This window comes from Trachemys scripta, chromosome 5 (genome assembly GCF_013100865.1).
Source record: "Trachemys scripta elegans isolate TJP31775 chromosome 5, CAS_Tse_1.0, whole genome shotgun sequence".
Classification (NCBI taxonomy): Eukaryota; Metazoa; Chordata; order Testudines; family Emydidae; genus Trachemys; species Trachemys scripta.
Window position 1 is genome coordinate 53,224,993 of NC_048302.1, and position 112,737 is coordinate 53,337,729.

A 112,737-nucleotide genomic window follows, 5' to 3' on the forward strand; every position below is an offset into this window, starting at 1 on the left:
CAGCCGTGGCCCTGGCCTCGCCGCCTGGTTCCCGGGCTTGCTGCGGCTCCAGCCCCAGCCTCGGCCCCGACCGTGGCTCCAGCACCAGCCCTGGCTCCCAAACATGGCTGCTGGGGAAGGGAGAGAAGGCACAGACAGGAGTGTTCTGCACTGTTCTTTGTAGGATACACCTTTGTGAGTTTTTTGGTCTTTTTATAACCCTCTATCTTCCAGGTACCAAAGTTATTTAAGACCAACGATCACTACATTTCATCATCTGAACTTTTGGGCATGCTGTTTGATTTGGAGGTTTTCAGCTATAGTAAGCCAAACACTGATCTAACAATATTGTGGTTTACAGTGTAGTATCATTACTTCTAGAATACACCACACAGTAAGTTCTGTAAATGTTTATGTTGTTGGTCATTTTAAAGTAACAAACGACACACAGAAGGAGAAGCGGTTTATTGACCAACCTGTTGGTGAAGTATGTTTGTCCACAAAATTAAATAAGAAATAATATTTTGAGCTAGCAAATCATCTCCCATTATCAATTCTGTTTAAAATGTCCAATATCGCCTTGTAAGGAAAACACAGCCAGTTGTTGACTTTCTCCCTTTGTTGATGCAATTCTGTATTCCAGTTTTTTCAATGAAAGGTCACAGAAGACAACTAAGAGGCATGATACTTATGCCTAAGGCACAGATGAGTGTCTGGAGTAAAAAAATTTTATCCCTATTATTAGTTTTTACCCAATTATACAAATTCAAATTCATTAGTAGGCAACATAAAAAACTGTAGAAACAATTTCTAATATTGCTCAATAGCTATTGTGTACTCCTAACATCCTAATTAGGTTTGTCCAAGAACATGAGACTGTTGATGCCTTTTTGGCTGGTTGGTTATGAAAAAAGAAAAAAAAATTACACATGTACCCTATGAAAATGGCAAGGTTTGATATCTACAGAACAGAACAGTGGTTTGTGTTTATTTCAAAATAAATAAAGGGGCACCCAGTAGGAAGACACTTGGGGACCTAAGATAAATAAAACCAATCCAGTACCAATCAAAACACCACAACAGACCCCTCTGTTTGGAAGCCAGTTTCCTCAGAAGCTGATCTGCAGCAAGTCAGTATGCTTACCTTAACTATAATACATTAAATATTTAAACATATACTGACCTTATAAAAAGGGTTTAGAATGGTCATTTGCATTTGTTTGCCCTGATGCTGCATAGCAAAGAGCAAGAAAAAAAATATTTGTAATTTATAATCTAATATTCTTGCATCTATACAAGGGCTTTCAGCCTATAGATCCCAGATCACCTCAAACTTCTACTAAAGTATTGTATAAACTTTACACAGAGAATTACACAAACCACCACCATGTAAGTGCAGCCAGTGCAAAGAGTGAAATTTAACATTACAGTTTAGCACAGGTATCAAAGGATATTACATCCAACTGAACCAGCAAAAGGTACAAAGGGTGGCAGGATAATCAACAAAGTTGGACTCTGGCTAAGACACCGAGGCTGATGCCGCATTCCACTGTTGCATGAATTTTCAGGATTTGTCCCTTTTTGAATGAGAATTAAGACAGTGGGGAAAGACATATATTACTGATGTGCATAATAAAACATAACTTTGTATTACTCTAATACACTGCAGAATGCTGCAAAGGAAGTTCCCTGAAGCTAAAGAACTGTAAGTGTTGCAGAACACGGGTTCATGATTACCTTTAATGGAGCTGTGAGGCCAAGAAGGGTGGCTTTATAGCACATAGCAAGGATGCATTGTGCACTCTAATTTATTTTCCATAAATTTTTTCAAGAGTTTATGAAATATTTTAAGGGAAGTGTATTTTAAATAAATATATACCTTTCTCTTGACAACTATTGTTAATTGTTAGTTGTTATTGTTAATAAAATAACTGGATAAGTTTGCCTAATATGTGAGAGAAAAAGTCATCTGTAGAATAAGAAAATGGAAAGAAAAAAAAAGTATGTTGCATCCCACCGTATGTTATTTGGCATCTTTGATTCATAGAACTGAATAGGGGTATAGAGCAAGTATTTGACACTAAATGTAATCTATGTCACTAGCTGAAACTTGGTGAATGACAATAGTACCTCATCTACCTACTACTGAAATTAATGGGAGTTTTATCTTTGGCCAAATCCAGTTTTCTCCTGAAGTCAATAATAATTATTTTCTTTTCTTGTCCATGGTTTGCATCCAATCTACTACTAAATAAATGACGGGACTTATGGTTGTGAACACCAGCTGGGTTCTTTAGTAGGAATAGTAGCCTGAATTCAGGACTGGGGTTTCTAAATTACTGTCCATGTCACCCTTTGGGATATTAGATTCTTTTGGTTTTCAACACACATGCCTCTTGCCTATCATTATTTGTTGAGTAAGGAGCTAGACATGTCACAGAAGAAGGAAGTATCCCTACGTAAGGGACTGCATATTTTAAACCGCCATCTCCTGCAAACACCTACTATGAAGCATGAAATCAAAAGGACTCCTCATAGCAGTTAGCACCAAATCTATAGTACATGTTTGCAGTAACATAAAGCACATAAAAGCTCTACTTTGAGTCCCACACTAACCTTTGGGAGTTATTGTTCTCAGAAAAGAAAATGTATTTTGTATAAGACAATAGCAAAAGGGAAAAACCGTTATCAACAAGAATACTGAGCTTCCCTTCATACAAAAAGCTATAATTTTGTCAAGATATTCTAGGAAAATCAGAACCCACAAGTGGAATTATAGATCTTAGGTCTAATCCAAAACCCACTGAAATCAACGAATATCTTTCGACTGATTCTAGTGGGCTTGGGATCAGGTCCATAACGGGGAAAATTCATTCCGAATGTTACTGCATTAAAGGCAGTAGAGTTCAACCAGAGATGAATTTGCACATTTATGGTAGCACATTATTTAATGTAATATACAGTTACATAAAACTGATCTCAGTGTTACATTTCTGAGCCTCCTTTTTTTTTTTTTTTTTTTACCTCCCTGCTCCCGTCACTCCTGTGCCTTCTTTTCCTCCTCTGCCCTTCCTCTAGTCTTCACCCATATTTTCTTAGCCTCTTCTCACATGGCCTTGCCCATGTTTTAATCATGCTTCCCAATTTTAATTATTTGCAGTGTGATTTTCAAATCTTTTGTCCTAATTTTGCTCCCATTGCAATCAATAGGAATTTACCAGTGTGTTCTGGTTTTTTTGGAGGGGTGGACAGAGTTGGATAAATGGCGACTGCTTTTCAAAATTTCACCCATATATATCAGATTTTAAAAGGAAGATTGTTAGTTTTCTGGTCTCGCTTTTTTTAATCACAGTGTAACCACCGAACAATAAGAATGCAAAAACCCATTAAAAAATAAGATTACGTGCTTCCATTAGCTATAAATAGGCCATGCACAAGTTTCTTGTTTGCCTTGTGGTGGTTTTTATTTCAAAATGGCTTATCTTTTTTCTTCTAAGAAACTCCATAACTTAAGTATAACATTGCTCAGATTTATACAGATTTTTATCTGAATTCTGACTATTTTATGTGATCCATGGGACTTCAAAGGGTGCCAGTAAGCAATGCTAAGGAATGTTGCCTGTGCATTCCTGGCATGTCTATTGTTACATTAGAATGATGTAATGGTTACATTATATCTGTAATGACAGGACAATATAAAATACAGTTAGAAATATTCACTTTCCTTCTAGATTTCAATTCTTTTTCAGTTATACAGAAAAATGAAACCCACATCGAGACCTATTACAATAAAAACCCAGTTAAATACATTTCTCACCAGAAACAAGACATGCACAATACCACAGTAGAGTCATTTCAAAAACATAAAGAACCCTCTTAAAAGAATGAACATCCCGTACCCAGAAAAAAATACAGTAGTAATAATTCATTAAAATACACCTAATTAAAACACAGCTTTTTTGGACTGACCCAACCAAAATATGCAGTCATGCCATGAAGTATTCTAATGCATTATCAACAAATGGAGAAACCACCTGGAAAAAAAGAATATACATGTTATCTGAACCACGGTTATCCATTTCGTAGCAAAGCAAAGAGAAAGTTCTTTTATACGTTTTGAAAATCTAAAAACTTCCTACAGCCTTTGTAAATACAATTAACAGAAAATGTGACTATCGAAAGCAGATTAGAAATCAAAAAACAGCGCAGCTAAAACAGGTTAAAGTTACACACAAAAAAGTTAAAGTATATAGAGAGATAATTCCACAAGAATAAGTCCTGTCACTTTTTTAACAGGAAAAGATATTTGAAACAAAACTGATAACAAAGTCACTTTTATTGTTTCTTCATAAGAAGATTCATCTTATAGAACGATACATCATGAAATCAATTGTTGTACATCTAGGAAATTTACCAATAGAACTTTCTTCCACTGGAGTGTACACTTTAATTTGTCTCATGTGAGTGTCTCTTCCATTCTGATGATTGGCTAAAACAGCAATCTGAATCATAAATGTGCGAATAGGCTTCTTATGAGAATCAGTTAAAGGAACATGAATCCACCCGCTCGGTTCCACTAATTCAAGTTGCTACAAAAAAAAAGAAAAAAGAAAAAAAAAAAGTTTTAATCCACTTAACATGAATTACCACAAATATTTAAAAAATCTGCTCTATACAACATGTCAGATTTAGCTACATTCTTAAAAACCAATTTGAAGAAAAAAGTTTAATAATTCAAGCTGAATTCCCTGCTGGTGTAAATAGGTACAACTCTATTGATTTCACTGGATTTGTGTATGCATTCCCCAGCTGCAATTTGCCTTTTAGTTGATGTTTTGCTAACTTAAAAACAAAAATAAATTGAAAATATCAGTAGAAAGATGGATATAAAGTTATTAGTTAACATAGTAAAAATGTTAAATTAAAGCAACATGGTTCTAATCCTCACATGTAATACATGTATCAGAAAGAAATTGGGACTAATGTCAACCTATAAAGCTTCTTTCAATTTGTTTTAAAATTTTGATCCAACCAATCTGAACTCTCAAAGGATGGAATGAATACATTATTTGGATTTTTACATAAATCCACAAGAAGTGAGGATTCCAAAATTCCACAGATTTTTGTGGGGAGGGAAGTACAGCAGAGATTGAGGACAGGTGGAGGATTTCATGATGACATGTAATGTGCTATCTGCCAAGTTCCATGACTGGTGTCTCAGCATTCCAATGTAGCCAGTTAATCAGATCTTGGTATGACAGCCTCCATTTTAACTTGGCATTGACAAAAAATGGAGTAAAGTGCAGTATAGTCATTTTTTCCTCTAATCCTACAAAAATTGATGTCAAAGTGTGCAGAGTTATAATCAACGTCTAAACCACGTCATCTGTGGTCAACATGTGGAAATGGGGCAAGATGCTATGTAAAAAGTTGGGGAACAGCTTATCTTGTAGCTACCCATCCTCAACAAAGCACAACTAAGATAAATTGTTTGTGAAACACTCACATGCTACAGTGCTGAGACCCATTAAAACCCATGAGGAAATTAGAAGAAAACAAATTATTAAACAGCTGTCATTAATTGAGCACAATCCATTCTGTGCACTGAATGAGACAGGAGTCCTGCGGGAAAAAACAGTGCACAAGAGGGCCAAATTAAGGTTGCACAAAAAAGCTTCATTCTGGCATTTCCTAATTTTCAGTATCAGAGGTGTAGCCGTGTTAGTCTGAATCTGTAAAAAGCAACAGAGGGTCCTGTGGCACCTTTAAGACTAACAGAAGTATTGGAGCATAAGCTTTCGTGGGTGAATACCCACTTCATCAGACGCAAGTAATGGAAATTTCCAGAGGCAGGTATAAATCAGTATGGAGATAACGAGGTTAGTTTAATCGGGGGGGTGAGGTGCTCTGCTACAGTTGAGGTGTGAACACCAAGGGAGGAGAAACTGCTTCTGTAGTTGGCTAGCCATTCACAGTCTTTGTTTAATCCTGATCTGATGGTGTCAAATTTGCAAATGAACTGGACCTCAGCAAAAACCTGTAGGAGAACATTTCAACCTCCCTGGCCACTCAATAGCAGATGTTAAGGTAGCCATCTTACAGCAAAAACACTTCAGGACCAGACTCCAAAGAGAAACTGCCGAGCTTCAGTTCATTTGCAAATTTGACACCATCAGATGAGGATTAAACAAAGACTGTGAATGGCTAGCCAACTACAGAAGCAGTTTCTCCTCCCTTGATGTTCACACCTCAACTGCTAGCAGAGCACCTCACCCTCCCTGATTGAACTAACCTCGTTATCTCCATACTGATTTATACCTGCCTCTGGAAATTTCCATTACTTGCATCTGATGAAGTGGGCATTCATCCACGAAAGCTTATGCTCTAACTTTTCAGTGTTTGACTTTGCAACTGGGGCGAGATAGCTCAGTGGTTTGAGCACTGGCCTGCTAAACCCAGGGTTGTGAGTTCAATCCTTGAGGGGGCCACTTAGGGATCTGAGGCAAAATCAGTACTTGGTCCTGGTAGTGAAGGCAGGGGGCTGGACTCGACTCAATGACCTATCAAGGTCCCTTCCAGTTCTAGGAGATAGGATATTTCCATTAATTTATTTATTTTATTTAACATTCTTCTAATGCAACTTTGTTGTACAGTTTTTTAAAAACAGACAGACATTCACATGGATTGGAACAGGCACCACAGACTTCTGTCACTTGCACTAAGGGAATAACTGATAGCAATAGTAGGTTGTTATTCTATATGTGGACCAGCACTATAGAGGGACATGTTGCTACTGGGTTCCACAGATATTTGATGACAGCATAGGAATGGTAAGACTCCAGAATCCTGGGTCCCATTCCAGGTTTTGGATGGGAGTGTGTTCTGCTGGGAAATTATACTTATCCCCATTTCTCTAGCATGACCCCTTTGGCCCCATCTCTCCTTATCCTGGATCTTCTCCACGTTGGCTCTTTGTCCTGGTCCCATTCTCTGCATCTGCCCATACATCTGGCCAAAATTCAGGGATTTCCGTTTGCTAGAAATTTTGGTATTTTCTAATTTGCCTTCATTCTGACTAGGAACAAAAGCAAATTTACTGAAAATTCTCAGTGAACTGGAGATCCCTGAAAACTATTTCAGAAATATCAAAATATGGTGTTCCTGAAACAAAATATGTGAATTTGATATTTTTGTCAGTTTCACAACTGCTTTTGGGTGAATAGGAGCTGTCAAATTGACAAGAATGTCAATTTCAATTCAACACTCAGTGCCAGCGAGCCTGCCAGCTCTGGGTAGCCCTGGCCGGAGCTGTGGCTCTCCGGGCTGCTAGACTCCTTGCTTGAGCCCCACGGTCAGGGAACCCCATGGATTCAAGACTCCTGTGCCTACAGGCTGCCCACTTGGGGGAGGGGAGGTAGGAGACTGTGCATGGCATGCCCGCTCCAGACCCGGGGGCCCTGGAAGCCAGTCCTAGGACTCCCAAGCTCCCAGCACTGCAAGAAGGACCCTGGAAGTCCTGAGAGCCATGGCTTGAGCTATCATACAGAGCCCGAGCAACCTCCTTGCTGTAGACCAGAGAAACTAACAGCCTAGAATCCCAGCTCCAACCAGTATGACCCGGGTTACTTCTGTGGAGTGAGCAGATCTGACAGCCCCATGACTCTCTGCCGCAGAGCCTAGCAACACTGGGAGTTTCAGCTCCAGCAGAGGTTCCTAGGGCAGCTGCCACAGAGCAGGGAACCTGCCAGAAACATGGAACCTGAAACAGAGAGGTTCACCATGGAAACCTGCCTGTGTTTCAACTAAAGTTTTGTCAAATCTCTAACAGATTAGACTAAACATTTTGCTTCAGCAAACTGATGTCTCATTAGTCAGAAAATTTCTCACCAGTTCTACCCAGCCAGTCCCAATCTCCACTCCTCAAGCCTCTCAGTCCAGTCTCAGTCTCCTTGCCCAGCAAGTCTTAGACTCCCCCTCTGGACTTCCCATCCCAATTTCCTCACTGCTCCAAGTCCCAGTCTCCTTGCCTAACTGTTCTCAGTTTCCACCCCACCAGCTCCTTGTCCAGCTAGTCCCAGTCCAATCCCCCACCAGTTCCTCATTAGATCTGTTTCCCCCCACCATTTTAGCCTACAGTCACCTTCCCTGTCCCCAACCTCTTTCTCTGTTTCCACTGACTATGTCCCTATCTCCCTCCCCAGGCTCCTCATTGACAATCTCATTAACCCACCCCCTTCTCCCAGTCTCTTGGTCCAGCAAGTTCCAGGCTTCCCAAACACCCCAACTTCCAGTCCCAATTTCTCTCTCCCCCACCCATCAGGCTCCAGTCCCAGTCTCTTCCCTGCTCCCCCAGGGTCCTTGTCCAAGTCTCCTCTCCTCCTCCCCTTAGGTTCAGATCTTGACCGCCTTGCAGTCCAATTAGGCTGCTTTTTCTTCCATGCTGCCTGGCGGCCAACAGGCTCTCAGTTCACGTGCCTGAACCCAAACGCAGCATGGCGCACAGCAGCCCAGAGCTGTGATTGCAGGAAAATCCTTCTAAATCCCAGGCTGGAGCATGCCTAGTGCAGACAGAATCTTCAGGGAATTTAGCTGCTAAAAATCTAAGAAGCCTCTACTGAGCATGTGCTTACTACTATTTTTCACAGGCTCATAACTTGTCCAAACTTGGACAAATTTTCATGAGGACAAGAAAAGGCTCAACCTTGGCACCAGTGCACCGCCGTAACAAACTTCAAAGCCCTGCACCAAAGCTTGGAGGTGCTAGAACTTCTCAGTGAAGTGGCTGTAAAATTTTTGTTAACAGGCAAAAAAGTATTTTCACCTAATCTTGTTCTTAAAAACAGTTTAACTATTTTAGCTGAAACTTTCTGCACACACAAAAATTCAGCCTGAGGTAAATACCTACCATAGACAATTTTAGGCCAAATGGTTAAAGTTTGGTAAAAGTTATGAGAAACTGAAAACTGGCTCTTATAATGCTATATAATAAGTAATATAATATAATATAATAATAATAATATAATATAAGTAGTATCAGGAAACCTTAACTATAGGTGGCGCTAAAGCTCCGCCTATAAGAAGAATGTATAGCTGTTAACCTGTCTCAAATGACTTCATTGTCAACTGTATAATATGTGAGCAATAAACACCTATTCATATGTTCTATTTCAAATCAATTGTGCCAAGATTATAATTCCCTGGGAACCACTGAGTCACCAGCAAAAGTCCATTATAAATGGCATTGTTGTATTTTAAGTGACTTCCTATAATATTTCTCCAGATGCAGGCCATTCACTAAATCAGATTTAAACATCTTTTCATCACAATTAAATGCCCTGGGCAATTTTAAAATGTCTGCCAGAATGACTAATTACGTAACAGATTAAAAAGAACAAAAGTTAAATCTGATTTTAAATCTATTTAGGTGTGTCTCATTAAAAGATAAAATAAAAAGAACTGAAAAAAATCAGCAGTTACACATGTTGATTTTAAATGTTTTTAATTCAGGGCATCTCCTCCATCTCTTTCTAACCTGGTCTATAGTGTAATGATTGAAACGATCATTGTATTGAATTTTAAATACTAAAATTTTTGAGATGGTTGGCAGTTGAGAAGGTATAAAAGATAAGAACTAAAATAAAAACACAATACAAAGTTAAAAAAGTTAAAATGGCGGGTCAATCTCACTGCTTTTGCCCTTTTGTGTTCTGCTGTATGCCCTGATCAGTCTGTCTCTTCTATCATCTCTGCTTTCAGGCCACCTCTGATTTTTCCCATCCACCTGCTCACCTCTGCCTATACTTTAGAGACATACGTATGTAATAGCAAAAAAAAAAATTAAATACATCAGAAGCAGGAAGCCTGCTAAACAATCAGTGGGGCCACTGGACAACTGAGATGCTAAAGGAGCACTCAAGGATGATAAGGCCGTTGCAGAGAAACTAAATGAATTCTTTGTATCGGTCTTCCCAGATGACGATGTGAGGGAGATTCCCAAACCTGAGCCATTCTTTTTAGGTGATAAATCTGAGGAACTGTTCCAGATTGAGATGTCATTAGAGGGTTTTGGAAGAAATTGATAAACTAAACACTAATAGGTCACCAGAACCAGAATGTATTCACCCAAGAGTTCTGAAGAACTCAAATGTGAAATTGTAGGACTACTAACTGTAGTCTGTAACATATCATTTAAATCAGCTTCTGTACCAAATGACTGGAGGATAGCTAATGTGACGCCAATTTTTAAAAAGAGCTCCAGAGTTGATCCCTGCAATTACAGTCCAGTAAGCCTAACTTCAGTACTGGGCAAACTGGTTGAAATGATAGTAAAGAACAAAATTGTCAGACACACAGATTAACATAATTTGTTGGGAAATAGTCAACATGGTTTTTGTAAAGGGAAATCATGCCTCACCAATCTACTAGAATTCTGCGAGGGGGCCAAGAAGCATGTGGACAAGGGGGAATCAGTGGATACAGTGTATTTGGGATTTTCAGAAAGCCTTGTTCAAAGTTCCTCACCAAAGGCTATTAAGCAAAGTAAGCAGTCATGGGATAAGAGGGAAGGTCCTCTCATGGATGGGTAACTGGTTAAAAGATAGGAAACAAAGGGTAGGAATAAATGGTCACTTTTCAGAATGGAGAGAGGTAAATAGTGGTGTCCCCCAGAGGTCTGTACTGGGCCCAGTCCTATTCAACATATTCATAAATGATCTGGAAAAAAGGGTAAACAGTGAGGTGGCAAATTTGCAGATGATACAAAACTACTCAAGATAGTTAAGTCTCAGGCAGACTGCAAAAAGCTACAAAAGGATCTCTCAAAATTGGGTGACTGGGCAACAAAATGGCAGATGAAATTCAATGTTGATAAATGCAAAATAATGCACATTGGAAAACATAATCCCAACTATACATATAAAATCAAATTAGCTGTAACGACTCAAGAAAAATCTTGGAGTCATTGTGAATAGTTCTCTGAAAACATCCACTCAATGTGCAGCAGCAGTCAAAAAAGCGAACAGAATGTTGGTAATCATTAAGAAAAGGATAGATAGTAAGACAGAAAATATCATATTTCCTCTATATAAATCCATGGTACACCCACATCTTGAATACTGCGTGTAGATGGGTCGCCCCATCTCAAAAAAGATATATTGGAATTGGAAATGGTTTAGAAAAGGGCAACAAAAAATTATTAGGGGTATGGAGCATCTGCCATACGAGGAGAGATTAATAAAACTGGGACTATTCAGTTTGGAAAAAAGACGACTAACGGGGTACATGATAGAGGTCTATACAATCATGACTTGTGTGGAGAAAGTAAATAAGGAAGTATTATTTACTCCTTCTCATAACACAAGAACTAGGGGTCACCAAATGAAATTAATAGGCAGCAGGTTTAAAACAAATAATAGGAAGTATTTTTTCACACAACACATAGTCAACCTGTGTAACTCCTTGCCAGAGGATGTTGTGAAGGCCAAGACAACAACAGGGTTCAAAAAAGAACTTAGATAAATTCATGGAGGATAGGTCCCATTAATAGCTATTAGCCAGGATGGGTAGGAATGGTGTCCCTAGCCTCTGGTTTGCCTGAATCTGGGAATGGGCGTCAGGGAATGGATCACTTGATGATTATCTGTTCTGTTCATTCCCTCCGGGGCACCTCGCATTGGCCACGTTCAGATGACAGGATACTGGGCTAGATGGTCCTTTGGTCTGACCCAGTATGGCCATTCTTATGTACTCTCACACTACACTAATCCATGATATAATTTTATATTTGCAAATCAAAACACAAACTATATAAAAGGACAATGAAATTGTATTTTCCAAAACCTAATTAACCTGATTCTTCACTGTCTTGCACATTCCATAGTTATTTATAATTGTGTCAAAATGTTTCTGAAATGCTACCACTGTAATTTATTGCTGTTCTCCACCCAGCTGGAACTGGTGTAAGTGATGATTAAATGTGTGTGAGGTACTGCAGAATTAGGCCCAATATACTGTTAAATGTTTTAGTTTAAATTCTACAAAGATGATTAGATGTAATATTCTAAGGGCAATGTGTTCTATATTGGCTTTGCTGACCTCCTTCTGTGCTAAAAAATCCAACCTATATTAATCTCTTTGATTTAAGAAGAGTATTACTACAATAATTTTCCCTCCAGAGACAACACCACTTAATTAAACCTATTGACATTAACCTCTTAATTCCAAATTTACTTTGTTTAATTTGGGAATGAAGTCAGAGAGAAAAGGGAGTCCTTGAGCAACTGGAAATTGAGGAAGAGCTGAGCAGGTAGAGTGTGAAGTGGAGAAGAGATGACAGTGGAAGAGGAATTAGGGAAGGGCAAATGGAAGCTGTCAACAAGAAGCAGCATGCCAACTGGTACGGACAAAGAGGAGTTACTCTTTGGTCAGATTTTGTGGCCAAAAAAATTTCAAGAGAGTGCTACAGATATTTCCATCTCAGCTGGTTCCAACACATGGGAATAAGCTGTTTTACTGCTTCCTGTTGTGACTTATTTGACCTATTAGCTAGTTTCTTTGGGTGACAATTATCCAATTCCCAATTACTCTGATGTGTGTAACACACTAAATTAGGGCAGGGGCCGGATGGAATCCAACTCTCATCCCAGAGAGAGATTTGTAGGCTACAACACAGCCCCTCCATGGTCACTACTCCAGCACTGATACTGGCACAGCAGCCGCCATTGGATTTGCACAGTCATTGATCCCATACTTCCTTCCTACCTTGTTCCCAAACCTCCCTCCCTTTGTGTTGACTTGTTAAAGACACTGCACAAGTCCCAACTCCATTCTTGTAGCAACTGCACCCCTGTCACAATCACAGTTCAGGGCTCAAGCAGTACAGAGCATACCTTATAACAGTAGTCTGTACCAGGGTTATTTTCATCCTATAGATCCCATCGCACAGTCCTTTCTCAGGCAAAATGCCTATGAACTACAGGGGATCCTATGTAAGTGAACCCCTTCTTTTGTACTTGACCCCTATTTAGCTTAAACACTAGGAAAAGGGAAGAAAATTATCTCACTGCCAATGTTGCATCAATGAAATTGCTACATTTGCTTCCTCTTTTCTGGTGTACCATCTATTTGTTTACCTTATTTTGGGTAATTAATATCCTTGAGCCACTGAACTATTCCTGTTTCCATTTGTGGACCCCTTCCATTTCTATTAAGAGTGTCAACAGCACACATAACAGCTGTGGTAACCACACTTTTCAGGTAGTGAGACACAAACTGGATGCTATAAGCATTCTAGAGTGATTTTATGCTTTATCAAAGTAACACAGACATGACACTATGGGTACCTTAAAAACAACTTTGAAACTTTGTTCAATTTTTCTGAGAGAGACTTGATTTTGCTTTCAATAATCTGCTTCATAAAGCTGTCAAAATGGCAGCTTCTTTATTATATTCTGACACTTGCACTATTTTAGTGATTTACCAATCTTTAAAATTAGATGTAGCTGTTAGAGTGATCTATATTAATTGATCTTGCCTTTTTATATGCTATTGCTTCCAGGGAACTTTTAAAAAAATCCAAGCTCTTCAAAGTAGCAGGCATTCTCAATCAATAAAGCATTCATCCAACAAAAAAAAAAAAAAAAAAAAAAGGAAAATTAAAAGTCAATCCCAGAGGGAATAAATCCTACTTTCGGAAATATAAGGTATTTATCAATGTACAGAATCTCAAATAGGACAGTGATCAAATATGGAAAAAATTCCTTTTCTCTTTATCTGTGATTTCCTGTTACAGTGCATATAGCTCTCCATAATAAGTGGCAGGAAAAAAAAGAGCCCAGTCCCAAAAAAGGTGATTCCCCCCCCCCAATAACTGCCATGCACCACAATGTAGCTACCAGGGTTTAACTTCAGCAGGCTTCTGCATAATTCCAGTACTGGAACTGTCAACACATGAAGTAGCAGATTCTGGGCTTCAGCCATCTCTTCACTTAGGAAGGAAGAGAACCAGTTAACAGCAATGATGCACCAGTTCCAGCAAACAGTGAAGCAGATCCAAGAGAAACTTCAGAAGTTCCAAGTGAGTCAAAGGAGGGACACCACAAGAGCAACTTAACAAGCAACACAGAATCATAGTCAATCAAAGAGCCTACTGTGAAAAGCAAGCTCTTTTGCTCTAGTGAAGCAACGACCACCTAAGGAGGTGACTTTGTGGTCATCATCAGTCACCTCCCTTAAAATGATCAAGACATCTCACTTCAGTCCATTAGGTCAGAGGAGCTTTCTATTCACTCAGGCCAGAGTTCCTGAAGAGTCATGGGGAAAGCAGTCCTATTCCAAAGAAGTTTCAGTAGTGTCTTTAGCATCAGTTGAAAAAGAACCTACATTAGCTGCACTAAAAACTGAAAACAAAAATGCCAGATTTAAAAAACAAAACAGATTTGAACAACTTCAGAAGAGTAGAAAGAAAGAAGAGTTGAAGAAAACAGAACATGCTGGAGAAGTAAGAAGGCTGAAAGAATGAAGAAAAAGCATTCTTGATGAAAATTTCTAATGACTGTCTCTTCCTTCAAACCACAGACTATTCAAATGCAGGTTAAAGCACTGCCAAGAAGCATCAGTGCCTATCTATTTATTCCAATTAGACATAACTTTTTGGTAATGACAAAATATATAAACAGAATGGCAACTGGTCAATGAAGTTGACTGATATAACGTACTGTAACATATTTGGCACAAAAATAATGAACACAAGGCCAAAGAGGTATGAAGGTTAACTAGACCAAGGAGACTATCTTACAGTTAAAGTGGACTCAAAAATGTGCTTATATTATGGAGAAGATATTCAAAATGCCAAACAGCTGGTACATACTGTTTCTGTAACTTTGGGCATGCAAATCACTTGCAGAGTTTTTGCCCCATCACTTCCCCACACAAACAGTAATAGCTCAGAACCACTTACACTGCACTACATTTACTTCTTTATAAGTACACAGTGTACCTGCACAGTGCATTTAAAAAACTGCATGCAGACTGACTCAGTATCAATGTATAAGAAGCTTCTTAGCTCACTAAAACAAAGACTTCCACAACTTCTCACTCATCTCCACCCCAGTCAGAAAAAAATCTCAGGAAATTAGACATTCCTTGTTACGTGCCCAGAAGATCAACATCTCTAGTTCAGTCAGAGCAGAGGACAAAGCTCATTCCAGACTTGAGGGCCTTTCACTGTGAACCCTCAGCCAAGAGGCAGACACGTCTAAAGATTCTGAGCCAGATTCTCAACTGGTGTAAAATGACAGTTTCCATTAAGTCAGTAATGATTTACTTCAGCTGAGGATCTGGTTCTTTAAAACCACCCTCTGACTGGTTATAGTAGGACAGCAACAGTCTCTAAAGTAAACAGGATTCGAACCATACAGGGCTTTATGGATCAATACTCCATGAATGGTACAAAGAAATTGAATCAGGATAGTGTAAGCTCGGGAACAAAGATAATTATATAAACTCCCTATAGAGGCATCACTAAATAAGCTTCCAAGTGAATTTTGCACATGTAAGTCATATAATTTGTGTGCATAAGCTGTAATAGAGAGAAAATTGCATTAAGAACAGTTACTTACAGGACAGTAAGTGTGGTTCGTGGAGATACTGTTAGTGTGGATTCCAGTATAGACATGCATGCACTTCATGCATGTGAAATTGGATATTTTTGAATTGCAGAGTCTGTCAGGTTTGCACACATGCCCTCTGGTTCCTCATGCTCTTTTGTACATGCATAAAAGGTGATGCGGCTCCCTTGCTAGCTGGAAAGTCTGAAAAATAAGGATGAAGGCAGTTTGTGGGATACATACATACTAACTCCAACATCTGGAAGAACCACAATTACTGTGGAGTAAGTAACCACTCTTCCTTCTTTGAGTATGTGTCACGTGAATCCCCACTGCAGTGACTGGTAAACAGTACCCCTTCTGAACAGTGGGATGAGGAGTATCAGCTGCATCAGTCGAACAGATTATAATACTGCTCTCCCAAATTTAGCAGCCAGGGCAGATGCCAAGTCCATTGTATAATGCAAATGTTAGTGGGTTACTCCATGTCACTGTCTTGCAGCTCAAGGAAATTGGCATATTTCTGAAGCAGTCAGAGGATGTTGCTTGAGCTCTGGTGCAGCAAGCCTTGATGTTCAGTGGGAGAGGTACACCGGCCAACTTGTAACGAGACACACATTGTGATGAGATGGTCTGACCTTCAGAACTCCCAGTTATAGTCAGAAATACTGGAGACACAACCTGAACAGTTTGGTTCTGTCAATATAGTAAAGTAAAGTTCTGCAAATGTCCAGTGTATGTAACTTCTCTCCTGACATAGTGTGGGGCCTTGGGAAGACAACAGGCAGGTTAACTGATTGATTCAGATGGAACTGTGAGATCGGCTTGGGGATTAATTTAGGGTGAGATTTCACCACCACTTTGTCCCTATGAAACATCATGTAGGGAGGGTGATCTATAAGTGCTTGGAACTCACTCACTCTCTTTCTCAGCCAAAGAGATAGCAACTAGGAAGACAGTCTTCAAAGTGAGGTGAAGTAGGGAGTATTCTGAAAAAGGCTCAAAGGGAGACCTCAGGAGTCTCAAGAGGACAATGCTGAGGTCCCAGGCAGAAGCAGGTTCCCTGACTGCTGGTTAAGTATGACACAGACCTTTAAGGAACTTCAACACTATCAGGTGGGAGAAGATGGAGCATAACTGAACAGGTGGATGACATGCAGAGATTGCTGTGAGGTGGACCTTAATAGAGTTGAATGAAAGGCCAATGTATTTCAAATGCAGGAAGTAGTCAAGGATCTTAAGTCTGCATAGGGTTCAGTTTTGCTGGACTACTATGATAGAACCTCTTCCATTTAGACAAATAAGTCTTTCTAATGGATACCTTCCAGCTCTGTATCAGGATCTCCTGGACTTGTCTGGAACAGTCCCTGTCCGTGGTACTTAACCAGCCAACATCCAGGAATTTTGGATATGGAAGAAGTAATCTGATTGTGGTGCTGTGAAATCAGGTTCAGGCAGTCTGGGAGCTGAGTAGGTATATGAATAGATATCTACGACAAGTGTGTCAGTCAAAATTGCCTTGGCCAGTAAAGAGCTATAAGAATGATCATGGCTCTGTCTCATTTGATTTTGGATATCATACTGGGGATCAGAAGAATTGGTTGAAAGAAGTAAAGAGGGTCTTGATTTCACTGCAAAAGGAAAGTGTCTGGTAGCAATCCCACACTCCTGGCCCTTCTGGAACAAAAGTTCTGACATCGGGCATTGTCCTTGATAATAAACAGGTCTATCACCCAAATCCCCCAACAATGAAATATCAACTCGATGATGAACCTCCACAGGAACCATTCATGACTGGTCACAGATTATCTGCTCAGGAAGTCCACGGAGTTGTTGCTGACTCTCAGAAAATGAAGAGGCTTATCCTGTGCTGGTTGCACTATGTCCAAATTTTGATGGCCTCCATAGAGGGGGGCAATGAGCAGGCACCTCCTTGCTTGTTTATATAATGAATCACAGATGTTCTGTTCATCAGGATCTGCACTGTAGAATGTCATACAGGATAGTCTGATGGCTCTGAGTTCTATGACATTTATGTTAAATCCTATGACTTCCAGAGACTAGGTCCCTTGCATTTGTAGGTGGTCCAGATGGGCTCCCGACCCTGTATCTGACAGGGAAGTTGTGCCTGACTAACCTAATTGCCTTCTATGATGAGATAACTGGCTCTGTGGATGAGGGGAAAGCAGTGGATGTGTTATTCCTTGACTTTAGCAAAGCTTTTGATACGGTCTCCCACAGTATTCTTGCCGCCAAGTTAAAGAAGTATGGGCTGGATGAATGGCCTGTAAGGTGGATAGAAAGCTGGCTAGATCGTCGGGCTCAACGGGTAGTGATCAATGGCTCCATGTCTAGTTGGCAGCCGGTTTCAAGCGGAGTGCCCCAAGGGTCGGTCCTGGGGCCAGTTTTGTTTAATATCTTTATTAATGATCTGGAGGATGGTGTGGACTGCACTCTCAGCAAGTTTGCAGATGACACTAAACTAGGAGGTGTGGTAGATACACTAGAGGGTAGGGATCGGATACAGAGGGACCTAGACAAATTAGAGGATTGGGCCAAAAAAAAACCTGATGAGGTTCAACAAGGACAAGTGCAGAGTCCTGCACTTAGGACGGAAGAATCCCATGCACTGCTACAGACTAGGGACCGAATGGCTAGGTAGCAGTTCTGCAGAAAAGGACCTAGGGGTCACAGTGGACGAGAAGCTGGATATGAGTCAACAGTGTGCTCTTGTTGCCAAGAAGGCAAACGGCATTTTGGGCTGTATAAGTAGGGGCATTGCAAGCAGATCGAGGAACATGATCGTTCCCCTTTATTCGACATTGGTGAGGCCTCATCTAGAATACTGTGTCCAGTTTTGGGCCCCACACTACAAGAAGGATGTGGAAAAATTGGAAAGAGTCCAACGGAGGGCAACAAAAATGATTAGGGGTCTGGAACACATGACTTATGAGGAGAGGCTGAGGGAACTGGGATTGTTTAGTCTCCAGAAGAGAAGAATGAGGAGGGATTTGATAGCAGCCTTCAACTACCTGAAGGGGGGTTCCAAAGAGGATGAAGCTCGGCTGTTCTCAGTGGTGGCAGCTGACAGAACAAGGAGCAATGGTCTCAAGTTGCAGTGGGGGAGGTCCAGGTTGGATATTAGGAAAAACTATTTCACTAGGAGGGTGGTGAAACACTGGAATGCGTTACCTAGGGAGGTGGTGGAGTCTCCTTCCTTGGAGGGTTTTAAGGCCCGGCTTGACAAAGCCCTGGCTGGGATGATTTAGTTGGGAATTGGTCCTGCTTTGAGCAGGGGGTTGGACTAGATGACCTCTTGAGGTCCCTTCCAACCCTGATATTCTATAATTCTATGACACATCTCTGTGATTTAAGTTCTTGTTGGGGGAGGGACTGAGAATGGTACCTCCTTGGATGTTTTTGAGTTCTACTCACAATGTCAGTTCTGAGAGGATATGAAGTGGAACAGAGACTTTCCTGTCCTCTGGCAGCTCACCAGAGGGTAGACTGACCTGAGCCAGGAGAAGTCTTGCAAGTAGCCTCATGTACGTGTATGCAGACATATGGCCTAATACTCTGAGGCAAATCCATACAGTCGTAGCCAGGTTTGATTTTAAGTTGAGCAGAAGCTGTCCTCGTGTAGGTACGCGCTCTCCAACCTGGAATTTATTATAGCTCCTATGAGCACTAGTGTTTGTGATGGGATGAAAGACTATTTTTGTAGTTCACTAGAGGCCCAGCTGGGCGAATACAGTAAACATATTCCACCGTCTTCTGCTGAGAGCTGTATCTGATTAGTCAGTCGTCCAGATAAGGGTTAACTTTAAGGCCCTATGTTCTCAGGTGAGCCACTAGCACACTGCATTTTGTGAAGACTCATTACCATAGAGAATCTGAAAGGCAGTATCTTGTACTGATAGTGAGTTGGCCCCACTGTGAATCTCAGACACTTCTTGTGGGTCATGTGGATGACTATATGGAAGTACGCATCCTGTAAGCTGAAAGCAATGAACCAGTTTTAGGTCTGCAGAGATGGATTGAGGGAGGTAAGCATTATCATCCTGAATCTTGAGATGCTGAATGTATTTGTCATATTCTAGACCTGAGGAAACTGAACAAAGGCTCCCTTTTTCCTTTGGATGAGGAAGTATGGGGAGTAGAACCTCTTCTCCCCATGTACTCCGAAGTAGCCTCCTCTATGGCTCCTGCAAAAAGCCATGAGGCCACTTTTTGTAACAGAGTCTCATGGAAAAAGTTCCTCAAGAGGGATAGGGCAGTGGGTTGGGTAGGTGATAAGGTAAACACAGGCGATGATGTCCAACATACACTTGTCCAATGCGAAAGTGGACCAAGATCTTTACTCTGATGCCACTGGGTGAGCAATGAAGGCCAACAATGGGACTCTCTTGGGATCCTGGCATCTTTTCCTTGGCAGGTACTCATGTTGTTGACTCTAATGGTAGGACAGTGTCCTCTGCGAGGATTGGTACTTACATTGCTTTCTGTAGGGTTCTGGTGCATAAATCCCTGGCAACTATAGCCGATGAATTTTTCAGGGAATAGAGCTTTTCATCCCTTCTTTTGCTAAATAGTTCTATCCCTTTGAAGGGCAGGTCCTCGATGGTGGCTTGCACTTCTTTTGGTATTCTGGGCTCTAAAAGCCAAGGGGAACATCTCAAAATGAGAGCCACGACCATTGACCTTGCTACCATGTTGGCTGCAACTATGGCTGGCTAAAATGCTATTCTAGTGACCCTCTGGTCTTGTGACCTTTTTCGAGGAGAGAAAGACCCTGGACCTGGATTTCTCCTGCACTGCTGATACCACCAGGGACCATGGATTTGGAGTGTGTGTGTGTGTGTGTGTGTGTGTGTGTGTGTGTGTGTGTGTGTGCGCAGAAATGATCAAAGCCCTGTGGGGGCACTTGGTATCTTTTCCCCTATTCATTGAGATGTGGAAGAAACAGCTCCAGTATGCCCTCATGGATTGGCGGGGGGGGAGAGAAATCAATTCTGGCTGGAGTCGTAGAACTTAGTATATAAAAAAGCTTGTGGGACTTCTCCTGTATGGCTATGGTTTCAACATCCAGGGTCTCTACAATGTGGGATAGGAGATCATGGAACACCTTGAAGTCAACAATCACTGGAGATGGGGCTAGTGTCACTTGCCTCATTGGACAATGAAGACTAGTCCATCAGTGGAAACAGCAGTTGTTCCTCCACTATCTCCAGATGTGGGGCCTAATGTCAGGCTCTGGTGTTGATGACCTGCCTAACAACCGCACTGGAGAGTGGGATTTCATCATCTTCCTGAATGCACAAGAGGGGCATCTTCTCTGGGACACCTGTGATGGTGGTCTCCAATAAGACCAAGATGGCAAGCTGTAGGGATACTGGTCTGAGGTAGGCTGTCCCAGTAGCATTTATGCCTCACCTGGGGCAGAGCTCTTAGTGAGAGCCCTCTTGTACCATTCTTGGGGTCATTCTCTGAAGCACCCCTAGTTGCTGCAGGTAAAAACGAGTAGCCTGGCAAGGGTGAAGAGGAGCAGATCTCTTCAAATAGTGGTGTAATTGAATGACATGGCCTCTGTACTGGTTCTGGTGCTGGTTGCCACTTCAGTGAGGAGGATGTCCCTGAAGGGGACACTGAAGACTCTGGGAGGACATATCTCAGGTTCTCGACCAATTCTACCATTTACAGCAGTACTGGTGCTGGAACTCCTTTCTCCTGTGCCAATCCCATTTTGGCAGAGGATGTGGAAGCTGTGTTTTTGGAGGAGTGATGTTTTATGTCCTTTTAGGATGATCCTGTGTAGTGTTAGGAGCTATGTTCATACTCAGTCTGGCTCTGCCTCCCAGCGTCACTTTTCTGTGTCCAGGGCAGCTTCTTTGCTGCCTTCCTTTCACTACATAATCCTAGTGCATGCTGCCTGCTCAGGGAAGTCACGGAGCAATGCTGACTCTTTTGTCTCTGCTTCGATGGTGATTGTTTCCTCTGAATCTGAAGTGACCTGCATGGATAATTCAAGGAGATGTAAACTGAGCCAAGCAGCATCCCTAAACATGCAGGTCCTTCAGAAAAACAACCAGCATACCAAGCACCCTGGGTTCTGGCTCTCCTCCAAGAGGAAGAGGCATCAAGCTTTGTCCATCAGTTAGGGGGATCAGCCCATCACATGACTGGTAATGTTTGAACCCTGATGCTTTTGAGCTCAACATGAAGTGTGGTGGTTGGTGTGAAGTGCTTCGCTCCATTGTAATGGAGTGTATTGGAGAGTCTTCCACTTTTCGGGAGGGGAGGGGTTGGGGGTTGGTGTGGAACATAAAATTTGGTAAGGGGGGGGGAGAGATGGATGTGAGATTTCTTCACTAAATTATTTGAAAACAATTAAAGTAGTAGGCCGGACACTTGCTGGGTTCTTGCTCATTTCTACACTTGATAAGATGGCACAGGAACACGAGGAGACACAGGATGCAGGCATGGCCCCAACAAACATTACTATTCAAAAGACTATGATCTCACATGCATGAGGCACATGCACACCTACCATAGGATCTAAGCAGAGACATACTCAAAGCAGAAGCAAGTGATTTTCATGTGTACAAAGAGGCCATGTCAGAAGGTAATATATAAGAGTACACTATCAAGCTATGGTTTATTTCATGTGCTTTTAGCTTCTTTGGGGGATGAAGGGGGAAAAGAGAAAGGTAGGGGTGAGAACTAGTGCAACAAGATTTTATGCCCGTTCCTCAAAGTATAGCCTATAATAATAAAAAAGAGAAAAATATGCAATCTAACAAAATATATTTTGACAATTTTTTAAAAGACTACTAGCAAACTGAATTTAGTATTATTTCACCATTATACATGGTAACAAATGAAAAAAAAGTGACAGATTTTTGCAAAAAATGAAACAATTACTATAAAAACAGTATTGCATGCATTTTTAGGAGGCAGCCTTTTGTAAAGGGGGGAAAAAAAAACAAAAGTTGGCAGCCACAACACATTTTGTATAACTTAAAATAGCATCACAAGTCACCTCACTATGGATTATCTTTTAAAATTATGAAATTGACAGCCATCTGAAAAAAGACCTCACAAGCACCAGGGGAACAGTTAGTTACCAGACTGAGCAACAAAAATCTGTCGTAGTAGTGCTGACTGTGTGCCATAAATCAAGATTACAACAAGGTCTCTGAAGAGAGTGCATAAGAAGCAGAATTCTGACATCAACTCAGAGTGGAACTTTCCTGGGTGGCCATTCTGAAAACTCCTTTAAAGCTCACTCTATAAAATCTCCTAGCTTTGTGGTTCTCTCATCTGGAGAGTTCAGGAAGCAACATTCATGACCTGCCAAGAGATGCTGACATATATGTTATGTCAGTGGATGTGTAGGACTTTATCCCAACTTTAAGAGTTTATTTATCTAGAAAGTAGGTGTGTAAATATGCCAAATATGTTTTAAAGAAGTATTTCCTTGAGTATTCTCAGGTCACTTTTGCCCAATTAAGGGACAGAGATGTGGAGACAGATATAAAAATATAATCTAATAACTTCAATTTTCTAATTTGCATAGTTCATTCCAATAAGCCACCCTCTTCTCGTCCCACACTTGAATGTTTTAAATACTGAACATTTCCTTAGTATACAGCATTAGAAGCCAACACACCAATAGGTGGATCAGGATTTTCAAAGCTTCCTGAGGGAGTTGAACTCCAAATTCCCAATAAATTAATGAGATTAGGATATTAAAATCTCCTAGATGTCATTGAAAATCTCAGATGCAGCATCCTGCATTTTGCACAGGAAATTCAAATCCTCTTTACATTATTTCTCATGTTGGGTAGTAGGTCAGATTAGAAAAGACACACATCTGTATTGGAAAAGAAAGCTGTTTTCATCACCAACCTTAGCAGCAAGTTCATACTGCATGATTCAGGTCCACTTTGGGGAAAAAGAGAAAATATGTACTTAATCTCTGCCATCAGGCATCTATAACATATTGCCACATACTGTGTGTATACAAGCATGGTACACACAGGTAGATTGTGGCCTACTAGGGTATGTCTACATAGCCTGTGGAAGTGAAATTCACAGCCCGGGTCAACAGACTTATGCTAGTAGAACTTGTGCTTTAAAAATAACTTTGCAGACAGTGCTTTGAAATTGCGGCTCAGGCTCTGAAGCCTAGGGAAGAGGGTGGGCTTCACAGAAGACTGTGAAGAGATATGGAGAAAGAATGGGACTGGAGTAGCTACCTACCCTCCATGATTAGTTATGGAGGGGGACTGAATGGCATGCACCCTAGAATATAGGGGAAGATAAGTGGAGTCCCTGTGGGCAGTAAATAGGGAAGCCTTTATTTTTATGTATCTAGTGATTGATTTTCAACAAAATGTGATTTTTGTCTTAAAATGAGATTTTTTTTTAAACAATCATGATTTTTTGGGAGGGGAAAGGAGTCTGACTTACCATTTTTGAATGCTTGGGATAGGAAGTTCCTTACCTCAGGAACTAGGACTGACAGCAAAATCTTAGGCTTCAGGTGCTACTGTTCTAGTTAGGAATCTATGCATTAGCAATATTCACATCACATTTCCAAAGACTGCAAGATAAGAAGTTATTTCCCAGCAATATTTTCTGTTATTTTCTGAAGTAAAGGTTTGCAAAATTGTTGAAAAAACTGCACTTTATTTCCTATGTCTGCAATTTCCATTTGTTCTGTTTCTAACATATATAATGGAAACATTCTGTTTATGAAAGTGCAAAAAAAGTCAGCTCATAATTTTCTTTCAAAATTGTTTAGCCATACCCAGGAAGTCTGTCTAGACATAGCTAAGGTTAAATTATACAACGTGAACATTTGAAATATTGAATTATGCAATATTAAAGGGTTTCTTAGTGCATAAAAATCTAGCAGCATTGAATTAAATCCTACTGCAGATCAATTAAAAAAATACAAGTGGAGAGAACATAGAACCTTCATTTATATAGCACCTTTCATCTAAAAGGATCCCAAAGTGCTTCACAAATAATAAAACACAGAGCATCACTGAAATGATGCAGCCACTTCTGGGGTGGAAGGCAGCAACAAATTCAGCAGGCAAGAGAAGGGGAAGATCTGAACTAGAACAGCAGAGTGAACCTCTGTTCTTACTAACTGTGCTTGAGATCCATACAGAATAGAAAGCAGCTTGATATTTTTCCTCTTCGAAAAGATATGCACACACAAACTACTTGGTACTCAGTTTTCTCTTCTGGAAGGATGAAGCTTTAGAATGATCTTGCTGGGATTCAGTCAGACTTTTGACCAGTTTAATTATAAGCATTTTGTGAAATTTCTTTAAATTATAGTAAGTGACATTTGAATGCTGCCAAGTCAACCAGCCTACTAGTGTAGAGGCAATATGCCATTCTGTTTTGCAAAAACTTGAATCTGAAGCAAAGGATTTCTAATTCCCTGGGCAAACACAGGATTGACATTTCCTAAAGGAGCTTCACTTGTTCTAAAGGGGGTTTGCTTGGGAGCTTTATCGCTTTTTACAACTTCTCCTACCAGATGAAAGCCCAAAAAATGACTACATAAAGAGCTTGAGCCACATTCATTATTGGCATAAGCAGGTGCATTTCCACAGAAGTTAGAGTTGTTCTGATTACACCAGTAGTAAAATATCTTTATGTCTAGATGAAAGACATGGAGTCAGCTGCTGGTGACAGAGATATAAAGATTCAGCTGGGATGGTTGGAAAGATTGATGAACTCTGCAACTACCCAAACTACTTGTAGGGAGGGAGGGTCTATGCCAACTCTGAATAAGCAGATGCGGAGAAGGGGAATTATAGGTGGGTCAAGGCAGGTGGCACTAAATCTGCATTTACTTGAATCCAGTGTTCATGATCTCCTGCATGTGTGCTGCAGAATGGCCATGGAGAGGCTATGCTCTGGTCACAGAGGTATCATGCTGCAACCCCACCAACAGGATTAAATTCCATTTGCTCAAACTCTATATACCTCTGCCAAGTCACACATTCTGTTACCTTTACTTTGAAGAACAAGCATAATTTCTCCTACTGTAGAGCACAGGTAATTTCCCCTAACAAAATAAACCTGATTCTTTGGATGTAAATTTCCATTTCTATTCTGGATGATCGAATTGTCTTGAACTGAATTCACTAAAAACTGAAACTTTGTTTCTGTAACATCACCTGTTTTCAGTTACAATCATCTTTCTCCTTTGTTAACATTCTTCTGAGATGAGACCTTGTATATAATATGATTCATCATCAGCCTAGGCCCATGATTGACTGTCTTGGCACCATACTTATCATAAATCCATGATACTCCAGAAACTATATCATAATGGTAAATTCTCAGAATGGAGAGGAGGTAACTAGTAGTGTTCCCCAAGGGTCAGTCCTAGGACCAATCCTGTTCAACTTATTCATAAATGATCTGGAGAAAGGGGTAAAAAGAGAGGTGGCAAAGTTCGCAGATGATACTAAACTGCTCAAGATAGTTAAGACCAAAGCAGACTGTGAAGAACTTCAAAAAGATCTCACAAAACTAAGTGATTGGGCAACAAAATGGAAAATGAAAGTTAATGTGGATAAATGTAAAGTAATGCACATTGGAAAAAATAACTGCAACTATACATACAATATGATGGGGGCTAATTTAGCTACAACGAATCAGGAAAAAGATCTTGGAGTCATTGTGGTTAGTTCTCTGAAGATGTCCACGCAGTGTGCAGAGGGGGTCAAAAAAGCAAACAGGATGTTAGGAATCATTAAAAAGAGGATAGAGAATAAGAAGGAGAATATATTATTGTCCTTATATAAATGGATGGTACACCCACGTCTTGAATACTGCATACAGATGTGGTCTCCTCATCTCAAAAAAGATATACTGGCACTAGAAAAGGGCAACTAAAATGATTAGGGGTTTGGAACGGGTCCCATATGAGGAGAGATTAAAGAGGTTAGGACTTTTCAGCTTGGAAAAGAAGAGACTAAGGGGGGATATGACAGAGGTATATAAAGTCATGAGTGATGTGGAGAAAGTAGATAAGGAAAAGTTATTTACTTATTCCCATAATACAAGAACTAGGGGTCACCAAATGAAATTAATAGGCAGCAGGTTTAAAATACAAGGAAGTTCTTCTTCACACAGCTCACAGTCAACTTGTGGAACACCTTACCTGAGGAGGTTGTGAAGGCTCGGACTATAACAGCATTTAAAATAGAACTGGATACATTCATGGAGCTTAAGTCCATTAATGGCTATTAGCCAGGATGGGTAACGAATGGTGTCCCTAGACTCTGTTTGTCAGAAGGTGGAGACGAATGGCAGGAGAGAGATCACTTGATCATTACCTGTTAGGTTCACACCCTCTGGGGCACCTGGCATTGGCCACTGTCGGTAGACAGGATTCTGGACTAGATGGACCTTTGGTCTGACCCAGTACGGCCGTTCTTATGTTCTGTATTTGTTTCGGTTCTTTTGCTGTGTGTACAGTAGAATTTTCCAGAAAGAGACAAGAGTTAATTTCCTTACTGTGATCCTGAAATAGATCCTGGGAACACTTGTCAAATCAAATGGTAGCATTCCCCCTACTTCCCCAACTCCGATCATTACCATCCATAGGCAAAGCAAGTCTGTGGAAATATAAATGGGAATATAAAAACAAACCTATTTTAGAAATCTATTTAGATGTGTCAGATGGAACTGTGCTCTGCTTGTTACTGCTTCTCTGATGCTAGAAATAGGACAGAGAGCAATCTTTGATGAGAAAGAGGGTAAATTGTTCTGATTTGAAGTAGATAATTCATATCCTGTTATTTCCATTAGCTGATTGGGAATGGGACAAAACTGTGCCTGTGATCCTTGCACAACTCCATATAGTATCCTCTCTGGATAATGTCCAGTGACCTCATTTTGATCAAATCTGTTGGTAGCCATTTGCTCCCAAACTGAAAGAGCATGACACCAGCTGGGGGTGGGGAGGGGAAAGAGAGTCCAACTTCAGATAGGGTTGAGCTACTGACCTTGTCTCAGCACTCTGGCTTGGTTCCAGCTATCACTTGCAAAGTGATTTTCTATCTTGTACTTCAGGGACTGTTTCAACATGCCATATGACCTGTAGTCCCTTCTACAGTGTCTGGCAGGAACAAGGATTGTAAAACCACTTTTCTGAGGACTCTGAATAGCCTCTGCTTTTTATAAAGTTTCTCCCTGTAGCACTGATAGAGTTGGGAAGTGATTTGCCTGCACCTTTGATATCAATACTAAGGCCCCATATACCCACATGAAACAGATTTATGTCACACACTTTCGAGGAGAAACCCGCAGTCTTCTTTTATATTGAGAGGACCATACTTACAATACTGACCACTCATGCTAACACTGCTTGTGAAAGCATATGGACCGTGTCAAGTATATTTCATACATTTATTTTTGTGATAAGGCTGATGTTTACAGGGCTTTCATGCCCTGGCTGCTTGTGAAGGGCCTGTATAGTGAGGAAGTCACTCTTCCAGGTTAAAAAAAAACCCTCCCTCAACAGAAACCCTGAGTCCGCGGCCACCAAAGATGACAGCTCCAGAGGGTGTGAACCTAACAGGTAATGATCACGTTTGGTAGCGACACCAGGTTGAATCTGGACAAGTAGACATTGACAAACTTTATGTCCTTATAGCATGGAGGCCGGGGGAGCTAGAAAGAGGTAAACGGTGGGCCAAGAGACCCCTTACTGCTTGCTTCTTCTGCCACATCTGGGCTATGTTGCCACTTCATGGCCAGACACTGCAGGGAGGAAGTGAAGTTGATGGTGAGGCTTGGCTACCTTAAGCAGCAGCTGGGAACAATAAACTGGATATTAGGGGATAGTGATAGGCAGATACTTTCCTAGTCTGTTAGGGAAGGCAGGAAATCTCCACTCCTCTCATCTTCCCAGAGAAGGGATAAACCACTACAGCTTGTCTAGGACAGCCACAGACATCCTAAACACAGTTACACACTACTCTGCCTCAAAGTCTATTGTTTCTATATCTGACACCCCCCACCCTCTTAACTCTGATTTGGACAGCTGGCTTTCCTCCTTAAAAGGAGGAAGAATTCCTAGGATGGGTGAGTAACCACGCCCAGAGGAATCAGCACTAGTCTTTAGTTTGGCTTTTTCTGTGTTAATGTGCCACTCTGCACTCTGAGAAAGTGAGCAGGGGAATTGGATACTGAGGATTAGCTGCCATGCTGAACTCACTGAAGCTGAGCAGGGGAACCAGTGCTGATTATATTTATATCCCCTTTGGGAGTTTGTCCCTATGAGCTTGCGTCAGAGATGGCAGTTGCTGACGCTACAGGGATCAAAGTGAGATTTCCCATTTGGCATGCTTCCATTTGGCATCACTGCTCCAGTGCAGATGGGGAAGGAGCTGCTTGCCCCTGGAGGCAGTTTTTCCAATTGCCTTCCTCTGTTGCCAGTACCTTACAGGTCTGGTTCTGCCCCCAATCTGCATGGTGTCTGAAGTACCCATTTTAATATATCTGTGGACCTTACCACAGAACATTAAGATGCATGTACAGGTGTCAACAACATAGCTAAAGAGGTTGTGAACATATAATAGTGTCAGTGTAGTCACTGTGTTGCATACATCGACTGTTGCTTCTTTTCAGAAGCCGTCCCAAAATGCCCCCCATACTGACAGTTAAGTCGGTGCAAGCGCTCCTGGCAACGACATGCAAAAGCAATTTAATTACTATGGTGGCTGTACATCCATGTAACTTAAGTCAACTTTATTTTGTAGTGTAGACTTGTCCTAATATCCTGGGACCAACACAGCTACAACAACACTGCATACAATCATTTGACTTTGGCAGCTAAACTACTAAGATGACATCAGCAACATTTAGTCAGTCAGAAAAATGGATTGACTATAATACCTTGAGCAGCAAGTTAAATCTGCTTTACCTAGCTTGAACCTAGTGTTCTCAATTACCTGTGAGACAGTTTTTCTATTTGATATTTTATGAACCTGAACAGAAATCCAGAATCTGCCAACATACTGCACTGAGTAGTTTGGCTGCCAATGTCTCTAACAATATGCTAAAGAATGTAATAACACAAAAATGAAAACAGGCATACACAAAGACTAAAATGCTTCAATTTTAAAATAAACTTTATTATAAGTGTCTTGGAAACTACAATTGGGTCAGATCTGACCAAATCTGGGGTTGATCTGATCCAAACAATATTATAGAAGCCATTCTATTTGAGCCTGAATGCAAGAACCAAGTAACAGTTGCAATACCAGATGCATTCATGTTATTTTAAAATATCATCTACCAAGATACACTTTACCTAAAAAAATTGAAATGAGATTTGACATATTCAATTGGTAAGAGTTAATATTTAAATCTCTCTTTTCCTGACATGCCCACAGCCCCACTCCCCACATACACATACTTCCATGTTCTCTTTTCAAGCAGAAAAGTGAGGGACATCTGGCCCTTTTCTAATATATTTATTTATATCACAATTGATACAACTTTTATTTATATCACACAAAAAACTCTCTACTCACTTCTTTACTTTTGAAGTGTTAATGATAATCTGTGGAAAGAATCTTGTGAGCCTACCCTAGTAAATTGTAATCCAGAAATCCCTACAACTTTTAAGACACAGGGACTAATATATATCCTATCCCACTTCACTCTGCAAATACACAGAGCCTTTATTCCAAGAAGAACTTTCAGTAAAAAATGATGTGTGAACAGCAGACACTGATGTTCACACAAGCATACTGCATACAACCCAGCAGGCGATTTTTCTGTTTTTTTTGGATTATACTCTGAAGGTGCTGGCACAATGGAATTTCAATACCATAACTGCTTATTTGTCTATGTGCCAGCTTCTGAAATAACAGGTAAAAACAAAACAAAACAAAAAAACAAAAAACACAAAATAAAACCCCCTCTCTTTATAAATTTATGGGAATCACAAAATGTTTTCAATTCTCCAGTTCAAATGATGTAATTTATAACCATGACACAAACAGAGAAGCAGCACAAAAGAAGGGAAAATACAGAAATAACATAATGTTCCCAAGGTTCAGTTTACAAGGACCTCACACAAAGTTGTTTTTTTTTTTTTTGCAACTCTTACTAGAAACAGTATTATTTGCTAAAAATGAAGTAGCTGCCAAAGCTATGATCCATCTAAAGCAAACATGTTTAAGATGGAAATAGAGTGTTAATGCTGAAGAAAGGCAGAATTGAGTATACAAATTTTCTCTAAAAACTGTTGGAGACGGCACTACACTAAGTTTGTTTTTTCAGCTTTTTGATTGAAAATTGATTGCATTTACAGATAGAATTCTTAAATTATATAGCTACCTTAAAACAATAACAGAAGTAATCAAATCTCAAACTTTCTAATTAAACCTTTATTCCTTCAGTAGGTTATTGGGAATTCAGCACTAGTCTTGGTTCACATGATAGAACAATGGGAAAATTTTCCGAATGGTTGAACGCTAACTCTGACAAGTGTGGAGAGCCAACTACAATACATTATATGGTAGCATAACCTGCCACCCACATTGCTGAGAGAACAGCTTTCAAACACATGCATTGAGCTGTAAAACCACAAAATCCCTTATTACATATTGTCTCTTACTTTAGGTGAAATATACCATCTTTTCCCCCATTTACAGATCTGCGGGGGGTTTTTAAAACTGTCATCTGTTAAGTTTATTCAATAGTTAAAACAGTCTTTTACAAACTGTTTCACAAATGCTATCTTGCCTGTTTTGTTTTTACACAGGCAAACAAATTATCACTGTCTTACAGTATACAATGAAGTCTGACATGTCTTCCACAGTTTCCCACAGCTTATTTAGATATCTGGTGCTGTTTCTTTCCATGTGACATTCACCAACCTTCCGTAAAATGACAAAAGTCTAACGTAGGTGGCATCTGTATAAAACAGATTTAATTTTTAAAGACTTATTTCTGGGATGAAATGTTTTTGGGCTTTCTGATATTTTAATGAAAAATACATGATCAACAGTCATAAAAAGTCATACTCAAGATTATGTTCTTGATAGGAAATGTAGATGTACTGTATTTACTGTGATTATTTTCTATTTCTATCCAATACAAATGGATTCTGGGGATTATATTGTCATAGGACGTATGGTTCTGGATATTGGTACATTCATGTAAATAGTCAGCACTGCAGAATGACAAATATACTCCACCCTCATTACAACACACCGTGATTCCCAGCCAAGAATTCTTGTCTGGTCAGAAAAGGGTGCATTACAATAAAAAGCAATCCAACAAGCCAAATTACACAAGAGGACTCGAGCCACAATGTTAACTACAATTGTTAGGATATATAGCTCTGACTGGGGAAAGTGAGATATTTAACGATTTTATGAATGTACATGACTTCCTTGCTACAAGAAAGATCACTTAAATTTTTGCTGTGTACAAACCCTGCTCAGTTAATGATTTTGCCCCATGTTTGCTGATTGAATAATCGCATTCCAAGATAGTTAGAGAATATACAGTTTCTTCTGGGGTTTTCATTTGCAACTTTGTTGGCAGGGGAATTTTATTTGCAAGTGTTTCTATTATACCGACAGGGTCAATTAATCCAGTGAACTATTGGTCATTCTGTCTGATAGCTCAGTGGACTATTCAAGCAGCCACTTTCATAACTCACAACTGAATGCAGCCAGTTACCCTGGTAAACATTACAGCACTGACTGTCCATGGGGATTTAAGCATGTTTATTTTGGTCACGTACAAAGGTAATGTGATTTTTTTCACATTTTGACACAATACTAATATAATTGGAGATTAATTTTAAATGCTTTTTAAAACAATATTGATTGGCTCCTTTAGATTTAATAGGAAAAGATTCAAGTATGTGGGTGCTTGGATACATAAGCATTTATTGGTCTTTCTTGGAGTGCCAGGAGGTGGCCAACATTGTCAAGGAAAGCTAAAAACAAAAATGTTCTTGGTCCATCTTAGTGATGAAATTAAATGAGAGGCACTTTCAAGGACTCAAAAACTTCTTGGATGTAGTAGAAAGGATTAAAAGCTACAGATAAAGCCCCTGAAGATGTATACCTTAACTGAGTAGCAGATACACAAGAAGAAAATACAGAGAACAAGGGGAGGAGGGAGGAAGTAGTACAGAGAACAAAACAGGGTGATACATAACAGAAATACATAACCAAAATAAAGACATTTTAACTACATGGGACAAATTCATCCCTGGTGTAAAGAAAAGGTTACCTACCTTCCATAACTGGAGTTCTTCATGATGTGTGGTTCCTATCTGTATTCCACTGTGGGTATGCATGTACTCCATGCACTTGAGACCAGAACATTCTTACAAGTAACATAGGCATGGACCAATGGACACGCTTTCCCTCCTCTGCTCTGAGAGTGTGTGTGTGCGCGCGCGCCACTCTCCAGTTCCTTCTCTATCATGAATCAAGTGTCTTGATCCAAAACAGGGGGGAAGGAGGACAGGTAATGGAATACAGATTGGGACTACACATCTTGAAGAACTCTAGTTACAGAAGACAGGTAACCGTTCTTTTTCTTCAAGTGATGGTCCGCGTGTGTATTACACTGTGTGTTATTGACAAGCAGTATTCATAGAAGAGGGTGTGAGGACTTCTGTCATATTTATGATTGTAACACAGCTGACACAAAGGATGCATCAGTTGAGCAGGCTTACGCTAGGGCATGGTACCTTGTGATGGTCTGAATAAAACTCCACATCTCTGCTTTACAGATACCAAGGAGTGGTATCTGCCAAAGCAGTTACCAAAGCAGCCTTTGCTCTGGTGGAGTGGCCCTTCACTCTGCAAGGTGGAAACACATCAGATAACTGGTAACAGAGCAAGACAGAGCCCAAAATCCACTTGAATAGTCTTTGTAAATAAAGATCATGATTACCTTTTATATGTTCCACTAGGCCTACACAGAGCCCAGGCTAAAAAAGCTTTGCTCTTTGAAGATAGAAAGCCAATTCCCAACATGTGTCCAGGGAATGGAGACTGATCCTCAATGGTGGTATGAGGTTTAGGAATAAACAGTCACAAACTGGGACATAGGTAATCTGGCCTAGCAGTCAGAGCTGGAATCATGGGCGGTGCGACTCCTGCATTTGGGGAGGCTAGGCCTGAGTGCCTGAAGCTCCCTAGAAGTGGAGGAAGCCCCCATTGGCCCCCAGACCGTGGCCCTACCCATTGCTCCACCCCAAGGCTCGCCCCCACTCGACCTCCTCCCCCAAGGCCCCGTCCATGCTCCACCCCAGGCCTCACTCCCATTCTGCCCCCTCCCCCGAGACTGCACGTAAGTATGTCCCAAAAGTAATGTAGGACTTCTACATTAATTAGACGATATGCCTCACTGTATGTCAGGAATCAGGACCTGCAGCTGGGTCTGGGACTAGTTAGCTGCCTGTGATGGGGTACATCTACCCTGCACTGACCCAGCTGGGGTTAATCACACACTGGAATGAAGAGGCAATGCCCCTTTGCCCCTGCTGGACATGCTCAAACTGGAAACAGGATATAAAAGAGTGTGGCCCAGCTCAGTCTGGGCTGGCTCAGGAGGACAGCAGATGCATGCTGCAGGCTCCTGCCAGGGAGTTGCTAGAGCTACAGGCTGCAGAGGCCCAGCCTCCCCAAATGCAGACATTGAGGTGCAGAAGGTCTAATACCGGTCTGCATTAGCCTTTCTTCTTGGAGATGAGGAATTATTATGAATAAAATCCCTTTCCTCAATGTTGAAGTAGTACTGACTCAATGGCACTTATTAGAAAGAGGAAGTCTACCTCCCGTAAGAGTCGCCTCTCGTGACAGTGGTCCCGGAAAAGGGACTAGGACACTATGGTGTAACCAAAGTGGACAGTATCGAGAACCTATTTGTCCATGGTTATTCTCTACTATACATGCAAAAATTGAGCAAAGCATCTACTAAAACAGATCTTGGAAGTGGGAGGACCTTAGGTAAATTCCCATCAAAAGTACTATTTGACAGGCAGTTGTAGCTAGAAAGAGGTGGCACACTCTCCTTGTTCTGCTGCACCCTCTGACACTTACATGGGGATTCATACCCTCTGGTGAAAGAAGGGCTGTGTGTTGGTCTAGGCTGAAAAGGTTGGCTTGTGTATTTCCTTTTGGGCGCTGAGGTGTATATCCTCAGAAAACAGGGGGCTGCCCTTGAATCATTTAATGACTACAATGACTCATCAGTCTGTTGATTTAACAAGCAGTCCCCTTGAAAAGGAAGGCTCCACAGTGGATTGTACTTCCCTGGGGAAACCTGAGGAATAAAGCCAGGACTCCCTGCATATAACATGGGTAGTTGCTATCGATCTAGAGGCTATATCCGCATAGTATACTGCAGCTTGAAGAGATGATCTGGCTATCAGACTACCCTTGTCAATAGGGACTTGGAATTGCACTCTGTCCTCCTGAGGGAGTTTGTCACTAAATTCCAAAGCCTTGAAGTAGTCGCTGAAATCATACTTTGCAATAGTACTTAGCTATTTAGAATTGTAGGCTGTAGATGTAAATACTTTTCTCCCTAGAAAGTCCAAGCATTTGGCCTCCTTATCTGAGTAAATCTTGTGTGTTGTCATCTACTCCTTTCTGTATAGCCTGAACAACCAGGGAGTTGGGGATACAATGTGTGAAAAGAAACTCTGCTCCCTTAGTAGGAACAAAGTACCTCTTTTCTGCTCTCTTACGAGTGGGTCTCTTGTTGCTGGGATGTTCCATGCCACTTTGGCAGATTCTCGTATAGTATTGTTGACCAGGAATACTATTGTAGTAGGTCCTGTACTCTGCAGAACGTCCAGGAGTTTGTGGAATGACTCAGACTTCCTCCAGGGGAATCTGAAGGGCATCAGCAAATTTCTTAACTGCTCCTGAAACTGTTTGTGATTGTCCAGTGAAGATAGTAATGCTGCTGCAACCGCCTCATCAGGAGAAGACGACCATATGTCTGATTGTACCAGCGGTACTAAGAGAGCCAGCGGTTGTTTTTGCTTCCTCCATAGGCTCTGGAAAGAGTTTAGGTGGGTCCCCTGATTTAGAAGGATGGCGAGAGTTTTGGTAAAAGGATCCAGCATGGGCTGAGGTAGACCTCGTGGCATAGGATACCACACAACCCAGGGGAGCACATCATCTTATATCATCATATTGTGCCTCAGGAAATTCTGGAACCTCTATCAGGGCTGATGACTTTTGGAGGAGGCAGTGGTGGTCCTTCTTCCACAACAGGATCGCGTAATTAAGAAAATGCGGGCTCCATCTCCAAAGGTAGCGCCCTTGGAACCATCAGTGAGAAAATACCCCAACCAGTACAGGGAACAGGAGAACTATTTCTTTCATAACGTTCATGAACAGATATTGTCACAATCTCCCTTGTAAGAATCAGTTCTGATAGGATGAAAGATTCTGGATCCAGCGGGACAGTCATGTCCTCCAAAGTGGGATATTTGCCGCCATGAGGCATCTTCTCCCTCTGAACTTTCAGTGTCTGCTCAGAAGTGTATGTTGGTGCCGACGGTGTCTGGAATGGTCATCTGTCCTTCACCGGTACCGACTGTCATACTGGTCTAAGCTCACGCCCCTTTACTAAACAGTGATGGTCCCACTGCTGCCAATGTTGCCAAAATGGAGGTACTCCTAGTTCTGGCAGCCTGCAGTTTGGTACCATGATCTCGATGGGTTTTTGAGCTTCCCTGCACCAGATATGAAGAGTCACCAGACCTTGAGATTGTAGGGGAACCAGCACCTCCTCTTAGAAGTGGATCTAGAGGGGGATTTTTCCAAGCCTCAGGGTGAGCCTGACACAAGGAGTCCTTGGCTCTACCTTTCCCTGCTCCTGTATCTGAAGTTGTAGTGCTGGGCAGCACATTCGTCAATGCCATTGCCCACTGGATGTGGGGGGTCTGCCCAACCCAGATGCAACTTGGGCCTGATAGCGCACTCGATTATATGTTTTCTAAGCCGTAACTCCCATGCTTGATGGGTTCAGGGCGGGAAGAGGTGACTGGTACTTCACTTAGTGCAGACACAAGCTTCTGCGAGTATCAGAGGGGTAGCCGTGTTACTCTGAATCTGTCAAAAGCAACAGAGGGTCCTGTGGCACCTTTAAGACTAACAGAAGTATTGGGAGCATAAGCTTTTGTGGGTAAGAACCTCACTTCTTCAGATGCAAATCACTGAATGTGAATAGAATTCATGGCCAGTTAAAGTACTACTGAAACCCAAGTGATTAGAAAAGAAGAAATACTATGTCTTTTCAGCCAAATAAGTTAGATATTGTCTACATGAGAAAGTTGAACTGGTATTTACACTGACACAATGAAACTAACATAAAAGGATGTGTAGATACTATTTTGATTTAGTTTAAGTTGATGAAGAACATGTTTAACTAATCAAAATAAGCCACTTTTACACTGAAATAAGTGTGTCCACACAGCCTTTTGCATCAGTATTATATTGGTTTAAAAGCTAACTCAAGTAGGTGCAACTTTCTCACGTAGCCAAACCCCTATAGAAAAAAAAAAAATCTATTAAAATCAAAGTGTCTAATAATAAACAGTCAAGAACTCACAAATAAACAGTCAATTTATAAAAACGTTACTAACAAAGTCCAATTAAACAGTGATTACTCTTCAATTAGTGGGATGTTGCATAGAAAAATCCCCCAATGGGGTTAAGGTGTGCAGATGAATCTAAGTGAGCGTAGGTAAATACTAGCAACAATGAAATCAACTGGACTTTGTTAGTCTAGTACTCAAACAACAAGCTAGCAGCTAATTTATAGTACAAAATAACTGTTTGGTGATTTGTGTAATGAAATAATGTAATGCCTCTGTTATATTTGCAAATAAATTGTTAATTTTTAAACATAATTGATAGCAAGTTCACCTTGGTTAGTTTTCAACAATCCCCGAATTAATAGCCTGCTTGGTTTAGGAACACTTTGTGAGGCAATGGACAACTTTTGGTAGTAACCAATATCCAGATATCCATCTCCAAGAGCTGGAGATGGGAGGATAGTGCCCCACTCCACTATGAAAGTATTTTACCTACCAGCGCTGCTATAAGCACACTTAATTCTAGACAATTTCACTTGCAGCAAGTACACAAGAGAAAACATCTACATGCAGAATAGTGCTACCTTTCATTTCCAGGTGCCAGCCTGAAATAGTAGAAGGGGAGGAAGAAGGAAGAGAATGTGAATGCAGTGTTGCTAGGGATTGGAGCACGGGGCCTCATGTCATGACTCAGTATGTGACCTTGAACAAGTCACTCAACCTATTTGCAAACCATTTACCCCACCTTTAAAATGGCTACAATACACTCACTCTGCATAATTCAAAGGAGTGTTGAGAGCTGCTACACTATACAGACTATCAAAATTTGCATTTGACTGCCCATTGAGCTAACAAGCAACTGTTTTTTGTTTGTTTGTTTTTGGAGATTACAAGTGTGTTTCATAAAGGTAATAGTGTTGATGTACTATACTTCTGTAAGGCATTTGCCATCAAACCACATGATATATTAATTAAGAAAGCAGAACAATACAAAAATAATATGGCACAGATTAAACACTGGTTAATTGAGCAGTCTCAAAATGTAATTGTGAATGGGGAATTAGATCTCACGGAGATTAGAGAGGCTACAAAAAGAGAAAACCCAATAATAATGAGGGATTTCAACTATCCCCATATTTCCTGGGAACATGGCACCATAGGCAAGATGCAGAGATAAAATTTCTAGACAGCATTAATGACTGCTTCTAGGAGCAGCTAGTCCTGGATCCCATGAGGGGAGAGGCAATTCTTGATTTAGTCCTAAGTGGCTCACAGCATCTGGTCCAAGAGGTGAATATAGCTGAATCGCTTGTAATAGCAGCCATAACATAAATAAATTTGACATCTTTGTAATGGAGAAAATACCAAAGAAACCCACCACAGTAGCATTTAACTTCAAAGTGGGGAACTACACAAATATGAGACTAGTTAAACAGAAGTTAAAACAGTCACAAGAGTGAAATGCCTGCAACCAGCGTGATACAGGCTTAAATTAAATGTATAACTGAAATAAAAAAAGCAGTAAGAGGACAAAAAACATGGCCACATGGCTAAACAGAATAAAAGATATGGTTAGAGACAAACTGACAATTGGAAGACAAATCCTACTGAGTAAAATAGAAAGGAGCATAAATTCTGGCAAGTCTAATGTAAAAGTATAATTAGGCAGGCCAAAAAAGAATTTGAAGAACAACTTGCAAAAGACACAAAAACTACCAGCAAAATTCCGTTTAAGCACATCAGAAACAGGAAGTCTGCCAAACAATTAAGTGGAGCCACTGGACGACTGAGGTTCTAAACAAGCACTCAAGGAAGACAAGGACATTGCAGAGAAACTAAATGAATTTTTATGTGACAAATCTGAGAAACTGTCTCAGACAGAGGTGTTGATAGAGGAGGTTTTGGAACAAACTAATAAATTAAACAATAAGTCGCAAGGACCAGGTGGGATTCACCCAAGTGTCCTAAAGGAACGCAAATATGAAATTTCAGAACTACTAACTTATTGCTTAAATCAGCCTCTGTACCAGATGACTGGCAAATAGCTAATATGATGATGATTTTTTAAAAAGGCTTTAGAGGCGATCCTGGGAATCACAGGCCAGTGAGCCTAACTTCAGTACCAGACAAATTGGCTGAAACTATATAAAGAACAGAATTACTAAACACACATACATGAACCTGATATGTTGAGTCAACACAGCTTTTACAAAGAGAAGTCATACCTCACCAATTAGAATTCCTTGAGGGGGTCAACAAACATGTGGACAAAAGTGTTCTAGCTGATATAGTGTACTTGGACTTTCAGAAAGCCTTTGGCAGGGTCACACACCAAAGGCTTTCAGCAAAGTAAGCAGTCATGGGATAAGAAGGAAGGTCCAATAACTGATTAAAAGATAGGAAATAAGGAATAGGAATAAATGGTCAGTTTTCACAATGGAAAGCAGTAAATAGAGGGGTCTCCCAAGGATCTCTACTTGGACCAGTGCTCATCAGCACATTCATAAATGAGCTGGAAAAAGGGTAACAGAGAAGTGGCAAAGTTTGTAGATAACTATCTTGAGTAATTTAGTGTCAAGTCCAAAGCAGACTGTGAAGAGTTACAAAGGGATCTCACAAAACCAGGCAACAAAATGGCAGTTTAAATTCAACGTTGATAAATACAAAGTAATACACATTAGAAAACAATCCCAACTGTATATAGAAAATGATGAGGTCTAAATTAGCTGTTACCACTCCAGAAAGAGATTGTGAAGTAATTGTGGATAGTTCTCTGAAAACAGCTGCTCAATGTGCAGCAACAGTCAAAAAAGCTAATAATTAGGGCTGTCAATTAATCGCAGTTAACTCATGTGATTAACTCAAAAAAATCAATCACAATTAATCGCACTGTTAAACAACAGAATACCAACTGAAATTTATTAAATATTTTGGATGTTTTTCTACATTTTCAAATATATTGATTTCTATTACAACATAGAATAGAATTTGTTTTTTACAGTGCAAATATTTGTAATAAAAATAAATACAAAGTGAGCACTGTACAATTTGTATTGTGCTGTAATTGAAATCAATATATTTGAAAATGTAGAAAATATCCCAAAATATTTAAATAAATGGTATTTATTATTGTTTAATCACATATTTAATTGTGCTTAATTTTTTTAATCGCTTGACAGCCCTACTAATAATGTTAGGAACCAGTAGGAAAGGGATAGATAATAAAACAGAAAATACAATTTCATTATATAAAGCCCTGGTACACTCACACTGAATATTGTGCACCATTCCGGTTATCTCATCTCAAAAAGATATATTATAATTGGAAAAAGTACAGAGAAGAGCAACAAAAATGACTAGGGGGTAAGGAACAGCTGCTATAAGAGAGATTAAAAAGACTAGGACTGTTCAACTCAGGGAATAAACAACTGAGGGGAGATAAGATGGAGGTCTATAAAATCATGAACAGTGTGGAGAAAGTGAATAAGGGAATGTTATTTACCCATTCATGTGTTATGTGAAGCAGGCATCACCCAATGAAATTAATAGGCAACAGGTTTAAAACAAACACAAGGAAGTACTTCTTCACATAAGGCACAATCAATCTGTGGAATTCATTATCCGGGGATGTTGTGAAGCCAAAACTATAACTGTGTTCAAAAAGAATTAGATAATTCATGGAGGATAGATCCATCAATAGCAATTAGCATAGATAGTCAGAGACACAACTGCACGCTCCGAGTGTCCCTAAACCTACAACTGCTAGAAGCTTGGACTGGACAACAGGAGGTGGATCATTTGATAAATTGCTCTGTTCTGTTCATTCCCTCTGAAGCATCTGGCACCACCAATTATGGGAAGACAGGATACTTGGCTAGATGGACCATTGACCTGTCTCATTATGACCGTTCTTATGGAATCATCATCAAGAGGCTGTACAGTAACTCCTCACTTAAAGTCGTCCCGGTTAACGTTGTTACGTTGCTGATCAATTAGGGAACATGCTCATTTAAAGTTGTGTAATGCTCCCTTCTAACGTTGTTTGGCAGCCGCCTGCTTTGTCTACTGTTTGCAGATAGAGCAACCCCTTGCAGCTAGCTGGTGGGGGCTTGGAACCAGGGTGGACCAGCAGCCCCCCATCAGCTCCCCCTAAGTTCCCTGTGCAGCAGCTGCCCAGCAGGCTAGCAATTGCAGCTGTCCCTCCCCCCCAATTGCCATATGCTATTCCTGCCCTCTGCCTTGGAGCTGCTCCCCGAGACTCCTGCTTGCTGTGCGGGGGGGGGGAGGGGGGGAGAGGGGGGAAGGGAAGGAAGAGGGGAGCTAATGTCAGGGTGTCCCCCTTCCCCCTACTCCTGCACCCCGCTTACCCCATCTTCCATAGAGCAGGGGGGACACATCAGGGCTCAGGACGGAGGGAGCTTGCAGCAGCTGCAATCTCAGCAAGCTGATCTAATTAACAAGGCAGTGTACTTAAAGGGGAAAGGCGCATATCTCCCTCCATTCCTGCTGCCTTGTAGAGAGAGAGTTAACCCTTGAGGGTTGATGAACCCAAACTTCAGCCAAGTGCTAGTTCATCATTTAGCAGTAAGGGAAATACTCTACCCTCTGACTCCTCCACCTCAACCAAGCTTCACAATCATCATCACGATGTACCAGTATTAAATTGTTTGTTTAAAACAGAGAGAGAGAGAGAGGATGAGAATGTGTGTACACACACACACACACACGTCTTTTGTCTGTTGAAAAAAAATTCTCTGGAACCAACCCCATCATTTACATTAATTCTTATGGGGAAATTGGATTCACTTAACATCGTTTCGCTTAAAGTTGCATTTTTCAGGAACATAACTACAACATTAAGTGAGGAGTTACTGTACTTCTAGTGTGGTCCTATAGGATCAGCTCTTGGCCCTTAACTATTTAACGTTTCTATCAATAACCTGGAAGAAAAAATCATTACTGATTAAGTTTGCTAATAACACAAGGATTGGGGAAATAGTAAATAATAAAGAGAAAAGGTCACTAATACAGAGCAATCTAGATTGATTGATAAGCTGGGTGAAAGTTTTTGTTCTCTGTTTGTACAGCGCCTAGCATAGTGGGGTACTGGTACATGCCTGGGGCTCCTAGGCACTCACTATCACAAATAAAATATTCATTTAAATTCAGCCAAATGTAAAGTCACATCTATGAATAAAGAATGTAGGTAACGTTAATAGACTGGGGGCTCTATCCTGCAAAGCAGTGATTTTGAAAGAGTCTTAAGAGTTATGGTGGATAATCAGCTAACCATGAGCTCCCAGTACTGTGGCCAAAAGAGCTAATGTCATCTTGGATATGTAAACAGGAGAATATCAAGTGGAAGCAAGGAGGTTATTTTACCTCTATGTTTGACGCTGGACACAGTAGTAAGTAGTGGTCATGCCAGTTCTGGCATCCACATTTCAAGAAGGATGTTGACAAACTGGAGAGGGTTCTGAGAAGAGCCATAAGAATAACTATAAGGCATATTTTCCAACAATGACAGATCCAAAGAGCTCAATCTATTTATTTTATCAAAAAGAAGGTTAAGGGGTGACTCGATCATAGTTTATAACTACCTACAATGGGAACAAAAGGAGAGGGATAGCTTGGTGGTTTGAGCCTTGGCCTGCTAAACCTGGGGTTGTGAGTTCAATCCTTGAGAGGGAATCTGGGGCAAAAATCAGTACTTGGTCCTGCTTGTGAAGGCAGGGGGCTGGACTTGATGACCTTTCAGGGTCCCTTCCAGCTCTATGAGATAGGTATAAAAATTTGACTATGGGCTACTGAATCTAGTAGACAAAGGTTTAACAAGATCCAAGGACAAAGTGAAGCTAGACAAGTTTAGACTAGAAATAAAATGCAACTTTCTAAGTTTGAGGATAATTAATCATTGGAACAACTTACCAAAGTCTGTGGTGGATTCTCCATTACTGACAATTTTTAAATCAAAATCAGATATTTTTCTTAAAAATATGGTCTAGTTCAAACCACAAATTAACTCAGGAAAGTTCTATGGCCTCTTATGCAGGTCAGACTAGGTTATCACAATGGCCTTATACTTAGGGCTCTTTGTTTACAGTTTTTATTTTATTTAATTTTTCCCAGGAATTTATTAGTGTTTATTACCACAACAACAAAAACAGATGAAAGTCAGTGCAAAAACTAAATATCTATTTTGGTAGATGGAAAGATGGGAGGAAGTATTGAGTAGATTAATGCTTTGAATTACCATTCATCAATGTGGTTTGCTCCAGAACTAAAAGGGAACTGAAAATACACCTCTACTCCGATATAACGCTGTCCCCGGGAGCCAAAAAATCTTACCATGTTATATCGAATTTGCTTTGATCCGCCGGAGTGCGCAGCCCCGCCCCCCTGGAGCACTGCTTTACCCTGTTATATCCGAATTTGTATTATATTGGGTTAGAGGTGTACAATGCCACCCCTCTATAAGAAAACAATACATCTTTAATCCCCAAATAAAACTTTTAATTTGAATAAACAGTTTACTGTTGTAGAGTTAGAACTATTAGCCTATAAATATTTACATTTAATAATTGGCACACCATTTGCAGTACAACTACATCCTTTTCTCCTGTTTCCCCCCCCCCCCCCAAACTTTTGGATACTTCCTTGTGTTCTGAAACTTATTCTGATACAGATTTTCCTTTTCTTCCCATTTTAGTATATCAAATCTTTAAAGTTATCTGCTAGCAGCTTGAAAGGTGTATGTGGTGGACGCGAGATTCATCAGTACGTTCAGATGTGCATGCACTTCAGAGCTTGTGAGTGTGCCCGTTTGTTCATTTTGTGCAGCTATTGGACTAATATATAGCCTTACTTCAACAGGCAGCTTTTCACATACACAGACTAATGTATTATCGTAATACATGTACCTCGTGCAATGTACTGTATTTTCCTAATAAAACAAGTTATTTCATATATATTTGAATGATACAAAAGTAGGGTGAAAAAAATCAGAAAAAAAATGAATACTACTTTTTGTAAAACCTGGGAAATTTTTGGTAAAAACTGGTTTAAACTGAAAACAAAGGGGCTTATTTATAATACTCTATGGATCAATGAATACAGCTCTACATTACGATTATGAAAAAGTTAGGGAAAAAATGTACTGTGTTCTTGCTCTTTACGGGCCCAATCCTGTAGTACTTATACAGATAAAATTCTCATTAAAGTCAGTGGGAGTTATAGCTACACAAGGGCTGCAGGATTTGTTCCCTGGATTCTGCTACTCAGCCTAAAATACCCAATATATTATCATGTTTCCATATTGATTTAAGAAACTTGGAGAAAACAAACCTAACTTTAAATTTAGGAACAGGGGTCTCATCCAGTATGGGAACTCCTGAAGTCCCTCTAGTCCAGTATCCTGGCTCCAACAGTGGCCAGTAGCAGAAGCTTTAGAGGAACAAAGAAATTTGTTCATAGTGCAGATACAGACGGGTATTGGAAAAAGCAACAGAGGGTCCTGTGGCACCTTTGAGACTAACAGAAGTACTGGGAGCATAAGCTTTCGTGGGTAAGAACCTCACTTCTTCAGATGCAAGTCTTACCCACGAAAGCTTATGCTCCTAGTACTTCTGTTAGTCTCAAAGGTGCCACAGGACCCTCTGTTGCTTTTTACAGATTCAGACTAACACGGCTACCCCTCTGATACTTGACAGGTATTGGAGTATCCATGTACTTCTGTAACCATTACAGACGGCTGGTCAGAGCTCAGGACAGAGTCATGAGATCTAGATTCTAATTCTGACTTCCACTAGCTCACTGTGTAACCTTCGACCATTCACTACCCCATCTCCTGTGCCTCAATTTCTTCATCAGTAAGAAGTTAGAATGTGTCCACAAAATGCTTTGAGATACACGGATGAAAAACTAATGTAAGTATTTGAGACTCCACTCCTAGCTGGATGCAGCCAACATTTTTTCTAGAAGACTAACATAGTAGGGATTAGAATTATGGCTATGACGTGCTGGAGCAGGCTCACAGCAACCTTTGTTAAAATTCCTCCATCAAATTGAAGGGTTGGGGGTTTCCCTGACTCTGATGGAGCATGTTCTTCATCTAGATACTGCTAATTATCCATGCCAGAGATATCTTAATGAAACCCAGAGGAAGGGGAAAAAAAGATTTTCTGAAAAGAAAGCCTTTTCTCTATTTGGGAATGCACAAAACCGAACTAAGTATGAGGTATCTTGATTCAGTTTCATTGGGGGGAGGCAGGGGAGAAGATCCCCTCAGGCTCTCATACAAAATCTTAATGCACATACTCCACTTGAAACCATAGAACGTGAGCACAGCTACTCTATCAGTATATCTGATCTATTTTACTGGAATAGAGTACCAACATTTACAGCATGCATGCTTGAATATGTAGAATCTGGTTGCCAAGTGGTATTGCCTTCATTCTTGGTTAGGAGAAAGCATTTTTGTTGAAAATGGGAACACACATTCATTCCCCAGTTCCTCACCCCTTCTGGCACGTACACAGAGCCCTGGTAACAAGGATTTTATTGCAGATTAAAAGGAAACATTTTCATGGGAGCTGCTTGTTAAACATTGGCAGCATATCACTAAGTCAATATTGATATATCAGTTTTTAAATGCTCTATTGATGTTCACATTTGTATATCTTTGCTAACTGTTCCCAAGGCAAATTCAGAATCCCCCGTGACATAAAATTTTTAATAAATCTGTGGGATTTGACCCCTAGTAATAAGGACAAATTTTGAAAGATGTTTCAACGTGGCCTCTGTACATGCACGTGCTTGAGTCACCAGTAAATGCAATTTTTGAGCATTATTGCTGGTGTACAAAGTAGTGAAGTTTACATATGCAAATTCTATACTTGTATACCCAAGCGCTCAAAAGTTGCATCCATGCAAACAAGGGGCACAATTCAAAATCTGGACCATAGCGACCATTACTTGAAATTGTCCACCAGCTTTCCAGAAGGCTTCTTATTTCTAACATAATAAAGCTATAAAAGCAGCCCCACAAATAGTTATATGCAAAAACAAGTCATGTCCAAAGGTACTTGCACAAGTGCACCTTAAAAATGTATCCCTATTACTTGGGATCCTTCCCACCTCCACTGAACCAATACAGAGACTTATACTGACTACTCCTGCAGCCTTACAATTCAAGTATGAACAGCTTTAAATTACCTGCTAGCACTTTTAAAACTATGCAATATTTCTACTGATTCTTTTAATTTTTTTTAAAACAGGAAGGCTGTGCTTCATATTGATGTAGTAAATTAATATAGGATATGAGAAATTACAGTAAAAATATAACTTTTATTCAAGTTGTGTAATGGCTTATTAACTCCATTCGTATTTAGCAGATGACAAGATGTTTAGCTAAGTCTATAGTATCCAGTAAGTGAACTAAATGTATTTGTCTCATCCAAAAAGTAAATAACCATATAGCAAGTCACATATGTTTATTTGTTCACATGAAAAATAAAATGTCTGGATCTTATTTAAGTCTTCTGTTTGGTTTCAGGAAGACAGCAGAATGACCGATGAAGTTCTGAAACCGCTTTGGGAATTAGTTTTAGGTGAGGCCATACCATCACTGTGTCTCTATGGAATATTGTTTATGGGGGCTCAGCCATAAATGCCTGAAGTTCACTCACATTTCCGGCCAATGCAATAACAACTAGGCAGACCATATTCAGAGTGAAGTGATGTAAAGAGCATTCTGAGAGAGGTTCAAATGGAATCTCCATGAGTTTCATGACTATACAGAAATCTCAGGCAGGAGTAGGTTCTCTGACTTGCGGGAAGTGTGTAATAGCCCTTTGAGAATCAACAACAAACATGGGATGAGAAAAGAAAGTATGACTGTACAGGCAGTCAGCAGGCTGAATTCACACAAGATTAAAAAGGGAGGTCTTTGTTCAGCCCTATTAAAGTGCAATAAGTTGTCAAGGACCTTCGGTATCAAGATCTGGACTGGGTCCAGAACATTTTGGGCTGCCCGTATCAAGAACCTCTTCCATTTAAAAGACTAACTCCTTCTGGTAAATGTTTTCTTGTTCTGTATCAGGATTTCCTGGACCCCAAGGGAGCAGTCTCTGTCCGTGGTACTCAGCTAACCAACAGCCATGCCATTAGCTTCAGCAACTTTAGTCTGGATGAAATATCTGTCCATGATGCTGTCAGATCAGAACCGGGTGGTCTGGAAGCTAGATCAGAGGCTGACTGGACATATGGAGATCTGTCAGCCAAACTGCCTTGGCCAGTACAGAGCTACAAGAACTATCGTGGCTTTGTCCCTCAATCTTGGAAATTACCCTGGGAATCAGTAGAAAGGCATAAAGCAGGCCATTGCAGGAGGAAGGTATCTGACAACAATCTTGAACTCAGGCTTCCTCTGAAACAATAATTCTGACACTTGGCTATGTCTATACTACATTTCACTGGCAGCGGCGTGTAACGTAGGTGTAGCTGCACACCACAGCGAAAACCAGGCTGCATCTATAGTGTGGTATGTAGCTATACATATTAGCGAAAGGCTTTGGCATAGGGGAGGCAGTGGGGAAAGGCTAACTTTCCCCAATGCCTCCTCCTGACTGGAGACTTTCCCTGCTGCTTTCCTCCTGCCAGAGCCTTTTCTTATGGAGGGGGAAAGCTCCAGGAGCAGGAAGCTGACAGATCCTTTCCCCGCTGCTAGAGCCTTTCCCTGGGGTGGGGAAAAGGCTCTGCTGCAGGGAAGACTAGACTGATCTGAGTCAGAGTTGAAAGGACCACAGGTGAACTCTGGCAAGCAAGGTCAAATACCAACATGTGGCCTAACACTGCAAGGCATGTCCATATCTTTGTAGCCCATTTTGATACTAAATGGAGTATGAGTGTTTGTAACAACTGGAACCTGTCCTGAGGCAGACATACTTTTTCTGATCTGGAGTGGAACACAACTCTTATGAACTCTATTCTCCGTGATGGAGTCAGTGATTTTTCGTAGATCACTGGGAGAGCCAGCCCAGTAAATAGAGATGGGGCACATTCCAGGTTTGTTGCTGCCCTCCACTGGATTCTGCCTCTGATCAGCCAGTTGTAGGGGTGGACACAAATGCCTTGCCATCTCAGGTATGCCACTATCACTACTAGACATTTTGTAATAAATTCTCAGTGCTGCGGAGGGTCTGAATGGCAGTACCTTGTAGTAGTAATGGTTTGGTCTCATGGTGAATCTCAGGTATTTCCTGTGCCCAGGTGGACAGCTATTTAGAAATGCACGCCCTGCAAATTGAGAGTCATGAACCGACCTTTGGCCTGAAGAGATGGAATGATGGAGGCAAGTATTACTATCCTGAATCTGAGGTGAAGTCCAGCTTCTTGGGATGTTTGTCTTTTAGTATGCCTTTGGTTGATTTTGACTTCTCCTGCACTGCTGCAATCACCAAGGCATATGTAAGGCAAGGAATAACCCTTTCCACATTTTAATATAACATAGATTCATCGCTTTAAGCAGATAAATTTGCTGGTCTTGCAGTCTAGTTGTGTGTTGTGCTGCCAAGACAAGAAAGCAGTTCCTGGGATATTTGTGAAAGTAGCATACTCAACCTCCTAATGAGGAAATTCCTCACATTTCTCTCCAGACATCTCCTCTGACCAATGGAGCACAAGTAGCATTGACAGGTTTCAGAAGCAGTCATGTATAGCTTTCCTCTGTTACAGAGAGGATTGCTGGGTCTTGGAGTACATACAGAGCCACTCTACTCCAAGAAGTGATTCTGTTAAAATGGTATTGCATATTTATATCTGTGGTTTCCAGATCAAACTGTGCTGCAACTGCTGTTAGAAGATGCTTTTCTAACTGCCCGTGCCACAGACTTAACCCGGAATCAGAGACAAGCTGCATAAAGGAGAAATGCTGTCTGACACTGGAGGGAGTGCTTTGTCATGCATTACCACTTAAAATAAAGGGTGTAAAGGCCTAATTATGCCCTCCATTACATCCATGCAACCCCACTGTCTTCAGCTCATTTGCACAGGTGTAAATTGGAGCTTAACAAACAATACTGTTGATGTACAAGAAACAAAAGATTCCATCTTACTAACTCTTAGCTGGAATCGCTCTGCAGTGTTATCAGAAGTAAAAGTTTAAAATTAGTCACTAAAGGAAGCAGATAGGACTCTGACATAAATTGGGAGAAGATCTTCTGAAGAAGTTGTAATTTTTACATACTCACCTTTCAAAATAGAACCATACCTTCGAAAATCATTTGCAAATATTTTATGATCTAAAAGACTAAAGAAGGACTTGGAATGTGATTAACAGTTTTGAACATTTTTTTCTATAAGTGTTTTACCCTTTTGGAGATAAATGCAAATGGGCTTGATGTACAGTTGCAATTCCTAGCTTGGTACACTTCAATAATACTTTGTATAAGCAATATGGAAGAAGGTATGTGCATTTACATATATTACATCTTAATACATTAAGATTATGCTAATCTAAAGAAGAATTAAATTTACAAAAATACACCTATTAAGCAATGCTTGTTTGCTGGCTAACTACAACAGATTTAAGAATGTGAAGAAGCGGTTTTCAGATCATGCAAGTAAGGTGCGGAGTATTAATGTGGAATAGTAATGGATTTCGGTGCGATAACAGGAAAAATGGTGGCTATTTTCTAAAATTGCAAGCCTGCTGAAATCTGGATTCCTTACTAGAACAAAGCAGAAAAATAAATTAAATTTACACTTCTTGAATGAATTGCCAGTTTTAATGAAAGATGTTTTTATGAACTTTATTTATGAAGAAAAATTTCTCGCATCCCTAAATATAGGGATTAATGATTTCACCAGTCACATTCCCTACTAGTGATAGGATTGGGTAAGAAGACATAACCAATACTGGAATATAGTTTCCTTTATGTGCACAATTTCAAATGTTAAATACAGAAAAGGGGCTAGATTCACTCCTGTTAGAGCAAATGGGTGTAAGTCGCATCTCTTTGCTGCAGTAGGGCCAGGTGCACGTGAAGGAGAGATTCACCCATAAGGGAGAGCAGGAAGTATATCGCTACCTTCTTTTCTTGAGTGGCTCTATTATGCAAGAACGGCTTTAGTTTTCTGACTGAACTCCACTGGAAGCTTCCTAGGTGATGCAATGAATCAATAACATTGTCCAGGCAATCTGGCCCACTTCTTTTCCCTCTGGCCTTGTATCAGGCAGTTTTAGGCCTTTGGGTAAAACAGGCCTTGGAGACATCTTGCTCTCCCTCTGGCTGGGTTTTCCATCACCAGGTATACACAGATGAAATAGAAGAAAGAGACTGAATAGATCCTGATATTCAGCCTGCACTTAGCATTGTAACACTTCTTAATAGATAACTTTTCATAGTTTAAATATCTTGGTGTGGGGAGAGGGTGATATGATGAATAATCGGTAGAGACCAGAAACCCAGCATAAAATTTTACTCATATCATTCACATTTTGGCTATTTTCACATCACATGGAAGTGTAACATCTTGAACCATGCACTGAAGCCTGGCTCCTATCCCAAAAGTGCCTCTGTGGGCTGGCCCAGTAGTATTGTCTGCACTGCTGCATGCGAGAACTCTGCTTCATTTCCAGTCTCAATTTCTTGCTCCCTAGGCTGGAGTGGAATGATGCAAAGAAATCAGTGCACTTAACCCCTGGAGAGGAGGGATTACCTCACATCTCCCAACACTGGTTCCTGCAGCTGAGTAAGGGAGTAATGCTGTCAGACTCCAAAGGGAGTCCGGTCCTCCTCAGTTTGAAGAACAGTAGTGGTGATGTATTCCTCAGAAGAAGGGAATGTACTTAGGGGGGGAAAAAACATTTAATCTTTATGACTCTAAAAAGGTGCACCTGGGTCTCAAAATATCCACCCTAGGGTAGGGAAATGCTTAATTATTAAAAACAAAAAAACAAAACAAAAAAACCTAGGCTAACAATGTTTTATTCTTTTGAAAACTCTGATTGTTGTCAGTAGAAAGAAAACACATGAAGGCATCATAGGATTTTCATTAAACTCCATGAACTGGGCAAGTATCCATGGAAAAATATAAAAAGATTTAGTTAGATTTTCCACAGAGTTAATCAGTCCTGAAACCAACGGAATCATTGTATAATGAAGTGGCTTTTGCTTTAAAGATCTTGTAATAGTTCACACTGCTTTAACCACTTACTGAGTCAGAGAAGCTGAAGATAACAAAACACAAAACTCAGTTTCATCACTGATGAAGAGTTTAAAAAAAAGTAAAACCGCCTTTTGAGAAAAATTTATTACAGTTCCCTTACAATTCCTAAAAACTTTAAATATCAAAAAGAAAATTATAAACTGTAGCACTTGATGCCAATATTTCACATGGACAGCCCAAGGAATTAGCTATTACTCTTTTACAGCATAAAAGTGTTGCACTTTATTAATCAGCAGCCTGAAGGCTACATGTTCTTCCCAGATTTGCAATAAGGAAATGTATGTACACCTGGCATGTATAAGAATTATTGGTCTCATGTGAGATAATATCTTTAATATTAGTGAGTAGGTACTAAAACACCTCTTAATATAAAAAGGGAAGCAAAAGCTGTTTTGTGTGTAATTACTTTTTTCTCTACAAAATTTAAAAAGGAAAGATTTTATATGAAAAATATACAAAGGGAAAGGTGGAAAAATACTCCAGATTAGCCTGAGAAACAGCAGATGACAACAATCCAGTATATAATTAACAGCATTTGTGTCTAAGACAGTAAAAAGATAAGTCTCAAATTGTCTATGAAGTACTAATATAAACACACACAATCTCAAAAGTGGAGTTTACTGCTTTACTTAGGTTGTATGTAGAATATTATATTAAAACATACCATTATAAAAAGATAATTACTGGAAGAATGGATTTTAGGATATGAATCCAGGATAGTAATTACAGACAACAGTGACATCTAGTGGATGCTTTGGAAACTAAACAAACTAAAATTACAAACAACGTAAAAATTCAACCCCCACTTTGATATAGTACAGGGGTCAGCAACCTTTGGGAAGTGGTGTGCCAAGTCTTCATTAATTTAAGGTTTCGCGTGCCAGACCAGCAGCGCGGGCGGCAGACGGAACCTCAGACCGGCAGTGGACTGAGCCGCTGCCGGTCCGGGGTCCCGGCCGGCGGCCCCTGCCAGCCAGGGTCCCAGCCGCTGGCCTTGCTCAGCCTGCTGCCGGCCCGCGTTCCATCCATCCAGGCCAGCAGCGAGCTAAGAGGGGCTGGCGGCCGGACCCTGGCTGGCAAGGGGCCGCCGGCCGGGACCCCAGACCAGCAGTGGGCTGAGTGGCTCATCCTGCTGCCAGTCTGGGGTCCCGGCTGCCAGTCTGGGCCGCCGGCCCCATTCAGCCTGCTGCCGGCCTGGGTTCCATCCATCCAGGCCAACAGCAGGCTGAGCGGGGCCGGCAGCTTGGACCCCAGCTGGCAAGGGGCCAGCAGCCGGGACCCCAGACCGGCAGCAGGCTGAGTGGCTCATTCTGCTGCTGGTCTGCGGTTCCATTATCCAGGCCGGCAGTGGGCTGAGCGGGGCTGGCAGCCAGGACCCCGGCTAGCAATAGCGTGCCACTAAAAATTGGCACGTGTGCTGCAGGTTGCTGACCTCTGTTATAGTATATAGCACTCTCAAGCTGCTGTGACACAAATGCATGAAAAAGATCCAAAAAGAAACCAACAAGAGTGGCAGAGGAAGTGAATTTTAAAATGATGTGGGATTCATTTATTTAAAAAACAGGAATAAAGTTTTTGTAACCTCACTTCAGGATTCAACATTCAGGATGGAAATATGGTACCTTAGGATTTATGTTAATAAACTGAGAGATAACCACATGGTTTACAGGGGATGGATATAAATGTGGTGCCAGGATGAGATGCACTAGAGTTGAAAGCTATTCTGGGGCAACAAGTTTATCACTTATCTCCCCCCTCTCTGTTTCTGCACACCAATATTTATGCGGTTTTTTTTGTTTGTTTGTTTTTTTAAACCACTTAAGATTTCCTACCCCACTGGAGCAGCTACCACAAAGCAGGACAGCTGAGGTCTCCCACTGTATCAACCAGCAGCTGTTGATGAGGCATTTTAATTAGCAGGTTAAAGTGAATTGAACAATTTATGACATCTACTCCTGAGTAGTCCAACTGCTTTATTTTCTTTTTGGTCAGCTTATTTGAGACCAAGAATTGTCTCAAATTTGCTTTTACTATTTGCCAAAAAGACTTTGTATTCAAAACGCAAGCTATTACTTAGAAACCACATTGGGGGCAGAAAATTATTCAATAGCATCATAGGGATAGCTCAGTGGTTTGAGCATTGGCCTGCTAAACCCAGGTTTGTGAGTTCAATCCTTGAGGGGGCCACTTAGGGATCTGGGGCAAAATCAGTACTTGGTCCTGCTAGTGAAGGCAGGGGACTGGACTCAATGACCTTTCAAGGTCCCTTCCAGTTCTAGGAGATAGGATATCTCCATTAATTTATTTTTTATTTATTTATAAACCACTCAGATTTGTCATAGGCTTCATGACAAAAAATTTTATCACTAAATGCCAATATGGAGTTTAAAAAGCAAGATTTGGGGAGTTAATGATGTAATGATTTAACAAAGCCAGCAACTTTACAAAACATTCCATACTCAATTTTGACTATGACTTTCTCAAGGCCTTAGGCATAAGCCTTTATTTTCATGGAATTAAATGGAAAATGAGTTTCTAGTTTTGAGAATTTTGAGAAGTATTTGACAAATTAATATAAGATTTTTCAACATATATTTGCATTATACCCACGTGTATGCCCAACAGTTGCTGGCCAGTGCAAGAGAAGTATAAAGGAAGAGGTCACGAGTTCCATTAATAAAGAAATAAATAAAAAAGTATGAATACCCAAAAGCAAAGTAGTATTTACCAGCATACCTGTCTATTTTTCAACGTACTTTTACTGATAGTCTTCAATTGTAACCTAATCCAAGCATTTTTGATCTCACAGTTTGAAGTACATCAATTTTTGGAAGAGTTAGTACTGTGATTTTCACCTCTGCAATGACTATTGAGTACAGTGTAGTCAGCAGTTGGTAACTATAAAATGCCCCTTTACATTGGCAGAACAGTGCAAAGGGGCCTTAAAGTAAATGAGATTTAGACCTTATTTTTGGAATTTGACCGTAGCTATATCGCCTGATCCAAAGCTCATTGGAGGCAGTGAGTCTTACCATTGACTTCAATGGGATTTGGATCAGATCCCAATTCACCAGTGCAGCTCTAGCTTCCTAGAAGAAAAACATCTGATTGCAAAGAATATTTATGTAGCACTGTACACCTGTACCACCCACCAAAATTCTTCTTTCTAAATTCTTAAATCCTTATCTCTAGTTAGGCACCAGAATGTCTTAATTGTTCATTTGTTTCATAAAGAAATTAAGAAAGGTGATTCAGGGTTGACATTACCACCTCTGCTAGTTTTCATTCTAACGCTACAAAAGCATTTAAAACCAGAGCCTCCACATCACAGTACAAGTACACTTTTGGTGGTAAAACTACCATTGACTTCAATGGGAACAGCTAAACCAATACTGAACACTTTCGAAAATCCCATCCCTTATAAGATCTACATATTTAGGCCTTGTCTACATTGGCAATTTTCTGCACAGTGAAGCAGCTTTCTGCACTGTAACTCCCGAGGTCTACACACTGCCAAGCCACTTAGTGAGCAGAAACTGCGCAGTTGCAGCGCTGTAAAAAAATTTAAATAAATAAATAAATAATAAAAAAAGACACCCCGTCAGAGGCGTACAGCTTTCTGTGCTGGGGCTACCGCGCCGCGGTGCCAGTGTAGACACCCTGATCAATTACAGCACTGCAACTGGCCTCCGGGAAGTGTCCCAAAATGCCTGTTCTCACTCCTCTGGTCATCCGTTTGAACTCTACTGCCCTGCTCTCAGGTGACCAACTGTGAGCTCCACCCTGTAAATTCCTTGGTAATTTTGAAAGTCCCCTTCCTGTTTGCTCAGTGACGCGTGCAGTGGTCTCAGCCTATCTTTCCAGGTGACCATGCCTGCTCACGCACCCGCTGATCCCTCGCTTGGAGCAATGCCAAGCTGCTGGACCTCATCAGCATTTGGGTAGAGGAGGCTGTCCAGTCCCAGCTGCGCTCCAGACATAGGAGTTATGATTCCTACAGACAGATTTCATGATGCATGACAAAAAGGGGCCATGACCGGGACATATTGCAGTGCAGGGTCTAAGTGAAGGAGCTGCAGAACGCCTACCACAAGGTGCGGGAGGCAAACCACTATTCTGGTGCTGAGCCCATGAGCTGCCGGTTCTATAAAAAGCTGGATACGATACTTGATGGCGATCCCACCTCCACTGCAAAGGCCACTGTGGATACTTCGGTGGCTCACGTGCCAGTCGAGAGTGGACCAAGCCCGGAGGAGGAAATCTTGGACGAGGCTGTGGATGATGCAGAGGATGACTCGGAGGTCAGAGATGCATGCAGCCAGGAGCTCTTCCCTACCCCGGAGGAGGCTAGTCAGTCACAGCTGTCAGAGCTTGGTGAAGTGCAAACAGGAGAGGAGGCCCCTGGTAAGTGGCTTTGATTTTGGGAATTGCCGAAGCGAGTTGTTGGGGGCAGGAGGGTTGCAGAAAGCAGGCTTGTGTCTGTATAATGAGCACACCACCACATGCCTAGTCTGAGCGGCAGAACAGGGTGTTGATTGATTCCCTCTTCACAGGAATCTGCCGCAGAGATCTCCACAAAACTCTCATGGAGATACTGGGCAATCCGCTGCCACAAGTTCTTTGGCAGACTTGCTTTGTTTTTTGCCCCATTAAGGGTAACTTTCCCAAGCCACTCTGCCATTCCGCCAGGGGAGGGGGGGATGACACACATACACCATTGCTGCACACAGGCAAGCGGCATAAGGGCCAGGGTTTGAAAGCAATATTTATTTCATTAATTGAAAGCAAACAGAGCCCTACAAAGCAACAGGCAATTTTCTTAAACCTTCACAGTGCATCGTATGCACTAATCACAATTACCTCCTAGCATTACAAGCACTGCACTTCTGAGCATAGCAACAAATATTAGTGGCTTTCAGCTTCAAATAGCTGCCTCCAGGCATCCCTGATCCTTATGGCACCGTGATGCACCCCTCTAATAGCCCTGGTCTCTGGCTGTTCAAATTCAGCCTCCAGGCGCTGAGCCTCAGTGGTCCCGCCCTGAATGAAGCTTTCACCCTTCCCTTCACAAATATTATGGAGTGTACAGCACGCAGCTATAAGCATAGGAATATTGTTATCGGCCAGGTCCAGCCTCCCATATAGGCAGCACCAGCGGGCCTTTAAATGGCTAAAAGCTCACAACAGTCATTCTGCACTTGCTCAGCCTTTTGTCGAGATGCTCCTTGCTGCTGTCAAGGTTCCCCATGTATGGCTTCATAAGCCATGTCACTAAAGGTTAGGCAGGGTCTCCCAGGATCACAAGGGACATTTCGACTTCCCCTACGGTGATCTTCTGGTCTGGGAAGAAAGTACCTGCTTGCAGCTTCCTGAAGAGGCCAGTGTTCCAAAAGATGCGTGCATCATGCACTTTTCTGGATCAGCCTGTGTTAATGTCCGTGAAACGCCCACGGTTATCCACAAGTGCTCAGAGAACCATAGAGAAATACCCCTTCAGATTAACGTACTCGGTGACTAGGTCATCTGGTGCCAGAATTGGAATATGAGTGCCACCTATTCCCCCCTGTTAGGGAAGCCCATTTGTGCAAAGCCATCCACAATGTCACGCACATTGCCCAGAGTCACAGTCTTTCAGAGCAAGTCCAACAGTCGACTTTCCCACTCGAACTGATTAGCGACCGATCGGTAGCAGTCTGGAGTAGCCAGCTTCCACAGTGCAATCACCATGTGCCTTCTCCAACAACAAGGCAGCTCTCATTCTCATGTCCTTGTGCTGAAGGGCTGGTGACAGCTCATCACACAGTCTCACGAAAGTGGCTTTCCTCATCCGAAAGTTCTGCAGCCACTGCTCGTCATCCCAGACGTGCATCACAATGTGATCCCACCACTCCTCTGGGCTTGTTTCCCAAGCCCAAAAGCGGCATTCCACTGTGGTCAGCACCTCCGTGAATGCCAGAAGAAATCTCGTGTCATAGCTACTACGCGTGGCGAGATCAATGTCACACTCCTCTTGCTTTTGTAATTTAAGGAATAACTCCATTGCCACTCGTGACGTTTAGTGAGAGCGAGCAGCATATTGGTCAACAGTGCGGGATCCATTCCTGCAGACCGAAGAGGCAGAGCGCACAGTACACAAGCCGTTGAAAGATGACACCAAATGCAGACAAAAGGACAGGGATTGCTGTGATGCAAAGAAATGCATCACGGGTCATTGGGACAGGATCCAGGTTGCCCCACAACCCGTCCGCCTTCCCACAACAGTTAGTAGCAGAAGAGGAAGAGATGCTCTGTGGGATAGGTGTCCAGAATGCACTGGTCCGAATACCGATGCAAGTACTGCAAGTGTGAACACAGTATTGCGCAGGCAACTGACAGTGTGAACACACAACAGCGTTTCCCTTCAGCATGCTGAGCGGTAATGTTGCTGCCGGCGCTATAGCTCTGCCAGTGTAAACATGCCCTTAGAGTTATAGAGCTTTATTATGAGGAGAATGTAAATAATGGCATTGGATATTGCTGGGATCTAATTTAGGGAAGTATTTACATATTCCAAGACTACAAGAAATTACCAAAATAAAAAACCCACATTCCCTGCAAAGGCAAAGCAAAGTTTCTGACAACATATAACGATGGCCCACTTGGTGGTAATGCATTGTCCCACTATGTGAAAGACCTGGGTTTAAGAGCAAACCTGCAACTCCTATCCCCAAAGTCAGTGACACATGGTGAAACATACAATTCTGAAAATAAATAAGGTCATGAAAAAATTATATACAAGTTTGCATTTGACATCTCACATTTCTAAATTTTCTCTGAAATTCTATTACTGCCGTAGAAATGTCTTCTTAATAAATAAATAAATCATAATTATCAGATGAAGAATCACTGACCTACCCGGATTTCCTGAAGGTTGTGGAAGTTATTTCCTACTCTGACAGAGATCTTGCTTGGGGTGTAGCTTTCATCAGATTTGTAGTCTGCATAAATACACAATGTCTTCACTGTTGTTTTTCTTCTGTAAGCAAGAAGCAGCAAAGGCTAAGTAAGCATCCTAAGGAAAAATTATCCAAGGAAGGGTTTCTTGAGATTTTGTCAAAAATGAGATTTAAATATTGTAAAACTTGATATAAAATGTTGACACTGCTGATTTTAGGACCCCTAATGCAGTAGCAGCTAGGAATTTACATATAATTTTTATAAAGTACATACATATAAAAACTTACAATGGACAGCAAACTACACATGCCTACAGAAACGTTAGCAACCACACTGTCAACACGTCAAACAAAAAAACCCAACACAACATAAAAATTAAACACAAGCCAATGCAAATATATCTTTCATCATGCACTATGGTGCCCTGTCAAGGAAAGCAGTTCTGTGAGGGAATCAACAGAGAACAGGACTTAATTGCCGAAGTCCTGACCTCAGTCTTGGGAGAAGTCAACCACGTTAATGGAGTGCAAGAGTCTTGTAGCCAGTCGTATCTGTTACGATGGAATACAGCATGAAAAGGTGTCCCAGCTTTAACTGGCAGTTAAATCAGGGCACTAAATATCATCAGGCATATCTTGAACTGTAGCCAAAAGCAAACAGAAAACTAGTGCAGACATATCACCCTATCTTAGAGGCTGTGATACTGTAGAGATAACCCAGCACAGCACTCACCTGGCAATTGCTTAATTGGTCATTTGCTACAATAGAACTGTAAAAGCATATATAAAACAGATTTTGCAAATGAAGTAATCTAACTGGCTACTACCCATGTTACTAAGGGTACATCTACACTACAGGGGGGAGTCGATTTAAGGTACGCAAATTCAGCTACGTGAATAGCGTAGCTGAATTTGACGTATCGCAGCCGACTTACCCCGTTGTGAGGACGGCGGCAAAATCGACTTCTGCGGCTTTCTGTCGGCGGCGCTTACTACCACCTCCGCTGGTGGAGTAAGAGCGCCGATTCGGGGATCGATTGTCGCGTCCCGACGGGACGCGATAAATCGATCCCCGAGAGGTCGATTTCTACCCGCCGATTCAGGCGGGTAGTATAGACCTAGCCTAAGAGAGAGCTCAAGTCTGCATTCCTTGTCAATCAGAATTTTGAATGCACTTTCATGAGAGTTGTAATCACAATTTATTAGCCTTATCATATGCAACAAATCACACAAATATTTAGTACCTAAACTGGATGTTCACCAAATGAGGCTGTGACCCATCAGACTGCCAGTAAGTTTCTAGATTATCATCTCGTAACTGGTCCACTCCGAAGCCTAATGGAAAGAAAAAAGGTTTACAGTCTCCTGTATTGTGTTCCGTTGCTGCTGGTATTACACAAATCATTTCAGCAGGATGGCTACCATGACCCTTGTAACGCAAGTTCACACATGTGAGAAGTACTTCTAGCCATTCAAATTTTCAAATCTCTTTATTAAGCAAAATGCATGCAGAAGAGCTTATTCTTATAAACCCAATCCCAAACTGTGCTGAGCATCCTCAACTCTTATTGAAACCGGGAATTTAAAAAATTCAGCATATCCCTGAATTAAGTCCCAAATCTGCAGATTACTGTCCTATTTTTTTCAACATCCAGAATTGTGCTAAACCTTTTACAGAACATAATAAAAGAGGAGGTCTGTCTGGCAAAGATTATAAACAATATTGTAAAGTTCTATTTGCAAAACAGAACTTGGAACTCTTAGCCACAAGCTTCACTAAAATTCAGTGAGAGTTTCAAAAAAAATATGGTGTTAGTTGTCACTTCCATTCACATTTCCCAAGAAAGATGCCAGAATTCTGATAAACCAAGTAAGATCTGCAACAAAGATTAATGTAAAGCACTTGGCCCACTTTTGTTGTTAGAACTCCTTCCTTGTAAATTTCTGATATGATCCCAGCTTTGCTCTGCAAGTATTTTGCAGACAGGCTCTTATATTCTGTAGTATTTTAAATGGGGGGGTAGGAGGAAGATAATCTAATTTTAACGTTATAATCAGTTAAAATATTTTTAAGGGATCCTTATATTTAGGGCCTTTTTTATTTGAAAAAGCCTGAAACACTCTGTAAAAGCAATAACTCTTTAATAGTGCAGTTATACTGGATACCTGTGCTGCTTGGGTGGTGGAAGGTGTGTGGCCAGACTGCACCCAAAGTATGCTATTATGAAACACACAACACTTGATATGTTTTAACAAGCTGTAAGTGTCCTGGTTATTCGTGTTCTCTATCCCAAGGCTCCACCTTGAAAAGTAAATACACCTCTACCCCGATAGAATGCCGTCCTCGGGAGCCAAAAAAATCTTACTACGTTATAGGTGAAACCGCGTGGTATTGAACTCGCTTTGATCCGCCGGAGCGTGCAGCTTTACCGCGTTATATCTGAATTCGTGTTATATCGGGTCGCGTTATATCGGGGTAGAGGTGTAGTAGGTATTTCTGAGGTAGTGGGCCAAAATTACTTTAAATTGTTGTTTATTATTGGTCTGATCCTAAAAATCCTGAGTGGAATAGTACCAATAAAGTCAAAGGGAGTACCCATGTAAATGAGTGAAGACTACATGCATGAATGCTTACAGGATTGAGCTCTATACACGTATAATACACCAGATACAATTACATAAAGGAACCATTGTAAAACTAACATAAAACTGAATAGTTTGCCATGTTACAATACCTGATTTTTCAAGTCATTCATCTATTTTGTAATCAAAAGGCTAACCTTTACTTAATAATTATTTTAAGTAATGATAATATACTTTATTATAATAAAATGCCAGACAAACAACTTTAATACCTAACTATATAATATTTTTAAAAATAAAGAAACTTTACTCTTTTGGATAAGCTGTCTACTGAATGAAAGTACACAACTGGGAGACTCCTCAAGTACACGTTTCTCTGGCAATACTTTTATTCACTGACATTATCTCTTAAATGAAGAAAACAAAAATCATAAGATTTAGGCTTCATACCAATCATGATTATTTGTCCCTTACCATTGCCAACCCTTTGCTACTCTTTCCCTCTTTTACTGCCATTCAACCTATTAACTTCATCCCCTTTGCTACTCCCCCACATTAGCTACAGTTCAGTTAGTTAGTGTTAGTAGCTCCATCTGCAATAGTGACTATTAATAATCCAAATCTAAAAGTACATTGTGTTAACCAAAACAGAAGTATATATATGGACATCAGATCAGGAATGCTCAACCTGAGCACAGTCTCAACCTACAATGACCCCTGTTCCCACACCTGTTGAAAATTGATTTAATTATTTTCTGACAGATATCTATGTAGCAGGGACTTGAATATGTCCAACAAATACAATATGGTCAAAGAGCTACTCTTGCTTAGGAGACATGTTCAAAACCATTCTATCTCCATTGAAGATTATTGTTTTATCTTGCTCATAGCATTTAGAGTACCGCACTATAATGGCACGCCTAACCTTAAGTGTTGCTGCTACGTCAGCTGGGGATAGTTTTTTTTTTTTTTAATTACATAGCTATGTTGGCAAAAGCCCCAATGTTGACACAATAACACTGGCAAAATACACCTCTACCTCAATATAACGCTGTCCTCGGGAACCAAAAAATCTTACCGTGTTATAGGTGAAACCGCGTTCTATCGAACTTGCTTTGATCCACCGGAGTGTGCAGTCCCACCCCCTTCCCCCCCCAGAGCACTGCTTTACCGCATTATATCTGAATTCGTGTTATATCAGGTTGCATTATATTGGGGTAGAGGTGTACTACTTTTGACAGAGTTTATTTCATTCTCTGAACAGGTATAAGCTATACTTGGAAAAGCACATTTCTGCCAGAATAACTGTGTGTACAATAGGAGGGTTTTTTGGGTATAGCTATCCTAGCAAACTATTTCTACGTTAGACTAGACCCAAGTTATTTCTAATGGACTGTAATACAATCTATGCTTAATTCATTTTTATGTCACTTTTATGTATTCTTTATTCACCTGAAGTGAAGAAACAAAGGAAATAACAGTGATCATTTGCTAATTTATCTAGTTTATAAATTAATACTAGCAAGTTCATCATCATGCAATTTCATCATCATACAATTTTAGCAAGGTCAAAAAGATTTTATTCTCCTCAAAGGAAAAAACCCTCCCTGAATTTCACAATTATTTGTTTGTTTTGTTGTGTTTTACAATTTACCTGGCTTACAGGATGAAAGGGACCAAACAGCTTGAGAGCCTATTTCCCGAACAGTACCAGTCCTTTCCAACTGCTTGGGATCAGCACCTGGTGGTGTCTTGTTAGGTGTGGTCATTTCCCACTAATAAAAGAAAAGATGGAGCGTAAGATTATAAGGTTCTCTCTCGTACTCATCTTGATGAGAAAAATAGATTTTGAGTCGCTCAACTAAGAGTTTTACACTGTCAGTTCCTAGAAATACACATAAGAATAAGGTTTACTTCTTTAACAACCTTCATGGAGCATGCAAAAGTCTCATGTTCTTAAGAATATTTATCAAATGCCATTTTATGTGCATTATCTGTCTCTTCACCTCTCTTGTTGAAGTTATTCCACTTTGTATAAAATACCTAGTCACCGGGCCAGAGAACAAGAATGACTATTACATGTGGGAAGTGGGAGACCCAAGGTCAAGTCCCTGCTCCAATGAATATTTATACAAAGCCAAACAAAAGCTTCAAAAACAGGAGAGACGGAGAAACACACACCCCAGAATACCCTCTATGCCTGGGTCTCCCACATCTAGAGTAGAGATCTGAACCCAAGTCTCCCCTCTCCCAAGTGTAAGGTGGGTACCACCATCATCTCCCTTACTTTGTGGAACTACCTTTTAAAAATACCTGGAAAGAAAATGTTTTGGTTGAATAATGTGTTGTGAAACAGACTTTTTAAATTTAGGGAAATTATTTGGAAGTTTTGTATTTGGTTTAGGTCAAACCGTATATGATTTTTTGAAAATCTAAGCAAAGAGTTCATCTATATTTGAGAATAAAAAGCATGGTGGACAAAATGCATCTTATGTGCTGCAACTTTTTCTTAAAAAGAGTAAAAGGAAATCTTCCCTCCTCCCCATAGCACGTCACCAGTCTGATGTAGAAATCTAAAGTTAGGCAAGGAGGTAGTCTAGATCACAGATGTGCCTTTTCATGGTCTGTGCAAACTAGGTTATTTTGTAAATTGTTATTGGGGGGGTGGAGACATGGGGTGAAAAGGACTTTTTGCATGCACACTCAATTTTGTAACGTGATCCCTTAACAGAGCATCAATATTCTATTGGTTCTAAGCGGGCATCTGTAGATTAGGAAAATTCATAAGGTATACTGCCTTCTCCCATATAAGAACATAAGAATGGCCCTACTGGATCAGACCAAGGGTCCATCTAGCCCAGTATCCTGTCTTCCGACTGTGGACAGTGCCAGGTGCCCCAGAGGGAAAGAACAGAACAGGTAATCATCAAGTGATCCATCCCCTGTCGTTCATTCCCAGCTTCTGGCAAACAGAGGCTAGGGACACCATTCCTGCCCATCCTGGCTAATAGCCATTGATGGACCTATCCTCCATGAATTTATCTAGCTCTTTTTTGAAACCTGTTATGGTCTTGGCCTTCACAACATCCTCTGGCAAAGAGTTCCACGGGTTGACTGTGCATTGTGTGAAGAAATACTTCCTTTTGTTCATTTTAAACCTGCTGCCTATTCATTTGGTGACCCCCTAGTTCTTGAGTTATGAGAAGCAGTAAACACCACTTCCTTATCTACTTTCTGTACACCAGTCATGATTTTATAGACCTCAATCATATCACCCCATGTTTCTTTTCCAAGTGACAAGTCCCAGTCTTATTAATCTCTCCTCATACGGACGCCGTTCCATACCCCTAATAATTTTAGTTGCCCTTTTCTGAACCTTTTTCAATTCCAAGGTATCTGTTTTGAGATGGGGCAACCACATCTGCACACAGTATTCAAGATGTGGGAGCACCATGAATTTATATAGCGGCAACATGGTATTTTCTGTCCTATTATCTATCCTTTCTTAATTATTCCCAGCATTTTGTTCACTTTTTTGACTGCCATTGCACATTGAGTGGATGTTTTCAGAGAACTATCCACAAGGACTCCAAGATCACTTTCTTGAGCGGTAACGCCATCATTTTATATGTATAGTTGGGATTATGCTTTCCAATGTGCATTACTTTGCATTTATCAACATTAAACTTAATCTGCCATTTTGTTGCCCAGTCACCCAGTTTTGAGAGATCCTTTTGTAGCTCTTCACAGTCAGCCTGGGTTTTAACGGTCTTTAGTAATTTTGTATCGTCTGCAAATTTTGCCACCTCACTGTTTACCCCTTTTTCCAGATCATTTATGAACATGTTGAATAGGACTGGTCCCAGAACAGACCCCTGGGGGACACCACTATTTACCTCTCCCTATTCTGAAAACTGACCATTTATACCTACCCTTTATTTCCTATCTTTCAACCAGTTACCAATCCATGAGAGGACCTTCCCTCTTATCCCATGGCAGCTTACTTTGCGTAAGAGCCTTTGGTGAGGGACCTTGTCAAAGGCTTTCTGAAAATATAAGTTCACTATATCCACTTTTGATATATGCAAGGCTGTGCATGAAATGGCACATATGCAGCTGCCTTGTTATCTACACATACTGAACAGGTACTTATTGGCCCCCATCACTATAGTATCTGAACTCACAATCTTTAATCTGTTTATCCTCAACATCCCAGTGAGGTAGGGAATTGCTATTAACCCTAATTTACAGATAGGTCAGAGACAGGAAGTGACTTGCCCAAGATTACACAGCAAGTCTGTTGCAGAGGATGGAACTGAAGAAGCCAGGTCTCTCAAGTCTTAAGCTAATGCCCTGTGATTCCACTCACTCACTCTCTCACACACACCCCCCTTTCAACTTTTATCTGTTTTAATTGCTTCCTTTTCCCTCATGTTAAATTTTACTGTAGTTCAATTCCCTCAAACGTTCCTATATTAGATACTGGAATGCAGTTTTTAATTTGCTCACCAACAGATCAAACGATTATATTACCGCTGTTTTTTAACTTTGTCATTATTTGTTTAAAATAGCTACTTTGAAAGTAATATCTAATTTTTCCCTACTGCATCAGTAACCATAACAATTTTAAGAATCATTTGCTGGAATTAATTATCTAATTATAACATAATGGAAAAAAATTGACGGAGACCTTTAAGTTGCATTAATTACCATCACTGGAATAATTTTCAATCTAATGAAGGCAAAACAAATTTTCAATTCCTCAGATCTTGTTTCCAAATTGTTTGATGTTTTGAAGATTTTAGCCAGTCCTGAAGAATTACAGGATATCTGTGGTCTGCGACCAATAGTTTTTCCTTCTTACTAATCATAAATTGAATTTTTGATTCTTACACATCGATGGAAGAGAGAAGTTTTTCCTGGCTTCATGAATCTTGAATAATGTACTGTCTACAAACTAGACCAAGATCACAGAACATTTAGTTGCTTGTGTCACGGCAAAAAATATAGTAGATGAAATTTTAAATACACTTTGGAGATTCTCACATTTATACAGAGACCAACTTTGCCACTCTCTCCCACCTAGTCACAATTAATGTAACAGTTTGGGACACAACACATCTTCGCTCCACCAAAGAAAATTATATCAGTGTACTCCAATTTACAAGAGCTATTACCATGTTAGCTTTAAACATAGTCTCTAACAAAACTTCACATTCTTAATTTTTTTAATAATAAGTTCCCTTCTTGAAGGGAAAGGAAACCCCATAGTTTCCACAGGCAAATCTCCACTTGTACAGATACCTTTGCTTTCCCTTCCAGTGGTCATGTTTTCTGTTTAAAAGTGAGCTATAAACCCCTTAAACAAGCAGAAGAAATCACTTTGTAAATGTGGACTATTTCAAGGAGACGGATAAACATATTCCAGACACTCATTCATTCTAGAGACTTTCCAGCAGAATTCTAAAGTACGGTATTTAAAAATCACTTCTTTCTGAAATTTTCCCAGAGTTTGTTGTTGATGTCTGAAAATACATTACAATCTCAAAGCCACAACTTTGAAATTTCTCACAAGACTCAGACTACAGAAAACCCCAAAACAAGATAACATTGAAAACTAAAAAAGCAATTATTTGGCTATAGTTTCATAAAAATTTTATGTTTATCAGCTACTGTGGCCCTGACCTAGCAAAGGCATACTTTACACATTGTGAGTAGTCCCATTGACTGTGGCCTTGGCTACACTTGCGAGTTACAGTGCTGTAAAGCTGCCCGCAGCGCTGTAACTCACTCCCGGTCCACACTGGCAAGGCATACTGCAGCGCTGTATCTCCGTGGTTGCAGCGCTGCATGTACTCCACCTCGCAGGAGAGGAATAGCGAGTATTGTGCTGCCGCTGCAGCGCCAGTGTGGCTGCCCAATGCGCTGTGACTGGCCTCCAGAAGTATTCGGCAGTATCCCACAATGCCTGTTCTAGCCACTCTGGTCATCAGTTCAAACTCTACTGCCCTGGCCTCAGGTAACCAACCCATGTGACCCACCCTTTACATTTCCCGGGAATTTTAAAAATCCCCTTCCTGTTTGCTCAGCCCGGCGTGGAGTGCTATCAGTGAATCTTTCCAGGTGACCATGCCTCCACGCGCCAAGCAAGCCCCAGCATGGAGCAATGGCGAGTTGCTGGACCTCATCAGTGTTTGGATGGAGGAAACTGTACAGTCCAGGCTGCGCTCCAGCCGTAGAAGTTATGATACCTTCCCAAAGGTATCAAAGGACATGATGGAAAGGGGCCATGACCGAGACGCCCTGCAGTGCAGGATTAAAGTGAAGGAGCTGCGGAGTGCCTACCGCAAGGCTCGCGATGCAAACGACCGCTCGGGTGCTCCTCCCGCGACCTGCCGATTCTCCGAAGAGCTGGATGCGATACTTGGGGTTAACCCCACCTCCACTCCAAGCACCACCATGGACACTTCAGAGCCGGTGGGGGGGAGGGAGGAGAAAGAGGAGGAGGAGGAAAACGGGAGTGATGGTGGTGGGCCGGATGGAGACACCCCAGAATCCCTGGAGCCATGCAGCCAGGAGCTCTTCTCGAGCCAGGAGGAAGGTAGCCAGTCGCAGCAGCCGGTACTTGGTGGAGGACAAACAGAAGAGCAGGTTCCTGGTAAGCGGTTTTTTTTGGGGGAAAGGAATTTTTTCGGTGCGGGCTCTTTGGGAGAGGAGGGTTAGGCATGCATGCCTAGATGTGGAATAGTGCATTGATGTGGTTTATCACATCGCGGTAATCGGCCTCGGTAATCTCCTCTAATGTTTCATCCAGAACATGTGCAATGCGGTTGCGCAGGTTTATCGGGGGAGCCACCGTGATCCTTGTCCCAGCCACGCTAACGTGTCCACGCCACTGTGCCGCAAGGGGACCGTTGCTGCACACAGGCAAGCTGCATATGGGCCAGGGCGGAAGCTGCATTGCAGTAGAAGACCCTCCCCTTGCTTCCCAGGTCACCCTCAGCAGCGAGATATCGTCCAGGATGAACTCCTGTGGAAAATGTTGGGACAGTGTTCAGTGTAGGGGCCCCCTGAAACTGTTGGCTCTCCCCAAGGCAGAGAAACCCAGAGGACAGTGCAGCCCTGAAACAATCAGTCCCCCTTACTCACCATTTTGAGGCTCCCGTGGGATATGTGTGCTGTTTCGGACGGGAAAATTATGCTATTGTGCAGACCCTGTGAGTTTTCTACTCCTTAAGTGCGGGAGGAATCATTACTCTGTCTGGTATAAACAATGCTGCCTCTGTTAAATGTTGCATTTTATCTATACTGCTGCATCAACCCTTGAGACCTCAGCCGTCCCTCTTATCGCCTGCTCAGAGACTGCAAAGACTCAGGAAGAGACTGCGAAAAAGCAAAGACATGCTGCAAAAAGTGATGCGGCAATCTATTAAAGAGAATGAGAAAGCACAGAACTGGAGGGAGAGAGAAAGCAGGATCCGCCAGGAAAACGCAACGCACCGGCAGCAAAGCACTGAGCACTGGCAGCAAAGCACGGATCAGCTCATAAGCATCCTGGAGCGCCAAGCAGATGCTATCCAGGAGCTCGTAGCCATTCAGAAAGAGGAGCAGTACCGCAAACGCCACCCCCCTCTACAGCCCTTGTCCCAAAACTCTTTCCGTTGTGCCCCACTGTCACCTCCAACCCACTTTCCTCAACTTCCGTGTTCTTCACGCCACCCGCTGCCTCCAACACCAGTATCTTCACCACCCAGCCCTGAAAACCATGACCCTTACCCTCTGCACTCAACCCTCATCACCATGCAGTATAGCTATCCTGAAGTGCAGCACTCACTGCATAGCACACGTGACAAGACATATGCAAATCTGTAATTGTACTGTTCCCCACTCCACCCCTTGTTTCTTTTCAATAAACAATTTTTTTCTTTTCAATAAATGGATTTTTTGGCTTTGAAAACATTCTTTATTATTGCATAAAGTAAAAGACTCCTTAGCCCAGGAAATAAACAGGCACTGCAAGTCTGCTTAGCAAACACGGATTCCTAAAGATTGGAACTACTGCACTTCACTCCCGTGCAGGACACCAAATATCACTGCTGGTTTTCAGCCTCAAATTGCTCCCTCAAGGCATCCCTAATCCTTGCAGCCCCGCGCTGGGCCCCTGTAATAGCCCTGCTCTCTGGCTGTGCAAATTCAGCCTCCAGGTGTTGAACCTCAGAGGTCCATGCCTGAGTGAAGCTTTCACTCTTCCCTTCACAAATATTATGGAGGGCACAGCACGCGGATATAACCGCAGGGATGCTGTTTTCAGCCAAGCCCAGCTTCCCATACAGAGATTGCCAGCGGGCCTTTAAACGGCCAAAGGCACACTTCAAAGTCATTCGACACCAGCTCAGCCTGTAGTTGAGCCGTTCTTTGCTGCTGTCAAGGCTCCCTGTGTAGGGTTTCATGAGCCACGCCATTAACAGGTAAGCGGGATCTCCAAGGATCACAATGGGCATTTATACTTCCCCTACCATGATCTTCCGCTCTGTGAAAAAAGTCCCGGCCTGCATCTTCCTGAACAGCCAAGTGTTCCGAAAGATGCGTGCATCATGCACCTTTCCGGGCCAGCCTGTGTAAATGTCAATGAAATTCCCACGGTGAGCCACAAGTGCCTGGAGAACCACAGAGAAATACCCCTTCCGATTAACGTACTCGGATCCTCGGTGGGGTGGTGCCAGAATAGGAATGTGCGTCCCATCTATCGCCCCTCCACAGTTAGGGAGCCCCATTTGTGCAAAGCCATCCACTATTTCCTGCACGTTACCAAGAGTCACGGTTCTTCTGAGTAGCATGCAATTAATGGCCTTGCAAACCTGCATCAACACTATTCCAATGGTCGACTTTCTCACTCCAAACTGGTTTGCGACCAACCGGTAGCTGTCTGGAGTTGCCAGCTTCCAGATTGCAATAGCCACCCGCTTCTCCACTGGCAGGGCAGCTCTCAATCTCGTGTCCTTGTGCCGCAGGGTGGGGGCGAGCTCCTCACACAGTCCCATGAAAGTGGCTTTTCTCATCCGAAAGTTCTGCCGCCACTGCTCGTCATCCCAGACTTCCATGACGATGTGATCCCACCACTCGGTGCTCGTTTCCTGAGCCCAAAAGCAGCGTTCCACGGTGCTGAGCATGTCTGTGAATGCCACAAGCAATTTCGTGTCATACGCGTTACGCGGCTCGATAGGGTCGTCGGACTCCTCACTCTCACTGTAACTTTGGATCTTAAGGAATAGTTCGACAGCCAAATGTGACGTGCTGGCGAGACTCGTCAGCATACGCCTCAGCAGTTCAGGCTCCATTTCCCGCAGACAGATCGCGCTGCACAGAAACTGTTGAAAGATGGCGCCAAAGGTGGACGGAAACAAAGGGATTTCTGGGATGCGAAGTGATGCATCACGGGGCGTTGGGACAGGACCCAGAATGCCCCGTACCTACGCCCCCTTCCCACAACCCACGGTGCCAGAATGGGAAGAGGTACTCTGTGGGATAGCTGCCCATAATGCACCGCTCCCAATAGCGCTGCAATTGCCGCAAATGTGGCCATGACAGCGCGCTGGGCAGCTGTCAGTGTGGACAGACTGCAGCGCTTTCCCTACTCAGCTGCACGAAGTCAGGTTTAACTCACAGCGCTGTACATCTGCAAGTGTAGCCAAGGCCTTCGATGTATAACTCTTGGCAGGATTGGAGCATGAAAAGTCAGACAACTTCTATTTTCCTCCCTGCCACCCCATCTCCCCTCCAGATCTGCTACAGCCCTTTCCAGCTCCTAACCCTATATATCTTGACATCTTAATGAAGAGAGGACTGCAGAATATAAAATTCCAAGTTGCTTAAAATATCATGCAAGAATATGCAGAAAGATAGGACCAAGAAAGCTTTACCATTTGCTCAGACAAGAGGTATGGGTGAACTGCTCAGGTGCAATTATCCTAAACTTCTGAGGTATGGGTGTTCAGCACCCTAAATGAAAAAGAATTAACACCCAATACAGATCTAAAGCATATTGTGAAAGATCAAAGGTTCTTCTGCAACCATCAGGATACTAAAGATTGGTTGTCTGAAAAACAACTGATGCCCAAGCTTCCCAATAACACTTGGTAAAATTCTCAAAAAAGACTCTCTACATTTTCAACTAATAAGTATGATATTTGCAGTGACAATGAGGAAAATTTTGATCAAACATATTTTACACAAGGGGCTCTGAAGAGAGACATCAAATTTACAAAAGCAATTAAAGATTTCAAAGCAGGATTATCAGATGATAGTACAATGGCAATATTGTTGCATTCTCAGTAAAGATCTGGCTTGATCTAATTAATAAAGAACTAGAGCCACACGAGTATAAAATATAAAATAATAGCCATTCAGAGAAGCTATGGAACTTTTCCCAAAACTAAGCCAGCATGATTGACCCCAAATACAAAGGTTAGGGTCAGAAAATGAAGAAGAGGCTAAAATGTGGCCATTGCAATATAAACCTGAATGACTTCCCTTCTAGCACAAAGGGTTGTTGAAGACCCAGATGTCCAAATCTAGGATTGCAAAAGAAATTGCCACAGTCCACTGCACTAAAATGGTGAGAAAAATATACAGGAAAATCATTGACAATAGAATGGCTGAATTCAGAATGTTGTCACTTTTTATGAGCTACATTCTGTCCAACCAGTTCAGTGCATTTTTAATCACATTCTGATTGGTTTGTTTGGAGCTTCATAATAGGGTAGGTGCCTGAAAAGTAATCAAGTGGTAAGAGCACATTAGTATGTAAAGGCAAATACAAAAGAGTTGTAGGCCTGCAAAGTGAAAACTTGATTAATGGGTTCTTGTATTTTATTTACAGATTTGCAAGTTATTCATTGTGAGTAATGTGCGTCTATTTCTGAATAATAAATATGCTTACCAAGTGATATTTTCAGATCAAATGTTTTAAGAAACCATCATAATTCTTTTGGGGTGAGGGAAAATAGCAAGGTAGGAGTAATTTCCACTTTTTTCTTCCCTGGGTTATGGAAAAATCACAATTAATCTGGCTGGAAATCTCTTCCTCTCCTCTCCCTGTATGGCTCAGACCTTAGCAAAAGGAAGGACGGGAATGCTTCCAGCTGAAATTTCTAGGGAGGCATCTTCTCTATCTAGCAAACCCCTAATACCACCAGACCATCTTTACGTTTCTAGTGATAGCATTACAACCTTGAAATTTAACAATTTAGCTTCTAAATGGCATTAAACTGTACATAAAAGGATTTGTTCCGTACAACACCATCCCCTCCACCTCTCATTTCCTCCCTTTGTGCTATTCCACAGCAACCTGATGGCAACACAGGGGAAGCGAGCACTGCCCGTACCTGTGCAGTAGCCAGGCAGAGGCGCAGGTGCCGGCCGGCTGTGGCAGTGCCAGGTCTCAGCACCACTAGGGCCCCTGACAAACCAGGGAGCGATGAATTCACCTTCCAAACAGAGACTCTCGGGGTTCCGGGCACCAGCTACCACCGCTCCCTGCTGGGCCCCGCTGGCCACGGGACATGGACCCCGCTCCGCGCGCGCCCGCCTGCGGGGCCCGCCCCTTGCTACGGAGCGGGAGGGGGAATATGGGAGACAGTCCGCCCGGAGGAGAAGGGGGAGGAGGACACTCACGTTACAGCCGCCCCGCCCACTCCGCAGCTCACTTTCCGCTCTGTCCCCCAGCGATTACGTCACACAACAGACGCGTCCTGAAGCGTCTCCGAAACTATCTTAGCCACGCCCTTGCCCTGAGGCGTCGCGCTCTTTTAGCGTCCACCTGTTCTCTATGGTGAGCGTCTCTTCCCCTCCCTCCTCGTGTCTCTATGGTTAGTAGCTCTAGCTCCTCTCTGGGGGTGGCGGCCATTTTGGCCGGGTGGCAGTAGGAGCACGTTGTGTGTCTGCCTGTGAGTAACGGGGCCGGGCTAGTCCCCTACCCACCTACTCGCCCTGGCCGTTTGTTTCCTTCCCGCCCTCCGGTAAGTGGAGTCAATAGCGGGGCTGGGGGGTGCGGCACGAGCCCTGGGGAGACCCGTTCCCCGGCCAGGGCCAGGCGGCGCCGGCGAGTCCTTGCACCAGCTGGTACCGGCGAGAGGCGCCGCGTCTACGACAGAGCAGCAACAACCCCCGAGCGGGGTCCGGCAGCCGCCTGGCTCTCCCCGGGGGCTCGTGTCTACGCGATACCCCCTTCGCCGGGTGCTGTTAGTAGAGCTCCTCCCTTAGGCCGGGAGGGGTGCGAGGCCCCGGCCCCCTCCTAGGGTGACCAGATGTCCCGATTTTGGGGTCTTTTTCTTATATAAGCTCCTATTGCCCCACACCCCCGTCCCGATTTTTCACACTTGCTGTCTGGTCACCCTCCCTCTGCTGTTTGGAGCCCCCACCCAGTTGCTGCAGTATTGGGGCCCAGATCCCCCCCACCCTTCGGTACTGAATGTGTATGGGGGCACCAAACACGCAGCTCCATTGGCTTGTCAGACCATAGCTGCAACAGTGGAGATCCCCCACACACACTCCTGTTGGGTGATAGACCCCCCCCCACCTACTCTGCCATAGGGAGAGGCCCCGATACTCCAGTTTGCATCTAGTGGTGCCTTTGGCAAGGTGAGTCAATCTCTGTGTGCTCTAGTTTCCCCATCTGTAGAATGGACACTAATAGTCACATCAGGCTGTTGTGGGGAGAGTAAGTTGATGTTTGTAAAGTTTACTTGGATGGTAAGTGGACTGCAGTGAAGTGCAAAGGATTATTTTTACTGTTGCCTGGCTATCATAAGGGCAATATTCACATAGGAAACTGGTTTGTCTTTTTCCACATGCTGTATCATTTGTGCCAAACCTCTCTATTAGGGGAGGGTGTCCCTATATTTTACAAGTAAATTTTTAGAGCCCTAGCTAAATGTCTAGTAGGAAGCTTTCCTTGTTGGGATGGTGTTTACCTGCAGAGCTGTCAATTTTTGCAGAATGTGCATTTTTATTTTATTTTAAATTCTAGAACTTGTGGTTGTGAAGATAACTTTTTGATGTGACAGATTTCAGCCATGTTAGTAGCAGCCATGTTAGTTTGTATCCGCAAAAAGAACAGGAGTACTTGTGGTGACTTAGAGACTGTTCTTTTTTTGATGTGAACTGATCTTGTGCTGTCTGGCCACAGACCTGGCTCATCATAGCTTTGCCATGCACCAGCAGCAGAATGAAATTGACAGCTATGTCAATTTCATACTGCTGCTGTTGAAATCAGCAATAAAGGTAGATTCTGCAGGAACTCCATCTTAAAAGAGAGACTATCATATGTTTTGTTTCCTGTAAAAGCCAGGAATCTCTAAAATGAGGAAAAGGGAGAGAAATCCTCTTTATGGGTGCATACACTCAAGGAGGAAAGATGTGTTAACTAACAGAAGGTAAGAACATAGCATAAAATCCAAGCAAAGAAAAGGCATTTGTAATTTTCAGTATTAATATTAGTGGGGAGATAGACCCCCTAGTGTTTATCTCTACATGCTAACGTGTTAATACTACAACTCCCTTTTTTCCCTGCTATAATTTTTTATTGTGTCTAACTCAAGGTAAGAACACACCCTTTTCCCCAGTGAAGACAAGGCCTGGCAGTAGTAAAGGGTGGGGGCTTCAAATTTATACAATACCTTATAGCCAGAGATTGTTATGAAAGATGGAGATCTGCCAAGCATGGTCCAGCACCCTAAGTAAGGAAGAGAGCAGTGAGATTAAGGGCCAACAATAGGGAAAGGCTTTGCTCCAGGACCTTTTAAAAGTGCTGTCTTAGGCCTCTTTAGCATATTTAGACTTCTGATGTGTAGTTGTCTGGTAAGTCTTTTGATTCTGACATTACATTCATCACTCTTTTAATTCAAACTCTTAGTCCAAAGGAGTTAAAATGTGTCTCTCTTTTCTCCCCAAATGTATCTCTTTATAGCTTTCCTGTGCTAGCTGATATCACAATATATATATTCATCTCCTTTCCCATTCTAAGGAAATATTTGAGGATGAGGCTTCTTACATTGTATATTTTGTTGGTGTATGAATGAGTCACAATTCCTATTCAACATTATTAAACATGTCCATCCATATTTCTATTTCAATGTTATTTGACAATGTTATGCTACTTTCCAGTAAACACAAAGTTGTTAATCCTTAGCCTTGAGTTCTTTGCTTCCATATGCAGAATGTGCCTCATGAGCAGTCTGTTAAGATTAAACTTGGGACATGTCTACACTGGCAGAGTTATCGCACCAGGAGTTACAGCGCTGCTCAGAAAGCACTGAAGGGAAACAGCTGTTCTGTGCTGATACTGTCAGCTGCCTGCGCAACAGCGTGTTCACACTTGTGGCATTTGCAGCAGTATTCGGAGCGGTGCACTCTGGGCAGCTATCCCACAAACCACCTTTTTCTCTTCTGCTCCTAAGACTTGTGGGAAAGCGAAGGGGGTTGCGGGGTATCCCAGCAATCCCTGTGCTTCCATCTGCCTTTGGCACCGTATTTCAACGGTTTGTGTACTGTGCGCCCTGCCTCTTTGGGCTGCAGGAATGGATCCCAAACTGTTGACCAGTATGCTGCTTGCTCTGACCAACACATCACTAGTGAGTGGAGTTATTCCTTAAACTACAAAAGCAAGAGGGAGTGTGACATAGATCTCGCCATGCGTAGTAGCTACAACAGAGGTGCTGACCACAGTGGAACACTGCTTTTGGGCTCAGGAAACAAGCACTGAGTGGTGGGATCACATTGTGATGTACGTCTGGGATGACGAGCAGTGGCTGCAGAATTTTCGGATGAGGAAAGCCACATTCCTGAGACTGTGTAATGAGCTCTCCCCTCCCTGCAGCGCAAGGACACAAGAACAAGAGGGGCCCTGCCGTTGGAGAAGTGCATGGTGATTGCACTGTGGAAGCTAGCTACTCCAGACAACTACCGATTGGTCGCTAATCAGTTCGGAGTGGGAAAGTTTACCGTTGGACTTGTGTTGACAGAAGTGTGCAGGGGCATTAATCCCATCCAGCTCCGAAAGACCATGACTCTGGGCAACGTGCGTGACATTATAGATGGTGTACAAATGGGTTTCCCTAACTGCAGAGGGGTGATGGATGTCACACACATTCCTTTTCTGGCACCAGACTACCTAGCCACTGAGTACATTAATCGCAAGAGATATTTCTCAATGGTTCTCCAGGCACTTGTGGATAACTGTGGGCGATTCACAGACATTAACCCAGGCTGATCCAGGAAGGTGCATGACGCACGCATCTTTCGGAACACTGGCCTCTTCAGGAAGCTGCAAGCAGAGACTTTCTTTCCGGACTAGAAGATCACTGTAGAAGTTCTCAAAATGGGGGGCGGGACCCCTCAGGGGGTCACGAGGTTATTACATGGGGGGTCGCGAGCTGTCAGCTTCCACCACAAACCCCGCTTTGCATCCAGCATTTATAATGGTGTTAAATATATAAAAAAGTGTTTTTAATTTATTAAGGGGGTCGCACTCAGAGGCTTGCTATGTGAAAGAGGTCACCAGTACAAAAATTTGAGAACCACTGCCGTAGGGGAAGTCGAAATGCCCATTGTGATCCTGGGAGACCCCGCCTACCCCTTAATGCTGTGGCTTATGAAGCCATACACGGGGCAACTTGACAGCAGCAAGGAGCGGTTCAACAACAGGCTGACCAAGTGCAGAATGACTGAGTGTGCTTTTGGCCATTTAAAAGCCTGCTGGTGTTGCCTCTGTGGGAAGCTGGATCCTGGCTGATGACAATATTCCTATGCTTATAGCAGCGTGCTGTACGCCCTATAATATTTGTGAAGGGAAGGGTGAAAGCTTCACTCAGGGATGGATTGCAGAGGCTCAGCGCCTGCAGGCTGAGTTTGAATGGCCAGAGACCAGGGCTATTAGAGGGACATAGTGCGGGGTCATAAGGATCAGGGATGCCTTGAGGCAGCAATCTGAAGCTGAAAGCCACTAATATTTGTTGCTATGCTCAGGAGTGCAGTGCTTGTAATGCCAGGAGATGATTGGTGCACGTGATGCAGTATGTGGGTTTAACATAATTGTATGTTGCTTTGCAGTGCTCTTTTTGCTTTCAATTAATAGAATAAAGATTGCTTTCAAACCAACTCAATTCTTGTATTAAAAGACAACTGGAGGAGGGAGTCAAACAAAAAACCAGCAGCAGCGAGGGGGATGGGAGAAGATCCGAGGAGGAGGAGGGGTCCCGGGATAGCGTACAATGCAGTGGGTACTGTACTTCAGCAGGACCAAACTGCAGAGGGATGGGTGTTGAGTGCAGTGATTAGTGGGAGACTGCAGTGCTGGACTGTGAGGGGGGAACAGTGGAATGCCATGCATACAGAGTGGAGCCAGGAGGTTGATAAGTGTCTTGGTGGTGTCTGGGGGGCGCATGGGAAAGAGTTTTGCGACAGCGGCTGCAGGGGAGGATGGGCACGGAGCTGCTCAGTTTGAAGAGCTAGTATTGCCTGCAGCGTGTCCCCTTTGCATTCCATAACCTTTAAGAGCCGCTCCGTGGCTTCATTCTGGCGTGCTGTGTTCTCCTTTCGGTCGCTCTTCTTGCTGTCCCACCACTCCTTCAATTCCTGTTTCTTGGCAGTGGAGTGCATCATAACGTCACGCAGAAAGTCCTTCTTAGTTCTTCTTGGCCACTTTCTAATTCTGCACAGCCGTTCAGCCGGCAATAATAAAAAGGGAGGCTGGGCTCCCAAGGTTCTCTGAAGTTTAAACGCAACATTTTACGGAAGCAGTATTGTTTGCAACACAGGGAACACTGATTCAGTGATTTAAAACGCAGCCAGTACTCGCATACCTGTCACTAACTGGCTCACCCCAGGCAAGCAACAAGAGCCACAAGACCCCCAAAATGGTGAGTAGCCGCAGGGGCAAGATAAATTGCTCTTCCTGGACCCTGCTGTACACTGGACATGTGGCTCTTGGGGAGAGCCAGCACTGTAGGGGTGGGGTGGGAGGCTGATAATCATTCCTGTCCCACACTTTCCACAGGATGCGATCATTATGGAAGATATCTTGCTGCTGAGGGTGAGCAGGGAATCAAGGGAAGGTCTTCTCCAAGAATTCGGTTTCTGCCCTGGCCCCTATGCGGCTCGCCTGTGTGCAGCAATGGTTCTTCACCCATCCATGCCCCCCTCCCCCTCCAATGGCACAGTGGTGTGGGAAATTTACCGTTAATGGGGCAAGAAACAAAGCAGTTCTGCCGAAGAATCTGTGGCAGTGGATTGCCCAGTCCATGAGAGTTTTGTGGAGGTCTCTGGGAGATTCCCATAAAGTGAGGGAGTCAATCAACAGCCTGTTCCGCCGCTCAGACTAGGCATGCAGTGGGAGACAAGTCTGCTTTCTGCAACCCTCTTGCCCCCAACAGTTTTCTTCAGTGATTCCCAAAATCAGATCTACGTACCAGGGGCCTCCTCTCCTGTTTGCACTTTGCCAATCTCCGACAGCTATGACTGGCTAGCCTCCTCCAGGCTAGAAAAGAGCTCCTGGCTGCATGCATCTCTGATCTCAGAGTCATTCTCTGTCTCTGGGAATCCCTCTCCATCCACATCCTCGTCCAAGATTTCCTTCTCCTGGCTCTGTCCACTTTCGCCTGGCACATGAGCCACCAAAGTATCCACAGTGGTCTTCGCAGTGGAGGTGAGGTCGCTGCTGAGTACCATGTCCGGCTCTTTGTAGAACCGGCAGCTTGTGGGCGCAGCACCGGAGCGGCAGTTTGCCTCACACGCTTTGTGGTAGGCGTTCCGCAGCTCTTTCACTTTGACCCTGCACTGCAATGTGTCACGGTCATGGCCCCTTTCTGTCATGCATCGTGAAATCTGTCCATAGGTATAATTCCTATGTCGGGAGCGCAGCTGGGACTGGACAGCCTCCTCTCCCCAAATGCTGATGAGCTCCAACAGCTCAGCATTTATGGGGTGTGGATGACAGTTGGTCACCTGAGGGCAGGGTAGTAGAGTTTAAACCAATTACCAGAGAGATGAGAACAGGCATTGTGGGACATCTCCCGGTGGCTAATCACAGCGCTGTAATCGTCCACAATGTCTACTCTGGCACCGCAACGCTCTAGCCCCAGCGCAGAAAGCTGTACGCCTCTCGTTGGGGTGGTTTTTTTTAAGTGTTACAATTGCGCAGTTTCTGTACAGTATGTACACGTCAGGAGTCACAGCGCCGAAGGCTGCTTTACTGCGCAGAAACTTGCCAGTGTAGACAGGGCCTAAGAAACAAAACTGTGTTTAGACAAGCCCAAAGTTCTTTGTATTGCTTTAACTATAATAATGGTTTAGAAACCAATATAGTTAAAGCAGTACAAAAACTGTGCATAGACCAGCCCTTAATATACGTTCTTTTTTTATACTTTTGGTCTTTTAGTACATACAGATACTTCTGGCTTTTGTAAATATAATGTTCGTTCACATATTGACAACCGGTTTTATAATGTATTTTACTATTATTTTATAAATTATTTTTGTCAGGTATTCTAATTTTAAAATTGTCTTGATGGTCTTACCAATATATGTGGGGTTATCAGGTTTGGTTCATTAGTTTTGTTATTGAAATGTTTCTTAAAAATTATTAGTTTTCTAAAAGTAAATACTACTTCTCAGTGTTTTTACTAGTTAGTGCTTTTAAAAGATGATTTGTTGAACACTTCATCTGCTTTTTGCAAAGTAAATGTTTTTAATATGTAGTGAGTTCTGAATACAGATGTTTACTTTTTAATATAATTGTATTGTCCTGTCTTCATTCAATTTTCTGTCTTAACTAACAGTTGCATATTCCTCTACATATTTATAGTAAATTGCACTTTACGTAGTAATTCAGCATGCTGTTGCACCTTTTTCCTCTTTGCAGTTGATTGTATTAAGTCTTTTATGGTAATTTGCTCATATCTAGATCCAGCACATGTAAAAATGATGGATGATCCAAATTCTAGTAAACTAAGGGTTTTTTGTTTGTTTTTTTTGCTTTTTAAGAATTACAGTATAATGGAGTTAATTTTTTTTCCCATAAATTCTTGCGGGATAAAGTGTTTTGCTTATATTTTGAGAAGAAAATGTTTTGTTTTTTTTTTTTGTTGGTTTCATCAAAGATTCAAGAAGGAGTTGGAGCTAAGAGCCTTATGAGAGTTGCTCAAATATGCCTAGATATGCACTTTGTTACTGCTAGCATTTTGTGTGCCTTACAATTTTTAGACACACACTTTAGAAATCATGTTAGACAATTTTGACTTGAAATGAATATGGTTTGCCAAAATCTTAAATGCTTTGTCAGCCATAGTCATTTTCTCTTTAGCAGTGTAGTTTGATTCACCTCTCATCATCGTAATCTTCTGGTAAACATTCTTAAGGTTGCCTTTCAAATGGAATTTACTAATCCAAATAATTTAATTATTCTGTGGTTAGTAAAACTTGAATTGGTAGAGTACTTTTCTGTTTTCTGAGCGACCAAAACAAATTGAAAGAAGCAATATTGACTATAAACTAGATGCTTCTAAATGCTGGTTGTTTCCACAGTATTTATTAATTATACTTAATATTTTCATGTAACAAATTATGCTGTTGAGTAGGTTTGAGAGCTCCAAAATTTCAGCCTTGAGCCCAAACGACCTTTCTCAAGATGTATAGGACTTTCCAGTTAAATCCAACCAAAATAAGTGTATTTAGTAACTGTACATAAAAATTCTTGGCTCAGTTTGTTGTATGAAGATGTTACTTAGGGTGTCCTGAGCTGTGAATCACAAGTAAAAGTTGAATGCATCTCTGCTCAGTCCTCATGGCTGATGTCATTATGGCTGGGAGGAGTTGAGGGATGCTACTGTGAGTCAACAAAGGGAGCACACAATGTCGTTGTTTTTTCTTTACTGGGATTGATTGATTAAGTCTATAGGGGGCCTGAATAAACACTGGCATATCCATTATGATGCACAGTGGAATCACTTCTCTCTGGGGTCCCTACAGAGAGTATGTGAATTGGTAAATAAGTTTGTTCGGTAGTGTTGTAGTAAAGATCAAATTTGATGTTGACACTTAACCTTCTCCCAAAAATCATTTACTGGGGGGAAAAAATGGAGAGGAAGAAAGTATAAAGTTAATCAAATCTTTAGATTTTTTTCTTTATTTGTACCATAACATTATAAAACAAGCTTATTTACCAATTCAATGCAAAGGCATGGGTAACACCAGTGAACTCTGCAGACTTGTCAATAAAGTAGTGCCTACTTTACTAAGGGACTAATTCAAAACTCATCAAGGGGAATCTTACTTATTTCAATGGGTTTTGAATCGGGTCCTGCAATGAGTACCAAGCCAACGAACTCCTGCAGCAACACAGTTCTCATTGCAAAATAGTATACACTAGTAAGTAAAAATGCCAGCTAGTGATTTGTGAGTTTTGTATTGCATATCTGGTGGGAAAAGCCCTTTAGCTACTAAGCATCAAATTAAAAAAAAAAAAAAAAAAATGGCAGTCATTGTCCCCACTGTTTACGAAGGACTTTATTGGGGGAAAAGTAATATTAAGGATATATTCATGAATCCAGAACACACTTTCAGAAAAACCTTTTCACATGTCGTAGGAGGAAATTCATCTTAAAAAATGGCAAGGTCTGGAAACTCCACACACACATTAATTTTGTCTCCAGTGAGGACTAATACTTTTTAGTATATTTTAGATGATTTAATGATTCATATTTTTTTTTTTTTTTAGTTATTCATTATAAAAAGGCCAGAGGGTCCTTGACTGAGACTTCAAATCTACAGGTGTGAGATAATGAGAGCTTCTACACAGCTGAGTGTTTAAGCTCCATAGATACTAAGCTTCTGAGGAGTCTCTCTTATGTTCTCTAGGCCAGGCATTCATTATTGTGTATTGGGCTCCCCAGGCTGGACACTTTCTACCCTTGTCCTGTAACTGAACTCGTGGGGGTGGACCCCTGCCTCGAGGCAGAAAACCGCTAATATCAGTGGGCTCTACGCTGTCACAGGGGGTTTGCCTGGATAGATCCAATTGCCGGCTTGGGGCCTTAGTCTATACATCCACTGATTATTTTTAAATTATTTTAACACTTGTATTGTATTTTAACAACTTATTCAAGAAAATTATTTTAAAGTTATATTAGGAAGAGAAATAAATAAAACTTCAGAATTGTCTGGGGTTTTTTTGTTTTTTTGTTTTTTGTTTTTTTTTTAAGTAGAAAATTCCCTCATAGACTTCCCTTATATAGGTAGCTGCTGTAAATACCTATTAAATGTGATTTAAAAAAAAAAAAAATGCTATGGTTAAATACATTTGGAAATTGAGAAATAGTATATCTTTTAAAAAAATGAAATATCAGGAAGTCTAAAAATACTCAGGTTTCAGAATGGTAGCTGTGTTAGTCTATATCAGCGAAAAGAACGAGGAGTACTTGTGACACCTTAAACTAACAAATTTATTTGGGCATAAGCTTTCGTGAGCTAAGACCCACTTCATCAGATGCATGCAGTGGAAAATACAGTAGGAAAATATATATATATATATATATATATATATATATACACATACACAGAGAACATGGAAAATATGGGGGTTGCCATACCAACTCTAACTAGACTAATCAATTAAGGTGGGCTATTATCGGCAGGAGTTAAAAAAACTTTTGTAGTGATAATCAGGATGGCCCATTTCAAACAGTTGACAAGAAGGTGTGAGTAACAGTAGGGGGAAAATTAGCATGCGGAAATGGTCTTTAGTTTGTGTAATGACCTATCCACTCCTAGTCTTTATTCAAGCCTAATTTAATGGTGTCCAGTTTGCAAATTAATTCCAGTTTTGCAGTTTCTCGTTAGAATCTTTTTGAAGTTTTTTTTGTTGAAGATTGCAATTTTTTAGGTTTGTAATTGAGTGTCCAAGGAGGTTGAAGTGTTCTCCAACTGGTTTTTGAATGTTATAATTCTTGACGTCTGATTTGTGTGTGTGTCTATAATAGACACACACAATTTCATATTTTCATAGCAATGGTCACAACTGTTTATGGTTTTTACTTTAATAGCAAGGATGCAGCTCTAACAAGTTCACCTCATAGCAGATGGCATAAATCTGTGAATGAATCACCATGTAGAACTGAAATTTAATCTGTCAGCAATAAATATGTCCACCCTCTCTGCCTTAATACTTTCTAATATGACGTAATTTTCTTGTAAGTAGAGTTGCATTAAAAGAGTATGCATTGACTTCTGAGGAGAGGCTGGGGGAACTGGGCTTATTTAGTCTGCAGAAGGGAAGAGTGAGGAGGGATTTGATAGCCACCTTCAACTATCTGAAGGTGGGTTCCGAAGAGGTGTAGCTAGGCTGTTCTCAGTGGTGGCAGATGACAGAACAAGGAGCAATGGTCTCAAGTTGCAGTGGGGGAGGTCTAGGTTGGATATTAGGAAAATCTATTTCACTAGGAGGGTGGTAAAGGACTGGAATGAGTTTTATCTAGGGAAGTGGTGGAATCTCCATCCTTAGAGGTTTTTAAGGCCCAGCTTGACAAAGCCCTGGCTGGGATGATTTAGTTGGGGTTGGTCCTGCTTTGAGCAGGGAGTTGGACTAGATGACTTCCTGAGGTCTCTTCCAACACTAATCTTCTATGATTTGCAGTTGTCATGTTGGCTTCATTTTATAGTTGGAAAATAGTAATGAAATTGAAAGTTTGTGCTAAAGTCATTCTGCAATTACCATATTAAAACTGCCAACATTTAATTGTCTTTCTGAATTTGTTCAATGGACTGTAAGAACAATACTCATTTTATTTGGGTACATGAACTTCTATTAGTAATTTCAACTAGATATAGCTTTGCCGTGTTATTGGTGATGATTATGATCTAGTTCTTTTTGTTTGTTTTTAGACCCTGAAGTCTTGGAATCTCTAACTGGTGTACATATAAACCTAAATTGCACAATATGGCCGACAAGTTAACAAGAATTGCTATTGTCAACCATGACAAATGTAAGCCAAAGAAATGCCGTCAGGAGTGCAAAAAGAGCTGTCCGGTGGTTCGAATGGGTGAGAAATGCAGTGAAACATATTTAAATAATGCAAGAGACTTTAAATAATGTGCCTAGTTGTTTGCTGTCCGCCTTAGTAGAATTTACTAGTAGAAACTCAGTGAGAGCTTTCTGGATCATACTATGAATACATTTGTGTAATATATAAGGAGCTTGGGTGAGGTCAAATATGATTAAAAACTGTCTGCAAATTGTGCACAGCAATAATGCTAAGAAATATTAACTACTCAATTTCAAGGCTTCTTTTGAATCCTTCTTTGCTGGAGAAATTTAAGGCAACTACAGGATTTCTATGTGGCGTTTACAGATCATGCTGATGATAAAACCTGATTCATCAGCATTGTGTCTTGTGTTAACATGCATTCTTTTTCACCAGGAAAACTATGCATAGAAGTCACACCACAGAGCAAAATAGCATGGATTTCTGAAACACTCTGTATTGGTTGCGGTATTTGCATTAAGGTAAAAGATATTTTTATATATATAAACTTTTAAAAAATACAATTTCAATTTCTTTCAAAGTATATACTTCTCATAAGAAACAGTGTATCTTCAGAATTGGATAGAAAATCTGTAATATAACTTCAAATAGTTTCTCCTATGCACCTTTTTATATTTAGGCTTGACAGAATTTTATTTTTTTATTTAGTTTTGACAGCTATTGATTTATTTTTAAGTATTTTTTTTATTTGAATTTTGACAATTGTGGGAAATTATGGAAGGGTTGGACAATAAGGGGTAGGGTCAGACAATTATGACAGTAGACATTGAGATTCAAAAGGTTGTTTTATAACCTTTAAAACAGAAATTGCCACCATCATGTCAAAATGTACCTAGTAATCTTATATCAAATTAAGTTCTCAAGCAGCATTTTTCTTACTTTGTCTATTTATATATTTTGATTATTATCAATGGAAATATTTTTTCATTGGTTTGTATGTGTGCAGTGAAATTGATGTTTACAGACATTTACCAGTAAAAGTCTAATCCTTCCAATTTTATTTGTGTTAGAGTCATTATTTAAATTGCCATATTTAGCTTTGAAAAAGTGAGCATAGGATTCATCTTGAAAATGTTGTGTCTGTCTCTCTGTTAAGCACAGAAAGTGATGTAATTTGCCCCATCAGTGTTATCTATAGGAGAGCTTAGTCTAGCAACAACTAGTTGTGGTTGTGGCCGAGTGCTTAAGGTGATGGACTAGCAATCCATTAGGGTTTACCTGCGCAGGTTTGAATCCTGCCAATTACGGAAGTGTTAGTGATCTCGTTGTTGCAGTTTTAGGGGAGAGGGATAGCTCAGTGGTTTGAGCAGTGGCCTGCTAAACCTAGGGTTGTGAGTTCAGTCTTTGAGGGGGCCACTTAGGGATGTGGGGCAAAATCAGTACTTGATCCTGCTAGTGAAGGCAGGGGGCTGGACTCGATGACCTTTCAGGGTCCCTTCCAGCTCTGAGATAGGTATAGAATATTGATCACTTCTCTCGGTAGTTTCTGTGGTCAAAAATCTAAATCCGTTAGCATTTGGAGGGATTTTTTTTTAACGTATTAGCAACTTAATACATTTTAAGAATACAGTAACTCCTCACTTAAAGTCGTCCTGGCTAATGTTGTTTTGTTGTTACATTGCTGATCAATTAGAGAACATGCTCATTTAAAGTTGTGCAATGCTCCCTTCTAATGTCGTTTGGCAGCTGCCTGCTTTGTCCACTGCTTGCAGGAAGAGCAGCCCCTTGCAGCTAGCTGGTGGGGGCTTGGAACCAGGGTGGATGGGAGCTCCCCTAAGTTCCCTGTGCAGCAGCTGCCCAGCAGGTTAGCAATTGCAGCTGTCCCTCCCCCCACTGCCCTGTGCTGCTCCTGCCCTCTGCCTTGGAGCTGCTCCCCGAGACTCCCGCTTGCTGTGCCGGGGGCGGGGGGGGGGAGGGGAGGAAGAAGGGAGCTAATGTCAGGGTGTCCCCCTCCCCCTGCTCCTGCACCCCATTTCCCCCTGCTCTACGGAAGATGGGGTGACACACGACAGGGCTCAGGACAGAGGGGGTTTGCTGGCGGCAGCAGCTGCAGTCTCAGCAAGCTGATCTAATTAACAAGGCAGTGTACTTAAAGGGGAAATGCGCATCTCTCTTTCTCTCACACACTGTGTGTCTGTCTGTGATGCTCTCTCCCCTCCCTCCATTTCTGCTGCCTTGTAGACTGTGAGAGTTAACCCTTGAGGGCTCAGCCAATTGCTAGTTCATCATTTAACAGTAAGGTATTCCCTGGAAAATATCCCACCTTCTGACTCTTTCACCTCAACCAAGCTTCACAATCATCATCACTGTGTACCAGTATTAAATTGTTTGTTTAAAACTTATAGTGTGTGTGTGTGTGTGTGTGATTTTATATTTTTTTATATATATATAAAATCACATACACACCTCTACCCCAATATACGCTGTCCTCGGGAGCCAAAAAATCTTACCGCGTTATAGGTGAAACCGCGTTAAATCGAACTTGCTTTGATCCACCGGCGTGCACAGCCCTGTCTCTCCCCCCTCCCCCCCCCGGAGCGCTGTTTTACCGCGTTGTATCCGAATTCGTGTTATATCGGGTTGCGTTATATCAGGGTAGAAGTGTATATAATATAGTCTTTTGTCAGGTGGAAAAAAAATTCCCTGGAACCTACCCCCCTCATTTACATTAATTCTTATGGGGAAATTGGATTCACTTAACATCGTTTCGCTTAAAGTCGCATTTTTCAGGAACATAACTACAACATTAATTGAGGAGTTACTTTATGTATAAATATTTAGTACTGACCTACTTAAAGGTAAGAAGTGTGGCACTCATGATTGTAAACAACATGCTCGGGGTGACTTGTTCTGCATTGAATTGTTAGTGTGCATTCGTAAGTAGTAAATTTGTTTGTTTAAATTATAGAAATGTCCTTTTGGAGCCTTGTCAATTGTTAACTTACCTAGCAACCTGGAGAAAGAAACAACACACAGATATTGTGCCAATGCCTTCAAACTTCACAGGTATCTTTTATTTTTCCTCAAGCCAACTTTATTTTACCCTATCCAATTTTAAATTAATGTAAGATGTATATAATATTCTGGACTCCTAATTTCCAATGTTATTGGAGATGTGACACAGGATAAATCTAGCTGGGTTTTTTATGTGCATAGTCTTTTTGTTTCAGAGTAGCAGCCGTGTTAGTCTGTATCTGCAAAAAGACTAGGAGTACTTGTGGCACCTTCGAGACTAACCAATTTATTAGAGCATAAGCTTTCGTGGACTACAGCCCACTTCTTCCGCTATGCATCCGAAGGTGCCACAAGTACTCCTAGTCTTTTTGTTGTCAAATATTCATCTCAGATAATTTTTTTGGCTTAGTTTAACAATCTCCTTGAACTTCTGTTATAATAAACTGAATCAAACTTGTAATTTTAAAATTCTTGAGACAAATGACTACTGGCCTGTCATCTCAAAGGGCAGGACGAATGACAAAAACATAATAAATAAAACAGGTCTGGTGCTCATAAAGCAGCCTTTCTAGAATTGGAGCATTTTATTTGTTTATGCAGTTCTATGGTATTCCTCGCTTTAGTGTGTCGTCAGCTTCTTGCAGACCTCAATTTATCTTCACAGCAACTGAATTTCATAGATAGTGAAACGTATGTAGAATGTTGGGTTACTAGCTCAAAGTCACACAAGAAGTCTGTGGCAGACCCTAGATCCGTGTTCTATGTCCTGTGCCTTTACCTCAAGAACTTTCTCTCCCAAAATGTTTTCTTACTCTCTCTGTTAACAAGCATTATAAAGAAGTTGGAGTACAAGTGTGTCACTTCAAAGTGATTCTCTTTGAAAGAAAATGGAGATAGATAAACTTGGAATTAGTAGTGTCTGGTTATGGTCTAACAATAGTTTTAAATGTTTTTCCCTTCATTTTTGCTTTTTTATATAATTTCAGGTAATATTGAGGTAGAGACACTGAAATGGGTTGAATCACTCAGCAAGTGTGTTTTTAAAAAAAAAAAAAAAAAAAAAAAAAGTGCCCTAGTATTTTGCATTTAATTGTGGTGGGAATTTTGGATTACACTGAATATGTGACTTTATATACAGGTTGCCTATTCCTCGTCCAGGTGAAGTACTGGGATTGGTTGGAACCAACGGTATTGGAAAATCAACTGCCTTGAAAATTCTAGCTGGAAAGCAGAAGCCAAACCTTGGAAAATATGATGTATGTATAAACTAGAGCTTGGGAAATAGGTGATTATGGTTTGATGATGATGATGTGCTCAGTCTGTCCTTGTAACTTTTTCCTGCAACTGTCACATTGATATCAGTGCTTCATGTGGCTCGAACTTTGGGGAAGTGTTGGTGAGCTAGATACTGGTGTAGGTGCAGTAAAGTGGTGCTAATGGTCTCTGCGCTGTTCTGCTAATCCACTTTAACTATGATTTGTTTGCCTTTTCCAGCTCTGGTTCTCCTGGAGAATGCTTAGCATTATTCCCAAAATAAAACCAATCTCTTGACCTCCATCTCCACTCTAGTGTACCATGAGGGCCCAGTCATTCTTCCCAAGATAACCAGGAGTTGTAGTTTCCTTTTAACAAGTTTTTTGCCCACATTAAATTTGCTGTGTGTCATGTTCTCTTACTTTCATCTCTTGGGAATGTCTGCTGGGAAGTAGGAGATACATTTTTCTTGAATCTTTTTCTGTAAAGTGAAACTGTATCAGGCTAACCTTTGTCATTTAGCCCAGGCAACCATAAGACTAATGTATACATTTCAGATTTTGAAATAATTGAGTAATAGAGTGACCCATATTCATCGTTCCATATGAAGTGGTTTGACTTCTGACACTGGCTTATTAAAACAAATTCATAGTACACTACTTTTGTTTCTTTAAGATACTGCGTGTTTCTGCTGCCAAGACCTATGTAGGGTGCTTTCTCTTGCAAGAGTAAGTGACATCACACACCTGAAAGAGTGCAAGGACCTGCACTCCTTATACAGCTTAAGGTGTTTCATGTTATTAACTATTTTAAGTGGAAGCATAGAAAGTAAGTGAAGTAGTGACTGACCTTTTTTTTGGGCTGTTCTGTTTTTATTGCATGTATCTTTGATGTCTACTCACATATTGTGTTTTGGAATCTTTAAAATTAAAACATTTCAGTTTATGTTTAGATCTACAAATAGCTTAAATTAATTTGCATATTTAAAATGCTCATATAAGTCCTAATACCTAATTTCTCTGTAGGATCCACCTGATTGGCAAGAAATCTTGACTTACTTTCGAGGATCTGAGTTGCAAAACTACTTCACCAAGATCCTGGAAGATGACCTCAAGGCTATCATCAAACCTCAGTATGTGGACCAGATCCCTAAAGCTGCAAAGGTAAGAAATTTTACCAGTTAGAAAAAACATGAGAAATTTCTCTCCATTAACCCATGAAAAGCATAACATTTTTACATAGTTTTTTGACTTTAAAGGCTCATTTTGGGTTATTTGCAATATGTGAATGTTTAAATATTAGGAAAGGTTTGATTCTTACTTTTATCATGGCAGGGGACAGTGGGGTCTATTTTGGACAGAAAGGATGAAACTGACACACAGACTATTGTATGTAAGCAGCTTGGTAAGCAATGTTCCCTCCTATTTATTTATTTATTTATTTATTTATCTTTTTAACTGACCAGGCTACAAACTCCATTGAGCGCTGCATTTTTGTCCTTGTTTTATACCATGGAAATGTGGGCAAGATTTCACGTTTTTTAAGTGAGGCGTGTTTACAGGAAGGATTGTGTGTGCATATGGGGGCTGCCCTATGGTGGCTCCTGCCCAGTATCACACATTAGTCCCCTCCCCGCCATTCAGGGGGTCCCAAAGGGAAGCTATTAACTCTGCAGCAGCAGCCTTAGGAGCCCAGCCAGGAGTCTGTCCAGGGCTGTGTGTGTCAGGTTGCACCTCCCCCAGGCTGGGGGTTTCAGGACCCCACCCTGCCAGGTGCTCCCAAGAAGGGGGCTAGGTCCATACTTCCCTCCACCGCCACCTCTTGGCAGCAGCAACCACCTTGTCCAACCCCTGGGGCCGTAGGGGTGCTTTGGGCCAGTCTGGCTGCAGCTCTGGAGCCTCCGCTGACCTGGGCTGGTGCCCCTGAACCCAGCTGGGCACCTCACCTGATCTCGTGCACAAGATGTATCACAGCCAGCCAGGCCTGAGCATGTTCCTAAGATGGTGAGATGCTTCCACTTCCCCTGCAGGGTGGAGGTGAGATCATATACACTTTGGGGGGGCACACCATGTCCCTATTGGGACTGCACAGAGGAGATATGAGAGGCATGGTTTTTGACCTATGCCATACATACAAGATTGCTGTGCTTCCACACAGTTTACAGGGAACATTGTTGGCAAGTTACTTTATTCTATAAATAAATTGGTAAGACCATGGTTCATAAAGTCACTTTAAATAGAGTTTTTTGAGTAATTCACATTCAATTAAAACTATCTCCATCTAACATAATGGAAAACTTAAATTTATGTCTAGTTCAAGGATTGAAATTTACATTGGTCTGAACTTGGCCAGGACTGGATATATTCATTTCTGGACCAATGCCAAAAAATAACTGCTAGTGACACTCTTGATATCTAGTATCTTGCAAATCTGGATTAGAAACTAATAAATCACATCATTGTGGAACTGAGGTCCGTAGCTTTCCCTGGTATAAAACATTTACTTTTAAAGTTTGGAAAATTTTGGATTAATTTTAACTTGCATGTGTTACCCTCACCTAATCAATTCTGACAAGATTTTAGCACCTTGTCTCTTGAGAACCATTGAAGCTAGAAAATGCTATTCCAAAGATGAATCCTCAGCTTTCAAATGAGACTTAATGCTTTATACAGTCTTAGCGGTTTTTGAAATATTGGTTGGTAATTGGAATAATACGATTTTTGTCTTGGATTTGCCTGCATTAGGAACTTTTTAAAACCAGTACTGTTGATTTTTTTAGGGCCAATAAACTTCTTCAAGCACAAGTCCAAGAACAGCAACCAAAAGTGGAAATTTTGATCCCTATGCATGAAGAAAAGCAGCAGTACAAATTTGCCACTTGATGTTGCTGACAGTTTTATGTCTTGCTATGGCTTTTGCAACCATTATTATGATCCCTATATACTAAATACATTACACTGCTCTACAGCCAAAATGCTTCTGAAATAAATGTAGTCAAACTTTACTAATTCTGGGTCACTGAGAACGAAAATGATGCTTAAAATTGTTGATTGGCTCTAGTTTTCAACATATGCTATTGGGTCAGTGTATATACGACCCTTGACTTGGGAATGGCGGAGGATAAGTGAGTTATAAAGGGAAGGGATCTCAATTGAAACCAGAAATGACTAACATACATCTTTGACTGGATCTATGAATAAATCTGACTGGGTTTGGACAGTACTTGCTTTTTAGGCAAAACAATGAATGATACAATCTGGAGCTGGTATTGCATCATACATGATATGAATTGCATCATGTTATTCCTAGAAGTCATGGATGATGCAATCATAACGAAGCTTACATCACTCTGCTGAACAAATTGCCCTATATCAGCTCTAGAAATCATACAGTGTTGTGCTCTCTTAATTGTCAGTGTTTGATTTTGCAAAGGGACACATTTCTCTTTAGCCAAAGTGAGCAGAGATGCCTCGTACTTGTGTGAACAGTGCAGATAACTTCTGCTATGTTTGTGGTGAAGTGACTTTTGCATCACAAAAGCTCAGTATAACCACTATGGTTAAGAGAGCCTATCATCTTTATTTTGGCTGCAAAATTGGAGATCAGGACAAGAGGTGGGCCCCACACATATGCTGCAACATTTGTGCAACAAATCTTCGCCAGTGGTTGAACAGGAAAAGGAAATCTATGCCTTTTACAGTGCCAATGATTTGGAGAGAGCCAACAGATCATATCAGCAATTGTTACTTCTGCATGGTGCCTCCAGTTGGGAAAGGTGTGTCAAAGAAGAAAAAGTGGACTGTGCATTATCCAAACATTCCATCAGCTATACGCCCAGTACCCCGCGGAGAAGGACTGCCAGTTCCTGATGCACCAGAATCATTCTCACTTAAGTCAGAAGAGGAAAAGGATGAAACTTCTGGTCCTGAATCATCAATGTCACAGGACCCACATTTTCTCCCATCCTCCTCCTCTGAACCACACCTCATAACACAAGGTGAACTGAATGATCTTGTCGTGGATTTGGAACTACCCAAGAGTAAGGCAGAGCTGTTGGGCTCCAGACTACAGCAGTGGAATCTCCTGGCAGGTGATGTTAGGGTTTCCATGTTCCGTGACCATCAAAAGGATCTTGTCCCATTCTTCTTCCTGGAAGGTGATCTTGTAGCCTGCAACAACATCGATGGTGTGATGGCAGCCCTCAACATCGTTCGTGATCCAGATGAGTGGAGACTGTTCATTGATTCATCGAAGATGAGTCTTAAAGCTGTTTTATTGCATAATGGCAATGTTTTATCATCAATTCCAGTTGGTCGTGCAGTCCATATGAAGGAAACCTATGACAACATGAAACAACTTTTGAGGTGCATAAACTATGACCAATATCAGTGGCAGCTTTGTGGCGATTTGAAGGTTGTTGCTCTTGCTTGGTCTGCAGACTGGATACAAAGTACTGCTGTTTTCTCTGCGAATGGGATAGTCGTGCAAGAGATTCCCACTACATCAAGAAAGACTGGCCACTCCGACAGTCATTGGAGCCTGGGAGGAAAAGTATTCAGCATCCACCACTTGTTGAATCAAGGAAGATTTTTGTTACCACCCTTACACATCAAGCTGGATCTGATGAAGAACTTTGTCAAGGCCACTGACAAAACACAAGCAGCTTTCAAGTACCTTTGTGGAAAATTTCCAAGGTTAAGTGAAGCTAAGATAAAGGAAGGTGTCTTTGTTGGTCCTCAGATTCTCAAACTTCTTCGAGATGATGCATTTGACCATGTACTGAGTGGCAAGGAAAAGACGGCATGGAAAGCCTTCCAGTTAGTGGCAATAAATTTTTTCGGAAATAACAAGGCAGACAACTACAGGTTGTTGGTGGAAAACCTCCTCAAGGCATACAAAAGCCTTGGTTGCAACATGTCACTAAAGATACATTTTTTTGCACGCTCATCTAGATTTTTTTTTTTTTTTTTTTTCCCCACGAACTGCGGAGCAGTGAGCGACGAGCATGGCGAGCGATTTCACCAGGACATTGCAACAATGGAGAAATGCTATCAGGGCAAATGGAGCCCATCAGTGCTTGCAGACTATTGCTGGACAGTGACAAGAGAAGCTCCATTTAATGAATACAAGAGACCAGCCAAGAAGCGCCGAGTAGACACTGAATAGGACTAAACTATGTACATAATAGTTTTTTGCCTTTTTGTTTCATAATAAATTTTATTTATATAACTCTTTTGCTGATTTTTAAAGTGTTACATAAACAGGACAGGTGAAATATTATCATGTAAAGCAACCATAAACACATGAAAAGACCTAGTTTGCAATTTGATTAAAACTGTACTATTTACACAATATACATAGACATAAAATGTAAGAACTTAAATATCTTAGAAACAGTAGCCAATCAGTTGTTTTAATTGTCATATTTGAGTTCAGCACATCAAAATACATAATAAATAGCACATTTTATCTCTGAAGCAGACGACTTCTCAAAAATTGTAGACCAGTGTTATCTATGAGCAGGCACTAGCATAAACTTTGTCTAATTTGTTTCAAAGTATGATATTTATCATCTTATTTTAATTTACATATGCTGGACATAACAAATAATCTTTGTCACCAGATTTAACTCATCTGAAAGAACGAAACATTGAAGACCTTTCAGGAGGAGAACTTCAGAGATTTGCTTGTGCTGTCGTTTGCATTCAGAGGGCCGATATGTATGCTCCATTTACTTCTATTGCACCTTCAATCCCAAAAGGCTGTTTCAGGATTTGTTCTTAAATTTAGTGCTTAATATTAGAGAGCAGTAATTTTTATTTGTAGGGAGTGGATGGCAGCATATAGAGGTGATCTTCTTTGGATGAAATGAAAAAAGTTCCTGCATTTAACAACCATATATTTTACCAGTTCCCCACAACTGGTGTCTGGGATTCTTTTATAGGAATTCTCATCGTTCCTTGCTCTTTTATCCACTCACATGTAGCAGAGACCTCTGGGGGTTTAGGGTCTATCCAGGCCAAGGTTTAGTATTGCTACTTGATAATATCCCTTCCTTGCAACCAGGAAATTACTGTTATGTCCAATAGCAGCCAAACAAGCTACTGCTGCCTCTAATAATCTATCACAACTAAGATTCCCTTCCCTTCACTTAGTCCCTTCTGAGTGGTTCCTGACTTCTTGCTTTCCTGCTCTCAAGACCAGCTGATCAGAAGACTGATGGTTTTCTGATTTGGAAGAAGTCCTTATTCCACTCTCCCAAAATTGGTATTTTTGCACTTTGCAGTGCATGTCACAAGGCTGCTTAAATTTAAAGTGAATTAGAAGTCATGGGATTGCTAAAATAGTTGATTTTCTATCTGTATAGTTTGGTCAGAATTTTTGGCATGGAAATAGCTAATTTGGACTGTTTAACAACCTTATATGGTAGTTGGCAGAAGAATCAGGGAAGATGTTGAAGAAGCACACTAGAAAAATGATTTTTTTTTTTTTTTTTATTACTAGGAGGGTAAATTTAGATGATTTACAGAAGGGGTCTAAAACTCAATTTATCTTAGGGCCAGTGCCAGTCCTCAGATCCTCCCAGCAGGCCAATAATGTCACTGAAGATGGTGTTCAGAAAAGAAAACGTTTATATTGTATTTTTTATTTAGAATTTCTTAGAAATAATAAAACTGTCATACAACTTTATACAATTCTTGGCCTGCCAGAGAGTTTTTAGTGTTTGCCAGACACCTGGCAATGCTTCAGTTCTGTCAGTTTGTTGTTGTTTGTCCTCAGTGACTGAGCAGTCGAAACCTTTAGGATTGCAGCAAGGTTTGAGTCCGATAGTTGTTCGGTATTTTGACTTGTTTATATTCATTGTGGGGGAAAAAGTGATGTTGCTTCCATGGCTGACTCTCCCCGGCAACTAATGATGGTATCTCTGTACCTCTCCCACAGCCAATGGGAGATGCAGGGGGCAGCATCTGCAGCAGACATTGCCAGCAGCATGTCTGCATGCGTCTCTTGTCCGCGGGCCACAGTGGGGAGGTTCTCTGGCTGCAGATGGCCCGCGGACTGGGACTTTGAGACCCCTGGTTTACAGGTTAGATTTTAAGATGTTATAGAAATTAAGATTCAAAATATATCTTCATTGATATTTTCCCCTCTCTTTGGGATAGCTTCATGTTTGATGAACCTTCTAGCTACCTAGATGTTAAGCAGCGTCTGAAGGCTGCCATTACTATTCGATCTCTAATAAACCCAGACAGGTAAGTATAAATTTAACATTTTCTTAGATTTTAATGACATTAGATTGTAGTTCATAGACTGACTGAGTGACTCTTCAATCTCCTTGCTAATACAGATTTTCTTATAGTATATTTTCTAATATGTCTAGTCTACTTTTGAAGACCGTACAACAGATGGCATTGTCAGGATTCCTTAGTCATCCTAAATTTTCCTTTTCTTAATTCCCCCCCAACGCTATTTATAATTACACACTCACCCTCTCTCTTCTCGCCCCCTCTCCCCCCCCCCCCCCGGAGTTACATTCTTCAAATATTTGTGGTTTTATTTTCCCCCGACCAAACTCTCTTTTCAGCTACTTTATGTAAAGAAGTTGACAGCTCAAATGGAGTTGTTGCTCCCAGTATCCATTTATTGAGCATTTAGCAAAACATTTGTACTGTGAGAAGTTTGAAGTTTACCTGTATTAGCTTAAAACTAAGAATCCACACCAAAAGCAGCATTGTACTGTTAATTTAACAAAATATTGATGATGTCTTGGTATGTGAGACTAGTAGCAAAATCTCAAGTGTACTTATTTCATTTTATATCAGACTATTTTTTCCATTGACAGAAACAAAAACAAACACAAACATACACAAATCTCATTCTTTCTTTTGTAGAAGTTTAACAAATAATTTTGGTTTTATTTTTCAGATATATTATTGTTGTAGAGCATGATCTGAGTGTGTTAGATTATCTCTCTGACTTTATCTGCTGCCTGTATGGTGTGCCAAGTGCTTATGGTGTCGTCACTATGCCTTTCAGTGTAAGAGAAGGTAACTCCTGACCCCTGGGTCTCTCCAACCCCCATTCCTCTTGCCCTCCCAAAAAAACAAATGAGCAAGCGCACACAGTGTGATAGACATTGTCATTTTAAGTAAATATATCTTTTAAAATGCAGAATTTTAAAGCCTCTTTTTTCTAAATATAATGTGCTATGCATGTCAACATTAACTATTTAATTGCTGATCACTTTTATGGCTGGAATAAATAAAGGGGTGGGAGTGAAGCCTATGGGGCGGGTAGAGGTTGGAACTGGGAGCTGCTGCAGGGCAGGGAAGATGACTTGGGGTATGTTTACACTGAAATTAAACACCCGTGGCTGGCCGATGTCAGTTGACTTGAGCTCACAGGGTTCAGGCTATGCTTAGGGTGCTACCAAATTTACGGTTCATTTTGGTCAATTTCACGGTCATAGGATTTCTAAAATTGTAAATTTCATGATTTCGGCTATTTACATCTGAAATTTCACGGTGTTGTAATTGTAGGGGCCCTGACCCAAAAAGGAGTTGTGGGGGGGCAACAAGGTTATTGGGGTGGGGGGGTTCCAGTGCTGCTGCCCTTACTTCTGGGCTGCTGCTGGCGGCAGTACTGCCTTTAGAGCTGGACAGCGATGTCTGCCTGGGAACCCAGATCTGAAGGCATAGCCACCGCCAGCAGCAGCACAGATGTAAGGATGGCATGGTATGGTATTGCCACCCTTACTTTGGTGCTGCTGCTGGTGGGGCTCTGCCTTCAGAGCTGGGTGACTGGCCAACAGCTGCTGCTCTCTGAAGTTAGCGCAATACCATGATACCATTCCCCACCCCCAAAATAACCTTGTAACACCCCACCCCTGCAACTCCCTTTTGGGTCAGGACCCCCAATTTGATAAACGCTGATCTTCCCCATGAAATCTGTATGGTATGGGGTAAAAACACACAAGACCAGATTTCACGGGGGAAGACCAGAGTTCACATCCATGATGTGTTTTTCATGGCTGTGAATTTGGTAGGGCCCTAGCTATGGGGCTCTAAAATTGCAGTGTAGATGTCGGAGCCCAAGCATCTACACCACAGTTTTACAGCCCGTGAGCCTGAGTCAGCTGATTTGGGCCAGCCACAGATGTTTCATTGCAGTGTAGACATACCCTCAAAGGCCCCTGTGAGGGGGAGAAACAAGGAGCAGAAATATTGGTGGTCCTAAGGTGAGCATATCTTCCTATTGAGGTATGCTGAATGTAATAAGATAATTATTAACTGGAAAGTTGAATTATGACAAAGGTCTTATTCTAACATTGCTTTTGGTGCACCGCTTTCGTTGACATCAGTTGGAGTTCTAGTATGTACCAACGGTTGTATATAGTCCTAAACTTGTACTCCAACCCACAATCCATAATTAAAAATGCAGTTTGGCTTTCTCTCCATAGAATGAGTTTGATACCATGGATTGTTTGTAAGCTAGGGATTTAAACAAAGGGGGGGAGGGCACCCTCCCTGCCTCCAAAAAAACAATAGACAGGACACAAGTCAAGATATGAGTTCAGTTGAGCTGGCTATGCTCTGGAAACATTCAGTCTTGCATCTAGAGTCAAAGAAAAGTGACACATTTTATGACTCTAACAGATGTAACTCCATTGACTACTACAGTCAGAAAGCTGTGGAACATTTGTCAGACTATACTGACTTAGTCACTGTTGACCTGGGCTGAATTCAAGGCAATGAAGAAATGGAAACAACTAAAGGAAGATCTTTAGAGATTCAGGGCAGCAAAGATGAAAGTTACCTAACTCCACTGAATAGGGGAAGAGGGGCCATCTGGGGGAGCAAGGAGCAAACTTGCTTAGGAACATAGCATCATTCCTGCAGTGCTTAGGAGGAGCAGTACAATAGGTGAAGTCACAAACTTCTTTCTTGTCATTTCACTACTACTATGGGGGTGAGGGGAGCAGTGAAACTGACAAGAATTGTCAGTTTCAGTCAGCGGCTGCTAGGGTTGTGGAGAGCCTATTTTGTTTTAGAAACACCATGGGATGGAGTTTTCAGGCCCTTTTTTTTTTTTTTATCTTTTAATTTCCGGTTCATGTGAAATGTCAAAAAATAGGTTGTTTTTGTTTTTTTTGTTCTGAGACAGAACACAACCAGTTTCTGAAATGTTAAAATTCCCTGCGAACTGGGTTTTCTGAGTGGTTTTTTGTTTTGTTTTGTTTTTCCCCTAGCTCTTGAGTCATACTGCAGTGTAAATAAGATGCATTGTTTATGTATTTGAGATTTTACAGTTATTCTAATAGCGGTTGTAGAAAGTTGCATTTAACTTTGCTACATAATTTCCAATTTCTTGCTAATAAATTATTCAACAAGGACTTTTAAGTCTAACATGCCACACAGGACTTTAGTCATTATCAATCCCTGGTCCATCTGATATTTACAATCAAGGACTAAATGTCCATGGAGTTTTAGGGGTTTTTTTACACATGATTTTACTAATGTAGCTCACTTTTCTCTTATAGGCATAAACATTTTCTTGGATGGTTACGTTCCAACAGAAAACTTAAGATTTCGAGATGCATCTCTGGTTTTTAAAGTGGCTGAGACAGCTAATGAAGAAGAAGTTAAGAAGATGTGTATGTATAAATATCCGGGAATGAAAAAAAAGATGGGAGAATTCGAACTAGCCATAGTAGCTGGAGAATTTACTGACTCTGAAATCATGGTGATGCTAGGGGAAAATGGTGAGTATTCTCCTATGTAGAAATTAGTGTATCTAATGTGGTGTGCTAAACACTATTAAAAAATTAGTCTGTGTGGTATTGAGGTCTGGATCCAGGAACATAAAAGAACAGTATCTTTGAACAGTTCTGACATTGTGCACGCAACCTAAGAGCAGATCTTCCTTACTAAATTTAATGAAGTTTCTAGTTGTAAACATACCCTATTTAAACACATTAATGGGAGTACTCCTGTCAGTTTGTAATAGTACCTCACTCTTATGTAGCACTTTTCATAAGTAGATCACAAAGTACTTTACAAAGGAGGTAAGCCTCATTATACCCATTTTACATATAAGGAAACTGAGGCACCGAGCAGTGAATTGAGTAGCCCAAGGTGGCCGAGCAGGGAATAGAACCGAGGTCTCCTGAGTCCCAGTCCAGAGCTATCCACTAGATCACTGCTTCTATTACAGGTAGTGAGGGTATACCCTGCTTCTCAACTTCAACACAAGCTAATACGCTGTCTTTAATACAGACCTGTAAGCCAGTCCTACAAGGAAAGTTGAACTTTTAAAAGAATTCAATAAAAAATTGAATTATTACCACCGCATAAAACTGTGTACAGGAAAAATAGCAGTTTTTGGGCGAAGGGTTATCGCCCTGAGTTCCTTCTAAAATGTTTATTATTAGATTCTTTCCATGTGGTGGACTATATGTAATACAGAGATTGTCCTATGGACCAGCATTACTGTTTATGATCCTGTGCTGTTCCTACATCCATAGGAACTACATCAGTGACTTGCATGAGAAAGTTTTAAGAAGTTTTTGTGATGCAGTTTAACAACTGGAAATAAGAATGAGCCCCAGCATCATGTGACTGGCCAGCTCTTTAAGAGCTGCAGCAGGTATTCACTGAACAGAATACAGACTGCTTTGAGAATTCCCATTTTTATAAACATGTGTATATATAAAGTTGCTCTTATTTAAACATGATGCTATTGAAGGTATTCGAGAAAGCTCCAGAGATTAGGTAATAGACTGCTGCAATGACTGTCTAAAGTAACTTCCTATATATAACATGAAACTTTTGTTTGTTAGGAACTGGCAAAACTACATTTATCAGAATGCTCGCAGGAAGACTTGCACCTGATGAAGGAGGTATTGTTTAATGTATCGATTTGAAGCATATTTTGACAATTTTATTTTGGTGGCCATTGTTTTGACTACATAATTATATTTATAGGTGAGGTACCAGTTCTAAATGTCAGTTACAAGCCACAGAAGATCAGTCCTAAGTCCACAGTAAGTTTAGGTTCTTTGCATCACTTACACTTACGTGGAGGGAGGGGTGTACACATTTCCAACATAACACATTATAGAGATGCAGAGAGAATCCTGTCTGCTTTGAATTTAAAAAACACTATTTAAATATTTTAATCTTTGTCTTTTTATCTTTCCATGGTGCAGCGAAGCAAACTGTCACTTTTGTCTTTTAATAGGGAAGTGTCCGTCAGCTGCTCCATGAGAAGATCCGAGATGCCTATACACATCCACAGTTTGTGACTGATGTAATGAAGCCTCTTCAGATAGAAAACATCATTGATCAAGAGGTATTAACCCACTGAGACATTTTAACATCTTATTTTTTATGATTCTTCAATGCCCACAACTAAATATTGTTAAATGTTATTACTCCTAACAGGTGCAGACATTGTCTGGTGGTGAGTTGCAGCGTGTTGCACTAGCTCTCTGTCTTGGTAAGCCTGCTGATGTCTACCTAATTGATGAACCTTCAGCGTATTTGGACTCTGAACAGCGTCTAATGGCTGCTAGAGTTGTCAAACGGTAAAGTGTGCGCATAGGACAGGGAAAGCTTTCATTAACTTTTGTTGTTAAAGGTTTATTTCCAAATATCTCACAAATATTTTGTTCTATTTCAGTTTCATTCTCCATGCTAAAAAAACAGCCTTTGTGGTAGAGCATGACTTTATCATGGCGACCTATTTAGCAGATCGTGTCATTGTCTTTGATGGTATTCCATCCAAGAACACACTTGCAAACAGGTAACAGGATAATGTTAACTTTGACCTTCTCTGAGATAACCAAGGACAATGTACAGAACTAAACTAATGGTAAAAATATTAACAATTTGTATAGTACCCCATAAGCAACTAGGTTCACTGCACAGCAATCAAAATAAATTGCTATCTAGAAAACAGTAATATACAAAAATCTGAACCCATAAATAGCATCAGTGTTTAAAAAAAAAAGAAAAAAAAATGTAAGAAGGTACTATATAGGAGCTAACATACCTCTGGAAGAATTATTCTCAGATGTTTTTTTACAGGTAGGAAGGAATGAGCTGAGGGATCTTTTTCTAGGCAGGTGAGCAATAAGGTGTGTGAAATACAAGCCAAATAATAAAATACTGCATACCTAGGCAAGCTTCTGAAGTGTAACACTGTAATTGGAAAGCTCTTAAAATGTGGTATGCTGATAAAGTTGTTACTTAGTTCCTATAAATAACTTCTGGTGCATTTTTATATCAACAATATGCTTTGAATTACGACTGATTAATGGCAGTTAACTCACTTGATTAACTCAAAAAATAATCATATTTTTAATAGCACTCTTAAACAATAGAATACCAATTGACATGTATTAACTATTTTGGATGTTTTTCTAATTTTCAAATCTATTTATTTTAATTACAACGCAATAGGAAGTGTACAGTACTCACTTTATATTTGTGATTACAAATACTTGCACTGTAAAAATGATAAAAGAAATAGTATTTTTCAGTTCACCTCATACAAGTACTGTAGTGCAATCTCTTTATTGTGAAAGTGCAACATACAAAGGTAGATTGTTTTGTTACATAACCGCGCTTAAAAACAATGTATAACTTTATTGCCTATGAGTTCACTCAGTCCTACTTCTTGTTCAGCCAATCGCTAAAATAAACAAGTTTACTTACATTTTGCGGGAGATAATGCTGACTGCTTCTTATTTACAAGTCACCTGAAAGTGAGAACAGGCGTTCACATGGCACTTTTGTAGCCGGCATTGCAAGGTATTTACATGCCAGATATGCTAAACATGCGTATGCCCCTTCATGCTTTTGCCACCATTCCAGAGGACATGCTTCCATGATGATGACACTTGTTTTTAAGAAAAAATGCATTGATTAAATTTGTGACTGAACTCTTTGGGGGAGAAACAGAGAATACCCTGCTCTGTTTTACCTGCATTCTGCCATATATTTCATGTTATAGCAGTCTCAGATGATGACCCAGCACATGTTCATTTTTAAGAACACTTTCACTGCAGATTTGACAAAATGCAAAGAAGGCACCAATGTGAGATTTCTAAAAATAGCTACAGCACTTAACCCAAGGTTTAAGACTCTGAAGTGCCTTCCAGAATCTGAGAGGGACAAGGTGTGGAGCATGCTTTCAGAAGTCTTAAAAGGCAACACTCCGATGCGGAACCCGAACCACCAAAAAAGAAAATCAACCTTCTGCCAGTGGCATCAGACTCAGATGCATGTCCTCTGGAATGGTGGTTGAAGCATGAAGGGACATATGAATCTTTAGCGCATCTGGCATAAAAATATCTTGCGACGCCAACTATAACCGTGCTCTGCGAACATCTGTTCTCATTTTCAGGTGACACTGTAAACAAGAAGCAGGCAACATTATCTCCTGCAAATGTAAACAAACTTGTTTGTCTGAGTGATTGGTTGAACAAGAAGTAGGACTGAGTGTACTTGTAGGTTAAATTTTTTATTTTTTGAATGCAGTTATTTTTTTTTGTACATAATTCTACATTAAAAGTTCAACTTTCATGATAAAGAAATTGCACTACAGTAGTGGGCACCAACCCATAGATCACGATCGACTGGTCAATCCTGGAGACTCTCCCAGTCAATCGTGATCTCCAGTTGCTAAAAGTCTGGTGGGGCAGCAGGGCTGCTGCTAAGGCAGGCTCCCTGCCTGCCTTGGCCCCATGCTGTTCCCAAAAGCGGCCAGCGTGCCCCTGCAGCCCGTGGGGGGGCCTCTGCGCTGCCCCTCCTTGCAGGCACTGACCCCACAACTCCCATTGGCTGCAGTTCCACATTCCCAGCCAATGGGAGTTGTGGGGTCAGTACAGGAGCAGTGTGTGGCGCCACATACCCCCCCCACCCTGGGGGCTGTGCTGGCTGCTTCCTCCGGGAGCAGCACGGGTCCAGGTCAGGCAGGGAGCCTGCCTTAGCCCCACTATGCCACCGACTGGGAGCTGCCTGGGGTAAGTGCTGCCTGGCAGGAGCCTGCACTCCAACTCCTAGCCCTGAACCCCCTCCCGGAGCCAGCACCCTGTACTTCCTCCTGCACCCCAACCCGGAGCCCCCTCCTGCGCCCAAACTCCCTCCTAGAGCTTGCACCCTCATTCCCTCCTGCACCCCAACACCCTGCCCCAGGCTCAGCCCAGAGCTTCCTTCCACACTCCAAACCCCTCAGCCCCAGCCTCAGAGCCTGTACCTCCTCCCGAACCCCAACCCCCTGCCCCACCCCAGTGAAAGTGAGTAAGGGTGGATGGAGTGACCAGGGTGAGGCTTTGGGGAATGGGTGGGGCCTCGGGGAAGGGACAGGGTAGATCCTGGGTTGCACTTAAATTCAAAAAGTGATCTTGTGCATAAAAAGGTTGGAGACCACTACAATACTTGTGTGAGGTGAATTGAAAAATACTATTTCTTTTGTTTTTTACAGTGCAAATACTTGTAATCAAAAATATATATGAAGTGAGCACTGTAGACTTTGTATTCTGTTTTTATAATTTAAATCAATATATTTGAAAATGTAGGAAACATCCAAAAATAGTTAAATGGTATTCTATTAACAGTATGATTAATCACAATTAAATTTATTGATTGCTATTAATTTTTTAATTGCTTGACAGCCCTACTTTGAATGACAGTGAATTTATTCAGAGAAGGTATTAGGAGCAGCCATACTGAAAATCTACCTTTTTTAAACTTGCACAATTACTAAGGCTTGGTCTACACTACCCCCCTAATTCGAACTAAGGTACGCAACTTCAGCTACGTGAATAACGTAGCTGAAGTTCGAAGTACCTTAGTTCGAATTAGTTCGAACTTACCTTGGTCCACACGCGGCAGGCAGGCTCCCCCGTCGACTCCGCGGTACTCCTCTCGGCGAGCTGGAGTACCGCAGTCGACGGCGAGCACTTCCGGGTTCGACTTATCACGTCCAGACTAGACGCGATAAGTCGAACCCAGAAGTTCGATTTCCAGCCGTCGAACTACCGGGTAAGTGTAGCCAAGGCCATATAGTATTTAAAATGTATAATATTGAGCCAAAATAATCAGTGGTGCCACTGTACAATGAAGATCTTAATAGAGCACTCAAGGATGATGATATGCTGGGGCATCCAGCACATGGACTTTGTTTTCATTATTTTTTTCTGGTTATATTTAAACATAGCTTTTGCTGGGTGGGCAATAAATATACTCTCACACTTTACCCTTGTGTTCTCTCTCTCGAAATTTTTTTTACTTAACTTGATACAAAAGGTGAGTGAGTGGTATGTTCAAGTGTTTATAACAGAGCCAGAATCCCACTGAAATTCCACCTATTGTTATGACTGTCTTACTTACAAAACAAGATCATTTGTCCATCCCTATGCCCCACGGTTATTTTTTACATTGTCAACATGGACTGCACTAGTAAGAATAATAGGAGGCGTGGACTGTTGACAATAATTGAAGTCTTTTATCCTTGTATTAATTTCCTTAAGACTAAGAGGACAAATATTACAATTTTCAGATTTAAGAACCTTAAGGGTGGGCCTGTAAAACCAGAGTTAGGAATCCAAGTGGCCTGACTTTAGGAGATCCTGAACACTTGTAGTTCTTCTTAAATTTCTAATAAGAATTGAAGGTGCTTGGACCCTCTGTAAACCAGGCAATTTATTTAGCTGCCTAACCTCTAAAAAGCTTGGTTGAAGCTTTAACTTGAAATCTGAGTAGACTTAATCATGTGAGGTGTATGATCTCATATTTGTGCACCTCTTAATCCCACTCTCTCTCCCTTTTTTTTTTTTTTTTTTTTTTTTTTATTAAATAGTCCTCAGACTCTCTTGGCTGGTATGAATAAATTTTTGTCTCAGCTTGAAATTACTTTCAGAAGAGACCCCAACAATTTCAGACCAAGAATAAACAAACTCAATTCAATCAAGGTAAGAAACTGCCCTAGAGCAGGTTAAACACAATTTTTATCTAATGAAAGTAAGAGCCTGAAATAAAAGTAATGAAGTGAAAAATAACTGGGTACCTTCTTTGTACTTTGCTGCATAGCGAGAATTGAGAGGCAAAGTCAAGGTTGCTGGTCTTAATTATTTTTACCCCCCAAATTGTAGTACTTGAATTTATACTTTATTTCAGCACATCAAATTTAGTTTCTGTGAGTCTTCTAAATGGGGAAAGTATGCTGACTTGTGGTTTTTTGTTTTTTAAAGGATGTGGAACAAAAGAAGAGTGGAAACTACTTTTTCTTGGATGACTAACAGGAATCTGAGAATCTCCATAATCAGTTTATAAAAATGCAAATGAGAATCTGAACACTTTGTTATATAAAAACGCTTAATCAGGTTTTAAAACACCCCTCATTCTGGAGCTTAAAATGTTATTGCTATGTGTAACATCAGAAGCCAGTAGAAGTGTAAATTTTAGTCTGAGCAACAGAAACTGCCACTCTTTCTGTATTTTGGTGATACGATCATATTTTCCATGTAACTTTCCAAACCAGATACCTCTCAAATTGTTATATGAATAAACCTCCAGATGTTTCAAAATTTAGGGTAGGTTTTCAATCTAAATGTAACTTATTCACGTACCCAATGCTGACCAGTGTTTTTCAATTTTAAAAATTTTTGAAAGCTGTTTTCTGTACAAGATGAAGGTTTCAAAGAATGTCAAGATATAGAAATTGCTCTGATTGATTTTAAAAGCAAGTTTGACACTCACTCTGGCTGAGGGTTTCATAAATAAATATCCATCTAAAATATGGTTCTTGTCTTTGATCACCCTAGGGTACTGCTTGATCATTTTTGGATCATTATTTTCTAAGTAATATACACATCCTTGGCTGTTTTATAGAAAAAATTACTTGTAAAGTACCTACACCATGAGTTTTCAGATACTTTCAGTGCTGTTATCTTTCAAGAGATCATATTAACTGAAATGTTTATTGATCAGTCTTAATGGAGTCATTAATAAGTCTTACTCCCTTCTAAACATCTGTAACTGACACACTACATGTTAAATACAGATAGAGGATACTGCATTAGGCTGATAGTCACTGCTTTGATTTCTGGTTCCAGTTGCTTGTGGTACAAGCAGGTGTTAAAGTACAGGAGGTAGGGTTGTTGCTCAATAAGACTCCCTCTACTTCACAAAAGGAATGAGAACTGGTCCTCCTCACTGGTATCTTATCTAAAGATAAGAGCATAAACTTGTAAAGGATGAGGTGTGTGTTTTGCTGTCAGAGCAGATATAAGAAAAACAGAAGTACCAAACTGCATATAATGTATTGTCAGAGGAAGCTTACATCTCTCATGTTGAAGGACTCTCTAATTTTTCAAACCTTCTAGTAGCTTGTATGGCTCTTTAGATGCATAACTTTTCTTTATGTAGCTTTTCTGAAGTAGATTGTAGTTAAGTACATTTATTATAGAAAATGGTGGGATCTGTCCAGGAGGCACAGCCTGTTGAACTGTTGGCTTATATTTTTTGCAAGCTTTACTGGGTGGTGGTGTGTTTTTGTTTTGTTTTTTTAAAGAATGCAGGATTGAAGAGGTGTCTTTTCTCGTTCTGAAGCATCAAGGGCAAGACTCGATTTTGTGGAGGGCATTCCAGTTTCAGAGCTTATTCTTATGCTATTCCAAATTTGTGTCCTGACTGTCATAGGCCTGGTCTGCACTTAAATTTAGGTTAACAATGGCATTCCAGGTTGTGAAAAATCCACATCCTTGCCCACTGTAGCTATGCTGCCTTAAGAGCCCTGCCCCCTTCACGGTATAGATGCTGGTAGGTTGACAGAACGCTTCTACGAACCTAGCTGCCTTTGCTCAGGTACATAGTGCTCCTACAGTGATCAAAAATATCCTTCTAGCACTGTAGGCTTTGCCTACACTAGGGCTTGTGCTGGCATAGCTATACCACTATGGTCCCCATAGTATCCAGCAGGCAAGCATAACTGCCTTGAGAGATTGTAGGGGAGAGAAAGTACTAGAGAACGTAGCCCTTTCCCCATTAAGGCCATTGTTAATCAGAACCAAACCCTTGAAAGGGATTCGGGGGAAGGAAAGCCAGTGCAAACTAACCTGTTCTTTAGTTTTGTGCAGCTCACAGCACCTGCTGTGTACTACCTTAGACAATGCAAGGAGCCTGGGTAACAATATCAAAGAAGCAGACCTACTGCTGCACGAAGTAAAACCAGATGATATAAGCATAAGGGAAACATGGTGAAATAGTAGTCATGACTGGAGTATTGAAGGGTAGGTGCTGTTCAGTAAAGACAAGTAAAGGTGGTAGAGTAAGATTAACAGTAAGGTAGACTATATTACAGAAATTTAGAAGTGACTGAATATAGAAAGTGGAACTTTTTGGGTCAATCTCTTTGGGGAAGAATGGTAACAGAGGCACCACTGGGCTAGCGCTTGAGTTCTGCTATAGCCCCCAGGGTCTGATATGGATAAAGATGTCTAATATTTTTAATTAATAGTACTAGGGATTGTGATGAGGGGAGACTTTAACTTCCCTTATCTTAATAAGATGGCTAAGGCTGATAGGGCCCAGATATTCCTGGATATACAAAAGCTGACATTTCTTCACCAAACCAACATAAAGGTGATTAGTATACAGCAAAAATTTCACAGAACACATTGTAAGAGACAACCTTGGTTTAAGTGATCATGAGATAATTCAGTTTAAATTAAATGGAAGGATAAACAAATATAGGGCTGCAGTGAGAGTCCTTGATTTCAAAAGGGCAAATGTCATTTGTTTAAGAGAATTGGTTAGATAAGTGGACTGGACTGAAGAACTCAAGGATCTGAGTGTGGAGGAGTCTTGGAATTACTTTAAGTCAAAGTTGTAGAAACTAGCTGGAGCCTGCATCCCAAACCGGGGGGGGAGGGAAATCATTGGAAAGTGTTGCAGACCAAAACTGGATGAACAAGCAGCTCAAACAGTTTAAGAAAGCAGAAAGCCTACACTGAATGGAAGATGGGATGGATCACCAAGGAAAGCTACCTCTTTGAGGTGACAAAGTATAGGTGAGAACTGCCCAAAGCAAAGCTGGACCTTGTAAAGGAAATTAAAACCTGTAATAAAAGATTTAACCATATAAATAAGAAAACACAGAATGAAGAAGTGGGACTGCTAAGCAGTAAGGACAGGGTGGATATAAAAGATTAATATAGGTATAACCCAACACCTAAGCCTAGTTTGCCTCCATTTTTAGTAATTAGTCACCCTGCCACTTTCATGAATGAGGATTGGGAAGCAGCTATTACCCACATCTGAGGTGGAAGCCTAATTTAAACAGCTTAATGGGACCAAATGGAGGTTCTAGATAATCTTCAAGGATATTAAAAGGAACTAGCACATAAAATTGTAAGCTTGAGAGCAAGGATTTTTAATGACTCTGTACACTCATACCTTCTGACTGGAGAATTGCAAATATATTACCTCTATTTAAGGGGGATCCAGGAAACTACTGACCTGTTAGTTTGATCTCAGGAACATGTAAGGTCTTAAAATTTTGAAAGAGTAATTAAAGACAGAGGGTAAATAGCAATAACATGGTTTTACAAAAAGGTAGATCATGCCAGACCCCAGCAGACTTCCAAGGGATTGGGAAGGGAGACCTAACCAGTGTCAAGACTGATCTTGAAAAAGTCATGGATGGGAGGGTATGATGATATTGCATATGGCCCAGCTGCAACTGCTGTTAGCAAGGAATTTTTCCCAGTCAGATTGGCAGAGAGCCTGAGGGGTTTCATAGTCCTTTACAACTGGAATCTGAGTCTCTTGTTGGTTTGAACTAGAGCAAATGGTGGATTCTCTAACTTGAAATCTTTAAATCAAGACCAAAGACTTCAGAAACTCAGCCAGAGGTTACAGGCCTACTACAGGAGTGGGTTCTGTAGCCTGTGATGTAGCTAATCATACTGGTCCCTTCTGGCCTGAAAATGACACTGCTTAAAACTAAACAAACCAACCTGCCTAGACTTATGAAAAGTGTACAACATTGAGAATCTGTAGAGAAAGGACTAGATCTAAATGGAGAAGAGGGGGAATGCTATCCCTACTAGCACCACAGGTTGCAGTCAGTCAACTCCTCCTCAGTCTCAGGGAGACACATGATGTAAGTAAAAGGGGAGGCCTTCAGCACTTCAGTTGGAATATTCAGCCTCCCAGTAGAGCAGAGATTCTAGTTCCTGAGTCACCAATCTCTTGGAACAGGATGAGTGGTGTAAACTTCAGTACAGGGATGGATTGGACCCACATAGACCCTGAGGCCTTACCATTTCCAGCATCTTAGTGATTAGAAATGTTTAATTTGTATGGCACTGCCAGATAGAGTGACCAGACAGCAAATGTGAAAAATCAGGAGGGGGGGTAATAGTAGCCTATATAAGAAAAAGACCCCAAAATCAGGACTGTCCCTATAAAATAAGGATATCTGGTCACCCTACTGCCAGAGGCATAGCTGTCTGTTAGAGCTCCCTGCATTGCTGCAGGTGAACCAATATTAGCAACAGTAGAAATTCTTTATTTTAAAAAAAATTCTGTGTAGACAAAGCTGTCAAGACAGTTGTGTAATATTAATGCATGCCTAGCAGCAGTTTCAGTGACTGGTACCATTAAAAATCACATTGGCCACCACTGGTTCAGAGATTATTTTAGCAATAATTGTAGGCATTGTTAGCAACAATAATTAGGGATAATGAGACTAATCAGGCATGGCAGAAACAGCAGCATATTGGCAGGAAACTATTCAGGGATTTAGCAATATCCATTGTACCATAGCTGTTAAAGTTTAGTAAACAAAGACAAGCCCTGACACTAACAGTTTATGCTGCAGTTTTTAAAGGAATCTGCATGCAGAGTTTATAGATAATGAAACAGTCAGTAGTGATAAGAGAAGGAAAGGGAAGATGATGATCAAAGCAAGAAAGCAAATTGCAAACGACACCTAACAAAAATTAAGATCTTTGCATAGACATGGACTCCTATTGCTAGGTCAACATAAATGCAATAATTTAATACTTGTACTTAAGGTTTCTATAAGTTCCTGTTTCAGTTCCCTGTTACACTTACAAATGTTTCTCTTCTCTTGTCCATATGTCAAGATTCCAATGACAGTGAAACCTTCTTTCAGGGGGGAAAAAAATACTTATATAGTACTTTCCTTTGTAAATCACTTTGATCTGTGGATGAGTCCCATTTCCATTTTATAGAATAAGAAATTGAGACTAAATTACTCACTCACCCAACATTGTTAATAGCAGAGCACAGAATCACACTAGTCTAGCTCCTAGAGCGAATGCAGATGTATGGCTCTAACTCCCACTTCCATACCCTAATCATTAAATCAGACTGCCTCCCCATTCCAAAGAGTAAAATCATAAAAGAAAAGAGCATTCAGGTTTCAGTGTATTACAAAAAAGATTTTGGACCATTAAGTATTGAGAAACAATTAAAAAATGAGCTGGGGGGCACTTTTACATACACACGCCACAGTATAAACTGGCTTTTTAAACCAAGGTCCTTGACTGAAAAGGTACCAATACATTTCTAAAGTGAAAATTCAACTTGAAAATGTAAGTTAAAAATTAAACCAACTTCGAGTTCTCCCCTGGCTGCACAGCCTTCAAAGCCCAGCTTCCTGCAGCCAGGGGAGGCTCCTGGAGATGGGTCTGACCCAGCCCCAGGAGTGACCCCTGCAGGGAAAGAGGAAGTCCCATCCTGATCAGGACTGGCAGCAGGAACCTGTTGAACAGTTGGAGCCCAGGGCTGGGGCACCCCAGCCCTGTCCCTCCTCTGCTGCAGGCTCAGGAGGTTAAAGGGCCTTGGGCTGACTGGGGGGGACAGAAGGGAGAGAACCATGGCACCCCCCTGACTGTGAGGCCCTGGGTGGTCACCCACCCATAAGGCCAGCCCTGCCCCCCACCCCCACCCTGCAACACTCACTTCTGTGCTGCTGCTGGTGGCAGCACAGGCTCCAGCAGCAGCACAGAAGGGTGGCAATCCCACAATCCCCCTACACTAGCTTTGCAACCCCCCTGACCCTCTTTTGGGTCAGGCTCTCCATGGTTACAACACTTTAAACATCTGAAATCATGAAACTATTTTAACCTATGACCATGAAATTGACCAAAATGGGCAGTGAATTTGGTAGGGCTCTAGACACAGCTGTGTCACCAAAACTTTCAAGTGCAGAACAAGCTTCAGAAGACTAGAGAACTACTGAAAAATTATAACATCACTGTTGAAAATGAAAGTTGAACAACTGTGAAAGGAGGAGTTTTTACTCAGACTCTTTGGGTCTTGTTTTTGTCAATTCCTATTTATTTCAATGACTAATAATTTAGATGAGATATTATTAAAGACTCAGCCTCCTTGCTTCTTGTAGGTAGCAGACCTCCATTGGGGTCTGCTCAGGACTACTTTTTAAGCCAGACCTGGACCCAAACCAGACCCAAGCCCACTCAAGCTGATCCAACCCTTCTCCCAAAATGAATCAGTGGTATCGTTGCCTCCTGCCCTTGGGGATAGCGCACCACCAGCAGTCCGCCCTGTTGCATACTGTGAAAGCTGCAAAGTGAGAAGTGCTGCGACTCATTAGCAAACTCACTTTGCAGTACACACAGAGGGCAGCAAGGTGGCAGGCAAGAGCAGGACATGCAGCTGCCACTATGCTGACCCTACCTAAGGGTAGGAGGAGTTCTTCAGAGGCAACCCCACCTGAGCAGGCTGGATGATTTTCCAACCTAACCTGAATCTGGCACCTGTAATTGGGTCCCCTCAGGTTCTGGTTGGGACAGAGCTCTAGGCCTCCATTCAGCAGAGGTACTTAAGCATGTGCATCACTTTATCTGCAGTCCTCTAGACTTCAATAGAATTCACGTGCTTAAGAACACCTTGCTGAATCGCAGCCTTAGAGTTAACAAACAATCTTTGAGACCTCCCTTCTCCCAACAAGTCTACCAGGAAAACCAAAGACAGTCAGACTTGACATTCATTATTTCTAATGCTGAAACACAAGCAAAAAAAAAAAATCTTAACCTTTCAGCCTCCTTTATACATGATAACGCAGAAAGACAGGGCACAAGCTTAATGTTCGAGACCTGCAGGTCACTTTTCAAAGGAAAAGTCCACTTCTACCAATGCTATCACACTCCATTTAACATCAGCCCTTGAGAAAATCTCTCTAGAAAGTGCACTTTTCCACATATTGAGAGAAATTTAAATCACGTTACTCAAACCTCATAATACATACAAAGGCATATATGACTACGCATCTGTTCCAATGCCCCTAGAATTCAGTGAGCATTGGATTGAGTTCAAAGAGCAACATTGTAAGGAGCAGGGGGGAGAAAGGTACACAATGTGAAGAGTAGCTTCCTTAACCTTATTAGCTAACCATCACCCCAT

General features: G+C 41.3%; 2 protein-coding genes and 1 non-coding gene across 8 annotated transcripts; 2 read left to right on the forward strand and 1 right to left on the reverse strand.

The window, feature by feature from the left end:
• Positions 1-3,008: 3,008 nt before the first annotated feature.
• On the reverse strand, positions 3,009-72,729 carry ANAPC10 (anaphase promoting complex subunit 10). 6 transcript variants are annotated; one of them, XM_034771052.1, is made up of 5 exons: positions 72,645-72,729; positions 62,626-62,746; positions 59,633-59,723; positions 58,348-58,468; positions 3,009-4,568 (listed from the first exon to the last, which is right to left on the reverse strand). In XM_034771052.1, the coding sequence occupies exons 2-5, from the start codon at positions 62,738-62,740 to the stop codon at positions 4,338-4,340; spliced, it is 558 nt and encodes a 185-aa protein (XP_034626943.1). In that variant the 5' UTR covers positions 62,741-62,746; positions 72,645-72,729; the 3' UTR covers positions 3,009-4,337. The 6 variants fall into 6 exon arrangements, with proteins under 6 accessions (XP_034626943.1, XP_034626941.1, XP_034626942.1 ...); XM_034771050.1 differs by lacking the exon at positions 72,645-72,729 and adding an exon at positions 72,356-72,614; XM_034771051.1 differs by lacking the exon at positions 72,645-72,729 and adding an exon at positions 72,458-72,612.
• Positions 72,730-72,831: 102 nt separating this feature from the next.
• On the forward strand, positions 72,832-106,075 carry ABCE1 (ATP binding cassette subfamily E member 1). Its single transcript, XM_034771049.1, has 18 exons — positions 72,832-72,988; positions 83,904-84,061; positions 84,440-84,525; positions 86,973-87,070; positions 88,158-88,275; positions 89,299-89,436; positions 89,608-89,677; positions 93,897-93,993; positions 95,437-95,526; positions 96,200-96,321; positions 98,814-99,035; positions 100,113-100,172; positions 100,258-100,316; positions 100,514-100,624; positions 100,717-100,859; positions 100,955-101,077; positions 105,140-105,251; positions 105,531-106,075. Exons 2-18 carry the CDS (start codon positions 83,959-83,961, stop codon positions 105,576-105,578), a joined length of 1,800 nt encoding a protein of 599 aa, XP_034626940.1. The 5' UTR covers positions 72,832-72,988; positions 83,904-83,958; the 3' UTR covers positions 105,579-106,075.
• Positions 85,230-85,311, forward strand: TRNAA-AGC. Its single transcript has one exon. It is a non-coding gene; the product is annotated as a tRNA-Ala (tRNA).
• Positions 106,076-112,737: the final 6,662 nt, after the last annotated feature.

Bases quoted from the DNA above. Each gene is read 5' to 3' on its own strand.
- ANAPC10 (XM_034771052.1), bottom strand. From the start codon at position 62,740: ATGACCACACCTAACAAGACACCACCAGGTGCTGATCCCAAGCAGTTG. The intron at 58,469-59,632 runs GTACTAAATATT...TCTTGCTTACAG, and splicing joins TTGGTGAACATCCAGTTTAG to AAGAAAAACAACAGTGAAGA. The intron at 4,569-58,347 runs GTAGGTCAGTGA...TTTTTTTTGTAG, and splicing joins ACAACCTTCAGGAAATCCGG to CAACTTGAATTAGTGGAACC.
- ABCE1 (XM_034771049.1), top strand. From the start codon at position 83,959: ATGGCCGACAAGTTAACAAGAATTGCTATTGTCAACCATGACAAATGT. The intron at 88,276-89,298 runs GTATGTATAAAC...ATTTCTCTGTAG, and splicing joins CAAACCTTGGAAAATATGAT to GATCCACCTGATTGGCAAGA. The intron at 89,437-89,607 runs GTAAGAAATTTT...TTATCATGGCAG, and splicing joins AGATCCCTAAAGCTGCAAAG to GGGACAGTGGGGTCTATTTT.